Below are 144,179 nucleotides of genomic sequence, written 5' to 3' on the forward strand. Positions count from 1 at the left end.
ATAATTAAATCTCTGACTTCTCAAATTATGGTTCTTAGACCAGTAGCTTTGGTTTCGCTTGGGAGCTTATTGGAAAATGCTGTTAAGTCAGGGCCCACCTAGACTCTCTGAGTCAGAGTTTGCATTTGAACAAACTCCCCATGGCATTCTTTTGCTTATTAAAATTGGAAAACAGTAGTCTAAGCTACCTTGTCAGGAATGGTTAGAAACATTTAAGGCAAAACTATAATGTCAACAACAAACCAACACTTTAACGAAATTAAATCTAATATTTAAAAAAGGTGACACAATAGCTTTGAATAAGTATAAAGGGGTCAAGTGGATTCAGAAATAAGCTACAATGACTTTATTTCGAAATAGGGTGTGATGAATTGGTGCTAGAACAGACACTGTGTGTTCTTTCCACTAATACAAAACCAGGCCTACACAACATTTATTCATTCAACAAACCTTTACAATTTGTCACATGCTTCAGTGAGAAGGACATCTGTTAGAATCTGGGCCATGCTACATCTGATGTGTCCGTGTCTCCTCGCTCAACGTCGGGCCCCCGGCCGGCGGAGGGTACGACAAGAAAAGGGGGAGAGAGAAAGAGACGCAGACAAACCGGTCCTGGCGGTAGAAAACGAGTCCAGAATACGCAGCAGTTGTAAGCACAAATCTTTACTGGGTCTAAGCTTGCATTATCTATAACTTTCCCCGACCGGGTGAATACATCCCGCGGGGGAGCGACCTCTGTGCGGCCGTCAGGCACGGCTCCTTGTGGGTCGTCCTCCCCACCTCATCCGGGTAACATCTTATATACATAATCGGGGTCCAATGGGCTGACGCCACGTATACAGTGGTGATAGGTGGGCACGGTTGGCGGATATGTACGTCATACACGGAAGCAGGATGTGAGCGCCATCTTGGCTCACTTGATGGGCGGGGGGAACTCTGGAGCAGGCTGCAGCGCGTCCACTAGGCCTGACCCGGGTGGCGGCTCTCCACACTGATGCTACCAATCTCTGTAAGCTTCAGCTTCCTTATCTTTAAAATGGCTCCAGTAATCAAGTTGACATCACCGGTTTGTGATGCTATATATAGCAATACTGTCAGCATGAGGCTCAGCACAATGCCTGTGCAGGTGGACGCCAAATGAATTTTATCCTTGCTGCTGTTCTTTGGGTGCTTGAGTCGCTCTCTAGTCTTGGAAGGTGGTAAGGAAAATAACAAACATGCACACAGAAGTAGAATACCAGGCAGAACATAACGAGTATAAAATGAAAATGTGAAAAATAAAAGCTCTTTTGAGGAAGGATAAAGTTTTGAAACAAGGTTATAATGATATAAAGAGAGGAAGGTCTCACAGAGGAGTTGGTATTGAGGTTGGTTGAGTGAGATTGAGATAGCTTGAGGTAGGTGTCCAAGCCCATGAGATTTGCAGCGGCAAAGAGGAGGAGGCATTTCACCGTCTCTTTGAGATGTATCCAGTGGAGGTAACCTTTCTGAGTCAACGTGATAACACCTTTGCTGCTCACTTCTAGGTAATGGAAGCCCTGCATCAGTTACAAGCATCCAGCACAAGGCATCCATCAAGATTAAATCTTTAGCTGAAACTTGTAACTGAAAGTGGGCAGACCCTGAGACTCTGAGGATGGGCCAGGATCTCTACTCCTCCTAACCTTATCCTCCTGTTACTGGCCCATGCCAGTATGAAATGGAGTAGAGAATTCTACCATTTAAAAAATATATTTTTATTAATGAAACTTCACATACAAATATTCCATACATAGTAGACAATCAATGGCTCAGAATATCATCACATACTTGTGTATTATATCACCATGATCATTTTTTTGAACATTTGCATCACTCCAGAAAAAGTAATAAAAAAGAAAAAACTCATACATACTGTACTCCTTACCCCCCCTCTAATTGGCCACTACTATTTCCATCTACCCAATTTTATTTATTATTTGGCATCGCAGGCTCCGGGAATTGAACCCAGGTCTCTGGCATGGCAGGTGAGAATTCTGCCACTTAGCCACCATTTCACTGCCCTACCTGATTTATTTTAACCTTTGTCCCCCCTATTATTTGTTTATTTTTACCCATATCTTTTATTCATCTGTCCATACCCTAGATAAAAGGAGCATCATACATGAGGTTTTCACAATCACACAGTCACACTGTAAAAGCTATATCATTATACAATCATCTTCAAGAGGTATTGGAACAGCTCTATCGTTTCAGGTACTTCCTTATAACCACTCCAATATACTGTAACTAAAAATGGATATATCTATATACTGCATAAGAATGACCTCCAGGATAACCTCTGGACTCTGTTTGAAATCTCTCAGCCACTGACACTTTATTTTTACTCATTTCTCTCTTCCTCTTTTTGGTCAAAGTTTTCTCAATCCCTTGATTCTGGATTCCATCTCATCCAAGGATTTCTGTACCACATTGCCAGGAAGATTTATATCCCCTGGGAGTCATGTCCCACGTAGTGGTGGGGAGGGCAATCAGTTCACTTGCCATGTCGACTTAGAGAGAGAGGCCACATCTATGCAACAAAAGTGGTTCTCTGGGAGTGATTCTCAGGCCTAATTTTAAGTAGGCTTAGCCTACTGTCTGAAATCTCTCAGCCATTGATACTTTGTTTTGTCTCATTTCTCTCTTCCCCCTTTTGGTCAAGAAGCTTTTCTTAATCCCTTGCTGCTGAGTCCCAGCTCATCCCAGGATTTCTGTCCCACATTGTCAGGGATGTTTATACCCCTGAGAGTCATATCTCACATAGAGGAGGAGGACAGTGAGTTTACTTTCTGTGTTGTCTTAGAGAGAGAGGGGCCACATCTGAGCAACAAAAGAGGTTCTTTGGGGGTGACTCTTAGGCCTAATTTTAGGTAAGCTTAGCCTATCCTTTTTAGGAATAAATTTCATAGGTGCAAACCCCACGATCGAGGGCATTTTTCCTTTTCTTTATTTCATTCAGTTTTGATGATGAGTCTCTTCTTTAAATTTTATATTGTTTATGGTTTTGCGTAAATGTGTGTTTCTTGACATAGAAGAGGACTGTGAGAAGGAGAAGGCTTGCTTTGGCAGTCCATGAGTGTCGTCAATGTTAGGATAGGATTGTGCTCAGAGGGTACCTGTGTCTCCCAGTAGGTTACACAGTGCATTCTTGCTTGTCTGAGGACCTGCAGATGGTTGAGTAAAGCAGACTTACTTTTTAAAAGGGTGTTGTGGGTGATTGAGCAATCCCCATCTCTGGAACATTCTCTAGTTGCAGTTCCTATGACCTGCATTGAAATTGCATTTACAAGGGGAATCCCAGCAGTCACTGCTGCCAGTGGTTCCTGAAGCAGTATTAGCAACTTGATCCTAATGTACTCTGAGAATCTGGTTGAACTTGGTTGAGTTACCTTCCTGCCTCTCCCTCCAGAGCAGTTAGCTGGTCTCATTGCCTCTAGATTTCCCAGGGAGCATCAGACCCCAGCTAATATGTCTCTGTGCCACAGCAAAAATTCACCAAGCTTTTAGAGGATGCCCTCCTAAGAAGCTCTCCTAACTCTGCAGCAGAGGTTGGTGAATCCCCAGACACCCTCCACTCTGGTGTGACTATGTGTAGGAAGTTAAATGGTGTGAGCTAAGTGTGGAAATTCACAGTGTGACCACAACTCTCATTCATGAACAATTGCCTCTGAATTCCTCTCTGCTCTCTTTTTATCTTATTTTTATTTAATTCTCAAATTAAGAAAGTGTGAAACCTGTATAGTGATTTGCCTTTTGAAGATCTGCCAAATGATTAGGCACATACCTTTGCAATTACATATCAGTTGCATCATGTAGTTTAGTAGATATTTCCATTTTAGCATCCCAGTAGCACATGTAAGTGCAAATAGACTGAGCAAAGCAGCCTTTTGAGCTGGGCCATTTGAAAGAGACTAAGGCTAAAGTTGACCTGCAGTGTAGTTGGAGTTCAGTGGATTGCAACAAACTTGGGTCTAGGTGGACAGAACACACATTTCACAATGGTGGATGGGAATTGACAAGGAGTGTTTTCGGGCATCAGGGGTGATCTGATTCCAGGAACATGAGAGGCAAGAAATCGGATTCTACCTGAATGATCAAAGGTTAAAGGGGAACCAAAGTCTTAACAGATGTGATGGGTAAGTTCATGTGTCCACTTAGCTTAGCCATTGACCACTAAGTTACCATGAGAACTGAATTGCTTATCATGAACTGGTGTTGTCAGATCCACTAAGTCATTAAGTTGGTTGTGCACAGCAGAACTTCATGATAAGATGGAAGTGCTATATACAAGATTGGGGTCCAGCAGACCCTGAAGGCACACATAAGTTACAGGAGGAATTGGCCCAAATACCAGTGGTCCCTACTTCTGCCACAATATTTTCCCTTTACCAGTCCACAGCTATGGCTTCTTCAGTTGTTTCCTATGATCCATTGATTGAGGAAGATAGAACTTTAGTCTGGTTTACAGATGCTTCTGAACAATACAGAGCTACCAACCAAAAGTGGACAGCCACAGCACTACCCTTCCTGGGACATCCCTGAAAGACAGTGGTGATGAGAATTCCTGGCAATGGGCAGAATTTACAGCAGGGCATCTACTTGTTTGTTTTGCTTTGAAGAAGAAATGGCTGGAGGTACATTTGGATACTGATTCATGGACTGTCTCCAGTGGTTTAGCTGGATGGTCAGGGACTTGAAATGACTCCCTTCTGTTGATACCACTCAGCTTCATTCCTCAGCCATTCTTGTCATTGCCCAATGGGCTCATGAACAAAGTGGCCGTGGTGGTAGGAATGGAGACTATGCATGGACTCAGCAACATGGACTTCCACTTACAAAGGCTGACCTGGCTATACCCAGTGCTGACTGCCCAATCTGCCAGCAGCAGAGACCAACACTCAATCCCTGTGAGGAATAGCACTATTCCTCAAGGTGATCAGTCTGCTACTGGGTGAAAAGTTGATTACATTGGACCACTTTCATCACTGAAGGAGCAGTCCTTTGTTCTACCTGGAATAGACACATACTCTGGATATGGATTTCCCTACCCTGCACACAATGCATTTTCCAAACCTACCATCCCTGGACCTACAGAAGCCTTATTATTAATCATCATGTTTTTTTTTTTCAATAGATAGAACATCTACACAGAAAATCAATAAAAGAGATAATAGAATGGTAATCTATGACAAACACCGGGATTTGTTTTGTAATTATTTGTTGAAGAATGCTTTAGAAATTACCACTTTTTTCTTTCTTTGCTTTGTATATTTGTTATATTATACAATAAAAAAGTTAAAAATTAAAAAAATCAATTAGGAAACAGAGAATTTTAATAATACAATAAATGAACTTGAACTAACATATATATACATATGGCCCTTAATTGATTTTTTTATGTTGAAACACCATAGGATAAAATCCACTTGGTGTATAATTTTTTAAATGTGTTCTTAGATTCAAATTGCAAGTGAGTTTTTATGAAAATGTTTGCATTTCTATTCATAAGAGTTCTGAGACTATGATTTTCTTTTTTTGTAGTATCTTACCTGGTTTTGGAATTAGAGTAAGGCTGGCATCATAAAGTTAGGCAGTGTTCCTTCTTATTCAGTGTTTTTTTTTTATTTATTTTTTTAATTTTTTATTAATTAAAAAAAAATTAACACAACATTTAGAAATCATTCCATTCTACATATGCAATCAGTAATTCTTAATATCATCACATAGATGTATGATCATCATTTCCTAGTACATTTGCATCAATTTAGAAAAAGAAATAGCAAGACAACAGAAAAAGAAATAAAATGATAATATAGAGAAAAGAATAAAAATAAAAATACAGAAAATATATATAAAAAACAAACAAAACAAAACAAACAAAAAAAAACTATAGCTCAGATGCAGCTTCATTCAGTGTTTTAACATAATTACATTACAATTAGGTAGTATTGTGCTGTCCATTTTTGAGTTTTTGTATCCAGTCCTGTTGCACACTCTGTATCCCTTCAGCTCCAATTACCCATTATCTTACCCTATTTCTAACTCCTGATGGTCTCTGTTACTAATGACATATTCCAAGTTTAAATATTCATGTTTTTCTAAAGAGCATTGCTACTATCAAGTAACCCACAAATGAAGTGTGGAAATGGGCACATACTCATAAAATTCATAGCCTTACCATTTTCCCCATCATCCTAAAGCAGCTTGATTGAAGGAATGGTGGAACGACTTTTTTATTTTTTTGGCATGGGCAGGCACTGGGAATCAAACTTAGGTCTCTGGCATAGCAGGTGAGAACTCTGCCTGTTGAGCCACCTTGGCCAGCCCTGGAACAGCTTTTTGAAGACTCAATTACAGTGCCAACTTAGGTAACAATTCCTCGAGGGACTGGAGCAAAATTCTCCAGAAAGCTCTAAATCAGTGCCTACTCTATGATGCTGCTTCTCCCATAGCCAGGATTCAGGAGTCTAGGAATCAAAGGGAGGAAATAAGAGTGGTGGCACTCATTATTACCCCTATTGGTCCACTAGAAATATTTTCATTTTCTGTCCCTGCAATCTTAAACTGCCAGTGTATGTCTTAGTTCCAAAAGAAGGAATGCTTCCTTCAAAAGACAAAGTAATGATGCGATTGAACTGAAAAATCAGACAGCCACCTGGCCATTTGGATCTCCTCATGCCTTTGAGTCAACAGATGTTTTAGTCTCCTTGGCTGCTCAAGTATATACCATGCAACAGGTTGGCTTAAACATTGGGAATTTAGTAGCTCCTAGTTTTGAGGCTAAAAGGTAAAATCCCTGCATCAATAAGGCAATATCTTCTTCCTGAAGACTGGCATTTTGAGGCTGGCTACTGGCAATCCTTGATCCTTGGCTTCTTTCTCACATGACAATGCACATACAGCATATTTTGTCTTTTCTATTCTCTTCTGGGCTCAACTGATTATCGGTTTCTTGCTTCCCATAGCTTTCTCTTCATCTATCTAAATTTCATTCCTCATATAAATGATTCCAGTAATAAGATTAAAACCCATCCTGATTGGGCTAAGCCACATCTTATCTGAAGTAACATCAGCAAAAGATCTTAATTCTGGCCCTAATCTCAGTGTACACTATCTGGCTAGGCTCACAATTTTCTAAATCATAAATTTCTCATTTATTTGTGCTTAAAAGTTTAGTTTTCAACTTTCCTCTTTTCTCGTGCATTTTACTATAAGCTTCAAGGAGAAATCAGGCTGTACCTTCTACACTTAGCTTGGAAACTGCCTCAGTTAAATATCCAAATTCATCACTTTAAGTTCTGTTTTCCATCTGACATCAGCACTCAATTTGGCCAAGTTGTCTGCCATTTTAAAACAAGGATCACTTTTCCTCCAGTATCCAGTTAACACAATCATTATTTTCTTCTAAGGCATCATGACAACTACCTTCAATGACCATATTTCTACCAAAAATTTTGTCCATGATGAGTGTATATTCTTTATGAGAATACATGCTTTCTCCACAGCTCTCACTCATATTTGAACCCTCACATTTCTTACAGTCTCTATTCATTTCCAAAGCCATTTCCACATTTTTGGTATTTGCAATAACAGCAGCACACTCTCCTGACACCAAAATATATTTTATTTCATTGCTTCTCCAGAAAACACCATGCAAAAGGTCAGTTTAAGTAATGGGAATTTATTACTTTACAGTATTGAAGCTAAGAGAAAGTCCAAATCAAGGTATCATGCTTTCTTCCCAGAAGCTGATGTTCTGAGGCTGATCACCAGCAATCTTTGGTCTTTGGATCCTCTGTCACATGGAGAAGCACAGGACAGCCTCTCCTGGCCTCTTTGTTCTCTTCTGGATTCCACTGAATTTTAGCTTCTTACTTCCCATGGCTTTTTGTCTATCTGTCCAACTTTCATTCTATAACGGACTCCAGTAATAGGATTTAGATCAATCTTGATTGGGTTAGGCCCATCCAAAAGGTCCTACTTATAATGGGTTCATACTCATAGGAATAGTTTAAGTATACAAACACGCTTTCGTCGAGTTCATGCAATGCAGCGCCAAACCATCAGAACAGGCAAGGAAGGGTATTACTATATTGACCGGGGTGATTGATTTCTGCTTATCAAACAGAAATAGGACTCCTATCACATAATGGAAGTAAAGAAGAGTTTGCCTGAAAAACAGGAGATCCCTATGACATCTCTTCGTACTACCACGCCCTGTGAGTAAAGTCAATGGAAAACTGAAACAACTCAATCCAGGAAGAACCACTAATGGTCCCAGAACTTCAAGAATGTAAAGTGTGTCAACCCACCAGGCAAAGAACCATGGCCAGCTGAGGTACTTCCTGAGGGTAAAGGGAATATGGAACTGGTAGTGAAAGAAGGTAGTTATAAATATGAGCTATGGCTACATGACCAGTTGCAGAAACAAGGACTATAATGCTTATGAATAGTCTTCCTTGTTTTGTTGAGAATATGTTTTTGTATATACATAAAGCAAATGTATTTGTTTTCTTCATTATCTTATCCTCTAATAGAAGATGTATTAACTTTATGTTATACTTAAGTTATAGGTTGTTAAGTTTAAGAGTGAATATTATCCAAGGATGTGCACCCTCTTCAGGGGAAATATTGCATTTCTAGTTGTATGCAGGACAGTTTAGTATTGTTAGGTGAAAATATGACTGTTTTTGTTTTTATGTAAAGATTAAGTATAGTTTAAGGAGGTATGTGTGGGTGCCATGGTGACAAAGGATGGATTATGAAGATTAAGTTCATTTGTCAAGTTCACTATGTTATGGTGTCCAGTTGTTTGATCAAGGAGGAACTGACTTATTTGTTACTAAGAGAATGTTTTGTATTTAAATCATTAGTAAGTTATTTGCTTCTGAGAATGATATAGTCTACAATCACCTAAGGAATTTGCATTCAATAAGGAGAGGAATCCCATCCACTCAGTTAAAATCCTTAAAGAAGAACTGATGATTTCAACAGTCAGAAGGAAGTCATAATATTTACATTATATATATACATATACATATATAATTATATATATACATATACATATATAATTATATATATACATATATATACATATATATATATATATAACTAATCAACAAATAAGAATCCAAAGCCCCAATCATGGTGCTGAGTTTTTGGAAAGGGCTGAGTTGAAGGCTGTCCTGGAAGACATACACCTAGTGTGGACTTATCCATACTCTGATCCCCGGTCTGTGGTGGGTACAGCTTCTTAAAACTACCCGTATAGTTAAAGGTTGGTTTTGGGCAGTGGTCCTTGATATTAGCTGAGCAGTAGAATCACCTGGGCAGCTTAATAAAATAATGCCAATACTCTTTCACCACACCTAGAGATTTTTATTTTACTGGTCAGGAGTGCAGCATCAGCATGACTTTTGGGTTTTCTTTCTGCTTTCAAAACTCCCATGGTGATTTTGTATTTAGCGTGCCAGAGGTAAGAATGCTGATTAGAGGAACCTGAGCTAAGACTGAAGGTGGAATCTCCCTTCTTCTAGTTGAGCAGAGATACAGAAGTCAGTGCTGACAGGAGGCTGGCAAGGTAGGCTTGGCTCTTTTATATAAAGCCTTTAGGGCCACTTGGAAGGTTTTAGACTATATTTTACATGCAGCATGGGAATCAAGCTGACAAATTCGGGGTAAGGAAATTATATGTTTAGAGCTGCGTTTAACTGTTTTGTACAAAATGGGTTGGAAGGACTAGAGGCTGGAAATCAGGGACCAGTGAGTTCGCTATTGCACAAGGAGGTGGATAATGAAGGCATCCAAAGCAAGATAAGGGCCAGGAGGAAATTCCAGATTCTAAAAATATTTCAGCTCAGAAGTGCAGGTGTGCAGCCTCAACCACACAGTATGCAAGAGGCAGCAGGCTTGCTGCTGGCTAATTAGTGCTTGCTGAAGGACAAAAGCAGCTGGCATTTTCATTTCTAATTCCAGTAATGAGGTTGTATTTTAACATAATAAAAGGATTCACTGGAGCAGGGGAATGGGACTGATAAAACGAAAATGCAGAGGTGACAACAAGACAAAGTCCAGTTTCTCAGAGGCCAAAATGAGGACAAGATTTGCAGGTCTTACCAAAGGATGAGCCAAGGCTTTGCTGCAATTTCTGAACCTCAGGCTTGGTTCTAAATTTATATACTTGAATGACTGAATCCTGTAGGAAGATCAGAATTGTCTTCCTTATCTTTGATCTTCAGAATCCTGACGATTTCTGTTTATTTTTAAGGAGCATAGAGATAGGCACAGAGGCCCAGTTTCAGTGCTGTGACAGAGCAGCCATTCTGGAACAACACTTAGGAATCCTCAGCTGTATCTAGGCATTGTCCTGAGAAGCTGAAGCTTTATAACAAGGTTTGGGTTATCTTTGACATAGCTGAAATGCTGGGACGCTGGTGGTGTCTGGCATAAAAAGATAAAATATGAAGTTATTATTTCAAAATAATAATGATTAGGTCAGCTGACAGTGTTCTCACCAATTTATGGCTCCAGCAACTTCTACTCAAGGTAAATAATCTTGGTTAATACTCTGGGTTTGCCTGGCTCTCCATATTTCTGGTGATGGTTTACCATGTGATTTTGTTTATTTAATGATTACAAAAAAAGAAACTGATTTTTAGCTTTTTCTTATTGTAAGGACGGTAGTAATGACTTCAAAGCTCTACACATGCCAAAGCTGAAATGAAAGTCCTATAGAAATGTTGAATGTCTGTTTTCTTTTAAAAAATATTTACTGGTTATGCTGTTTAATTGGAGATTAGCTCTGCAGAGCTCCTCACACCTCCATTCCAGAAGTAGATCTCAGGAAATCCATTTTAATGAGATTCATATCTAATGTTTATTGAGTACTGGGCCAGTATGAAATTGTTGTATACCCAGGAAAGCCATGCTCTTTAATCCTGATTCAATATTGTTAGGTGAAAATTTTTTTAACTTTTTTTTTGTTGTATAATGTAACACATATAGAAAGCAAAAAAAGGAAAAGGCACTAATTTTCAAAACACTCTTCAGAAAGTACTTGAAGGACAGATCCCAGAGTTTGTCATGGACTACCATGCCATCATCTCAGATTTTTCCCTCTAGCTGCTCCAGAACATTGGAGGCTAGAAGGAATAAATATATATATATCTATTTTTATCATCACAATCGGCTTTTTTTCTTTTTGCAAAAAATAGCATATACACAAAAAAGCAATACATTTCAATACATTTCAAATATAATTAGTTGTACAACAGATTTCAGAGTTTGATATGGGTTGCAACTCCACAATTTTAGGTTTTTACTTCTAGCTGCTTTAAGATAACTGGAGACTAAAAAAGAAATATCAGTATGATGATCGAGCTATCACACTCATTTGTTTAAACCCTGCTTTCTCTCTATAACTCCACCATCATCTTTGATCTTCCTCTAGGTGGGGTATTTCTGATTAATTGTTTTGATGGAGATGTGACCTACCCAATCATGGGGTGGGACCTAATGATTAAGGTGGTTTCCATGGAGATGTGTCTCCAGTTATTCAAGTTGGGTCATTTACTGATGTCCTATAAGGGATAACCATTTGGGAAAAAGGTTCAGAGCCAACACAGGCAGAAATATTTGAAGATGCAGAAAGAAAATGCCCCCAGGGAAGCTGTTCAAAACCAAAAGCCAAAGGACCAAGAGATGCCAGCCACATGCTTTCCCAGCTGACAGATGTGTTCCAGACCCATCAGCCTTTCTTGAGTCAAGGATACCTTAGTTTGGATATTTTATGGCCTTAGAATTACAGACTTGTACCTTAATAAATTCTCTTTATAAAAGTTAACCTGTTTCTGGTATCTTGTATTTCCTGCAGCATCAACAAGCTAAAACAAGTACTATACCTGGAAACTCTCAAAGGTTTTGTGTGAATTATCTCAATCATCATATCTTCCCTGTGAGGAAAGTTTCATTATAATACTAAATTTAAAAAAGAGGAGACTCTGAGAGTATAAGGAACTCACCTAAACGATGCTTTATGGGGAACTTCCAGAATTTTGACAAAACAGGATTTCAGATTTCTGAAGGAGAATGGAAAAGACAAGGTTAGATAAATAAGAAAGGCCTTATATCCTATAGCAGTGCTGTCAAATATGTAATGTGAACCACTGTGTAATTTAAACTTTTAATACATTAAAAGGGAAAATAAACAAGCAAAATTAATGTACTATATTTTCTCTAACACCATATATCCAAAATATTATCATTTCATCATACAATCAACATAAATATAATTCCTAAGATATTTTACTTTCTTTTTTGCACCAAGCCTTTCAATTTTACAGAATACCTCAATTTGAATTAGATAACTTTCAAGTGCTCAGTATAAATTCTAGACTAGAACATTTATATTGTTATACTCAAGGTGGCTGTGCATAGATGAGAGGACTTATGCTTATTTTAGAAAGATCATAATGAAGGCTATATAGGTGGGTGCATGAGGGAGAGAAAGATGAGATTCAGAGTAAGAGCGGTACATTGGAGTTTACCAGGAGAGAGTAAATAATGACCTGAACAGAGTATGATTGAGAGGAAAAGAAAGTCTAGATATGAAAGTACTATATTTCATTCACATATTTAAGAAAAATTCAATAGGACTTGGTGACAAGTTGTATGTTGATGATAAGTAAAATATATCTAGGATAAGTTCTAAGTTTCTTCCTATTAGGATATCTTTTTCTAGGTCTCAGACAGATATTATACAACAAAAAAGATTTAAAGGATAATATTAATGAACTTTGATATAACTGTGTGCTTCTCAAAAGCGATGTCTGGGAAATCTGAATAAGAGTGGTGAATTGTATTGATGTCAAGAACCTGATCATATTGATATACTTCACTTCTGTAAATGTTACCTTTGGGGGAAACCAAGCAAAGAGCACATGAGGTTTCTCTGTATTATTTCTTATAACTGCATGTGAATCTGCAATTATCTCAAAATTTTAATTTAATAATATGATGCTTCGATGGTGATAGATTTTAAAGATAAAATAAATTGGAGAGGTGGGAAAGACCATTATGAGGGTGAAAGTTAAGGGCCTTCCTGAGAAGAGGGCATTTGAATAAAGATGTGAATGAAACAAGGGAATGAGCATGTGGATATTTAGTGGAAAACATTATAAGCAGGATAAGCAAACAGTGCAAAGATCCTGAAGTGAGAGAAAACTAATGTGAATGGAGCGGTATGAAAATGGAGGAGTACAATGGGAGATGAAGTAGAAGATGTAAGCCAAGGACAGGTCATGAAAGACCTAAGGTCAGTGCAAGGAATTTGTCATTTATTCTAAAGGAAATAGGAAGCCATTGTAAAGTCACATTTAATATGATTTGCTCACATTTCACAGCCCGCCTGGTAAGAATGGAACAGGAGATCAATTATGTCCAGTTGGTATGGAAGTTATGTGTGTTGCTTTTGAAACAGACACAGAAGGCATATATGACCTCTCCAGACTGTCTTCTCCATTGACACTGCTATATGTTAGCTACATGTTCTGAAAGACTCATGTCCTCCATAGTAGAAAAGCAGCTTTGAGTCACCATTGGAAATGAGTTTTTATGGAATGCCAGTGAACCACAGAGGGCTGCATGTGAATGACACATTAAATCATGTGTGACTGCCATGAGATTTCAGGGCTCATTTGTATTGTTAAGGCAGCATATCTAACTTCACCTGAACAATATGGAAGGTTTTAGGCAGGAGAGTGAACTTATCTGACTTTTATTTCAGTAGGACCACTCCAGATACTGTTTTGAGTACAGTGAGGTAAGGAATCAGGGAGAACAGATAGGAAGCTTTTGCAAAATTAGATGAGATGACAACTGCTTCTACTACAGAGATGACCATAGGAGGTGTGGGAAGTGGCCTTCTAAATATAATTTGAAGGAAGACTCACCACGATTTTCTGATGGATCAGATATGGAGTGTGAGTGAAAAAGAGAACCAAAGACAATCCTGAGCAGCTAGAAGAATGGATTTCATTAACTAAGTGGAAGAAGCGTACATAAATTGCTGGCTTGGAGTTGCTGGGTAAGCTAATTTCTGTCAACTTTAAAATGCCTCTGGGACACCCAAGTCAAGACAGATGTTTAGGTTGGGAGTCACAGAGTCTGGGAAGGATGGAGGTTACACATTTCTAGCCCTTTTTGCAAACCCTGCTGCAAGACAGGTGGGGATGGTTATGAGAGTGGTTGTGGTTGTTTCCTAAGTACTTTCCACCTGAATGAACACAACTCAAATGAGAGTTTTGGTATAAGAATTCTTTATGTAAGGATCAGAAAGATCTCTAAGCTTATCTCTTATGTCCTTTTGAAGAAAATTCCTAGGAAGGGGAGAGTCTGTGCCCACCATAACTGTCCTGTTCATAGAAATTCAAACTACTTAGGCTTCAGCTGGAGGCTACAATAGCTGTGTCTTTGGTTTAGCCCTTGTTGATGGAGGGAATCTGGTGTGTTCTTTAACTATGCTTTGGTCTCCCTACTAGTTAGAACTGCAGCTAAACAGAACTTACTGTAAACTAAGAAGCCAGAACACATCACTGAGACAAGCACAGTATTTTTTTTTCCCAGAAGCAAATAGTGTTCTCATATGAGAAGAAAATATTTCTTGGGACCATGACTTTGGCTTTGCTCTGTAATAAAAAAATAAACCTTAACTTTTTGTGGCAAATAACATTTTGTTATCCCCTGAGTTAAAAGAGAAACCAGACATCAGTGGATTTTTCTTTGCCACGTAGATGAGGGATGAGTTCAGATCCACTTAAACTATTTTGTGTTTCATATTTTCCTCCTTGATTGAAAACTCTTGATGGCGAGGGGGAAGGAACAGTATTTCAATTTCTCCTGCTGTGTATATATGGTGATAGAATTCAGAAGAGAGGTTTGAGCTGTAAATATATATATATATATATATGTATACACACATTTATCTATCTATAATCTATATATCTATGAGTCTTTGGGCATCTCCTCACAGAAAAATAGTTAGCTTTCCGTTCCGTACTTCCTCTCCTCCTGACCATCTTCTCAATTTCAGTCCATGTCCCCCACCCCTGAGGGAAAGATATTTTTAATACAATTGTGTTGTATTGATGAATTACTCTAAATGTTAACAAGTGCCTGTGGTTAAATGTGGTGTTCTCTTACTTGTCTTTTATCCATGTAGCTGGATAAACAAACTGGCACCCAGCAGAGCAATTGTTCTGCCATCTGCCCGTCTAGCTCTTTCTCTGGTGCTTCCTACTTTTTGTTTCCATTCTTTAAGTAGGATTATAAGGTAGGAGGAGATAGCCATTTAGCTTTATTTCCCTTTAATTTTTCTCCTAAGCACATGTGGATATCTCATCTTTTTAATGTAGGGAAGCAGCTATTGATTTGGTTTGTGTTTGGGCTTTAAACTGAAGTGTTCTGCTTGTACTTATAGATTTTGACTTGTTCTTCAATCCAGTTTATCAGTTTGATGCATTGGAATTTGAGGACAAGCTTAATTAAAATAAAGTTGATATTTGATTTCTTATTTTCTATTGTTTCGGTTCACATTTTCCCGTTAGGGAACTTTGGATTAGTGGTAGGTTTGAGTTATTACTTGCTCCCTTAGGATTGATGGGGTAGTAATTTGACCACTATTAAATCTTACATAAACTTTTAGTAGTTAAAGATTTGGGAGAAAGGAGGGGAGGGGAGTCTATAATAAACTACTAGCTAATGGAAAATTACCTGCTCTCATTGGGCGTCAGATTCCTCATCTGTAAAATGGAAACTGCAATAATTCCATATAAGGTTGTTGTATAGATTAAATATATTATGAAATATAAAGCATTTAGAACAGCTTCTATCATGGTTATGTTTGCTATTATTATTTCCTGCATGTAGGACTAAAATCATGAATATAATGATAAAGATCAGGGAAAACAAATCTGTTTGAATAACCTTTAATGTCTTTTCTAACTCTGAAAATGTTGATACCTTGATACGTTTTTAGGATTAAGATGCATTCATTTTCCCACATTTTACAGATGTCATGCCATGTCCTATGATGAATCAAGTAGGCCACAAAAGGTGATCTGAGGTTGCAGATGTCTCATAACCATAATATGTGAATAGAAATTAGGAAACTAGAGCCACTCTGTGAGACGGAGGGATTCTGTGGCTTCAGATGGAGGTGAGTTTCTGGAGTTCAAGGACTGTAAGGAAAATTCCCTGGTCAGGAAGCGTAAATGCTCAGGTAATGGCAAAAGCAAGGTCATGAGATTATAGGCATTGGGCATGATGCAAAAAGATGCTGGAGAATCGCAGGGAGCTTAAGCATTGTCCCAAACTGGAGGAGTGCAAAAGAAGTGTTGGGCAGAAGAGAAAAGGGAAGAACCATTAGATTATCTATGATTCCAGTGCAAGAGCAAGGCAGGCCAACAAATTGGGTGTGTAAGTGAGTGAGAAGTGACAGCTCAGATTTGAATGTCTAGTGGAAATTCCTGACCCCAAATACATCAGTGCTTGAGATAAGAAATTTTGTGGGCACCTTGCAACAAACTGACAGGTGAGAGCCCAGCAGGAATTTGCCATCGGTGAGTGGCAAATGAAAGTACATCAGTCTCACTCACCCTGAAAATTTTCAGGCAGAAACTAGCAACAGGAGCGTTGGAGATTACCGCTTTAATGACTCAAGCTGGAAGTAGACATTCCCCAAACTTTGATATTATAATGCCTCACTTCCTAATAGAGCAGCATCTTTCAGATGTCCATCCCATAGAACTCATTCTGATTCTGACAAGTTAAAAGGAAAGAGGAGTGGGAAGGTGGAAGAAAGGAATGGGCATCTAGGCATAATATATTTATTTCCGTTCTTCCATGGTAGATTAATTTGCTTTTCTGTTTCTAGTTTCATAAAGTAGCAGCTGGGGTCATTGATTAAAGATCTTTCTTCTTTTTCAATATAGGTGTTTAGTGCCATAACTTCCCCTTGAAACACTACTTTAGCTGCATCCCATAAGATTTGATATGTTTAATTTTATTTTCCTTCAGCTCAAGACACATTTTAATTTCATGTTTAATTTGTTCTTTAGCCTATGGGTTATTTAGAAATGTGTTAATTTAATATTTAATACTCAGATCTTTCAGATAATTTTGTTATTGATTTCTAATTTGATTCCATTGTGGTCAGAGAATATAATTTGTATAATTTGAATGCTTTGAAATTTATTGAGACTTATTTTATAGTCTATTTTGGTAAAGGTTCTGTGGCCATACACCTGAAAAGAATGTTATTGTGCTATGTTTGTCTGTTTCTTCTAAATATTATTGAGAAAGAAGCATTAAAATTTCCTATTATAATTATGAATTTGTTGATTTCTTATTGCATTTCTGAAAGATTTTCACTTTGAAGTTTTGTTATTAGGTACATAAAATTTCTTAAGATTGGCATGCCCTTTTGATGGATTGACCTCTTTATCATTAAAAAAATGAACTTCTTTATTGCTGCAGATACTATTTGCACTGAAATCTAGTTTATCTGATATAAAAATAGCCACTCCATCTTTCTGTTGATTAATTTTAGCTTATCTTTTCACGCTCTTTTACCGTTAACCTATTTGAATCTTTATATTTAAAGTAAATTTCTTTCAGCAGCATATTGCGGGGTCATCCTTTTTATCCAAACTGGAAACCTTTTTTTTAATTGGTATGTTTAGAACATGTGCATTTAATATGATCATTAATGTGGTCAGGTTTAAGAATGTATTATTTTGCCACTCGCTCTTTGTTTGTTCAATCTAGTTTTTGTTCTCTTCTTCTGCTTTTCTTTCAATTGAGTACTTCTATTCCTATGCTTCGTATGTTGACTTTAAGCTGTAGTTTTTTCTTTTAAGTGGTTGTTTCAGGATTTATATGACACAACTTTAACTCATCACAGTCTGCCTTGATGTATATCACACCACTTCAAACAGTAGCATTCCTTACAATAGCATACTTCCGTACTTTTTCCCAATTTTTGTGCAATTGCTGTAATACATTTTACTTCTATAGTAGATTACTTACATTATTATTTTTGTCTTAAAAAAGTCAATTACCCTTTTTTATTCTGTTTTGTTTGACAGTGAACCTTCTGGGATGCATTCATGCTTTTAAAATTGTGGTAATGTATATAAAAGAAAAAAATTCCTATTATAACTACTTTCAAGTATTCAATTCAGTGGTATTAATTACATTCTACAATATTTTGCTATTATAGTCACCACCTATTACCAAAACCTTTCCCTCATCCCAAAGAAAAACTCTGTTCTCATTAAACATTAGCTATCCAATCCTTTTCCCCATGACCCTGATAATGTATAATCTACTTTCTGTCTCTATGTATTTATCAATAACTCTACCTATATAATACAGTTATTTTATATAAGTAAAATTATATATCTGTCCCTTTCTGTCTGGATTATTTCACTCAACATGATGACATCAGGGTTCATCCATGTAGTTACAGGAATCAGAATTTCATTCCTTTTTTATAGTTGAATAATATTCCATTATATCTATATGCCACATTTTGTTTATGCATTCATCAGTTGATGGAGACTTGGGTTGTTTCTACCTTTTGGCTACTGCAAATAACGCTGCTATGAACATTAGCGGACAAACAACTGTTTGAGCCCCTCCTTTCAAATACTTTGGGTAAATATATTGAAGTGGGATTGCCTGGTCATAAGGCAGTTCTATGTTTAAGTTACTGCGGAATTATTTTCCACAGTGACTGTACCATTTTACTTTCCCATCAATAATGTTTGAGAGTTTGTGTTTCTCTTTATCTTTTACAATACTTGTTATTTTCTGTTTTATTAACACTGACTGTTGTAGTTGGTGAGAAGTGGTATTTTACTGTGCTTTGATTTGCATTTCACTAATGACCAACTAATTGGCTGTTTGCATATCTTCTTTGGAGAAATGTCTGTTCAAGTACTTGACTCATTTTTCATTGGGTTGTTTATCTTTTTGTTGTTGAGATGTGGGAGTTATTTCTATATTTTGGATATATGGTTTCCACATATTTCCTCCCATTCTGTAGGTTGTCTTTTGCTTTCTTGATAATGTCCTGTGATGCACGAAGTTTCCAATTTTAACAAAATCCAATTTATGTTTATTTTATTTTTTGCTCATGCTTTTGTAAAGTCTAAGATTCCACTGCAACTACTAGGTCCTGAATATTTTCCTCAATATTTTCATCTAAGAATCTTATAATTTTAGCTCTTATATTTAGGTCATTGATCCATTTTGAACTAATTTTTGTGTGTGGCATGAAATAAGGGTCCATTTTCATTCTTCATTTTATTATTATTTTTTTGCATAGGCAGGCACTGGGAAATGAACCCCCATTTTCATGCAGATATCCAGTTTTCCCAGCAACATTTGTAGGAAAGACTATTCTTTTCCCCCTTGAGTGGATGTAGTATCATTGTCAATACTCAATTGACCATAGATGTGTATATGTATTTCTGAACTCTCAAATATGACCTTCTGGACTATATGTCTGTGTCAGTACCATGATGTTTAGATTACAGTACCTTTATAATAAATTTTGAGATTGGTAAATATGAGCCCTGCAACTGTTTTCTTTATCAAGATGCTTTTGGCTCTTCTAGGCCCCTAGTACTTCCTTATGAATTTGATGATTAGCTTTTCCATTTATGCAAATAATGTTTTTTGGTGTTTTGGTATGGATTGTGTTGTATTTGTAAATTTCTTTGGGTAGGATTGGCATATAAATGATATAAATATCTTTTATTTTAATCCATGAACACAGATTTTATTTCAATTTATTTAGGTCTTCTTTAATTCCTTTCAGCAATGCTTTCTACTTTCCTGTGCATAAGTTTTTTACATCGTGGTTAAATTTATTCCTAGAAATCTGATGCTTTTATTTACTATTGTAAATAAGATTATTTTCCTGATTTCCTTTTTGAATTATTCATTTTTAGGGTATAGAAATACCACTGATTTTTGCATTTTGATCTTGTTCCTTGCCATTTGCTGAATTCATTTATTAGATCTATTAGGTTTCTAGTAGATTTTGTTAGATATTCTGTATATATGATCATGTCATCTGTTGATAGGGACAGTTTTACTTTTTCCTCTCAAATTTAGATTCATTTTATTTTTTTTTACTTGTTTGATTGCTCTGGATAGATCTTACAGTACGATATTGAAAAGCAGTGCTAAAACCAGACATCCTAGTCTTAGTCCTGACCTGAGGAGAAAAGTTTCCAGTTTTTCACCACTGAGTGTGAGTTTTAATATGTACACAGTCTCATATTGTGGAAATTTCCTTCTATTTTCAGTTTTTAAAGTGTTTTTGCCATGAAAGGGGGCTGTACTTTGTCAAATGCCTTTTCCATGTCAATTAAGATGACCATGTGCTTTTTTCCTTCATTCTGTTAATGTAGTTTATTACATTAATTGATTTTCTCATGTTGAACCACCTTTGCATTACTGGTACAAATTCTACAAGGAATTCACATAATTTTGTTTAAGGTTATCATGCATAATTCTTTTAATGTGACCTTTGATTTCGTATGCTAGTATTTTGTTGAAGATACTTGTACCTATATTCATAAGAAAAATTGGTGTGTTGTTTTCTTCTCCTATGATATCTTTTTCTGACTTTGGACTTAGGCTAATTCTATGCTCATAGACTAGTTAGGTAGGACATATTTCTACCTCCTCGATATTTTGGAATATTTTGAGAAGAACTGGTATTAATTTTTCTATGATTATTTTAAAAATCCAGCCATGAAGACATCTGGTCCTGAACTTTTCTTTGCTGGGAGGTTTTTGGTTAGTGATTCACTCTCTTTACTCATTTTTTTTTTCTCTTTTTTCCTTTTTTTTTTTTTACATGGGCAGGCACCAGGAATCAAATCTGGGTCCTTGGGCATGGCAGGCAAGCACTCTTACCTGCTGAGCCACCATGGCCCGCCCACTTTACTCATTTTTGTCCAATGAAATAATCTACTGCTTCTTGCATCAGTTTAGGTAATTGATGTCTAAGTAATTATCCATTTCATGCAGGTTTTCGAAATTTTGGATGTACAATTATTCATAATACCTTCTTACAATCCTATTTATTACTCTGAGGTTGGTATGAATGTTCCCTATTTCTGATTTTAGCTGTTTGCATCTTCTCTCCCTTTGTGTCAGTCCTGCTGAATAGTTGCCGTTTTCAAAGAAATTTCAAAGAAATATTTGGTTTCATTGTTTCTGTTGTTTTTCTATTCTCTATTTCATTTTTTCTCTGCTTTTATTTTTATTACACTCTTCCTCTGTCCACTTTGGGTCTTGAGCATTCTTCTCTGTCTAGTCCCTTCCTTTGCGAATTTAGATTACTGAGTTGAGATTTTTCCTCTCTTTTTAATGCAGTCATTTAAAGCTTTACATTTCCTTCAATGCACTGCCTTTGCTGCATCTCATAAGTTTTCACACATTGTGATTTCATTTTCTTCCATCTCAAGACACTTCCTAATTTATTTTGTGATTTCTTTTTTGATCCATTTGTTATTTAAGAATGCATTGTTTAATATACACATATTGTGAATTTTTGCATTTTCTCTTGGTTATTGACTCTAGATGAATTCCATTGTAGTCCAAGTAATTTTGTGTGATTTCAGTCTGCTTACATTTATTGGATTTGTTTTGTGACCTATACTAGAATGTTATCCATGTAGACTTTAGAAAAATGTGTATTATGCTGTTGTTGGGTGAAGTGTTCTATGTATGACTGTTAGGTCTAGCTAGTTTTTAATATTGTTCAAGTTCTCTTTTTCTTTATTGAATTTCTTTCTACATGGTTTATTCATTATTAAAGTGGTGTATCTAAGGCTCCTACTATTCATATACTATTCATATAGAACAATGTATTTCTTTCTTCAATTTTGTCCATTGTTTGTTTCATTTATTTGGCATATTAGGCACACACATAATTGTTGTATCCTTTTGATCAATTTATCTTTCTATCACTTCATAGTGTCCTTCTTAGTTCTTTGTGATAATTTTTGACATGACGTCTATTCTGTAGTAGTATAGTTACCCCTACTCTCTATCAGTTACTATTTTTATGGAACATTTTTTTCCATCCTCTCATTTTCAATGTACTTGTTTCTTTTGAATTTAAATTAACCTCTTATAAACAGCATATACTTGTGTCATGCTTTTTAATTCATCTTCCAATCTCTGCCTTTTGACTGCAGAGTTTATTTATATTTAAAGTAATTAGCCAATGGAGGACTTCTGCCAGTTTTCTATTTGCTTTTTGTAAGTGTTATATTAGCTCTTTTGTTCATCTATACTTTCATTAATGCCTCCTTTTGTATTTAGCAGATCTTTTCTAGTGATTCATTAGTATTACTTCCTATTTCCTTCTGTGCTTATTTTTTCAGATATTTATAATTTGATTACCATGGGGCTTAAATTGAACATCCTGAATCTGTAACAATCTTGTTAGATTTGATATAAACTTAACTTCAATAGTATGCCCAAATTCTTTTCCTTGACCCACTCTCTCTTTCCACCTTTGTTTTCTTGTCACAAAATACTTCAGTGTGCATTGTCTAATACCACAGATTTATAATTACTTTTTATGCTTTTACATTTTAGATAAGTTAAGAAGTAAAAAGTGGAGTCAAAACAAAAAATACAAAAGTATTGACATTTACATTTACCCATGTAGTAACTCTAGTAGTCATTTTACTAGTGATGTGGTTTTGATATACTGTCTAGTGTCCTTTCCTTTCAACCTGGATTCACTTTAGTATTTTTTGTTGGGCCAGTCTAGTACTGATTAACCCCTTCAGTGTTTTTTTTTTTTTTTAATTTTTAATCTGGGAAGGTCCTAATCTTTCCCTCATTTTTGAAACACAGTTTCAGCCAAATATAGAATTCTTGTTTGGCAGGTTTATTTTCCTCTCAGCTCTTTAAGTACATCATCACGCTGTTTTCTTGTCTCCATAGTTTCTTATGATAAACCAGCATTTGATATTATTAAGGCACGTTTGTGCATAAGGCATTGCTTGTCTCTTTCAGCTTTCAGGATTCTGTCCTTAGCATGTGTAAGTTGGATTATGATATATCTTGGTGTAAATCTGTTTGAGTTTATTTTGTATATTTAGGTTGTTCATTGAACCTGGGAAGTTTTCAGCAAGTATTTCTCCGAGTGTTCTTTCTGACACTTTTTCTCCTTTTGTTAACTACCATAAAGCATATATTGGTATTCTTGATGGTGTCTCAGACCATCAAGAATTTGATGCATTTTAAGCGCTGTACACTTCTCATCATTCTTTACTTGTTTCTTTTCTTACTGAATAATTTCAATCATCCTATATTCATGTTTACTGATTTTTTGTCAGCTCCGTTCTTCTAACTCCTCTAGGGGTATTTTTTTTTTTCATTTCAGTTTTAAGGTTTTCATCTTCAGTATTTCTGTTACTTCTCATGATTTCTACCATGTTATTGACGTTTTCTTTGCGACCATTTATCATTTTCCTGATGTTTTCTTTAACTGTTTTAGCATATTTAAAACAGTTTTTGCAAAATCTTTGTCTGGCATGTCCAAATTCTTTGATAGCTTTTGACACTTCATTTTGTGCCTTTAAATGGGTCAGTGATTCCTGTTTCTTTGGCTTATAGTCTTTCATTGCATATTGGATATTTTAATCTGTTAATTCTCAAATGTAGTCACTGAAGCATCTATCCTTAAGCTTGTATGCATCTAGTGTTATAATAGAGATTTCTTTGAATCAGGAGCTACCAATAACAAAAAGAAAACTAGTTTCCCTGACTTCTCTGCTTGACCTGTGTGAGTGATCTCCTTCACGTCTTAGCCAATCTAACAATGAAACTTTACAACAGCCTGTGATGAAAATGTAGGGCTCTCTCTGGTCTTTTCTGAGCATGCATCTTGTACTGGGCATGTACTTATGGCTTTAGGAATTCTCACATTTGCATGGATCAAAATGCCCCTCTTCCTGCAGGAAATAGTCTTTTCTCCTGATTCTGGGTGCTATATTGTCTGACTTCCAGTTGGTAATCCATTGTTCCAGGTATCAGTAGTTTGATTGTTTTCTTACAACATTTTTAACTGGCCTATGAGCTGCTTCTACATTCAGAAAAATTTCTAACACAGTGAGATATTAGAAATGGGTGTCCTGGTTTTGTCTGTCAGTCTGTTACCAGGCAGATTAGTGCAGACATACATGCATCCCAGTATGCATATAAAGGCTTATTCTGCTTGCTTTGGAACCAGGACCAGGGACCCACACTGGGAACATGACTTAGTTCCACACTGAAGCAGGGAGGGATTAAGGGAAGTGTTAGCTTCAAGGTTTCCCCATATTTTAAGTTGTCCTTTTCTTGAACTGGTATTCACCCTATTAATGCAACTCTTTATTTCCAGAATTCTGGAATTATCTGGAATCACACAGATTTTTTTTGTTGTTGAAAAATTCTGTGAGGGGTTACAATGCTGGAGCATTCTTACTCTACTATCTTGTTTATGTCATCCAATTACTTTTAAAGAGTTTAAAAATAAGAAAGAAGGAAAATAAAAATAAGAGAGATATCTTTTGTATTTATCCACATATTTATAATTTCTGATGCTCTTCATCCATTTATATAGATGTAGATTGCAATCTGACATCCAGTTCCTTCTGTCTGAAGGACTTCCTTTAATATCATTTGTATTGTAAGTCCCTGGTGATTAATTATTTCTACTTTGTCTGAAATGAATATTCTTACCTTTACCCCTTTTGAGTGGCTCTTTCCTCAATTTCACATATTTCTTCACCTTCATGTGCTGATTAGTTCTAAACTGAAGACTTAAAGAGGGCTTGCTTCAAATCTTCAGAGTTCTCTCTGTGTACTCTCTCTTATCTGGTCCTCTCTTCTGAGAACTGTAGTTGGTTTGGCCTCCTCAAACTCCCAATTTCATATCAGGGAGATCATTGGTCATTTCCTGGGTTTACTCATCCTGTGCTGCAGCCTGAAAGCTTTCTATAGGAAGTAAGCTGGATGATCATAGTGTTCGACCCATTTGCTTTTTCTCTTCTGAAACCAATATACTGTGTTGACTGATGTCCAATATCTGAAAACCATTGTTTTATATATTTTTTTCTGATTTAGTCGATTCTGGCATGAGATTAAATCTGGTTCCTTTACTCCATCTTGGTAAAAAATGGAAGCCAATAACTCATTTAACATAGTAAAAAATACATGTAGTATGGTGCATTTAACATGGGTAATTGTATCTAGGATTTATAATAGTGCAAATGTTTGGAAATGATAGTCAGTTAATTCCATGTTATATTAAGATCTTATTTTCATGCATCTAAATTATTTCCTAGGATTCATTTCCTCTGAATTATGCCATGGCCTTCCTCTTACTCTTGGTCTTTCACTTTCTCCTTCTTAGAATAAAGACAACTTGATTAACTACTTTGGATATTGTTTGCTTCATTAGTAAAATGGGATAATGCCAACTTCTCAAGATTATTGCAAATATTAATGAGATAATATTTATAAAATCTTTTGTACTTACAAATAGTAGATGCTTAGGAAATGGGAACCATTAGAAGAAAAATACTTATCTCTCAGATGAAGTATAGATATGAAGGAGAAGGAAATATCTCTCTTGGTCTGGACTTTGTGGATTTGGGATATCTAAACAAACTCTCCTAGACATTAAACAGTATTACCACCCAATGGGTGAGGCCTCAACATAGAAAAATAGCCCCCTTATATTTTACTTTGTGTTCCCAAGTGCGATCAAACTGGGTCTGTATCCCAGAAGAAATGAGCTCTAATATTGAACTAGATGTCTTAGAGTCCCTGTATTGTACCAATTTACAACTTCTATAAAAGTCTTTTAGAATTCAGTCAGCACCCAAGAATCGCTGGATCTAAAATTCTTGTGGAGTGGTATTGAGGAAGCTACCTTCAGAAGAAGCTCAGGTGGACAGAGCTTGAGACCCCATATCTCCTCCTACCCAGAGGTGTGTGGTATATATGTCCTGGCTAGTGTGGCATTGTATTTAATAGCTTTACCTCTGGAACCTCCCTTGGTAAAATCCTAATTTAGCCACTGACTAGCTGAATGTCTTTAGATAAAGTTATGTAAATGTTCTGTTTCTCCACTTGGAGGAAGTAATAGTGCCCATTTCATAATACTGGAAGAAATTAAATGAGTTTAATACATGTAAAGCACTTAGAACTGTGCATACTGCACAAAGCTAATCAAATTTGTATTACCTATTATTAGTTTATTAAAGAAGGTGGCATTTTATCACAAGGAATATTAAATACACCCACTTCTGGGTTCTTAAAAATTAAGTAAGAATGCCAAGAACTCTACTTGCAAGACAAAAAAAAGAGACATAAATCCCACAGATATAATCACCATTAAAAACACATTGTTTCTTGGGAGAATATATACTTCATGTCCCTAGCACACATCTTATTAAAAAAAAAATCATTAGACCACAATTTAATTGGAATGACCTATATGGAAAGATGATATAAGTTATAACAACATAGTCTATGATGCTCAGTTTTGCTGGATAGTCAAGGGATGAAGCCTTTGAACTTCTCCATTTCCACTCCTAATTTTCATTTTCTCTATACTCTAGTCAAGGATCTGTACAAATGCAAGCCTTTCCTAGCACTTTCCAGTCTTAACTTGAAAATACTCTCCCTTCCATTAACCCTATCTATACCAGCCCAAGATTTATTCTGCAAAATTACTCCACCGTTCACTTTTTTTTGCCTTGTTGACCACCCATTGGGAGAAACTTGCTTAGCAGATCTTAGTTTTAGAGGTTTATGTCAATTGAACATAAAAGTCCCGGAGTTTGCATCCCTTATCATTTCAGGGGGCTCATTTTTAATGGCTGAGTTTTTGCAAAGGGTTCACCTTCAAAGGCCATGTACATGGGCTTCCAAAGTTTTCTCAGTGTTCCCATGTCGCTTAGATAAGTTTTCCCTGGAGATGTGTCTTACTCAGATAAATAATGGCAGAGGTTATTAGTATGACTGCAACTCAGTTACATTTTTATTTCATCCCAAAATCTAGTATGAGCTCCCAAACCACATCGTAATTTTAAGGATGAAGAGGTTTTCTTGCTTCCAATATGCAGCCCATCAGTTCTTTTCTTTCCTGTCACTGTTCTTCTGGGTCTACCTGATCTCCTTTTTCTCAAATGATTGCTACTTACCCTATAGGTAAGAGGAGAAATATTGATCTTTAAGCTAAAACACACCTTATAGGCTTAAAAATGTAAATGTGGACTTTAGAGACAGCCAGTATTTTCTTGGGTAGCCCTTCAACAGAGAAGTTACCTAACAACTGTATTCCAAAAAATTAGACAACCTACATAAAATGGACAAATTCCTAGAAATGCACAAGCAACCTACACTGATTCTAGAGGAAATAGAAGATATCAATTACAGAACAATTACAAGCAAAGAGATTAAATATGTCATCAAAAATATCCCAACAAAGAAAATCCCAAGACCAGATGGCTTCACAGGGGAATTCTACCAAGCATTCCAAAAAGAATAAATACCAGTCAAATTCATGCAGAAAAATTTAATAGGAGGCAACACTACCTAACTTATTCTCTGAGGCAATATCACCCTAATACCAAAGCTATTTGGAGGAATGGTTTTACTGAAGATACTACAAAAAAAGAAAATTACAGACTAATTAATTACTCTTATGAATGTAAAGGCAAAATTTTTCAACAAAATACTTGCAAATAGAATCCACAAAATATCAAAACAATTATATACAATGATCAAGTGGGATTTATCCCAGATATGCAAGGCTGGTTCAATAAAAAAAAAAACAATCAGTATATAATACATTGCATTAACAAAATGAAGAAAGTAGGATCACCTCAATTGATGCAGAAAAAGCATTTAACAAAATCCAACACCATTTCTTGATAAAAACCTTTAGAACATACTCAATAGAAGGAAACTTTCTCAACATGATAAAGGGCATATATATAAAACCCACTGCTAACATCATATTTAATGGTAGAAGACTGAAAACTTTCCCACCAAAATCTGGAAGAAGACAAGGATGCCCACTGTCACCACTGTTATGCAACATTGTACTGGAAGTTCTCAACAGAACAGCTAGGCAAAAATAAATAAATAAATAATATTCAAAATGGAAATGAAGAAGTAAAACTTTCATTAGAAAATATCATAATCCCCTATAGAATGTCCTGGAAAATATACATTAAAGCTATTAGAATTAATTAAGAAATTCAACAAAGTGGAAGGGTACAGGAGGAATAAGCAAAAATTGGTAGTGTTTCTATTCACTACCAATGAGCAATCTGAGGAAAAAATCAAGAAAGTAATTCCACTTACAAAAGGTTCTAAAAGGATCGTATACCTTAGAATAAATTTAATCAAGGACATAAAGTACTTATACACAGGAAATTACAAAATATTGCTAAAAGAAATCAAACAAAATCTAAATAAAAAGAAGGGCATTCCATTTCATGGATTAGAAGAAATAAATATTATTATGATGCCAATTATACTCAAAATGATGTACAAATTCAAATCCATTCCAATCAAAATCCCAACGTCCTACTTTACAGAAATGTAGGCAGTTAGCAAACTTATTTGGAAAGTAAAGTGCCTATAAGCCAAAACAACTTGAAAAAGAAGAACAATGTTGAAGGACTTATACTTTCTGATTTCAAAACTTATTACAGAGCAGTGTGACGGTGGCTCAGAGGCAGATCTTGCCTGCTATGCCAGAGACCCGGGTTCAATTCCTAGTACCTGTCCATGCAAAAAATAAAAAAGCAACTTATTACAGAACTACCATGATCAAAAATGCATACTATTCGCACAAGGATAGATATATAGCTAACAGAATAAAATTAAGAGTTCAGAAATGGACCCTTGCATCTTTGGCCAATTGATTTTTGACAAGGCTGCCAAGTCCACTCTATTGGGAAATTATAATCTCTTCCACAAACGGTGCTGGGAGAACTGGATATCCACATCCAAAAGAATGAAAGCAGACCTCTATCTCACAACATACACAAAAATTAGATCCAAGTGGATGAAAGACATAAATATAAGAACCAGAAACTTAAAGCTCCTTGAAAAAAAATATAGGAAAGCATCTTCAGGATCTTGTGTTAGTAAATGGGGTGCCTGGACTTTACACCTAAAGCACAAGTGTTCTAGTTTGCTAGCTGCAGAAATGCAACACACCAGAGACCAATTGGCTTTTAATAAAAGAGGATTTATTTTGTTAGTTCTTCAGAGGAAAGGCAGCTAACCTTCCACTGAGGTTCTTTCTTACATGGAAAGGCACAGGATGGTCTCTGCTGGCCTTCTCTCCAGGCCTTTGGGTTCCAACAACTTTCCCCAGGGTGATTTCTTTCTGCATCTCCAAAGACGTGGGCTGAGCTGCAAGTGCTGAGATGAGATATGCCGAGCTGCTTGGGCTGTGATACATTGTGCTCTCTCATTTAAGCACCAGCCAATTAAGTCAAACATCATTCATTGCAGCAAGCATGCCTCCTAGCCAACTGTAGATGTAATTAGCCACAGATGAGGTTCATGTACCATTGGCTCATGTCCAAAGCAACAGAACTAGGCACATTCACCTGGCCAAGTTGACAAATGAATCTAACTACCACAGCAAGCAAGAGAAGAAAATATAAATAAATGGACCTCATCAAAATGTAAAACTTTTGTGCTTCAATGGACATTATTACAAAATGAAAACCTACACAGTGGGAGAAAATGTTGGGAAACCACACATCCAATAAGGCTAAATATCCAGAATATATAAAGACAGTTCTACAACTCAACAATAAAAATGGCTTAAATGCACATGTTTTTAAACATCTTAAGCATCTTAAAAAAAAACATCTTAAGCATCTTAACCTAATGTGAAAATGCAAATGAAAACCACAATGAGATACCATTTTGTATCACCAGAAGGACTACTGTTAAAAACTAGAAAATTACAAGTGTTGGAGGATGTAGAGAAATAGGAATGCTCATTCATTGCTGGTAGGAATGTAAAATAGTATAGCTGCTGTGGAAGAGTGGCAGTTCCTCAGAAAGCTAAGTATAGAATTACTATATGACCTGACAATGTCTCTACTAGGTATATACTGAAGATTTGAACACAGGGACTCAAACATATTTGCATACTGTCATTCATAGTGACATAATTCACAAATGCCCAAAGATGGAAGCAACCCAAATGTCCATCAACCAATGAATGGATAAACAAATGTGTATATACATACAATGGAATATTATTACATATTCAAAAGGAATGAAAGGGCATGCAAGGGTAGTTCAGTGGTAGGATTCATGCCTGCCATGCCAGAGACCTGGGTTCAATTCCCAGCCCATGAACTTTCCAAAACAAACTAGCAAACAAAGAAAGATAAAACAGGCAAACAAAAATTCACCAAAATGGTGCTGCAATAATGGAATACTCACATGGAAAAAGAATGAAATGTGACCCCCACCACACAGCATACCAAAAAAAAAAAAAAAAAAAAGGAGTGAAGTTCTGTTCATGTGATGAAACATGGATGAACCTGGAAGACATTAAGTTGAGTGAAATAAGCCAGACCCAAAAGGCAAATATTGTATGATGTCACTAATATGAAATAGTTAGAACATGGAGATTCATAGGTTAGAATCTAAAATATAGGTTACCAGGGGCTGGACTTGGTGTAGGGATTGGGCAGTTAATGCCTGATTTGAACAGAATTTCTTTGTGGGTTGATTTTAAAGTTTTGAAAGTGGATTGTGGAGATGGTAGCAGAATATTGAGTATAATTAACAGCACTGAATTGTATATGTAAATGTGGTTTAAAGAGGAAATTTTGGGTCATATATATGTTACTAGAATAAAAATTAAAAGATAAAATGTAAGACTATTCAACCAGTGAACCCTATTGTAAACAATGTACTATAGTTAATACTATATCTAAAATATTATTTCATATATTATAGCAAATGCATCACACTAATGCAGGGTGTTAGTAATAGGTTATATGGGGAAAATACACCCTAATGTAATTTATATACTATAGTTAATAGCACAATTATGACAGCATTTCATCAATTGTAAGAAATGTACTACATTGATGCAAAGTGTTAATAATGGAGGCAGAGGGGTATACAGAAGTGCTGTATTTTTTAAATGATTTTTTTGTAAACCTACAATTTTTCTAATTTAAAAAATTATTAGAAAATACTACAAACAACAAAAGCCTATTCATTTTTTATGGCTAGGGGATAGTGTCTCTTCTGGAATTAGCCATATTTTTCTCATTATCATTTTCAACAGAGAATCTCTGCAAGTCCCATCCTGTATCTTTCAGGATGTTCTAAAAACTGTGTACTGGCAATTGATACTAAGTTGATTGATCTACACATATATGACTTGATATTATGGGCATTCCCTGCTCTTTCTGGATGCTCCCTGGGGTTACTGAACCCCTAAGTCCAGTTTGGGCCCACACAGCTTTGAAACATCAGTGATTTCAGGTACTAGCAGTTTTGCTGTTAGTCAAAAGTTTGGTGCCCCTGAAAGAGATGGTGGTGCTCATTTTCTGTCATATCACTAGGGACCAGATTTGTTCCTGAGTACAAACAAAGCAACCAGAAAATCTAATGAAGAGACTGTTTACCCTTCTCTTATCAGAGATCCACAGATACCTCTCTGCAAAGCTCCCTTGTTTTATAAGGGATCTTTGAACTCATTTAAAGAAAAATAAATTCTTAGAAAATGGTCTGCACACTCCCAGCCATGGAGAAAAGAGTAAAAAAGATCCTTGACATCATGCTCATGCCAGACATCTTCAACATATATATTCTATTAAAGGGGTGTGAAAAGAATGTTGGTCACCTCAAGGTACTGAGGAACTGAGGAAAAGAAGGTATTTGCTTGCGTGTTGTATGCACTTATTCTCTCCCTTGTTTTCCCTGTCTCTCATTCTGTCTTTCCTACTTGAAGATTATTAGTAAATGACAGTTGTAATTTAATATTTTGAATCTGTGGTTATATTTTGAAGGGCTTTGGTAAGGGGCATAGTCCTAAAATGGTACATGTGAAGAGAGTGCATAAAATACTGGGTTTTCCTTAAAAAGTGGCACCACTTTAATGTCTAGTATAGTATGACTTTAGGAAAATGGCATCCCAAACCTCCTATTTCCTGTGTAAAACTGTTAAGAACATTCCTCATATGAATTAGCCCAATATATATGAACTGAAGAATCAAGCTCATGGAACTATGACATCCTCTAGATACAAAACAAGGTCATGGAAAACATCTATTGATTCTTTGAGTACTAACTCTACTCTTGAACCATGAGGTTGATTGAATCAGGCTCCTTCTCAGTTTCATGGAGAAGAGATTCATTCAGACCCAGAAACCCATTTGTTTATGCTAAGCCCAGTAACCACCTTTATCCTCAGTCAGCTTGCTCATTCTTCTTTACCTATAGTAGATTGACACCTTGAGATGTTTTCATATTGCTTATATTGGATCATTCTCTAACTCTTTCCCATTTGCTTACTTGTGGAACTTTCCATTGTATATGCTTAATTTCTAAATTGACTATAAGTTCCTTAAAGGAAGGAACCAACACTTAAAATGCCTTTTAAATTCCTATTATATGGAATGCAGTGCCTTTTGTATGGCGCATACTCCATTACTACTTCTGAAATCTGTAAAAGGAGGATAGAACATTGTGCAAGCATATATGTTGAGGGCTCACTGTGTCATATAATTTGGTGCCATAAAAGTGCAGAAGACACTGACCTCAAGATAAGTCTCACCGTCTTTCTCCTTGTGATGTAACCTGGTTTAAAGGAAGATGTTTAAAAATCACATGTTAACTTCTGAACTTGGTTTTGTAAATAATTATTTCCTTCTGGCATAATGTATTTGAGTAAAAGATAATTATGACAAAGAAATATATTTGATGCCTATACAGTAAGTGAGAATGCTCCCTAATTGATCTATTCTTTGTTTACTTTTCCCACTTTTATCCATATTCAAAGTCACTAACTGCTACTGAGGGCAATATTATAGATAAATTCCATGCTTCAAGAATGCCGGAAGTCTTAGAACCCTTTCTGAACTGACCTGTTTGGTGATTTTTACAGTCCTAACTCAACTACAAATTTATAGCCATTTCCTAAACAAGCCCAGAGTTATGAGACTTATAACTTATGTATTCCTGAGATAAACAAATCTATCACTGATCCAAAAGTTATTAAGATATTTTCCCTCTCTCCCTGCGGTGGTTAATTTCATGTGTCAACTTGCGTTGGTCATTACTACGGCCAAGTTTTTTAATCAAACACTAACCTAGATGTTGTTGTGAAGTTATTTTGTAGATGGGATTAACATCTACAACTTGTCGACGTTCATGAAGGAGATTTGTGTTTGAGACTCATATTATGAGTTGAAAGCCTTTAAGAGCAAAACTTGAGATTTCCTAGAAAATAAATTCTGCCTCCAGGCTATAGTGTCAACTTCTCTTTTTGTTTCCAGTCTGTTGGCCTTCCCTATAGATTGCAGACTTGCCAGCACCCTGTGATTCCTTAAAATATCTCTTCCTTTCTATATAGAATATTGGTTCTGTTTATCTGGAGAACTCTGACTGATATACACCCTCTTCCTTATAAAGACTCCTTCATATCAATCCGATATTTCTTTCTGCTTAATTTTTTCAACACATTGTCATCCAGTGTGACTTCCCCCTGGTGTCTCTATGTGCTAATACCCTAGTCAACCCCTGACTTCTTTCACTAGCATGATCTGGAAGAAATATAAGAATACTAAGGATAGAGTTGCCTTGAAGCTGAGTGCTTGTGAAAAGTAGAGACTATGTTTAATTGTTTTCATAAGTTTCCATGAAAAATCATCTGTAGTGAATTTTCATATGCTCACCCGCTGCCACTATAATGTTTAAATTTTTAGCAAAGGAGAGAGAAGGTTCAAGAATAGAGAGACAGTATCAGATGGTAAGGAACACTGGAGGCCAGGTTCAGTACTACAGCTGGTCAGAGCCTCAGACGGCCAATGCCTTTGCCTTTCTAAGTGAACAGACCAACTAACAATGAAGTACCTCATCTCCAGGTGACAATGCCAGTAAAAATAACCTCTGCCTTCAAGATGGTACCTAGATGCAATTGTTCTTAATAACTCGCTTGTTAGATATTTTAAATAAAATACAGACAGGTAGTTTGAGATTATCTGCAACCTTTAAGCTGAGCAAAATTTCCTTCAAAGAAATTTGCTAATGCTTAAATAGAAAAATAATGTATTATTAGCAAATGGATTAGAAATTGTATGTATTGGCTATGGTTGAAAATACTGAAGATGTATAAACTAAAGAAGATATAAGAGATTAAATGTCACAACTGCCATCAAGTATTTTAAAGGCAGTGGGGAAAAATTTACAAAAAAATAATAATCTATTTTTATAATCCACAGTATTTTGATAGGTATATAAACAGAAGTTTTCAATGCTCAAAAGTTTACAAAACACATTTGTATATATTAACTAATATCAACTCACTCTATAGAAAAGAAAGCTGAAAAGTAATACTTAATCCAGTTACCCAGCCAATAGCTGCTGAACATAAATTAAGCATTCATAGTCTAACACAAAAATGATCACTTCTAACTAAAATTAACAATTATCTTTCCACTGCATCACACTGAGGAGAAAGAAATAATATTTATTTTGTATTACGCCAGAGGACATAGCAGGATAGCAGATTGTGGAGAATGAGGAACAAGGAATTTCCAAAGGAAAGAACAATCTGACATTGCCTTTTAAAGAAATGAGCTCTACTCACCCAGCAGCTCACTCCTTTGTCCCTGGAAATGATAAAAAAAAATCCAGTCACTGATTGTAAAGGATGTAAATTTATTTCCTATTGCTGCTCTAACAAATCACCACAAACTCAAGGGTATAAAACCACAAAAATTTATTATCCTACAGTTCTGGAGACCAGAAGTCTACATGGGTTCCAGTAGGTAAAACAAAGGTGTCAGCAGGGCAATTTACCTCCTGGAGGCTCTTGGAAGAATGTCTTCTCTTGCCCTTTTCAACTTCTAGGGGTCACCCACATTCCCTGGCCCTTGGCCCCTTCTTCCATTATCAAAGCCAGCAACATGCCATCTCCATGACCATTCTTCCACTGTCACATCTCTGACTAGCCAGGGAAGGGCTTCTGCTTTCAAGGACTTCGTGATCACACTGGGCCAACCTGGATAATCCAGGATAATCTCCCCATGTCAAAATCCTAAACCTAATCACATCTGCAAAGTCCCTTTTGCCTTGTAAGTTCATATATCCACAAATTTCAGGGAACAGGACATCTTTGTAGGGGTCACTATTCTACCTATGACAGTATATTATAAGAGATATTTACAAACATCATTTAAAAAGAACTAATTGTCACTAGCAATTAGATTCAATTTATTCATTGAGGATTTTGAAGAATTCTGTGACTTGTACTTCTTGTCCATTCAGGTAATATTTTAATGGAGTAGGAGAGGGGTTCCTCTGCAGCAACTCTACTTTGCTAAGTTTTTCAAAAAGGATAAATTCACTCAAAAGCACATGCTTTACATTTAAGGGCAGCTTCTTCCCTTACCTCCTGAGTTAACGCAGACAAAGAGCCTATCAGATGAGCCTGTAAATTCTGCTCTCAGCTTCCGCTCCTGGGTCATGTCTGTCTTTGCAGAACCAAGGAAAGGATGAATCTGTTCTAGTTTGCAAGTTGCCAGAATGTGATATACCTGAAATGGAACAACTTTTAAAAAGGGGAATTTATTAAGTTGCAAGCTTACAGTTCTAAGGCTGTGAAAATACCCAAATTAAGGCATTCGGGGAATGATTCTTTGGTTCAAGAAGGCCAATGATGTTCAGGGTTTCTCTCTCAGCTGGAAAGGCACTTGATGATTTCTGCTAGCTTTCTCTCCTCATTTTATAAGGTTTCTCTGGGGCCATTTTCCTTCTTCTCTAAAGGTCTCTGGCTCTGTGGGCTCTGTGGGTTCTGGTGGCTCTTTCCAAAATGGCTCCATCTTAAAGGGTTCCAATAAGCAACACCACCTTGAATGGGTGGAGACACATCTCCATGGAAACCATCTAATCAAAAGTTACCACTCATAATTGGGTGGGTAATATCTCCATGGAAACAATAAAAAAGATTCTACCCAGCAATGGTGAATAAGTATTAAAGGACATGGCTTTTCTGGGGTACATAATAACTTCAAACCAGCAGGGCATCCCACTCAGAAAGGCCCTCCAGGCTCAGAAGTTTTTACATGATATGTCTTTCCCTCATCCAAGCTTTTGCCCTTACTTACGATAGGAGATGGGGAATTTGGAAGAGAAAAAGAGGAGAATTGCCTGACATTCCTTCTGCAAGCTGGGTGGAAGATATTTTCATTTCTTCTCCATTTTCCTGTCTTTAATAAATTTGCCTATTTCTTTGTTCTTTTTTTTTTTTTTATTTTTAATGTCTCCTGTGGGTCCTATCCCTGTCTTTGATTCTTTCTGCAATGCCCAGATAAAAGGCTGAAATTAGGGTTTGTCTGTGAATTGCCCTTGGGATAAGAACTTCCATTTATATTTCCATTATCAGGAAATTACATGATATCACCTTTGGCTTACTCTACAAGTGGCAAGTGTTTATATAACTTTGGTTTCAGTTAGTGGATCAATTTGTCTCACATGGCAAAACCTTTACAGCATTCAATCCCGATATAAATGACTGATATATGATATTTACTTAAAATACAACCATCCACAGATTAGATTCTTTGAAAGCTAACTTTATTCTTCAAAGATGGTGGAAACCATTCATTCTTTGAGGTAGTGTAATAATAAGGCAAATGGCATATTAGTTTGTGCAAAGAATCACCCATCTACCTGCTTCTGGCACGAGCAGGAAGTTCTGCGAATGAGCATGGTAAACCAAGAGCTGCATTTACTGTCTGTTCATATTCTACCATACAGTATTTATCTACATTCTTCTGAGTCCTTTGATCAGAATTCTCACTTATCATTATCTCTATGAATCTTATTAGGAAGTAATGTGCAAAAATCAAGGCTGAAAGAATCTGTTTATTATTAAGGCATGGCATATTTAATACATGTTCTAAAACAATTTTCTCAGTTCTGAAATAATGGTTTATTCCTTATTATTAGTTTTAATAATGGTTTTAACTCAAAACAAAGAGAATAGGATTTGCTTTGAACAGATTAATAATTAATGATACTAGTTCACAATACTAGAATTATCTGCAATTCCCAAATCCCTAAAGTTCTGAAAAGCCAAAATAATTTTAAAATTTGTCACCCAAACTCATTGACCAAGTTCATTTCCATCTGCACTAATGGAAAACTGTGTGTAGTCTTAATTTATCTATTTATCTCAATTATAAATATTCATATATTTCATTGCAGAAATACTAATGTGATTATAGAATGCTCTTTTACATGCTGCCAGAGGTATAATATATCATATGATTATATGAACCCTATTGCTTTTTTGGGGGGTGGGGGTACATGGTCCAGAAATTGAACACATGTCTCTCGCATGGAAGGTAAGCATTCTACACTGAACCACCTGTACACCCTACCCTATTGTTTTGTTTATTTATTTATTTATTTAGTTAGTTAGTTAGTTAGTTAGTTAGTTATTTGCCTGAGCAGGCACCAGGAATCAAACCCAGATCTCCGGCATGGCAGGTGAGAACTCTGCCCACTGAGCAACTGTGGCCCGCCCTACCCTATTGTTCTCAAGTTCAAAATTTTTAGATTCCCAAACATATATCTTCTGTAAGAGTTTTGCCTAAGGGATTATGGACTTATATTTGGTAATAATACTTTATATTACAAGATCATGTATCTGCAGGTTCATATTTGACTGCTATCTACATGCCACCAAAAGAAGTACTCAATATGGTGAATAGATCCACAAAAAAATTAAAAGTAGCTATAGAGAAATTTTCAGGCTTTAACACTTCCTAACTAATAAACAGTTGGATATTGTGCTGGTTCAAAAGAATGTATGTCCCCTAGAAAAGCCATGTTTTAATCAAGATCCAATTTTGTAAAGGCAGAATAATCCCTATTCAATACTGTATGTTTGAATATGTAATCAGACCATCTTCCTGGAGATGTGATTTAATCAAGAGTAGTTGTTGAACTGGATTAGGTGATAACATGTCTCCACCCATTTGGGTGGGTCTTGTTAAGTTTCTGATGTCCTATAAAAGAAGAAATATTTTGGAGAATAGAGATTCAGAGAGAGCAGAGAATGCTGCAGCACCATGGAGCAGAGCGTTCACGAGTCAGCGACCTTTGGAGATGAAGAAGGAAAATGCCTCCTGGAGAGCTTCATGAAACTGGAAGCCAGGAGAGAAAGCTAGCAGATGACGCTGTATTCACCATGTGCCCTTCCAGCTGAGAGAGAAACCCTGACTGTGTTTGCCATATGCCTTCTCACTTGAGAGAGAAACCCTGAACTTCACTGGCCTTCTTGAACCAAGGTATCTTTCCTTGGATATCTTTGATTGGACATTTCTATAAACTTGTTTTAATTGGGACATTTTCTCGGCCTTAGAACTGTAAACTAGCAACTTACTAAATTTCTCTTTTTAAAAGCCATTCCGTTTCTGGTGTATTGCATTCTGGCAGCTGGCAAACTAGAACACGTATATACAGTAGGGAAAATTGCCTTTGTTCAGTTTAAGGAAATTCATATATTCATCTAATATGTGTTGATTGTGCTAGGTACTGTTAGAAAAGCGAAACTATTGACTACCCCAAAATTAGAAAAATATTAATCCCTTATCTGAAAACTTTTGCATAAATCATAAAACTGACTCTTCCACATATTTTAAATCAATTCCATTTTTCCTTAACTACCTTTAATCATTAAACATGATAAAACTCATTAAGGTGTTGAATGCTTTTACAAATATTATTACTCTTACTGTTATCGTTATCTTTTATTTTATTCTCTAAAGATTTTAGTATAGTTATGTAAAAGCATCAAAAACATCTTTAGAAGTTTAAATTAGGAATTTATCCTGAACTCAAAACTCTCGTCTGATGTTTATCTGAATTTCTTTGATCTAGCATCATACTGAATTTGTAAAGAGAAGCAGCAGTCTTCTCTTTGCAAATATTTGCTTCTGATAAGATCAAAAGTTCAGTAAAAATAAAGTTTTCTCAAGGGACTTAGAAAAGATTTCTTCCAGGCTAGGTTGGAAAATCATGTGAAATCAAAAGGAGGGGAAACATTTTATCTGAGCCACTCAGAAACCCTAAAGAGAATTATTTCAGTTCAAAACCTCCGTCAAAGTTCTTGGATGTGGAGCCAAAAATTAATCTTGGTCTTATTAACAAGGATATGTGTATTTATCAAGAATACTTATCTGAATTTCTTAATTAAAAATAGCTTCTGGTTATTTCAAAAGCAGTATAATGCTGTGATGGTTAAATACGTGTGTTAATTTGGCCAGATTTTACTGTCCAGTTCTTTGACCAAGCAAGCACTACCCTGATTGCTACTGTGAGAACATTTTATGGACTTAGTCATCAATAGGTTGATTGTGTCTATGGCTAATTACATCTACAATCATCTGAGGAGATGCCTTCAACAATGAGAAAAGGCTCATCCAATCAGATGAAAGCTTTACAAGAAGTACTGATTTCAGCAGTCAAAAGAGAGACTTTCCATCTCTACTTCAGCCAACCAGCTTTTCCCAGGGAATTCACTGAAAACCTTTTTCAGTGAAAGCCCTACAGAATTAGGATTTCTTTATTCCCTCAGTCACGTGAGACAATTCTTACAAAAAGCTTATGAAATTGATAGATGTCTCCTGTTGGTTTTGTTCCCCTGAAGAGCCATGATGAATACAAACACCTATATATATAAAGAGACAAACAAAAGAAAATGATGGTGTCATACTTTTGCTATCCAAAGATAGCATCATCTAACCCTGGAATATACCTCCAGATCTTTTTCATTTTGTACCTACATCATTAGAGTTTTACCAAACCAAGTTCATACTGTAAATGATATTCGTAAGCTATCATTGTGCAACTTGTTATGCCAAAATTGTTATCCTATGTAATATAAAATTTCATCAATTGCTTGAAAAAATCCTCTTAAGCTGGTTTGCCCAAATCAAGATCCAAATTCATGAGTGTGCATTGAAGTTGGTTGTGATGTTCATTAAGTCTCTTAATTTAGCACAGTTTACTTCCCAATCCCTCTCTATTTACATTACACCAACTTATTGGATTTGTCTACCTTTTGGATTTGTCTAGCTATGTCCTTGTAGGCTTCCTTACTTTGATCCTCTAGTTCCTGTTGCTCCTACTAACTTGATAGGAAACTCAAAACTTGATAGAGTCACACAAGATATCATTGCCTAGAGTTCATTCTCGTGAAGTTACTTCATACTTTATCACATCAGGTGGCATGAGTCTGTTTGACAACTGCTAGTCATGGGGAACTGGCAACTAACAGTTTGGCCCCTCCACGTACAGTTAGGTTTTTCTACATGCTCCTTGAAACTAGTCTACATGGGGTTATGTTAGCACAATGCAAACTTCCAGTTCCCCATCAATGATGGGCATAATGCTTTTAGCAGCGCTTAATAATCCCTGGCTAAGTGGTGGTATAATGATGATTTTTCTAGTTCTATCATTTGTTTCATTACTGTCCCTATAAGTTGCATTCTCTTATTGCAAAGAGCTTTCTTCCCCACCTGGAGCTATGTGGTTACTTCACTTATAGTTCTTAAGGAAGGAAGAATTAAGGCACTAATAGTAGGAGTTTAAATTGTTTTTTTCTGGCTTTCTCTTTTCTGAGTTTCATGAATCAATGTATTTTGTTGATTAAATGTGTTCCCATCTACTACAACAGGACTCCTGGGTCCTTCTGATGTGACCTCATCAGTCTATGGATGCTACCTTGTTTTACAGCACATGATCCCAAGTTCATTTTATACCTCCCTGTGCTCCTTGCATATCCATTTCACCAAGGAGAGAGTGATTTGCTCATAAATAACTGAAGGAGCCTAAAGTTTGTCTCCTAATAATTTTGATGAGATGGCAATTTTAGTGTTAAATAAATATAAAATTAAAAGTCATTTTATCAATTCCTGTTGATTAAAGACACTCAGATTTAAAAAGCTAAACTGTTACTAGAATGAAAAGCACATTATTCCAATTAATATGTTCATATTTATACATGAAAATCAAAGTGCAAGGAAATAATCAAATGAAGTTTTAGGTTTTTATTCAGAATTATAAAAATTTGCTTACATAAATTTTAGACATGAAGCTAGACTGATCTAAGCTGAGGTCTGTACTTCCTCTCTCTTGGGACAGAATCTAAACTCCCACAATTAAGAGTTCAGGCCCATCTGTTACTAACAACATTCCTATAATATTTGAAATGATTTATTGGGAGTCAACTGGATGATGGTACAGACAGCTGGACGTGGGACATACAAGAAGAAGGGTATTCTTTGCAAGATGGAATTGGCCATCAGAAATAAATTAGCTAAACAGTTCTTTCTGTCCTACAAGCTCCCCTGCCCTGATAGTAGATCCCTTTTAATATTGGGATATAGTTTTACCAAAAAAAAATCTGCTGTTTATTTGAAATTCAAATATAATTGGGTCTCCTGCATTTTATCTGGCAATCCTACTCTGAAAGCCATTCCTTAATTGGATGTAGGGGACATATTGTTCTCCCTGTCTCACCTAACACCAGTAGTCCACCTGCAGAAGCCTTGATGCCTCTGCTTAGGTGTCCGTTACTCACCTGCTATAGCTGCTCCTGGACCTCAGGCTAAACAGGGATCTTATGATATTGGTTTCCACACTTTATTCAGATCTTATGTCCCTAAATGCTTGACCAAAACACAACCAAACCTTACTCTCATTCACAGATTCAGATATTCTATTTTTTATGGTCCTCACATCTTCTCAGATTTTGACTCTAGCCCTCCACATTCTGAGGCACTTTCTTACTGCCCAAACCCAAAATTTGATAGCTTGGATGACCTTTATACATGAAAGGAATCCTAACCTGGTATTAGTAGGACTTTCCTTTTTGATAGGAATGGTAGTAGATTGCATTGTAACTGTGCCTATTTTGACTTATGACAAGTGGCTATACTGGTAATTATGATTTAAAGGTTCTTTTTGTTTGTTTGTTTAGTAAGCTTTGAATTAGATTACCTCTATCCAAAGTTAAACTACATGGGTGTTGGCATGTGGACCGTTATGACTGGACTATCTTGATCTTGGACACACAGTAGAATCACTCAAAGAGCTTTGTTTTCCTTCTTCTTTTTTTTTTTATAAAAGGCTTTGGCCTCACGCCCAGAGAATATAATTTGATTACTCTGGGATTTAACTAAGGCAATTGTGTATTTTAAAGTTTCTTATTCATTCTAACATGCATCACAATTAAGAACCAACCACGCAAATGACATCAAATTATCACAACTGAAATTTCTCATTGAGGGTGGAAGAGTCTAATTTTGAAGAAGTGGAGAAGTTCCTGGTGCGTTTTTTTAAATAATAACACTAAGCAAAAAGAAGGGGTTTCTAGGCAGGTGAATGAGCAAGCAAAAGACCAGTGAAGGAATATAAAATATGCTTAAGAAATGAAGAGTAGACTGGTTTGGCAGGAAGTACCCCTTAAAAACAGATGTATACATTTCAGCATGAGATCCTTACATTGGCTCACCAAACTTACAGGTTATAGAGTCAATCCTAAAGTGCTAAAGACAATGGAATTAACTTTGAAAATCTGTTGTACATTGGGTACAAAAGTTAAATAAAATGACCATGTTTCTATCAATTAAAATAAAGAATGATGCCAGAGAAGCACTGGATTAGAGTATTGGCAAGCATTCATTCAGAAACCAGTAGCTAATGATATGGATGGATAATTTAGGATGATAAGGAGAGCACGAGTCAGGATGTTCTAATGGTTCAGCTTGACATTATGTTCAATTTGGATAGCAAACCCCATTCCTGGGTAATGCAACTTTGTAATGGACTTGTTCCAATGGATTTGTGCTTGTGTGTACATACCACCACAATATACCTTCTCAAACTCACCTTCTCAAACTCACCAATGTCTCCTATAATAATGGTTTCCCTGTTCATTCAGTCCTCTCTTTCTTCTAGCTGGAGAAGAGTTGAGAACATTTCTTCCTGCACATTTTAAGGAAATCTAGATTATAATGATAGAAATTATGGTAATCACTTTTTTCAGCTATGATGACGAGCCAAAAAGTAAATATTTCTGGGAATTTATTCCCAGAGTGAAATGGCCTAAGTCATTTCCCCTTCTTCTTCCTCTTTTTATCAGCTTATCATCATCATCATCATTATTATCATCCTTCAAAGAGTGACAAATTATAACTGGGAGTTGCTGTCTTCCAGAAAGTCTTAATAAATGAAGAGAACTGGGCCTTCACCCTGTACACATGTGGATCTAGAAGCCTTATAGAGCTGTTCCTCCTTCTTCCAATCATAGGAACATGATTTGGGCTCAGAATGGTCTTCAGGTATGGACCTGTGGAAGAAGGTGGCATAGGTGATAGCTGTGAGCAAATTGCTGAATTCATACAAAGTAAGGTTTTGGAGAAATGGTAGAGATATGGGCCACTTGCCTTTTCTATTTTCCTATGGGTTCACATCCAAAGAATTGATGTTGTCACATCCTTAAACCAGCTATGTCTTAGTCAACCTTGTAGAGTAGACCCTTTATTCACTTAGGAACCAAAGAAAACAACTTTGTTTTAGCAGCATCTTGAGGAATAATTTAATTTTTCTCATCTTAGAAAGATAATTAGCAACTTTTCTACCTAAAACCTTTTTTTCGAAATATATTACTGAATTTTCCATAAGGACAGAAATAGATCTATCTTATGTATGAAATAGCCTCAATGTTCTACTGTGCCAACTTCAAATCAGATGCTTAATAATAGATAATAATAATAGTTAATAATAGACTGGCAAAAAAACTGAATGAAGGAATGAATGTACAGACAAACGAAGGAAGAAAGGAATGAAACCAAAAAGAGAAAGTGACTTTGCAAAACAAAGAAATGTGATTTGTTACCTAGGGTAAAAGTTCATCAAAACAATGTTTTAAATGTGAATTATCCTAAATAGAAAATAAATTGGCTAAGGAACAGTTTGTCATACACAGAAACTTAGGAAGGATCCATTATTTTAAGGGTCCTAGTTACAAAGAGACTTAGAATTAATTTACCACATAGAAGCAAAGACTAATAAAGCACATAGCATAAAAAGAGAAAAATGAGTCAACTTCTCAGATGAATGCATATGTTTCTCAGCAAAAAGCATATAAATACTCTAGTAAAAGATAAGCACCCTCACATAACCTATGGCTATTAGCAAATTTAGTTAATGATAATGGAGATTAATGTATTATTAGGAAATTTTTTTCATTCTCATTTCTTGAATAAACATGTGACTCACATTTTGCCATAAAATCAAAATCATTCATGAAAAGATGAGAGAGAATCATTTGAGTTGATGCTAGACTTTTTTCTGCTGCATTATACATGAGCAATTTGCCAAATTGCCAACTAACTGTCTAGAGGCCCACTTTTTAATACGCGGATGAGATAATGCAGCCATGCAAATGACAGTAGCAGGAGAGGTTCACCTTGCATTAGCCTTGACTCATCACAATAAATTTAAAATGTTACCAGAAATAGTTGTCTGCTTTTTGTAAGTGGCCTAGATGCCTTAATTTAAACATTTGCATGTTCAAATGCCTGACGGAGGGCATTCTGTTTGCCTAAAAAGATCTATCTCTCGAAGAAAAAAACATCCTCCAAGGACAAAGAGGCAGAGCTGGAACCTGGAAGCATCATCAGGTGATTTTGTACTTCTTCCTGCATTGAGAAACCCATTAAGTATAATGCAAAATTGTGAGGCAATCAGTATTAATGAGATTCTTCTTTACATTTGCTTCCAACCACAGTCTCCTTATTATATCTTTACTGCATAAGGATAGCTACCAGCTTTCCCATCTTCTTTACGTATTGAAATATATTTTGTATCTACTTCAATCATTTACTCAATGATGTGGAATCATAAATGAATAAATGAAATAATGGGGAGGAAAGTGAATTAGTTAAAATGACATGTTTTAAACTGAGACATCTCTAAGTGAGAATTTTGGTTTCACTGCTTTATTCTGGCGAGATTTATATCTCGACAAGGGACCTAATCTCTTTGAGCCCCAGTTTCTATATTTGATGTGGAGATAACAATTCTTATATCACAGGGCTGTGGGGAGGAGTGAGATAAAACATGAACGTTCTTGTTGCAGTATTAGGAACCCCTGATTTACAAAGGAGGTGTGAAAGATAATGGGGATGCACAGAAGAATAAGCACACTTCCATCCCTCCAGAAGCTTAGTCTTGTGGAAAAGTTATATATGAACAAAATTAGAGCATCGCCCATATTTCTAATCACATCAGTAGGGAGAATCATCTAGGATTCATAGAGGATTTTTTCATCTCAGCTCTATCAATGCCATTTTCAAATGTTTGTTTTGCTTCCATCTATCTCTATTTGAAACATCCTCTATGGGAAGTTACTTATAATTTACTTAGAAAAGCAGTTCTCTTTTCCTTTTTCCTTATAAGGATAATGCAAGCTTTTTTTAAATGTACTATAGAGAATCCTCTCAAGACACCTACATAAATATTGGCAGGATAGCATGTATAATGAAAAATTCAACTAAAAATCAAAATTTTATGGGATCAATACCAAGTGAATGTCACAGACCAAAAAGTCCTACAGAAGTAAATCTCTGCTTCTGACATTTTATATTTCAAGCTCAATTCTTAAGGATTTAATATTAGCGATGATAATCTATTTTGGTACCACAATGTATAAATGATGTATTAGCCAAGACAGATGAAGTCATGCTACAATAGCAAAAACTCAAAATCCTAATGGTTCACAAGAAAAAGTATTTGTTTCTTGCTCGCAGGCTAACAGGTTCCCCTGTCACCAACCTAGGCTTCATGGTATGCCACAATGAGGGTAGAGAGCACAGAAAATTAGTCACCATTTTGTGGTTGAACCATGTCAACACTAACACATGCTCAAGTAATAATCCCCAAACCTGTGAATTCATATAAATAAGATACGTGACATCATTTGTAAATAGAATCTCTGAAGATCCAATTATGATGAGACCCAACTGCAAAAGGGTGAGCCTTAATCCAGTATGACTGAAATCTTTATGAGCACAGGAAATTTCAACACTGAAGTACAAACCACAGGAGGAGACAGAAAGAGAGAGAGCACCATGTGATGGAGGCAGAGACCAATTACCAACAAGCTACCACCAGAACATGACAGACTTCAGAGAAGACATGTGCTACTAATACCTTGATTCTGGACTTCCAACTACAAAATGTGAAGCAATATATTTATGTCATTTAAGCCAACTAATCTGTGGTATTTGTTATTGCAGCTGTGGCAATGTATCCACTTGGAAATGATATACTTCTGCTCACTTTTCATTAAGTAAAGCAAGTCACTTGGCCACCCCTACCTTCAGGGCATGTGTGCCTGGAAAGAAAGGGGAATTGGTCATGAATGGCACCTATCCATATCTGCCATTTTGTTTGCTCTCCTTTCCAAACACAGCTCATCCCTACAAAGGCACCCAAAGTTCCATTCAGTACATATCTGAGCTCTGCTGGGTGTGTGGTAGTGTCTTCATCAGTATGAATATAGTCAGAGACCTAGGAACTACACAAAGTGCTTGCCATCTCCATATAGCCAAAACACAATGGTGGAATAGGGACTGGTGACCTGCAGCCAACACTCCCCCTTTGGAAAGTGAAGAATGGAGTGCACACTTCTACTGCACTGGGGAAACTCTGAAATCCTACTGGGCAGACCTTGCATGAACCACTGAATCCAGAAGGGGAGTATGTCATGATTTGTCTCTTTGGGAAGAACTCCTAATTTCCCTTTTCAGAGGAGTCTCTTCTCCATGTTTCCTGGTTTCAGCTTGGAGAACCTACCCATCTATTTTCTTCCTCAATTACGTCTGAAGAAAGTGCTAGGGATTACTCTCCATGGGGAATGTAAAGCTTTCTCCCACCATTTCCTGCTTAGAAGTGAGTTCTTCAAGGGTCTTCTTGTTCCCATCAGAAAACACAGTCCTAAATAGTCAGGCCGGCTTGATCCCACATCAATCAGACAGAAACAATCTTTTTATCTTGGCAAGAAGGTGAGTTTATTGAAGATGCATCATCAAGGAACTAGAGGAAAAATTTTTCAAGACCAGTTCAAGTGGTGAAGAGTGGTTTGGGCATTTGTAACCCCAAACAGACAGAAATGGTTAGGGATCAGAAGAAAGCAAAAAAAAAAGAAGAGGAAAACTGTTTGGTCAATATGTCCTGTTATCTTGTGTTACCTTGCAGACTCCTCTTGTTGACTATTTGGACCTTTGATCTTGTCCTTCAAAATGGAGGAAAGTACTGATATTAGTTCATATGATGTTTCATTCTTGCAAGCAGAGCAGGGAAGTGTTTCTGAGAACAGAGAGTACGTTTTCTGAGATTAGACCATCAACAAAGGCTTTTCATGCATAAAATAACTTCAAGACTGCTTGAATGAAGTGATTACATAAAAAAAAACAATATTCTTCTATACTAAGCATCCTAGCTAAAGGATTATATTGAGTATTTTTTCCTATTTATCCAACTATCAATCATACATCTAGAATAATCTCAGCCCCCTGCTCCTTTGCCAGTAAAGTTGTGTAACATTGTAGCCAGTTTCTTATCCTCTTGTTTCTAGTGTGCAGTGTGTGCCAGAAGCCACACCCACATTCTTTTGGGAATGGATTCCAGAACTGGTATACTTTAATTTCTTGACTCTTAGGTTAGCCTCACTGTTTAGTGTTGGGGACCTGGGGCCCATTAAAATTGCAGTGGGAGAATAGCATTTGTTACTCTTTATCCACTGCTTTGAATTTGATCCAATTTAAAAAATTACTGGGTGCCATACTCTATAACTCTGATCCTGTTCTTGAAGCATTTTAAATGGTTGAAAGGTACCGGGCATTTGGAAGACTTTATCAATTTTATCTTTTACTGTTTGAGGTTAGGAAAGTTATTGCCTACTTTGCTAGGCCCTCAGTTTTTGCTATATACTCCTTTTTATTTTTGCCTGAAAAATGGTCAATTATTTTCTAAGCGCAACTGTATTTTATAATACCTTGTCAAACGAAGGGAATGGCCATTAATGCTATTAGTGTTATGTTTTTCAATTTATGCAACAGTAAGTTCATTAGATACATAGTCTTCTTCCTAAGGTATTGGCAAATATTTTGCCGCTGCATAGTAGAGAGAACCCTTTACCATGAGGGTTCATAGTACGTGAATCTTTCACATCCATATCCTTACTGTCTAAACTGATCAGGTGAATGTCACACACTTATTCTCTTTGTAATAGTCATATCCTTCTTCCGTTTGCCACTTTCTTCATTTGTTGGGAGAGATTAGATAATGCTCCTATGACAGCATCCAAATCTCAGTGGGTTTAAGCAGCAAATGTTTATCTCTTGATTATGTCTCATGTCTAACAGAGGTCAGTGGTACTAGTGGGAAAAGGGGAAGTCTCCTGACTGACAGAGGTTATTTCAGCTCACAGTGCCATCATATGCATTAAATGAGGGCGAAGAGCTTGTGATGGAGGTATAGGGATAGCAGAATCATGTCCTGGCACAAAAATACTTCTACCCCAAAGCTTCACATCTGTGCTTGGCTAAAGCAAGTCGCATGAACACCTTTAACTTCAAGGTGGTCTGTGAATAGCAGGGGAATCTTGGAAAGCAGTGATAATATATTCCACAATTAGTGAAGAAGGAGGACACCTGATAAGTAGTCTGAGAAATAAAATATTCACTTTATGTATATATGATACATATATAAAATTATCCTACCCTACTTTACTTTTTTGTCAACTTTTTAATTGGAGAAGTTGTAGCTTTACAGAAAAATCATGTAAAAAGTAAGCATTTCCATATACCCCCTATTGCTACTCCACTTTGCTTTTCAATGAATTGGTCTATAGATTTAATTCTGAAGCACAGACCCAACTATTCACATTACTGAGCTGAGCCCCACCTAACATAATTAGTTCCAGCATGGGTCCTCTTACTCTTGGAACAAGGAAGAGAAAGAAACATTCAGTTCCTGAAACTGCATTTCTGTGATAGATGAAAGGAATGGAACCATCTTAGATATCCTTTTAGATTTGCTGTGCTTTGACATGTAGTTATCCTAAGCACATCCAAACTACATAAATATATATGCATGCATATTTATTTTGTTTGTATTTATTTATTTATTATGTGGAAATGGTGGGGGTAATGAGTTGGAAAGGGACACTGGTTTGCATTAACTATTTTCTCTTAGTTAAGAATGTTTGCCCCAGTTACTACAATTTTGTCTGATCCCAGAAAGGAATTCAACACCACTGGGCAGGGGGAAGGGACACACAATGCACATTTAAAGTGGATCTCTCTCTCTTCTGACACATCCTTCAATCTCATGATGCCCATCAGAAACACATTTTACTCCTGAAAATCTGAAGCCACATTCTCTTATATTGATTCTTGTATGACAGAGTTTGTACTCCTCTAGATGGCAACTCCCAAGCAAGTACCTTTATTTGAGGTTATTAGTTTTTTAAAAATACTTCAGAATAACTTTAAACTTTGGTCAGAGACCATTTCATAATACTAGATTCTGAATCTCTTTTTCTTAAAGGTGACATATTTAGGATATTGACAATTTTATGACTATAGTCCTTTATCAATAAGTCAGAAAAGCCTGAGTTTTTGTAAAGCCAGATCATATAACCCACAAACTAGTCTTTCCTGAATTTTAAGCTCTTTTGATGATGAAACCATTACATCATTAGAACCATCATTTGATGAATCTGGCAGCTGTTTCTCTTCACTCCTTCTGGATACCAGCATCTTACAGGAATGGTAGGAGTTGTCAGGGAGATCAAAGGCCCGGTAGTTTAGGGAAGGAGTAACCAGGTCTAAAGAGAAGTCAGGTTTGAGGACCTGCAGGGCTGGGGTTAGCCCATGGAGATCGACAAGTGTGCAACAGCAAGTGTGCAAACAGGATCAAAGGGCAGATGTTTGTGTGTTAAGTCCACATGGAATGGTATTTAACACATGGGCTGTGGAAGCGACTTATTGAGTCAGGCATCCCAACAGCTCACAAACTTCTCCTGTGGGCACTGGGGTCTCAGCCCATCCTAAGCAATGGGAGGCATCACCCAGAAAGACAGACAGGATTTCCTCTCACCAAATTTCCATTCTAGTAGGGGATAGGGAGTTGGGGGAGTTGAACTAACAACGAAATAAGCAAAAATAGCAGTAAGTGCTAGGATGGGCTAATCAAAAGCATTGTTTGATAGGAGCCAAGTAGACTACTTTGGGGTGGTGGTGTGGAAAGACTGGTGACCCCCTCCTGCAAACCTTTCCCCCTTCTACCCGTGGCAAGCATGGACCATATCTCAGTGAGATATGCGGCCTCATGGCTAAGCTCTAGGCAGTGAACATAACACAAAGTGGTGGGTGTCCATTCCGGGCTAACCTGCAAAACCCTCCCATGCATCATCTGCCACGTTCTTTCCCCTCTGGGAACTGAATGTGTATGAGGCAAAACCTTAGAAAGAGGCAGAGCCACAAGATGATAGGAGGCCTGTGCCTCTGAGTCAGCTATGCAGAAGGCCTGGACACCAAACATGAGATTGTTACTTGAATCAGAAATAAACTTTTACTGTCGTACACCCAGGCCTGGACACATAATTACTCAGGGCCAGATGCAAAATGATAGTGTGGGATACCTTGTTTGAAAAGCATGATAAAAGCTTTTTCCTTTTTTCCACAGCCTTGTTCTTAACCTGTCATGATGTTCTTTATTTGTAATTTAATGTCACACTTCCTTGGTGAACGTGATACTCGTGGGGTGTGTGCAGAGCCTCATAGGTGTATGGAGCCTGGGGCAGAGGCCCTGACCCTCACACTTTCCACTCCTGATCTCCAGCCTCTGTCAGTGGCAAAGGGTAATATCTGTTGGGCAGGGGAGGGAAGACTGTCAAGAACCGATTCTGGGGAAGTGAGGAAAAAGTGAGGTGGAGTACGTGTGAGCCAAGGTTCCAAGACCTCATCAGATTTCACTCAGAAGGAATGGAATTGTTCACTGTCCCATCAGTCTTCACTTACAAAACACAAATTAAAGTTCAATCACCCTGATATTCTTGAAAGCAGTGGGGACAACTCCCTCAATAGGCTGGTTCGATCTTGGTGTTTGCCCCTATGAAACTTATTCCTGTAAAGGAGAAGCTAAGCCTGTTTAAGAGTCACCCCCAGAGCACCTCTTTTGTTATTCAAATGTGGCCTCTCTCTCTAAGCCAATTTACCAAGTAAACTCACTGCCTACCCTCTCCCCCGCCCCCACCACCACCTGGGATATGACTCCCAGGAGTATAAATCTCCTTGGCAATGTGGGACAGGACTCCTGGGTATGAACCAGGACCTGGTATCATGGGATTGAGAGAACCTTCTTGACCAAACTGGGGAAAAGAGAAATGAGACAAAATAAGGTTTCAGTGGTTGAGAAATTTCAAACAGAGTTGAGAAGTTTTCCAGGTTATTCTTATGTACTATATAGATCTCTCTTTTTAGTTTATGGTGTATTGGAGTGGCTAGGGGGAAGTACTTGAAATTGTTGAGCTGTGTTCCAATAGCCTTGATTTTTGAAGATTATTTTATAACTATACAGCTTTTACAATGTGGTCATGTGAAAACCTTGTGTCTGATACTCCCTTTATCCAAGGTATAGACAGATGGGTAAAAAAATAAGGACAATAAATAAATATATAATAAGGAGGGGTAGGAGGTAAAAAAGTAAAAATAAAAACTGGGTGGATTGAAATATCAGTGGTCAATGAGAGAGGTAAGGGGTATGGGATGTATAAGTTTTTTCTTTTTTTTTAATTTCTTTTTCTGGAGTGATGCAAATGTTCTAAAAATGGTCATGGTGATGAGTACAAAATGATGTGATGGCATTGTAAACCACTGATTATATACTTCAGATGGACCGTATGTGTGTGAAGATATTTCAATAAAAATGTTATTAAAAAGAAGTTCATTCATTTCCTGGTGCCTGCCCATGCAAAAGAAAGAAAGAAAAAACAAAGTTCAATTATTACAAATTTCAAGATGGTTATCATAGAGTATTAAATCCCACACGTGTGGCCTTCTTTTGACTGTGCACTTCTGGCAGCATGTCCATGAAGCTGGCCCGGCTACGCCTGCTTGGTCAAGGTTTACCAGTCACAGTCACCAGCACTGCCCTAACTCTCTTATTGAACTAACATGAAGGCACTATTTTCGAAGGTCGAATGAGTTGTGCATCAGCATTTTCATGCAGTCCAACCTAAAATACAGATAATTAAAGAAACAGACTAAGCTTTATATTGATTCATTAAGAGTATACAAGGCTCCATGCTTTATAAGTTTCTTTTGGCCCATTATCTGACTCAGGAAATAGAAGTGATTTGCCTAGAATAATGGCTGACAATTAAATTTGGGCCTTTTCCCTCCCAATGCAGTATTTTTCCAGACTCCTGCTTACTCATAATCAAGGGTCTTACATCCCACAAGAACTGAAGGAACAGGACTAGAGCAGTAGGAATGTAGGAACAAGGAGTAAGGGAGGCCCTTTTGGCTAAGGAAACCATCACCGAAACCCAGGTGCCCACCTCTCTCCTCGTGCTAAGCTGTTTTTGTATTCCTGGAGCAAAAGCATGCAGGACTGACCCATGAGCACAGGTGATGAATCATGGATGAGCAAATGAGGCAGGGTAGGCTGAGGGTAGATGTTGATTCCCATTTTCTTTTCTACCAGGTTAACTTCTAGTGGCCTGATTTCTAGTGTAACCTCTAACTGGTGCCCTGTGGATCCCAAAGAGCCCACTAAGTGGGTCAGAAAGGCTTGAATGTGACCTACTCTTTGTGGCAGGGGGCAGCATGTAAGGTGGAGCTCCATCCACCTGCATGGGATGGAAACAGCACTAAGGAGATTCCTGAAGTGGGTGGCTTGCAAGGGTAACTGGTTCACGAAAATGCCCACTTCCTGTCCACCTACATCCCCTTTCCAGAGTGGCCTCTAAATCCCTCAATGTTCAGAAAAAGTTAAACCAGTCTCCTTGGAACACTCATGTAGTTATTCAAGAAAAATTATAACAGTTCAACAGATATAGTAACTAAAATGTCCTTCTTGAATAAAAGGTTGTTATTTGAGAAATTAAAATCCATAGGATTTAAACAAAATTCCTCTTATTAATGATCAACTCAATTAAGGCAAAATATCTAACTTATGACTTTGTGAATTGTAGTACACACAGAAACATTTTTATGATGTACATGTTTGCAGGTGATATTTATAGTTTGCCTGGTATTAGTGTAAAAACACTTGGAATGTTTCCCAGCTATTTATGATAAATAGACATCATAGGCTATTGATCATCTTAACCATGACACCTAGACTTTGATTTGGGTTAATCATTAAATGAATGTTCCATAAAAAAATTTCAAAGTTGACCATGTGAAAACTGGCATGAGTAAAAGTTGAGCAGCCTTGCAAAAATATGCATGAATAATTGACCAAAACAAATAAAAGCAAACCACAAACAAATATCGCTAAATTGAAACAGTGAAACAGCTCAATGGATGATAAAAATAAAATAATGAAAAAAGACATTGTAAGAATATTTATGAAACACACAGTTTCATGATAATAGCCACTCTTATTTAGGTTAGAGCTTTACATTTTACATTTTTTAGGAAGAGCTCCCACTGATGTAGAAATGAGTTCTGATCCAGTTTCAGGACCTTGCTACTCGAAATGTGGATCAGCAGCTTCAGCATCCCTTGGAAGGAAGTTAGAAATTCAGGCAGAGTCTGAGACCTGAGTCGGAATCTGCATGGTACTGAGATTTCCAGGTGTTTTATACATATATTAGAGTTTGAGAAATGTTAACATGAGAAGATCATAAAATTTCTTTGTATCCTATTAAAGAAAGTCTGTATCATTGAAAGTCTTTACAGTCCTCAAAAATGTGTAGGCATGAAAAAATTTAAGCAATAATATTTTTCTGGTCAGTTTTGCAATCTGAGAATTCCTAAGAGGACAGGCATAAACAATTTGTCGACTGTCTGTCTTACTTTCCAAGAGAACTTATGCCAATGAATGATCTATTTACCTCATAGAAACATGATCAGAAGAAGATGAATGCATTTTAAAATTTGAAATCTGTAAGATTTTGAAGTGACATGTGTTCTAAAGTCCTCAGGATGTTTCCAGACTGTCTTATTTTGCCAGGACTGCTATAATAAACCCCACAGGCTAGTTGGTTTAATTAACAGGAATTTATTTCCTCACAGTTTTGAAGGCCAGGAGTCCAGAATCATGGTGTTGGATGGATCACACTTTCTTTCAGGTTTGTAGCATTCCAGTGGCTTAGCAACAGTCCAGATCTCAGGCTCTGCCTCCATCACATGACTGTCTTTCTCCTGTTCACCTGTGTCATGTTGAACCTGTGTCCAAATTACATGTTTATAAGGACTTCAGACATATTGGATTAAGGCCCATCCTGACTGTTTGGCCTTATCTTAGTAGAATCTTTGGAGATCCTATTTACAAATGAGTTTACACTCACAGTACTACAGATTAGGGCTTGTGGAGGACATGATTTTGTGGGGGACATGACTCAATCCATAATACAGACTCTCACTTGAAGTAGCACATTCAGTGGCACAGCCCATGAGGAGAAATAATTCTTTCCCCCCACGTCATGATTAAAGAGAACATACCTTAGAGAGGGGTGGGTGATCCCTTCCCCCTACCTGTGAGAGAGACTCAGGGGTGGAGAGTCCTGGAGTATGGAAAAGGGCAGTAATAACATTGCCTACTTAGTGACATGTTGCACTAAACAGAAATAGCTAATCATGTACCAGCATGTCTTTTAAAACATCCACTGAACGTGTTTTTCCTCTGCTTCTAAACCCTCCAGGAAGAAAATGCTAAACCTCTGCCATGGACTGTAAGAAATTACCTGGCCCCTGGCTGCCTCTTTGCACTGCTAATGCCCTCTCCCCCTCACTCATTGGGCTCCAGACACACCAGACACCTTTGAGTTCCTTCAATATGCCAAGTATGTGCCAGCCCTGGGTCCTTCTATCTCTTTCTGGAATTCTCTCCCTCCCAGATATAGTCACAGAGAAAGTGTCCCATCACTTTCCTGAGCAGTCCTTATCTTGGCTCTGGCACGAATATCCAATCTACAACAGCTCCCATCTCCATCCCATGTTCACCTGTTGCTATCTAAAAGAGTTATGGTTACTTGATAATCTGACTTCCATTATCAGAAGATATGCTCTACAAAAGCAGAGACTGGGCCTGTCTCCTGCTGTTACCTGTGGCCAGTGTATTGAGTAGGGATGCAGTCATATGAAGAGATGCAGTCAACAGCTGTGAATGGTGAAATCAGTGCCCAAATGAGAGTGGTCAGCAACGCTCCGAGAACAGTCACGCTGCTCTTTCTCCCCAAAGACCTGTCACAGACACCTTACAACTCCTTTCTATAGCCTTATTCCAAACTTGTGACCTATGGCTTGTAAATGAGCCCAACTTCTAATGATCAGTTACAAAAGTAGGACTAAAATAGCGAAAAAAGTGTCCATAAACTATATTCCTAATTTCTAAGTGGAATTTCCTGTTTTATTCCTTTCTAAAAGTGCTTATAAATTACATGTATTATTTTCTATAGCTACTATAACAAATTGCCACAAACTTGGTAGGTTGAGACAGCAAAACAGTTCTCTCAATTTTGGAGCCCAAAAGTAAAGAATTGGTATCACTGGGCCAATACCAAGGTGTTGGCAGGGTGGCACACCCTCTAGAATCTCTAGAGGAGAATGTTCCTTGTCTCTTTCTGCTGCTGGTAGCTATCAGCATTCCTTGGTTTGCAGTCATGTCCTCTAATCTTCAAGGCAAATATCTTCAACTATCTCTCTCTGCTCCATCTTCACATCAACTTTTCCATTATGTCTTATAATCTCCCTCTGCGTCCCTTTTGTAAAGGATACATGCGATTGTATTTAAGGTACACCCAGGTAATTAAAAACAACCCCATCATCCTAGGATCTTTGACTTAATCACATCTGTAAAGAGCCTTTCTTCTGCCATACAAAGTAACATTTACAGGATCTAGGAGTTAGGACATGGATATCACAGAGGGACTATTTTTCAGCCTGTCACAGTACAAATTATATAACTTCTGCTGAAAGACAATTGATAAAAGCATTCTACATCATTTCAAAGAGGAAAAAAATAGGAATCAAAGAATCAATTTTTATTATTCATGTATAAAGTTAGATAGAGTTTTTCTAGCAGCCAGTGTGGGCTACTTGGAACCACAGTGGGTTTGGTAACATCCAATATGGAAAGAATAATTATAGTTGCCTCTGATTTAATAGGGTATTGGCTCTAAATAAAATGCCGACTGCAATTAAATTGTATTATTGTAAAATAAAAATTAGTAATTTCTGAAGAAGAAAATGTTTGGTGTTTTGGTTTTATAATATATATGCTTGCACATAATAGAAAAATAGATCTGTGTATTTTTCACAAGATGAAGGCTTTCTTTTATCTTTGATATGTAGCCGGTACACAAGAAGTATATTGTATTATGCAAGCATATTTTTTAAATAGTAATGTATCTCTAGTCACTATATTTTTTTCTATTTTACTTTAAGAAGAATACAATTTGAATTTACTCAGGGATTATGGATGTTTGAGGGAAACTTATTCTTCATTTGGTACTTTTATGTTGGTGGAGAACAGTATCTTCTCATTATTAACAGATTTAGTTCTCTAGCAAAATCATATAAAAGGAAATTGAGAATGTCATGAATAGACTGAAAACTCACACATAGATTCAGAAAAATCGTTAACTGCCTTAGATTTTAAATGACTTTGAATCTTCTGAAAAGTTTTTTTTTTTCCTTCACATGCAGTTATTTGAAAATGCCATGTGTTATTTTGGTTAAAGAGGAATTATGTTGAGAGTTGCAAAGAGAAAAGAAAATTGTGTGAAAGTGTATTTGGTCAAGATTATTCTAATTCTCTTTTACCCTTGAAGTCTTACACTTCTATTATTTTCTCCAACTCAAGACATCTAAATACCTCACATTCCACATTTCCTTCAATTCTAGGACACATGATTTTAGTTTTATATTTCAATATTTCTGAAGTTGAGAAACTTATCTGTGACAGTGAAGGAATTAAATTGTGACAACCTGGGACAAACCCATCTCTGTTCAAGCTAAACAACCACTAAGGTAAAGGGTTTTTTTGGATTTTCACCACATTTGGGTTTTCTTTATTGTTAGTTCCATAGGCAGTTGATTTGTGGTGTTATTTTGTAACTCTCGTTGTTTAACTGACTTCCTTGAGAAGACAGTTTAATTCCCCATTGAAACCAGAGATAGACTGCCACAAACAAGCACTACAAAAACAGGCAGTAAATGTTGCCAAATCTATTTAGAAGAATTTGGTGTCTTCAAGTATCATCCAAGAGGAAAAAAAAATCTCTGCCAAATCATTGTTATTATGTTAATGATCAGTGATACAACCTCAGTCCTGGAAGACATTTATGTCAGCCTCAATTTACTGACCAAGGTTATGGATGATAGAATTGCCTCCTACACTTCCTCCTTGGTAGGCCAAGTTGGAGTGTGTGCAATCACAAATACATTCTGTGTACCTGGATTGATGTCTCTGGTAGGTAGAAAAATCAGTAAAGAAACCTAAGGAGAAACCCACCTGATTTTCTGTGGTATTTCTCATAATGTAAGGAATTTGTTCATGTGGTTTGTCTGGGATCCTGGGGAAGCATGGATGAGATCAGTACTGTAAGTTGGCCTCATCCTTTCACTTGTAGTACTTTTGGTAATAACCTCAACTGAAACCGAATGAGGCACATTGAACAGATATGGTCACAGCCTTGGTCAGCCAGATTAATCAAATGACCCATGAAGCGGTGTGGTAGTTTGAAGTTGTTGTGCACCTCAGAAAAGGCCAGGTTATTTGAGCCCATTCCCATGGGTGCAGATCTGTTGTGGGTGGGACCTTTTGGTTAGGTCATTTCAACTGAGACGTGACCCACCCTCATTCAAGATAGGCCTTAGTCTTTTTACTGGAGTTCTTTATGATAGGATAAAGGACAGCAAAAGCCCAGAGACATCAAGAGAAAAAGGCCCAGAGAGGCTAAGAGAGGACCCATATTAGTTCAGAGAGAAAAGCAACTGAACCCAGGAGAGAAGGACCAGCAGACATCAGCCATGTGCCTTTTCATGTGACGGAGGGGTCTCAGATGTCAGCAACCTTTCTTCAGAGAATGTATCCTGTTGATACCTTAATTTGGACATTTTCATTGCCTTAGAATTGTAACGTGTAAGCTAATAAATCCCCATTGTTAAAGGCCAGTCCATTTCTGTTATATTTTGACAGCTTTAGCAAACCAAAACAAGTGGAATATTCCTGGAAAATTTTGTCGAGTCATGATGGTGTGGAATGAAAGGTGGATTTCGTTAGACAATTGCTCATAGAGGTTTCTCATATTTCTTCAAAGACTCTTGTGAGCAAGGCACTGACTGCCCTTTGTTCCAAACTAACATTTTAAGAATATTTCTATAGTGGACAGCTTTGGAAGATTTAGCATCTCTCTACAGAGCAAAGGGAAGACAACCTTACTTCCCATTACAAATAATTTGGGTTTCTAAGCTCAGGATTCCTCACCTATAAGGCAATCTATTGTGTATGCAGGTGTCATCTGGCTCTTCCAACCTGTGGAATCGTGGCTCAAGTAATAGATACAAAAGTGCAAATTCTCTGGCCACTGTTATTGCCATGAGTAATAAACTGCCCTTCCTCTCTGCTCTAGGAGTCTTGTGTCTTCCACCAGCATCCATGGAACTATGAAAGGTGATCATGTTAGCTTGTGAGCAGGATGAAATGTCAAGCCCTTCACTGTTTCTGACATATAAGAGAAGATAGTTAACTTCTAAAAGTTTGTTAATCAGTTAAAGAAAAAAGTGAAACTGCGGTTAGCTTGACAAAAATACATTAAAAATGTCCCTGTTATGCTACAAAATTATACCATCAATCTTAAATGTGATAAAGTGCTCCAGATCTCAAGTACTTGAAATGTAAAGAAAAAACTGTGCACATGATTACCTTTTTAGCTGATGATGGCCAAAAGAAAGTCAAAAGAACATTTAGTCCATGAATATAAACAAGGTTTAGAATGAAACATTGATTATAGAAATGAAGAAAGTGGGAGATAATTGCATGGATAAATGTGTGTTGTTAGATTTTTATAAAAGTATGTTTGATGTAGAATATATATCTTAAAAACTGTTCATTGCTTTGGCAGTACATATAATAACAGCTGAAATTTTGGACTTGAAAGAGTATGATAATTATTGGTCTCAAAGATAATTTATTGCATCTATTAAAATAATACTCTTGTAAATTTAGACTTCAAATTCGCAGAAAGAAAGAAAAAGAGAAAGATTGAGAGAGATAGAAATAAAGAGGATTGGTTTAGATCAGAATGGAGTTTGGAAATTTGAGAAGTTTCTCATTTTTTATTGTTTGCATATTTCCACTTTTATACTTTATAATATCACACTAAGAATTTCTTTACCATTTATTCCATAATTTTTGGAACAAGAATCACCCTTTATTTCCATTTTTGTTCTTACTTAGTACATATTTGAGGTGATAAAGGAGTAGCACACCTTCTCAAGACATTTAAGCTAGTTTTCCTAAATCTAAGGGAACACCAAACCAAAGAGTAACTTGGCTTTATTTCTTGATTGCCAAGGGTAAATAGTCCTTTTGCCAATTGCAAAGAAGCAGAATTTTCCATATCCTTAATAATTCTCCCAGGACACCTTGACCAAGTCATTTTGTGGCAGTAACATAATTCTCTGTACATGATCCTTACATTAAGATACCCCAGGTTAAATTGGAAATAGTTGAACTACAATACATCTCATTAATATTAATATTGATGAAAATTTCTGACTATCCTTATTATGTATAGCACTCAAGCTCATTATTGGTGCTTCTTTAATGTTGCATGGAACTATACTCCTATAAACCCTTATCACATTGTATTTTTACTATTTTTGTTCTTGTTGGATTTCTTTCAGAGGCAAGGTAGCACTATGTTCATGTCTGTATTTTTTTAATTCCTTATGCAGTGCTGATAAATATTTACTTAATCAATTATTGAAAACCAAGCAAGGAAAAAATACTTTATACATATATCAATTGCTCTTCTGTTTATGTTTCATTTTCCAAAGTAAGATTTGACTTAGAATTGCTTTTGAGATACAGGTATTAAGACTGAAGCTACTGAGTTTAAGACTTTGTAACAAGCACAGATTAAGCAAAATCTTAGCAAGATTTTATTGACTACTTCTTTTATTATATTTAGCTCTGTAGATTATGGCTGTGCATTTCTCTAAAACAGCTTTGTTCTCTTTATGCCTATGGAGTAAATGTTGTTTGAGCATGTTTGTTTATCTTTATCTGCATAAACAGGGAAGGATGGTCACAGAATGGACCAGGAACCACCCAAAGAGGTACCAAAAATTGGGAAGCAGACTGAACAGAAATTGTTTATCTGTACCAGTGATCACATGTCTTATCTTGGTGGAAAGAGAGACAGTGGCATATGAGACATGGACTAAGTTAAATGTCCCCCAAAATAGCTATTTTTGCAGATGCAATGCATCATCTCTTGGCAGAGGAAGCCCGTGAATTATTAATACACTCTGAACTATTGTGGGTCAAAAATGGACAATTTCATAAGGATAAACCCAATAATTAGGAATTATTATAAAGCATAACAAAACAAATAGTAAGTTAATATGAGACTTCCAATGGCTGATATGATTGCCAGGGATCCATAGAGGTGACTTTACGTGAAGAGTTAAAAGTGGTAAAAGGGTAGAAAGAGGGATGGTACTGTGCCTTTGTATGGTCAGACTCTCTATTATATCACTGAGTCTTTGCTAAAATATAGCTAATATTTTTATAAAGACCCTGAATTATTGAGAAAGATAGTGAATTACCTGTGGGTGTCTGAAAACAATTCTCTTGGTAAATGTGATATGATAACAGTAAACATATAACTTTTAGCAGGAGATTTCTTGGCCCCAGGGGAGCCTGCTTACATGTTAGGAGAGAGATGAAACATATCCAAATATGGTTTCATTTATCAATTAATCTTTATAGGCATACACTTGTTACCTCCAAATGAAGATCATCACAAACATTGAGTGGATGCCTGCTATGGTTGACACATCACTGAAGAACTTGCAGAGGATATAGCAAGTCACAGGACACTATCACTGCCTTTCAGGACTTCAGAGTATCCTTGGAAAGAGGATATATGTTACAGAAAAAGGGGAGATCAATATACTTTTAAATAATTTTTAAACCGAAATAAGAGAATAATTTATTATTATTACTGCTAAATATCTTATACTATCAACTTAAATAAGGATGAGTCTGGTGTTCTGTTCTCCAAAGACACATTCCAATGCTCTCAACCAGTGGAAAGAACTGGGTCTTGTCATCCAAGGCGGCCTTATCTGCTCAATTTCTGAGCCAATTGAAAATTAAGGCAAAAGACATCAGGAGGAGATCCAAAATAACATCTTTTCCAAGAAAATCCTGGGAAGAATTTGTCTTAAATCAGTGCACCTGCAGACTTTTCAAACTGCACCCCAAAATAAGACCTACATGTCCCCAGTCGTCCTCATGGATGGGTGCACAGGTAGGGATTTTCTCTCAGCTGGTGTGGTGGTTGGAGCTATTATGTGCCCCAGAAAGGGTCACGTTCTTTTAATCCAATTCCTGTTGGTGCAGACCTGTTGTAGGTGGGACATTTTCACTAGGTTATTCAAATTGAGATATGATCCAGCCCTTTTAAGATGGGTCTTAATCCTTTTACTAGCGTCCTTTATGATAAGATAAAAGACAGAAAAAGACCAAAAAGCTCAGAGAGCTCCAGAGTAGTTGAGAGACAAGGGTATAACCACAGAAGCAGAGAGAAGCCACTGAAGCCAGGAGTTGTCAGCAACAAAACCTGGGAGAGAAGGGAGAGACCAGCAGACGCCGGCCATGTGCCTTTCCGTGTGATGGAGGCATCCCAGATACTGTCAGCCTTTCTTCAGAGAAGGTAGCATCCTGTTGAAGCCTTAATTTGGACATTTTCACAGTCTTAGAACTGTATATTTGTAAGCTAATAAATGCCAATTGTAAAAGGCAAGCCTTTTCTGGTATATTGCATTCCGGCAGCTTTAGCAAGCTGAAATAGCTGGCAGTCCCACTCTTAAGAGAAAAAAGACAAGGCAAGACTCACATTGAACATTTCCAGCTCTTTCTTCTGGAATTGAGGGTCACACTAACCCCTCCTTCACCCTCAGTGCAGAGTGAATATATGAAAGGGGAAGCCAGAGGGGCTCTGTCACTAGGTATCATCCATCCTACCCGAATATCAGGGAGAACAAAAGAATGAAACCAGAGGTACAATGTCCATAGCCTTCAACAACAACTCTGATTTTTATAGCCTGCAAATATGGTAAAGCAGAGAAAAAGAAATCAATTCAGGATCAAAATTCAGGAGCAATAATGGAATGCTGGTTTGGTTAAGATTGTTCAACCAGCCCTCACAAGACACCAAAACAACAATCAAAGATTCAAGATTTCAAGATGAAATTCCACTCTCTCACTTTTCATTTAATGAAATGCAATTTCTAATTACCTCCCTGGCTGTGGATTCTCAACAAAGTAGCAGAACTTCATATCAAAATGCTAATTTCCCGTATAAGTCATGGAGGTGGTAGTGGAAGAATCATGAGCTTCATAATTGCTATTTACATGATAATTAAGGGCTTAATATTATGAAAGTTAATTATAAAATTATATTAATTAATTTTAATATCCCAACAGTCTTTCTGTACTTGATGTCTAAGAACAGCATGGTCCCTAGAGAGACCTGCAAGGAAAACAGAGAATCAGATTGACATTTTAAGGCTCAGATCAGCAATTTCTTTGGCCTATACTTTGATTCTAGAAATGCAGGAAAGAAGGGCTATGCCTATAAATCCCCTGGATTCTTGGGCTCCCGGAGAAGGGGGATGGGAAATGGGGAAAACAACAGCTGCTCCCAGATGAAGACCTGAAAATACAAGGAATTGTTTCTGAGGCTCAAAAGGCAAGCCCTATTAACTACTACCTCATAAACTTTATCAGGCTTAGGTTATATGAGTAGTAATTTTTGAGTGATATTTTTGAACTCAAAGAGCTTTCCTAAATGTAAGACTTGATAATGCTTTAAGTGTCCAAATTACTGTGATAATGAGCTGTCTTTTGGCCTGTTTCTAACATAATTTGGAGATCTATGGCATGGAGAATTGGTTTACTGCAGACATAATACTCCTTCTGTTGTCACAGGCTACAAACCTGAGGTTTGCCCTGACACTTACAAGTATTTTCATTGTGCAATCGTTAGTAATCTGTCTTCCTCTCTTAAATTCATTTCTTCCAAATGCAGCAGAAATCATCAATCTTTTAATCCTACAACTGAAAAGGTATACCTGCTAGCAAGAACAATGAAGTTTTGAGAAATCATTGTGAAAGAAAAGGATCTGTTTGTATGAAGCTAATGATTTAGGCCTTACTGTACTCTCTCATGGTGATAAATTATAACTCTGTGTTATAAGAACGCTATAAATCCTGTGAGTCTTTCTAGTCAATCATGAAACCCGTAGATGGTCTTGGGGACTCCTAATACACTAATCCAAATTCCCATAGTGGGAAAATAGGCCATGCTCCCAAGTTTACTGAGGCTCTCTCTTCTCTGATTACAAGGACTAGGATTTCAATCAATCATTGGATTATCACATCTACCATTGCTTCTCTCAGATGTGTTTATGTGATGTATGACAGTAAAACCATGAAATGTTTTATATGATCTTCTAAAAGCTTGTTATAATTTTGCTTTTTAAGTTTAAAAAACAATCCGCCTGAAATCATTTTTTTTGGTATGATTTGAGGTAAAGATCAAGTTCCTTTTCCCCACACGTAATTAAAAATACTGCTTTTTCCTCCACTTCTGGGGAGGAATGTACAGAGTCACCATTTCATATTAACCAACTGTGTCGTGGTTAATACGAAATGAATCTGGTGTGTGTGAATCTGTTCTAGACTGCTGGGTTGCTCTAAATATCTGTTCTTATGCTAATGGCACACTGTTAAAATCATGTAATGCTGTAAGTTTATCTGGCAGATTGCCCACTAATGATTTTCTTCTTCTTCAACATTTTCTTGATTATTCTTGGCCTTTGATATTTCCATATACATTTTAGAATCAACTTTTTCCTATTTAAAAGTTTAAATTTAATTTAATTTCTATAAAAAATTTAAACTTTTTCTTATTTAACTTTGAAATATTGATAAGAATAACATTGAATTTATAGATCAATTTGGAGAGAATTGATGTATTTAAATAGCAAGTTTCCCAAACAATGGAGATCTCTAATTTTATTTAGGTCTTCAGTTTCTTTCAGTGATTTCTGTGTAAATGTCTTATATATCTAGTTAGAATTAGTCTTAAGTTCTTGGTGTTTCTACAACATTTAAAATGGCAGGATTTCCAAATTTTATTTTTTCTGTTTGTTCCTGGAATTTAGAAATGCAATTGATATTTATTTATTTATTGTTGGTGGGGTTTTTTGGGGTGCATGGTCCAGGAATTGCAATTGATTTTTTATATTGGCTTTGTATGTGGAAATCTTCCACAGTCAAGTATTGGTTCTATTCATTTATCTGTAGATTTGTTTGGATTTTCTACTTATCTGATTATGACATCTGCAAAAAATGAGATGTTTTTTTCTTCCATTTCAATCCTGGTACTTTTATTTCTTTTTCTTGCCTTGTTTTAATGGACCCTCAAAACAGCATGAGTAGATGTAATGCTAATGACACCTATATGTCTTTCAGAAATTGAGGTGAAAACTTTCCATATTTTATCATTAAGAATAATGTATATTATAGGCTTTTTTGTTGATATACTTTACCAAATTGACTTCTATTTCTTTCTATTCCTATTTTCCAAGAATGACTATAAAATATTATCAAATACTTTTTCTGTTGTATTGAGCATTTCATATGATATTTCTTCCCTTATTCTCTTAATGTGAATTATGTTGAAAAACTTTTGAATTTTAAATCAAGCTTAAATCCCCAGAACAAATCCCATTTGATCAAGATAATTATTGTTTGTGCATTTCTAAATCAAGTTTACTGAAGTTTTGACTAGAAATTTTTATTATAAGATGTTCTACAACTTTCCTTTCTTTTCCTTTACAGACTATCATATCAAGATTAAGATGGCACCGTAAAAATCGTAGGATGAGTTTCCGGCTTTTCTAAGTTTTGGAAGAGCATATAAGAATTTTCTTCCTTCTTAAATGTTTGGAAAAATCATAAGATGGAATGAACTGAGATAAAACATTCCCAGACACCAGGAGAAACCCACTGGATTTTACAAGAACAATGCATTGAATATTTTTGTATTAGACCATGAAATTACAGGGTCTATTTGTTACTGCAGCATAATCTATTCTATTCTGACTGAGGCATCATTTAAAAAAAAAAATTCCTACTAGTACTGAGATTACATTGCAACATCTTATTACATTGTCTGGAACATAGAAAAAAATGCACTTTTGCCTAAATCTTTTCAACACCTTTGTCTCAGCTGCTGGTGACCCCTGTGATATACTTATTCCAACAATGACCACCTGGGCACACTTTTCTCAAAAAAAGAAGCCTATTTTTCTATATACCAACTTCACATCTGGCATAAGCAGCGATCTTTTTGTAGTTGAGTTTGAATTCAATGATTTCAGTGTTGACCAAGAAAATGTTCTCACCACTAGGTGGCAGTAACACGCAGGCTATTTAGGGGGGCTGCTGCACTGACAGGTCCACATGTTAGAGAAGCACCCTCACAGCAGGAATCGTTCCAGAAGCTAGTAGTGCTCTCCCCTTGCAAGCAGGGCAAGGGGAAAACTCCCCAATTCCAAGAGAGAGGAAAAAGGAAGGAAGGAGGGGAGTTTATGTGCCCAAATGGTGCCACACCAGTACAGCAAGGAGTGTCAGAGCCAGAGAGCTCAGAGATGCCAAGGCAGCTGGGTCCTTAAAAGTGTAGGGCTTATCTAATCAACTGGGAAGAGATGCCTGGTGAAGCTGGATGATTTTTCATGGGGTTTGCAAAGCAGGTTAATTCTAAATGGCCAAAAGTTGTTTATTGGACTGTTTTGAAAAAACTTGGATGTGTACGAATTTGAATCTGGCACCTGTGGGTTTTTCTAACAGATCCAGGGTGTTGTGAAGAAGTAAACAGCAGACAGGGCCACTACACTCTGGCTCATTTGTACAACACCTCCTCACATTCCTTACCGCACAACTGAGATGAGACAATCGTTTTTCATGAGGCTCCACCACAAGTAAAGATATCTTGGGATAAATATACAATATATAAACTAACTTACGGTGACCACAGAGTTCAGGCCAGCTACAGGATTTCTTCATGGGTGTACCCTCCCTACATTTCCTGTCTGCATCCCCTTAGCTACGGGCAGCTCACCACTATCCGAGCAAACACTCTAGGTCTCTCTTGGTGGCAGAGTCCCAAAATGGCCCCTAACCCAAAAGATAAGACATCTCAGGCATTTTTCCTTACCTCCACAAGGTCCCCATTTCCTATCTCAGGATTAGAATCTTGGTAGAATTAATGATGATACGGACATCTAGACCCTTCAAGAGAAAACTGCTATGCACAAAAGGTGTACCATTCAATCCCTAAGGTCCAAACTTGAGAATCATGAAACTGCTTGAAATTTGTTCAGTTTCCCCAAACTGGAAATTACTTTCAACCCTGTTATTGTATAAGATTGTACTACATATAATCTATAAGATGCTAAATTTTCTTTCATGAAAACCTGGCTTTAGAAGCCATTATACTACACTCAACTTCTAAATTTATTCTACCTACATTTTTGGGGGGATGTAGCGTGCTAGTAATTTGGGAACTTCTTCACATCCAGACCAGTCTACTTGGACTACTATACCTAATTTTCAATGCCATGGCCACTAATCACATTTGGCTGGTTAAATTTAAATTTAAATAAAATAAAATTTAAAATTCAATTCCTGGGTTGCATTAGTCGCATTTCATATTTCAAATGTTCAACAGCTACATGGACCTAAGGCCTGCCAGAACGGACAGCCTACATTAGAGAATATTTTGTCATTGCAGCAAGTTCTATTAGACAGAGCTGCTACAGAGGTATCCAGTTAAATTTGCTTCTTCTTTTTAGCTTCTAATTTGAAATAATTTCAAATGTATAGGACAGTTGCAATAATAACATGAACCCTATTTTGCTACTTTTGCTGTATCATTCTATCTATATTTATATTTCTTTGTATTTATCTATTGTATTTACTGCACATTTGAGAGCAGGCTTCTCCCAACATGCGCCTTGAATATGTAATGCTTCCATGTGTATCTAGGAATAAGGATATTCACTTATGTAATCACCTTAACTACATTGATCAAGTTCAAGCAATTTACATTGATCTAAAACTTTTATTCTACATTCCAATTTTCTCTTATGTCCCAATAAGGTCCTTTTTTGCCTTTCTCCTATATTCTTACATCACATCCAGTATTGTATATTGCATTTAACTGTCATTTTCTCTTTCTTTTTTTTTCTTTCCAGTTGTGGAAAGAAATAAATAATATTTCTCTATATTTTATTCTAATAAATAAATAAAGACTATTTATAGACAACATAAATCTTCCCATTCCAACCTAAGCATACTCTTCGGCGGAGTTGATCACATGCACACAGTTGCAGCGCTCTCACCCCCATCCATAGCTATAACTGTCCCTGCATCCCACATAGAAACCCTATGCTCATTTTGCATGAAGCCCTCATTGCCCCTGTCCCCTGCCCATGGTGAGCGCTACTCTGCATTCTTTCTCTGTAAGTTTGCATATTTTTTTATATTTTCTCTGTGGTTACCAGGGGTCTTAAACTCAACGTCTTAAATCTATCTCTTTTGCTTCAACTTAACTTCAGTGGCATACCTAAATTATGTTGCTTTACCCCACACTTTCCCCTGCCTTTATGTAGTTATCATAAATTACATATTTGTACAGCTTGAGTTCAAACCCTTTGATTTATCATAGCATTTTTATGCATTTGCCTTATAGATTCTGTAGAAAGTACAAAATGGAATTATAAACCAAAAAACCATAGTACTGATATTTACATATACCCACGTCATGATCTCTTCTGGAGATCTTTATTTCTTCACCTGGCTTCAGTCAATTGTGTAGTGTCCTTTCCTTTATACCTGCAGAACTTCCTTTAGCATTTTTTGGTAGGGCTGTTCTAGTGGTGACAAAGTCTCTAAGCTTTTGTTTATCTGGGAATGTCTTACTCCCTCCTTCATTTTTTGTTCTCTTTTTTTTTTTAGGTGCATGGTCTGGGAACCGAACCCAGGTCTCCCACAAAGAAGTCAAGCATTCTACCACTGAACCACCCATGCACCGCACCTCCCTTCATTTTTGAAAGATAGTTTTGACAGATAGAGAATTCTTGGTTGGTAATTTTTTAATTTCAGCCCTTTAAATGTATCTTCTACTGCCTTCTTGCTTTTGTAGTTTCCAATGAGATAGCAGCATTTAATCTTGTTTAGGCTCCCTTGCAAGTGCCATGTTGCTTGTCTCTTACAACTTTCAGAATTCTCTCTTTCTTTTTGGCATTTGACAGCTTGATTATAACATGGTATGGTGTGGGTTTGAGTTTACGCTGTTTGGAGTTGAGTATATTGGATTCATATATTCATGTCTTTCATCAAATTTGGGGAGTTTTCAGTCATTATTTCTTTGAATATTCTTTCTTCTCCTGTTGGGATTCCCACAATGTGTATGTTGGTAAACCTGATGGTGTTTCACAGGCTTCTTAGGTTCTATCTTTATTCTTTCTTATTTCTGCTCCTCAAACTGGATGATTTCAATTGTTTTATCTTCACGTTCACTGATTATTTCTTCTGCCAGCTCCAAGTGTGTTTTGAGCCAGCCCCTCTAGGGAATTTTAAATTTCTGTTACTGTGGTCTTCAATTCTGTTTTGTTCCTATTCATAATTTTTATCTCCCAATTAATATTTTATTTGTATTCAGGTCTCATTTTCCCGATCTCATTTTGTTCTTGGCCTATTTTCCTTTATCTCTTTGAGTATACTTAGAATCATTTAAAGAAATTCTTTGTCTGAAATATCCCAAGTCTGAGTCTCCTCATGGTAGTTTTCAATGTTTTAATCTTCTGCTTTGCCTGAACCATCACTTTCTGTTTCTTTTTATGTCTTTCGTTTTTATGTTCTGTTGAAACCTGGACCCTTTGATATTTTAATGTGTTATCATTACAATTTAGACTCTGAGGCATTTTTATTGCTATGACAGACTTTTCTTGAATGCCAGGAGCTAACAAAAAAAGAAAAAGAAGGAGAAAAAAGGGAACATCTTTTTTCATCTTTGCAGATTGAACTGCGATTGAGTGTGGTCCTTCAGGACTTATATATGTGAGTTTAGAAAATAGCTCCAGGTCAAAGTGTAGGAACCTCTCTGGTCCTTTCTCTGTGTGTGTCTTGTTTTGAGCACGGGCATTTGAGTTTCCCCTCTTCCCTGGCAAACATTTTCCTTGTGGTCCTGGGCATTACTTTGTATGTTTTATAGCCAGAAATCCCTTGTCCCAGGCAGCTACTTGACTGCTTTCCCAAAGTATTCTGTAGGAGAGCTCTGTGAGCCACCTTCTACATACACGGCAAATTCTGGCACAGCAAGTCCCTCAGCCACTACCAGGCAGTTTGAGTCAAACATACATACTAACAGTATGTACACAAGGGTTACTCTGTTCTCTCAAATGAACCAGCACTTGGAGCAAAGGCCCGCTGCCTTTTAAGCCAGTAAGAGGTGAGGGAGGGGCCAGCCAGGGCACCATGAGATCCTTTATCTTTTAATTAGCCTTTTTCTTGATTTGATGCCTAGCCTGTTTCTGCAGTTCTTTACCTGTCTTCTAGAGCTTTGAGAAAGATGTTTCTGATAGCTTTTGCTGGTTGTTCAAAGATTCTGTAGGGGGATAGAGTCCTGAAGATTTTCATTCTGCCATCTTGATCCTACTTTTATTTCTTGGCATTTTGTTTCTCTTCTTGGACTGTAGTTCTTTTACATGAATTGTGAATTATAGAATTACTTATTTAAGATATGCATTAAAGTGACCACATAGAACAAATCTACTTTTGCTTCATCGTTTCCAACATTTCTCATTGTTTCAGTCTCTCAACACCTGAACAGCGAGTGTAACCAGTGGATCTGTTAAACGTCTCGTATGTACAGATCCCTGTACTTTGAGGTGGAAGCCAAAAGTAAAACTTAGAAAATATATAATATAAAGTAATAACTTTAATTGAAGCATTGCCCCTGCTGAACACACACTCAAATTAAATAACGTGCAAAATTCAAGATCCTCAAAGTTGTGTGTAGACTTATTATTATTATTATTATTATTATTTGCATGGGCAAGTACCAGGAATTGAACCTGGGTCTCCAGCATGGCAGGCAAAAACTCTGCCTGCTGAGCCAGCATTGCCTGCCCTAAAAGAATATTAATAACATTTTATTGTAAAATTTGCATGTTTTTCTTCCTGATGTCTAACATGTCTTCATAGTACCCTTATGCAATCGTATAGAACTGGGTACTATATTTAGCATACAATTTAATTGAATAATTATACATAAGCCCCTAAACAAGTATAATTAGAATGAAATTATCAAGATTAATTTCAATAATTAGTTGCCTCTATTTCTGTTACATCAAGGAATCTTTTGTTCAAGTGACTTCACAAAATATTCATGAACCCTGTGAGGATGGTGATGCTGGTTACTGGCATAAAGTATAGGTCCAGAAGTAGGAAATGGCCCCATATGACCAAAACGCTGAGGTATAGTATCAGTGCATGTTTCATCTTAAAGAGAAAAAAACAATGTAAAAATTGGTGGAGCTGTAGAATCAAATTCAAGAAAGTGTTGATTCAACAGCAATCAATGGGGACAATGTTGAACTGATCCCCAACCCCCTTCTAGTTCACCACTAAAATGTTGAATTCTTCAATGACTACTTTAGTCATTGTTCAAATTTGGTTAGGCCAGAAGTTCCCAAGCTTTAATGTGCTTATAAACCAATGGCAGAGCTTGTTAAAATGCAGATTCCTGGGTTCTGTCTTCCAAGATTCTGAGTCACTGAGTCTGGGTTGGACTTAAACATCTGCATTTTCAAAAAGTCCCCAGTTGTCAGATGCAGATGTTTCAAGTTTCACCATTTAAAAAGCATTGCCCAAAGCCATTTCTTTATAGGATCTCTCACCTAAACTGTTAATCATTTTTGAATGGATAAGAGCATGCATTAGAAAATCAGGCAAACCTGGGTTAGAATCTTAGGTCTGTACTTAGTCTTATTTATCTTGGACAGATTACCTACTGTTTTTAATATGAAAGTCTTTTTTCCCCCACCAATAATTGCTGCTGCTGTTCTCACCTCACCTCAGTGTCCATCAGCAACCTAGAAACATGTGCTCAGTTTCTACTGAAAACCTTATGTATACCAAGAGGATTTCTTCTAGGCAGCTGCGTAGCATCCTGTTGAATTTATAGCTCAGCAACACAAGAGTTACACAGTCATTTTCCTCCTTTCTATAGCTTTAAAATTGTTATTTTTTTCTGTTATCTTTCTTATTCTTTCTCTACTACCTTTCTTCTTTATTTCCCTTCCTTCATTCTTTCCTTTGTACATTTTTCTCTCCGTCCCTTATTTCCTTCATTCATTTTCTCTTCCTCTTTCCCTCCTTCTCTCCCTCCTTCCTTCCCTCCTTCATAGTTTCTTTCTTTTCTTATAGTTTTAAACTCTGATTTTTGTTCTTAAGACTATAACTTATACCATATTCCCGACATTATCATAAAAACTATGTGAACTCTGTTTCAATTAAAAAATGTTATTACTAGGATTTTCATAGATCCATTTCTACTTTTGGATTCACTGAACTAGGTCATTTTATTGACAGGATTAAAAAATTTTTTAAGATTATTGAGAGCTGAGGTTCCCTGTTTTCTACTACTAACAGTACTGTCCCAGTAGATTCATAGGATGAAAACAATCTTAAGATTCTCCACAGCGGCTCGCAACTATTGTGTCTGCATCACCAAGAATCCTTCCTGATGTATTTTTAAGTACTATATAAAAAGTGTTAGCTTTTATTCGAGTTGCATACTATGAAACTGGACTGTTTTAAATTTATTGAAAAATGTTTTCGTTTTATTTTTGTTCAATCCAATAATTAAATCATTTCTTCTTATTCATATATGGTTGATGTGTCAGAATATTGAGTAATTCAGCTAATTAAAAGGTAAAACCTTACCCCAGGTAATTGATTGACTGGAGAACACATAAGAAAAATATGATATAAATAACAATTAATTATTGTTACTCTTTGGATCCTTTTCATTTGATTTATGTACATAATTTCAGTTCTAATCTGTGAAAGCTACATGGCATAATGGAGTTTTGTGGGTGTGGATGTGTCCACGTGTGCATGAAAGTATATATGTCAATGTACATCAATATACTACAAAATAATATCAGTTCCTTGAATATGATTTCAAGTAGGAGGCTTTTTTATAGTAAACAACCCATATTCTTTTGCTCTATTTTCCATAAAAGCAAGAAAAAAATATTGAGAAATAACAGTTGGACGTGGAGTATAAATGGTTCATGAGGCCATCTTTTATGTTAAATAACTGGCTTGATAAGAAAAAAAAACAAAACCCAGAACTCTGAATTTCTGATCTAAAGACACTGATGGACCAATTTAAAATCAACAAGAGAAATTTTCTATTTTTCCACTAATTGTGTTGACACTTGTTTATTCATTCTTTCATTTTTTTATGGAACACATTTTAATATGTTTTATGTGCCACTCAAAGATGACTAAAACAAAAGCCCTACTTGCTAGATTCCTATAGTTCCGTCCAAGAGATAGATCTAGTAAGCACGTGCCTTTAAAATAGAATAACCTGACACCCAGGCTGTAACGTAGACTTCAGGCATCCAAATGCCTGACTTCATATACCACACACTTTGGCACTGCTGGACCTGTGCTCAGGCTGAGGATGATACCTGCAATGACCTCCCAAGCCTTGTGGGATGGAGGGATTTAAATTCATCTTTGATGGCCCCTTCAAATGTCACCTTTTCTATGAGGCATTCCCTCTTCCTTTTTCCTATATCAAGCCTCCATGTTATACCACTCTCAACCTTCCTGCCAGACAAAATCAATTGTACTCTTATCTGAGGTCCCCAAACTCCTAGAACAAGTGTCTGTATTGTAGCCATTCCATTGCATTTACAGTGACTTACATTCATTTATTTTATTAGGCCATGATCCCTTGGAAGACAAAGGCCAGTCAATTTGTGTGTTCTGGCTGAGTATCTAGTCTGCAGTACTTGCTCAAAATTATGTGCTGAGTTGTACTCTCCAACAGGAGAGCCCATGACCTTATCTCTATAGTTATCTCATCACCATCTTCCTCTTTCTTCCCAAAGTGCTGCAGCATGGTTTGTATTAAGGAATAACTTCAGGCCTGTAGATGGGTGTGAAATTAACCAATTCCTATTCTTATGGAAAATACATAGGGCTTCTGGTTCAGACAGGCATGCTCATTTGCTTGCCACCTCCTTGAACTATTACTCCTCCATGTTTCACTTTTTACTTCTCAAAAGGGCCCTAAGGATATTATCTTGAGGGCTGGGCAGGTGTTTGGTTGTTAAGACAAATGGTGTATTTCAGCCATGTATCAGTCAGGGTTCTCCGGAGAAACATAGCCAATAGGATGTATGCATAGGGAGATATTTATTTTAAGGAATTGGCTCATATGACTGTGGGAGCTGCCAAGTCCTAATTCCATTGGACAGGCTAGAAGAGCCTGGAAATCCTGGGAGGAATTATGCTGACATCATTAGTCCATCTCTCTGTACAGGAGGCCAGAAGGAGTGGATGGTGTAGTCTGAAGGCAAAATTGCTTCTGATTCTTAAAACCCTGGGTTTTCAACTGACTGGATGAGGCCCACCCTCATAGTGGAGGGTCATCTCCTTTATTTAAAGTCCCTGGTTGTAGATGTCAATCCCTCAATGAAATACCTCCAGCAGCAATAACAGGGCCAGGGAAAAACAACTGGACACTGTAATCTAGCCAAGCTGACACATAAAGTTAACCATCACATGCCACAGGGACATAGTAATGCACCTTGGCCAGGATGTTGTTTCTTTGTGATATGCGTAAAACAGCAAATTTGGTCATGGGTCAGTGGTTCATCAGTTCAATGCATAAGGTTTCACATATTCTCAAATTCTGCCCTAACCAGAAACATGTGCCAAAAATGATCCAGGACTAAACTGAACTAAATATTAAATCTAAGGAGGACGGCATCCATTGGAACAAAGTATTCCCAAAATGTAACATAAATATGCCCCAATGCCTTACCTTAGCCCCTTACCTCAGAAGTTCCTCTTTCAGGATATTTGTAGTATAATTCCAGAAGCATTATGTTTTTTTCTTACCATTTAAGCTTCTCTTTCCCCTTTGTAAAATCTCATCTTTTGTATACCATGGAAAAATGGTTAGAAATAATTAATTTTTAACTTATGAATTCTGGGAATGGCTCTCTGTTAAAAGGAAAATCACTTCAAAATGTAGGCAGTAAAATGAATCTGAAATCTGTTGGTCATGCAATTGTCTCCAAGGAAACCCAAGCATAAATCATTGCCATGGCAACCACATGGGCCTTCACTGCCTGAAAATATTAGCACAGATAATCAGCTGGGGTTTGTCTTTGGGGAATGTTGTAAATATGTGGGCCAAGCTTCACAGCCTATGCCAGAAGTCAGATGCTCTTGTGGAGTTGGAAGAGTGTCAAAGGTGATTACAGGATGCAGGACTCCTGGGTCCTGCTCTGTCATCATAGATGGGAGAGCTCATAGGCTGTCCTCTTAGGAAACCATTTATGCCTGAGGACAGATGGGGACACAATCTGCAAAAAATGCAGCAGAAGCATAGCAGGTAATCAGGCACTCCAGAACAAAGACTCCTCACTCAGGAAGCAAAGTTGGGGAAGAGACTGACCGTCCTGTGCTTGTATGGCCTGGCCAGAGTACTTCTGATGGGTGGTGGGGTATGGGAGGGGTCCATCTGTGAGGCAGTCACACTCTCAGAGGTGGCCAGTAGAATAGAAAGACAAACAATGTCCTGTTTTTCATCTAGATTTTCTGGAGCCCATTTTTAGAGTAATAAAAACAAACATCACCATCAGAGCAATCCCAACAATTGTATTAATTGTGGCAACCACTTAATGAACCCCTGACTTATCAGGGGTAGGAGGTGGGCAGAGGCTAGGCATTCTTATGTTAGCTCACTATCCTGAGGAGCTAGGAAATGACATCCTAAACCAACCCTGATCTTCATTTTAGTGATTGCCGGTGTTCACGGGACATTTAGCTGGTGAGAATAATGACAATGATTCCAGAAAATATTTTGTAGATTATTGGGAGCCATGAGGCATGCAGAGTAATTGTTGATTGGTGACCCCCTTCTGGGGAAGGGAAAGAAATGGCCAAAAAGGTAAATGTCCATGTATTGATTATACTGTAGCAGACAGGCACATGAAAGTTCTCTGTAGATTTGGCACAGTTTATGCTCAGGTTTCATATTCAATGCTAGGAAGCCTGTTTTCTGATAGTCTGTTTTTATTAATGTGAGTTTAAATGTTCATGATATTGAAAGAGTATATTTTAACCCTTTAAAACCTTTATGTTTATAACCCTTTAGTGACTTATTTATTAAGTAGAGACTCCATGATTTCTTCCACTTTTCTTAAGCTCTCATGAAACATTTTTGGATATGCAGTGTGATGCTCTTTGAGAATTAAAATGTCTGCATATCTTCGGTGACACTTTCCAGACTGAAATAAACTGTCTGCCTCCACTGCCTTCCTGCCTGCCCACTACCATTTTCCGGTATATTTAGTGTTTATCACTTCCATTTATCTAGGTATGAATTCTTTTGTATGAATTGTGCACATAACTGTTTTCCTAACTGAATTGGGAGCTAGTTGTGTGAAAGGCCTGGGTGCTATTATCTTTGTGTGCTCCTCTCATTCATTCATTCATTCAAAAAAAGAAAAGACAAACAATGTTCATTAAGCACCTAAGTGGTAGGCATTGAGGACATACTGACGGACGGTGACAAGGCCCCTGGGAGAGAGGGAAAAGTCAATGAACAAACTGTACCCAGATGTGGCCGCTAGTCCTGTACCATGGATGAGACTTCGTGGTCTAAGGGAGAGAACAGAAGAAGCAGGAGGGATCTACTACAGACAGACGTATATATACAGAGAAAGCCACCCTTAAGGATGGTTGCAGTTGAGCCCAGAAAAGAGCCAAAAAGAAAACGTCCATACTAAGTAAAAAGTGTGTGCAAAAGCTGGGAAAGCCAAAAAGGCAGGGCTTGTGCTAGAAACCAGGAATAGCTAAGTAGGTGAAGGTGTGAACAGTCTAGAGAGATAATGAGGAGCTGTTTGACTCTAAGCAAAATGGAGTGTGGTGAGGGGAGTTAAGCATGAAAGTATCAATTAAGTTTTTAAAAGGGTCACTCTAACTTTTTGAAGAGATTGTAGGGAAACGGGAATAGCCTGCTCAGAAAAGATAGTTGTGGCTTGGCCCCAGCTGAGCCAGTCTGGGAGATGTCCCTTCCTCACTACAGCTGTGATAAGGTCCAGAGATCAGTCAATGATGGTTAAAACTCAGGAGGGAATGAACCCATCACACAAATGTCCCAGGTAATGGGCTTGAGGCTGTGTCTGAAATAGGGAAAAATATTACAGAGCAGAGTCATCCAGCTAGTTTTCTATGTAAACTCATGAATGGTGGGGGGGGGGGGGTCTTAGGCATGCCCAAATACTGATTCCCTCAGCACTTGAGGAGGCTGGGTAAGATCTGGGGTCCATGCTAGGCTCAGGCAAACTCCTCCATTCTCCCCAGTTGTGCTGGTGTACAAAGGTTAGCACTTTCTTCATGTGCTATGATATAAACATAGTCGGGAAGCACAGCAGAGAGTGGTGTTCCCCAAAGAAGGTTCCTTAGGAGTATGTTGCTGTGAGATGATCTCAGGGGAGTAGAGGCCCCCATGAGCAAACAAAATTAGAGAATATTTGGCAAAATGCTGAATACTGCATCTTATTTTCACCTTTTGGAGGATTACATTGACAGCATTTTAGAGACTTACGGGACTCTTAGCAAAGGGTCCTTTTCTAACTTTAATTCAGGGTTTCTTAGACATGTTTGACCATGGAGCTAATTTTTTAACATTATACATATTGATGTTTCATAGTACACACATTAGGAAATTTTATTACATATTTTCCTAGAAGAATTGACATGCCTAGTAGGTTTCTGAAGGGGCCAAATGAAGAAATTAAACAGAAAACCAGAGTGCACAAAGATTGAAAAAATGAAACATCCTTAATGATTGCTTATGCAAAGTGCTTGTTAACAGATTCGTCAAAGTTATGCACTTGCAAAACAGACTCACTCTTCTTGCTTGTGAGGGGGTATGTGGAGAATCACGGTCTCTGATAATAATTGCATCTTGTGACCCTCTGATTGTAAAAACCTTGTGACTAACACCTCCTTTATCCAGTGTATGGATAGATGAGTAATAAAGGCATGCATGAAGAAAAATAGGCTGGGAATATGGAAGAAAATTCCTCTATATAAACTATGGACAAGTTAAAAGTACTACTTTTAATAATCTTTCACTAATTGTAACATATATAACTATTGTTAAGAAGATAGAATTACAAAAAAAGTGCTGCCATCAATTGTAACAAATTTTCCTCACCAAAGCAAGTGTTGCTGGTGGGAGGTGTATGGGAATCCTGTATTTTGTGCACGACTATTCTGTAAACTCACTGTGGTAGTTAGATTCGTTTGTCAACTTGGCCAGGTGAACATGCCTAGTTCTGTTGCTATGGACATGAGCTGATGGTGCCTGAACCTCATCTGTTGCTCATTACATCTGTAGTTGGCTAAGAGGCTTCCTGCTGCAATGAATGCTGTTTGATTTAATTGGCTGGTGCTTAAATGAGAGAGCTCAACGTACGTAGCACAGCCCAAGCAGCTCAGTATACCTCATCTCAGCACTCGCAGATCAGCCCAGGCCTTTGGAGACGCAGGAAGAAAACACCCTGGGGAAAGTTGTTGGAACCCAGAGACCTGGAGAGGAGGCCAGCAGAGATCACCCTGAGCCTTCTCACGTAAGAAAGAACCTCAGATGAAAGTTAGCTGCCTTTCCTCTGAAGAACTAATGAAATAAATCCCCTTTTGTTAATAGTCAACCCGTCTCTGGTGTGTTGCATTCCAGCAGCTAGCAAACTAGAACACCCGTAACTTCTCTGATAAATTTTTAAACTAAAAAAAAGAAGGTTTTTTTTTTAAATTAAAAAACTGATGTTCTCTTCGTAAACTGTGAAGTTTACGAAGAGAACATGACAGCTCGGGAAAGAGAACCAGCTTGCTCATAGCGAGGAGTCTAGAACTAGTAGAAGATGGGCCTTAAATCTGCCTCAAATACCACAGTCCTTCCACTATAGCAGGCTGCTTCCATATGCTGTCAAAATACATAAGGATTTCTTAGCAAATTGTTAGTAATATCATTGTATAGGGTCTTTAAAGAACATGGAAAAGAAACTCCATCAGTAAAACAGCATCCTCCTCAGCCCAGATTGTGGGTGGTATCTTCCTAAAGGACTCTTTTCCTCATTTGGAACAGTGGTTACCAAGTGAAGCCAAAGCATTTAAATTATTTGATTTAAGCAACTAGAAGTAATCACTGCTCGCCTCAAAGGGAGCTAGAATAGAGATTTTCATTAGCAGGATCTTTGTTTTTAGAAAAACCTGCTCAAGTTTGAGGCTATTTTGTCTCCACTATTAAAATGCCAAAATCAGAATGCACCATTCATTCTCACACACACAAGCAACCTATATCTTACATGGATCCACAAGTATGACATGCACACAGCCACATCTGGCGATTGAAGAGTTTGGTTATAAAAGCAGCTAGTAACCAGATATGATTTGCCGTCTGTGGTTGTGACTGGATAACTCCAAATGAAATTTCACTGTATAATTGGCCCATAGTAAAATCAGTCCATAATCTACTGTGACCTTGAAATTCATAGAGAGCTCAAGATTGGAAAAGAACTTATTGAGCATCTAAACAGAGATGTGAAACCAAGATGTTTTGATGTTGGTATTCTAAATGGAAATGCATAAATAGAACTTAACAAATGCAATAAAATGCATGTCCCTTTTAACTTAAAAGAGCATAAGTATAAGATCTATTTGTCAGAACAGGCATTATGACTATAGAGGATATTTCTTTCATACAAAAATTACATGATCTCAGTTTCAAATGGCCCACATTCTACCTGCTTTGTTGACTGCTGAACTTTTCTTCTCTCAACACATCCATGGTTCATTGTTCTCCTGTTTAACTTGTTAACTGAGAACTTGACATTTCCCATCTCTTCAAATCTTTCATCAATTTTAGTGATCATTAAATGCTGAAACTTCTTTGCCAGTTGTTGCTAACCTGAGAGTTTCTTACCTGCTTTTGAATAATATTGGCTCTCATCCAATTCTTATACCCTGAAACCCTTCTGATCACTCACTCACTCACTCTGGAAATTGCCTTCATTCTATCAGAAATTATAGAGTTTTGGTTCTTCAAACCATCCTTTAGTCTCACTTCTTCCTCTGGCTTTCACTGGTTACCAGAATCTTCCTATGTTTATGAGTACCTTCTCTGGAAAACATTCCTTATCTCTGAGAAATGTGTATGTACAGGAATAGATGTTGCTATTCTAGAAACATTCAGATGGGAAAATCCACCTAAGTGGTAGACAAAGCTGTAGGTGCATGGGAATGAAGAAAAACCTTGGGGAAAGTTAGCACAGGTGAGAAAGGTCCACCATTCTGAGCTTGCTAAAGCTCATTAGGGTATACAGTCCTCAGTGTGAATGTGCTGGTGGGAAGTAGTATGGCTCAGCTGTGAAAATATGAAACCCAATCTGTGGGTCACATGAATTCCCACTCTTTGGGACTATAGTAAATATTCTTGGTTGCTGTGCATGTTACACACCATGACAACTACCGTGGAAGAGGCAGAGAGGTACGTTCAGTGGGAGCATGGCCTGTTTCTCTCTCAACTGGCCCTTCTTAGTAAGGCAGCAAAGAAAACAATGGAGTCTGAGTTTTTCACAAAGAGAAGAAATCTAGAGTTCTAATTATTCATTTAACTCTCCATACTTCAACATTACCTAGATAAGATTAATTCTGCTGAATCACCATTAAATTGTTAACTACAACAGCTCAACTAAGATGAGATCTGTGTACAATACACAAAACTAACACTGTCTACATTGTAAAACCCAAGTGAATCTCTTTTTCCTGCAAGGATTTTGCATTAGCTTAAGTGAAAAACATAAATATTAGCCCAAAATAGAATTTTTCAGAACGTTATCAGAAAAGATAATGGGGAGTATTATAATGAAAAAGTTGCATCAAATTGAGATTGGGTAATAAACCATAAAACATTCAGAAATGCTACCCCTTTAGGTAGCAAAGATTTTATATAATAATGCTCTCATTTAAGTTTATTTACTGGATACTGTTTTAGTTTTCTAGGCTGCTCAAAGCAAACACCATATGTGGGTTACGTTAAACAATGGGAATTTATTGACTTAGAGTTTTGAGGCTAAAAGTTCAAATCAATGCACCATCAAAGCAATGCTTTCTTCCCAAGACTGTGGTTATTCTGGGACTAGCTGCTGGTGACCCTTGGTCCTTAGCTTTTCACATGTTGTTTCTCCCAGTGCCTCCCTTTTCTTCTGGGTTCCCCTGTCAGCCTCTGGCTGTTCTATCCATGGCCTCCTCTCTCTGTGCCTGCATTTCATTCTCTTATAAAAGGAGTCCAGGAATAGGATTAAGACCTATCCTGATTAAGGTAGATTATGCTTTAACTAAAGTACTCCTCATCAAAAGGTCCTACTTACAATGGGTTCACATAGGAATCGATTACATTTAAGTATATTTTATTCTGGGATCTTTTCAGCTTTAAACCACCACAGATACTCAGGTGGAATATCCACCTTATTAATGAAAGGAATGTGTAGAAATCACTTCCTTAATTATCTCCCATCCTATTCTCCAGTCTTCATCTCTCTCTAAACTGTGTCCAGTTTATTGCTGTGGGTACGATTACATTCCTTTCACATCTCTTACACTATTATTTCCATGGTAACTAATGTGCTTTAATGAGAGCAAAGCACAGAGGACTAAAGTGAAGTCATAAAAGTAAATGGGATAAAGCATTATTAGGCTAAATAAATACAAAACTAAAAATATGATTATGTGAAGTGTTATCAATTTTATTAACACATATTTGCAAAGGCAAGCCTATTTCAAGTTTCAACTGCCCATGAATAATACCAATAGCAAATTACCCTCTTATAATAAGATGCTGCACATATTTTTTTATACAGGACCCAACTTTCCAAATTAACAACTGATTTTTATTGATTTTTTTGAGTGAAATAACAACAAAATGAGGATCATTTACCCATTCAGTCCCCATTATTTTCCACAGACTTAAAATGAAGCCAAACCTGGTGAGGAACATAATTCTAGCATTGTTATATAATCAGATTGATCTATCTGAAAGTGGTAGGCCTTGGGGGCAATTTTTAAATGAGAGCATATCTTATTTTCCCAGCTGTTATGACAAATACCACACATTGGGTTTTCTTAACAGCAGGAATTTATTGGCTCATGGTTTCAGAGTCTAGAAGACGTGTTTTCTTCTACACAAGGTAGCATTCTGTCTAGGCAAAAATCCTTGGGTTCCCTAACTTTCCCATAACATGATGATGTTCTCTCCTCTTTCTTCTGGGTTCCTCTGACTTCCACTTTTCTGTTCCTTCCCATGACTTTTTCTTCCATGCCCAGTTTCCATTGGTTATAAGGACTTCTGCCATATTGAATTAAGGCCCACCCTCATCTAGTTTGGCCACACCTTAACAAATTAAAACATTTTCAAAGGGCTTATTTACAAATAGTTTCACACCCACAGGGCCAGGGATTAGGAACATGTCAATCATGCCTTTGGTGGGGGGCATGATTTTATCCCCAACAGAGCCTAAAAGTGGAAGTAAAATTAATTTCATCCATAGTAAATAGCAGTGAGGTATAAAGAAAGTAAAACAATAGGTTCCATTAAGAGGAATGAAATAAATAAAAATGAATAGGAAGAGAGGAAGAGTATGAAGGAAAGAGTGACCTAGCAATAAGTTTTGGAGTGCTTTTCATGTGTTGGCTTTGAATTGCTCAGATGTCAAGCTCACTGAGGACATATGAAATAGCTTACTAGATTCCCCAAGGAAGTAGAAAAAAGGCAATGACAGCTTTCAGGTGCCAAAGTGTTTCATAGATACATTGTTGTGATATAATGATCAGGCAAATATATGCATTTTTCTTAATGTTGAACATTGCGTTGAAAGGATTGCTAGTGACAAGACTTACCTGTGTGTTTCTATTTCCACTTCTTAATTCCAGAATTGATGGCAAAATCTCAGATTTGGAATGGTGAAAAGGAAACCAAGCAATCTCCTACCTTACTCTCAATCCTCCAGTCATCACCAATAGAGTTTCTAACTAATAGCAATAACTAATAATTAATGTTTATTAACAGCAATAACTAATAATTATTGTGTATTAATCATTTAAAATATGCCAGGTACAATACTAAGGTTTCATAACCATTATCCCATTCGATCTTCACACTGGCCGCATGGAAGAGGTATTATACTTACTGTTTTTCAAATGAAGGCACCTAAAGACCTCCCTGTCTCCCTGGGCTCTAACCTCTGGGCTCAGCTCCTCCCTAGCCCACATCTTAGCTTTGCAGTTTCCAATGACCTCAACTCAGGAATAACAAGGCAAAGTAGAATATGCCACTGAACAGAAAACCTGACACTTTGTGGCCCTGAAAATGCTATTTAATGCCTCTGAGCCCCAATATTTTCATCTATAAATGGCAGAAGTTTATAATCTACCAAATTGAATAAATTAACCGTAATAAGTATTAATGAATTATTTTTGTGAAAGCAAATATTTCTGTCCTTCTGGTGGAGGGTCACAATCTCCACTCCACCTCAGCACCTATCACAAGGTCACTGAACCCTGTCCACATCCAAATAACATACTCTGGGCCGAGGGTCCAAGATGGTGTGGAATTTAGTTCATCATTCAGAGCAGTTAGTAAATAGCCAGAAGCAGAACAGAACAACTGCAGGGGCCACATCAGTAACCGGACACACAGCATACACCAGTCTGGACAAGCTAGACCAGCTGCGAGCCCACCCAGAACTGCTTCTCAGGCTTCAACTGCCCCAGTAAGGATGGAATTAAGCTTGACTGAGAGACAAAGAGGCTGGTCAGGTGAAAGGAATTAATTCCCCGGAAGCTGTGCCTTCCCTAGGTGTCAGGTGGGGCCTAACTCAGGTGGAATACCTCCCTCAAGGAATAGACCCCAGAGTCTGGAAAACTGAAGCGATTAAAACCAGATTACAGCCTCTCCTCTGTCTCAACCATGCCCCCAGCAGGGAGAGTCTGCTGAAGTTAAAGGTACTGCATCACTTTATGCTGGTGGGACCCACAGGCAGACAAGTGCCACATATTGGGCAGAATAGGAAAAACACAGAGTCTAAAGGCTTCATGGGAAAGTCTTTCAACCTGCTGGGTCTCACCCTCAGGGAAAACTGATGCAGGTGACTCTTTCTTCCTGAGGGGAGGCCAGTCTGGTCTGGAAAAATCTGACTGGGGTCTATAATACCTAAGTAGACCTTCCTAAGGATAAAAAAATAAGGCACCATACGAGCAGGGCAAGAAAGAAGAAAACAAGAATTGAAAAATTTAATCCAGGGTGGGCCATGGTGGCTCAGCAGGCAAGAATGCTTGCCTGCCATGCCAGAGGACCTGGGTTCGATTCCCGGTGCCTGCCCATATAAAAAAAAAAAAGAAAGAAAAATTTAATCCATTAACATTTAGTGTTATTACTGTAAGGGCAGTACTTTCTTCTACTGTTTTGTCTTTTGGATTTTATATGACATATCTAATTTGTGACCAAGAGACCGGCTCTGCAAGAAATACTAAAGGGAGCACCAGAGACAGATATGAAAAGACAGCAGAGAGAGGTGTGGAGAAGGGTGTAGAAATGAAGACTATTAGTAAAGGTAAAAAGAAGAAAAATTAGATATGGCATATAAAATCCAAAAGACCAAATAGTAGAAAAAAGTACTGCCATTAACAGTAATAACACTAAATGTTAGTGGATTAAACTCCTCAATCAAAGACTGGCAGAATAGTTTGAGCATCCATTGTTAATCTTGACAGAATCAATCATTTTGTTTGGGTTTACAAAATGGTTATTTTCATATTTTAAAAAATTCTTTCAGCTTTATAAAGAAATGCTTTCCTTTATTTTCTCTCTTTTTTGAATATCACTCTAACTTCATGCATTTTTATTCATTTGGTGTGTTTTAGTTACTATGGTTATATAAATAATTATCTCAAAATAAAGTGGCTTACAACAGTCATTTATTGTGCTCATGGATTCTGTGAGTCAGGAATTGTAACAGGTCACAGAAAGTTGGATTGTCTCTGTTGTCCTCAGATGAAAGATATGAAGGCTGGGAGTTGCAATGATCCAAAAGCTTCTTCACTCACAGGTTTGATTTGATCCTGGTTGCTGGCTGATTGGGTACCTCAGCTCCTTTCCATGTGATCCTCTCCACTTGGTCTTTCAGCCTGTGCTGGTTTTCATTTCCTCAAAGGCATTCTGAGAGAAAGAAAGCCAGGCAGAAACTTTGCATGACCAAGCCATGGATGTCACATAACATCACTTTTGGCATATGCTTTAGGTTGGAGTAGCCACAAGCCCCAAATAGATGAAAGAAAATGAAATATGGATCCTTCAATTAAGTAGGTAAACTTTCATTCATTTTATAAGAACATAGAGCACATGGAAACTCTTTCTCCTACACTCCCACCACCACCTCACACTTGCACATACACACATACACACACACACACACACACACACACACACAGCTCTCATGGAAACTATTATCTTCCAGACATAAGATGTTACTATCAGTAACATTTATTATTTTCTTTGATACTCAAATTGCCCCTAATTGGCCAGTGTGAAAACTCACACTGGCTCTAATACCCTTTTGACATTACCCAATGAGTTTTGAAAGCTTCTTTACTTTCTTGCTCAACATATATCTCAGATTCACTTTGTTCTTTTCTGCCTCAACTGGATTCATCATTTTCCCACTTTTAAGTGGGAAATCCAGATGTTGGGGGTGCTCACTGCTACTTGGCTGTCATTGTTTCTAAGCCTTCCGGTGGGCAGAGCTAGGAAGTAATTTTTTTTCACAGATGTATCAAACCTTAACCATTCCTTAATTTTGGACATTCTGGTTTTTTTTTTTTTTGCTTTAAATAATATTTCAATGAACATCATTGCATTTCTGAACCCACCTCTGATTATTTATTCTAAAAGTGGGATTATTGTGGTTTATTTATTTTTAATTAATTTATTTTGTATTAGTACAGTTTTAGGTTTACAGAAAAACAATGCATAACCACAGTTTCCATACATCCCAAGCACACATCAAGTATTTGCTATTGTTGAGTATGCAATAGTGTGATACTTTTGTTACAAGTGATGAGACAATATTAATTATACTGTGAACAATAGACCCAATTTACATTAGGGTTCACTGTGTTGTAGAGTACTATTTTTTTATTTCAAGTTATATCTATGTAATGTAAAATTTCCTCTTTTAACCACACTCAGTATATAATTCCATGGTGCTAATTACATTTCCAATATCATGCTACCAACATTTATTACCATTACTTTTCCAATACCTCAAACAAAAACTCTATACCATCTAAGCACTAACTCAGCATCCTCTACCCCACCCTCGCCCCTGGTAGCCTGTATTCTAGTTCTCAACATTATGAATATGTTTATTTTAATCATTTATATCATGCAATATTTGTCCTTTGTGTCTGTTACTGCGATGTTTTTAAAGATAGTCCATGTTGTCCCCTGAATCAGAATTTCATTCCCTTAGGGTTGAAGAATATTCTATTGTATGAAAATACCAAAATGTGTTTATTTATTCATTGTTGATAGACTAGAGCTCCTTCCATCTTTTAACAGTTGTGAATAATGCCACTAAGAACATTGTTGTGAAATATCTATTCAAGTCCCGGCTTTCAATATATTTGTGCACATACCTAGAAATGGGAGATTACTTTCCACAGTGACTATACTCGCTTATGCTCCCAACAATAAAAGGGTGTTCCTATTTCTCCCAATCTCTACTAAACATGTTATATTCCGTTTTGTATATATTCCATGATAGTAACCATTCTAGTGTGTGTGAAATGGTTTTGATTTGCGTTTCCCTGGTGGCTAATGATGTTGAGCTAATGATGATGTCATTACTCATTGGCCTTTTGTATACCTTCTTGGGAGAAATGTCTATTCAGGTCTTTGACCCATTTTTTAATTGGGCTATTTTTGTTTTTCAGTTGTAGGATTATTTATATATTCTGGACATTAAACCCTTATTGGATATGTGGTTTCCAAATATTTTCTCCCTTTGGGTAGGTTGTTTTCTTATTTTCATGATGAAGTCCTTTGATGCACAAAAGTTGTTTGTTTGTTTTTTATCATGTTCCATTTATCTAATTTTTTCTTTTGTTGCTCATGCTTTTGGTATAAAGCCTAAGAAACCATAGCCAATGCAATTTCCTGAAGCTGCTCCCCTATGTTTTCGTCTAGGAGTTTTTAGTTGAGTGGAAGTACAGAGTGTCAATGTACTGCATCCACCCAACTCAGGTTCTTAGGATGCCTCCTGTTTATGTGACCACCCTCATTCCTACAGGGTTGCTCCCTCACAGGAGGCCTGAGCAGCTTCATCTCAGGATGCATTTATTTGTTGGGTAGCTCCCATCCTTTTTGTTCTTTTCAAGTACTTTTTATTTACTAAATATTCACAAGCCAGTATTGCAACACTAGATCTCTCTCTTGAATATCACACTGGAATGCCAGGTAGAGTGAATCACAAAGTTTTCAAGTTCCATGTGTCCAGAATGAAACAGATTGCATGTGGTTCAGCTAAATATCCCTTCTCCTTTGTTCTCTAAATTGGGCCATGACACCACTATTTATCCAATGCATAGGCGGAAACCTGAATTTTATCTCTGATTCTTTCTTCTCACTCATCCCATATCCCAACTTCTATCAATTCCACCAACCAATGATCTACTGAAAGCATTCTACTCCACTGCTACATGTCCTACCCCAAATACTGCAAAAACCTCCAAATTGGACCACCTCAGATATATTCTTGGTGTCATAGACTGTGTCTGCCCTCAAATGGCATCACCTCCCTGCTTAAAACCAATGTTTCCTAAAATGAAGCATTTTAGGTTTTACTACGGCTTATATTACACTTCAGGCTGTGACTGTTTCTCATATCTTCAGCCTCATTTCCTACTTTTCTCTCATTGTACTACAGCCTGAGCCTTCCATAACTATTTTTAGCTCCCAAATGCACCAAGCTCTATTTCATCAACATGATTTTGTACATGCTGCTCCATCTGCCTTGACCTATTGCCCCACTCTCCTCTTTCCTGGCATCCTCTAGTGTCAACTTAGATGTCCCCTGGGAAGCATTCCCTGAGCTGGACAATCTGAGTAGTTGTACGCCTATGTCCTCCTGGAAATCTGTCACTGAGTTTCTATTTGAGGACTTGGAACCTCAGAGAGAACAGGGCCAGTGCCATATTTTCCAAAAGTCCCTACCTGCAGGAAACATTTCTTTCAAGGAAGAACAGTTCTCAGAAATCACGGAATGCCTAGCATTTCTTACAAGTTAAATATTAATTCCTCTCTCCCATATTAATGATTCTTCACAGTCTGACAATGACATAGTATGCAATCCTACTCTCCACTATGCAGCTTCCCTCTGTTGGGAAGAACTTTCCTCTGCTGAATATTCCAGAGTTTTCCATGCCTGTGTCTTTGCTAATATGGACTGGGCTCTTGGGACTTCCACCCATCTCTTTTTATCCTTCTCGACCTTTACAACCTATTTCAAATGCACTTCTTACACTATGTTTTCCCTCATCCTGTCTGTAGGATTTTGACTGAATACCCTCAGTGCATGTTGCTCACCTCCTCTGGGATGCCCACTGTCCTCTGCCTCTGCTCTTTCCTGCCTCAAAGTATCAAAGACAACAGTGGGCAGGAGCATTGTCTGACAAGTTCCTGTGTTTCACAAGGAGATGGTCAAATGTTCCAGTAGTGAAGACTAAGGATTATCCTCTTGAAATAACCAGAAAAGCCATTTTCTGAGTATCAAAGCAGAAAGGTATATGGATAAAAACAAAGAATTTCTCACAGCCTCCTTAAAACCAGTCTAATTTCTGTGGTGCTGTGGGGAGGATATGTTCTTCTGTACCTACCCATGTGGAGAACCCTCTATTCTCACTTCTGAAAGTGATTCTACCATTATGCAATTAAGCTAACTTCAATAAAATGCCAAGAAAATCACTGTACAACTTGAGGTTTCTCCACCGAAAGAAACCTGTCCTAATAGTCAAATAAGTAAGAAACAAAAACTCCTGTGATATTTATCTTTAATTGTAAGGAGATCAGTTGGGATTAGCAAAAAGTAAAAATCCAGATCAATTAAATGCCATAATAGTGACCACCAGTTCATACTACAAGATCGCCAGGCTCTGTCAGAAGGCGTGAATGCTATTCCATCTTCCCTGGTCTGCTAACCAAGGAAAGAAACAATTACCTCCATTTTACAGGTAAAGAAACTGAGGATCAAAGAGGCCAAGAAACTTTTCCAAAATTACAAACCTCCTAAGTAGAAGAGCCTGGATTCCAACCCAGAGCTGTTTCATTCTTTATCATCCTGCTGCGCTTTAAGCCTAGACCTGTAATTAGAATAGAGTTAAAAGGAAGGGGGATCTCCTAGGCGGAGTTACTCTAATGAGTAGGTGAGAATGATTTGTAATTAGCATATCAACAATCTCTAAGCAAATTAGTGCTTCCCTATACAAAGGGGGCTTAAATGCCGCATTCTTTAGGTAGGCTGTGTGCTTCCTATAAAGAGATGAACTTCTGTACCTCACCATCTGAGTCATCACAGAAGCACTACTGTGGAAGTGAAAATTAATTAGATTGGACTACATATATTTCATGAAACCAGAAGAATAAAAAAAGTTAATCACCACTTTTTTCCCTATACTATTAATTTAATTGATGTGGGGCTGGTTTCTCAATGCATGGTAGAGTTTCGTTTAAGCCAGACTTCTTGGCTCCCCTGAACTCCACGGAGGTGGGAATCCCTTTTTCGCATCTCTTTACATAGGAAGCCATTATTGCATCTAGGACATGAGAGGCGGTTATTGGGTAAGCTGTGGTACTGCCTGCATCAGAATCCAGAAAGGTCATTTGACCCGTTGTGGTAAGTTTTCCTATCTGAAATGCCAGGATAGTAAGAGCCCCTACACAAAATTGATAGGAAGATGAGATAAGACTTGCATGTAGTATAGTTTCAATAAACACTACCTATCATTATTATTGATAGTCATCTTATAAGTGTTGTTCAATAAATGCTTTTAATTCGAAGATTAAGAGTAAGAAGGGAAGGAAGGCAGGAAGGGAGAGAAGAGAAGGAGAGAGAAAGGTGGAAGAATAAGGCTTATAGAAATCAGTTCTTTCTGGGAAGACTTTAATTTCGTTCTGAAAACTCTTTTCTTTAGAACCCAAATAACTTCCACTGCTGGATTTACTAAAGAATCCTTCCTTTTCCAGCTTTTATCAAAGCAGATCAAATTGCCTAGGGCAGTCCCAAGGGTAGCTCTCTGCAATGACGTCTGCCCAGTGGCCCAGCAGCCTCTTGAGAAATCTCGAAAGCAACTCCTACTGACCCCTAATATGTCCATAGGTCCATAGCACCGCCAGCACCATCAGCTGGATAATTAGCAGGCCTCATGCTGGCATAAAAGATGTGTAATCTGAGTAACAATAACATTAGGAAAAAAAACAACATCCTGGGGATGATGCCAGTGATCAGGACACTGTAATTGCTATAATTAAAAGCAAATCAAGCACTGCAGCAAAAAGTAGGTCAGTCATTTGCTTGGTGCAATCTTGATGAGAGTGGAAAACAAAAAAATAAATAAATAAAACAATTGATGGTAAAAAAGTTTCTATAACACTTGAGTAAGAAATTTGTTGGGATTCTGCATGGTTGTATCTCCATATAATGCTCTTTGTGGATAAATTCATCAGGGCAGTGGTAATATTCCTGAAGAGTGGATTCAATCCAGTCTTTACTCTATGCCGTCTTTGCTTAAGTAACAGTATATTAAGCCAAAGACAAGCTCAACATTTTCCCTGTCTGCTGACAATTTCCATAAAATCCAGAGTAGGGAGAAAGGGTTGTCTTTTTTCCATAATTGTTTCATCTTTAGCCCAAGTGAAATAATGTTTCTTTTTTTATTAGAGAAGTCATAGGTTTACAGAACAATCACACATAAAATACAAGATTCCTGTATATTATCCCATAATCAACACAATGAATTGGTGTGGTACATATGTTACAATGTATGAAAGTGCATATTTATAATTGCACTATTAAGTATAGGCCACAGTTAACATACAGTCTAGTGTTCATGTTGCACACTTCCATGGAGTTTTAATTTTTTATTTTTATTCTAATAACATATATACAATAATGGTGAAAATATCACCATTATTATTCAACTATGTAATTTAGTGTTAATTATGCTCACAATGTTGTGCTACCATCACCACCATTCATTATCAAAACTTTTCGTCATCCCAAATAGAAATTTTATGCATTTTAAGCCATAATTCCCTATTCCTTGGGCTTACCCTGTCCCCTCATAACCTATTTTCTACATTCTGACTTTATGATTTTGCTTATCTATTTATATCTTATCAGTGAGATCATATCATATTTATCCTTTTGCATCTGGCTTATTTCACTCAACATGATATCTTTAAGATTCACCCACATTGTCACATGTATCAAAACTTCATTCCTTTTTATAGCTCAGTAAAATTCCATTGTATGAATATACCATGTTTTGTTTGTCCATTCATCAATATTGGATACTTGGGTTGCTTCCATCTTTTGGCAATTTTGATAATGCTGCTATGAACATCAGTGTGATACTTTCAGAGTCACAGCTGTTATTCATTTAGGTTTATACCTAGAAGTAGGATTTCCAAGTCATATGATAATTCTGTGCTTAATTTTCTGAGGAACCACCAAACTGTCTTCTGCAGTGACTGTACCATGTTACATTCCCACCATCAATGAATGAGTGTTATTTCTCCACATCCTCTCCTACACTTTGTAATATTCCTTTTTAATAGCAGCCACTCAGTTAGGTGTGTGGTATCACATTGTAGTTTTAATTTGCTTTTCCTTAGTGGCTAATGATAAAGAGCATATTTTCCTGTACTTTATAGATGTTTGTACATCTTCTTTGGAGAAATGTCTATTCAAGTCTTTTGCCCATTTGTAAATTGGGTTGTTTGTCTTCTTATCATTGAGTTAAAGGAATTATTTTGATGTGATCCCATTAGCCTATTTTTTTTTTTGATGTTTGTGCTTTGAGTTTAAAGCCTAAAAAAAACTGTTGCCTAAACAAGTTCCTAAAGTTATTTCCCTACATAAACTTTTAAGAGTTTTAAAGTTCTGACCCTTTTTTTTAGATCTTTTTTCTTTTTCAGTTGATTTTTGTATATGGTATTAGGTATGGGTCCCCCTCCTTTTTTTGCACATGGAAATCCAATTAATTCTCCCTCACCCGTATTATTGACAGACCCTTTCAACTTGAAAAATTATAATGGCTATAGCCCAAACACCCCTAATGAGAGGGATAGAAAGATCAGAGGTGATGGTGGAGTTATACAGAGAAGATAGGATTCAACAAAAGAACATGATTGCTGAATCATTAAGTTGATATTTCTTTTAGTCTCCAGTATCTTAGAGCAGCTGGAAGTAAAAACCTAAAATTGTGGAACTGCAACCCATGTCAATCTCTGAAATATGTTCTACAACTAATTGCAATGCTGTACCTTGAAATGTATTGTTTGTATATATGCTATTTTTCACGAAAAAGAGAAAAAAGGTAGATAATGATTATAAAAAAATAGTGATATAAAATATTATTTAAAAAATCCTTCTACCCTCTTATATTCTGGAGCAGCTAGAAGGAAAAAATCTGAGAGGATGGCATGGTAGCCCATGACAAACTTTGGGATCTGTCCTGTAACTACTTGCTGAAAAGTGTTTTGAAAACGATTGCTTTTTTCTTTCTTTGCTTTGCATATATGCTATACTATACAATAAAAAAGTTTTTAAAAAATCAGTTGGCCATAAATATTATTTTCCATCTCTTAGCTTTCTTTTAGCAATGCTTTTTGGTTTTCTGTGTTATTGTGTTTATAGCCTTGGTTAGATTTATTTCTAGATATTTGATTATTTTAGTTGCTTTTGTAAATGGAATTTATTTTCTTGATATCTTCTTCCAATTGTTCATTACTAGTGTATAGCAACATTACTGATTAGGGGGCATTGATCTTTTACCCTGTCACTTTTCAAAATGAATTTATTATCTCTAGGAGCTATGTTGTGAATTTTTCAGGGTTTTCTATATGTAAGATCAGGTCATCTGCATATAGGGAAATTTTCATTTCTTCTTTCCCACTGTGGTTGAATTTTATCTCTTTATCTTGTCTAATTGTTCTGGATAGAATCACCAGGTCAGTATAGTATTGAGGAAGAGTGGTGACAGTGGATATCCTTGTCTTTATCCTGATTTCAAATGGAAAATAGATACATTGAGTATGATGTTAGTGATGGGTTTTCATATATACTCTTTATCATGTCGAGAAAGTTTTCTACTATACTTAGTTTTCTTAGGAAGGCTTTTTTTATCAAGATGAGAGCTGGATTTTGTCACATGCCTTTTCTTCATCAATGGAGATGATCATGAGTGATTTTTTCAGTCATTCTTTTAGTGTGGTCAGAGAAAATATATTGTACAATTTCAGTATTTTTGAAATTATTAAGAACTGTCTTGTTCTTATCTAAGATATCTAAGATATGGTCTATCTCATGTGCACTTGAAAAGAGTGTCTAGTATATTGCTGTTGAATTAAATGTTCTATGTATGTCTGTTTGCTCTAGTTGATTCACAGTATAATTCAAGTCTTGTATTTCCTTATTGATCTTCTGTTTAGGTGGTCTATCCATCAGTGAAAGTGGTGTATTATATTCTCTTACTATTAATATAAAACCATTAATTTCTCCCCTCAAATTTATCAGTATTTGCTTCTCATATTTTGGAGGTCTGTTACTATGTGCGTGTATACATTTATATCTATTATGTCTTATTGTTTGATTGACCACTTCATCAATATATAATCACCATTGTTGTCATTCATAACTGTTTTTGACTGTATGTGTATTTTACCTGATATTACTCTAGCCAGCCCAGATCTCTATAGTTTACTACTTGCATCATATCTGTTCCCATTCTTTCACTCTCAACTTACTTATATCTTCGAATTTAAGGTGATTCTCTTATAGACAGCATATAATTGGGTCATGGTATTTTATTCATCCTGCCATCTGACTGGATAATTTATTTCATTTACATTTAACATTGCTAGATAATACAAGATTTTATTCTGCCAATATTTATTTAGTACTTGTAAATCTTACACTGGCTTTGTCCCTTAAATCTTCTTTAATGCCTCTTTCATAAATATTTGACTTTTTCTATTATACCATATTGAATCCCTTCTCATTTCTGTCTGGATATATTTCTCAAGTATTTCCCTTGTTGTTGGCATGGGGTTTAAATTTAAGATCCTAAATATATAATAATATTTGATTTCATACATACTTGATATTAATAGCATGTAAATACACTGTCCCTTTACTCATCTGTCCTATCACCATTTTTTGGTATTTGTTAAAAATTGCATCTTGTTCATTTTATTTCCAAAACCATGGATTTATCATATTTCTTATCCATTTGCATTTTAGCACCTGGAAGAAGTGATTAGTGGAGTTATATACCAAAAAATGCACCATAAAAGTAATGACATTTATAATTACAATTGCCTTTACTGGAATTCTTTATTTCTTTATGCTTCTTTGAGCCACTGTATATTTTCCTTTTCTTTCATTCTGAAGAAATCTCTTTTGCATTGCTTGTAAAACAAGTCTAGTGGTAATGAACTCCCTGAGCTTTTGTTTATCTGGGAATACCTGAACTTCTCTTCTCATTTTTGAAAAGAAAGTCTTATCAGATATAAAATTCTTGGTTGGCAATTGTTTTCTTTCAGCACTTTAATTATTTCAACCCACTACCTTCTTGCTTCTATGGTTTCTAATGAGAAATAAGATCTTAATCTGATTGGAACTTATTTTACATAAAATGATGCTTTTCTCTTGCAACTTTCAGAACTTTCTATTGTCCTTTGCATTTGACAGTTTGGTTAGTATGTGACAGTACATATTTTTCTTCAGATTTATGCTGTTTGGTGTTCTCTGGGCTTCCTGAGTATTTATATTCAGTTCTTTTGCTAAGTTTGGGACATTTTCTAGCATTATTTCTTTGGATATTCCTTCAGTCTCTTTGTTTCATCTCCTCTTGGGATTCTCATAATGTGTGTATTGGTATACTTAATAGTGCCCTAGAGATTTCTTAAGTTATTTAAATCTTTATTTTTTATTCTTTTTTTATTTCTGCTCCTCAGCCTAATTCATTTCAATTTTCTTGTCATCAGGTTCACTGATTCTTTCTTCTGCTAGTTCCAAACTGCTGTTAAAACCTCCTGAGAATTTTCATTTCAGTTATTTTGGTCTTCAGTCATCCTGTTTGGTTCTTCTTTAAAATTTCTATCTCTTTACTGAGATGCTTACATTGTCCACTCATTGTTTTCCTGATATCCTATAGTTCTTTCTCATTATTCCCCTTCAACTACTTGAGCATACCGAACATCATTTTTTAAAGCTATGTCTGCTATGTCCATATCTGGTCTTCATCACTGTTATTTCTGGATTTTTATCCTCTTCCTTTGATTAGATCCTTGTTTCTAGTTTCTTCTTCTTCTTTTTTTTCTTTTTTGTCTTGCAATCTTTTGTTGCACGATATACATTTTAATATTTTAACATGTGAACTCTTGGATTTTTTCCCCCAGAAATGTCTGTTTCTTGAGTTTGTAACAAGCTGCTGATAGAGATTTTCTTGAGTATCAGCTTTCCTAAAAGGAAGATCCATCTGAGTGAAATGCAAAACACAGGATTCTCCCTGTCTTTTCTAGGCCTGTTTCTTATCCTGGGCTTGTGCTTGCTTGTGGCCTTAGAAGATCCCTCTTTATAGGAATTTTAATGTCCCCTCTTCCTCCAAGGAGACAAAATTTCTCCCTCTCCTCAGTGTTCCACTGCTGGACTTAAAGCACATAAGCCTTTGACCCAGGCCATAAGCCTCAATTATTACATTTTTTTCCTTGCCTCAAGTTGCTTTTACCTGTAGGGAAAATTTCAGGAGGAGAGGGCATGCCAGAGAGGAATCTCCTAAATCAGTCTTTTCCAGCTAGAACAAGGCCATGGACACACAGCCAGCTACCATGTGCCCTAGACAGACGATGAAGGAGGGGCCGATAAGGTCACCAGGAGCTTCCTCTCTCACTGACCAAAGTTATGCTTCTTTGACCTGCCCAGCAAATGCTGCTCTTCAACTGTCCTCCACAGCTCTGAGGAAGCATTGGTTAAGTTGAAACAATGACCACCCTTTCAGCCAGGCTCCAAGTGATCAAAAGTAGCTAATCAAATCTATGATCAGCAGTCTATTGCCATAGACCATTCCCACCCCAGATCTTGGAGAAGTGGATTTTTTATGTCCCTTTTTGACACCAGAAAAATATGCCACATTACTATGAGAGTGGGAGATGAGTGTCAGTTTCAGTTATGGGAAGAAAGCAATTTACTGGCAGTTGCCATAATTTACTAGCCTCTTCCTTCCCCTTTGCTCTTCCCTGGATGCTATTCAGTGTACTACTGGGCTCTGGAGTTTCAAAACATTGATCAAAGAATTCCTGACTTTCAATAGTTGTTCTGGCGAAGGTACCAATTTTTGGAGCTTTCTACTCTGCCATCTTCCTATGCTCCTTTTTGAAATAATGTTTCTCAGAGTCATAGACATTGCCTTTTATTTTTTCTTTCTTCTGCAGAAGTTGGTAGCTGCCCAATGAAATCCTCAATTTGCACATACATGGTTTATTTTACAACAAATGTCTTATGGAGTCTGTTGATGATGCTGCCAATGGGGCCTGGAGAAATGTGTTCATAGTCCAGAGCCCTCTGGGTCACTTCTTTCATCTGGGTACCTTTGTGAAAGGGTCAGATGCAGGCTTTGTGAATAGAGAGATGGGATTTGAACCCAGTTTCACCTCTCATTACCCAGTTCAACCTGGGAAAGTTCTTTATTTACTGAAGCCTTGATTTCCTTTTCATAACGTGTATAATAATAGATTAGATGAGCTAAGATGTATAAAGAAACTTGGTGTGTTGTTGGCATCCAATAAATGGAAGCTATTGCTCATGTTTCTAGGAATCTTCCTTGTAATCTAGTTCTAATATTTTTTCCCTATCTGTGCATGTCCAGCTGAACATAGATTTCTGACTTAGGAAATACCACTGTGCTTGTGACCAAAAAAAAATAGCTTCTTCCCTTCCATTCATCTGTGCTATTGCCACAGGTTACCCAGAAATAGAAAATTATACCATACCTGTTGTATGTCAGCTAATAAGGCACATGCCACTTAAATATACCCACACACCTTTCAGACACAACCACCACACTCTAACATTCTTTGCTTTTGGTCCCTTCAGCCTGCCTGTTTTGTGAAAATGTTTTTGTTTCACAGTTAGTCCCTCCTAGAGGAAGGAGAGGTTATTTTTTTTACGAGTGCCTAATTCAGGTTTGTTTGCTTTGATTTTCTGCCTCTTCCCAGTAATTTATGATTAAAGGAAACTCTTTTCCTTTGGTAACTGCCTGAGAGTGGGGAGGGGGTGGGGGAAGACAGGAGAAACAGAGATTCTCAAAAGTTTCCTGGAACTCATTTGGTGAGGAGAGAGAAGAAAGCAAACAACCAAAAGCATTTATAAATATCCCACAAGGAGATAATTTTACAAAGATAATTACTAGATGGAAATGTTTAGTACTTCACTGAGCCCTTGTCTGTGAAGTTCTGATTGCATACTTCATGCTTTCAAATGTGCTAAATTTAGAGACCCCTTAGAGAAGCGACTAGATTTTCACAGGCAGACTCTCCAATGACGTCTGTGGGCGAGTCCGTGGCTGGAATGAAGGACCAGGCTCAAACCCGCAACAAGCACCATGTTTGGGACATATTCTTGACTTTTCTCCTTAAAATACTAATGACTCTATCAGAAACACTTTTCTTCAATAAGCGATACTGTAGTGTTTTCACGTTTAACTCTAAGCCTTACCTAATAACACTGAACGAAAGTTTGAGGAAAGACTTTCCAGACTCTATGTACCTTAAGGCAAATTCTCTCCTCTTCCTTCTCCTCCTTCTCCTTCTTCTTCTTTCACTCTGGGGGCCAACTCCTCAAATGTGCTTCCTCACCTTTTATTTGAGGATTTTCTTAGCCTGCATTGCCCAGAAGACCCTAATAAGTTGATTTATGTACAGAGGGTACTAAAGAAGTGCTCTCAGAAGGGACTTGTTAGGATGTGGGGGAATCAGAACAGGAAAGAGGACAAAACTTGGCAAGTTTACAACTTCAGATAGTCTTAGCCCCAGTCTTATCCCATTGGGAGCTCTGGAGTGTGAGTTACACTCAGACTCTGTCTCCAAATGAAGCAAGAAAGTTGGACTGTCAAATTCCCTATAGTGAAGCTAAGGCTGTTTCTGGAAGGAGGTGAATGCCCAACACCCTCAGCTCTCTGAACCTGAGAGTAAAGGGGCCATAATAGCTCTCTGGTCTCTTTTTGAGGAGTTTCAGAAGCTAATTCCAGAAGCAAAAGAATAAAGAGGTCAGGAGAAGAGTGCACTGAAACTAAGGCTGCTAGAATTAGCAAGCACAGGAAAGATATTGCATGGGACATACTTAAAATAAAATATTACTTGCCATTGATCTGAGATTCAAATTTAGCTATGCCCCATGCTTTATCTGGCAACTCTAACAGAAAGAGAAGGGATCCTAGACCCTTGGGCTGTGTGCTGACAGCATGCTCAGATCAGAAAGGATCTTGTCAGGTCTTTAGGCCATGCTTTCAACGAATATGGAACCTCCTGTACAGTCTTGACAAAATGTGATCTTTCTTTGGTTCCAAAATTTGTAGTAAAAAGGAGTTGACCACTTCTTAAGATGTCTTCTTCCTTTATGAACAATTTATGGTTAGAAAATGTCCTTGCCACTTTCTTCCTATTTTCTATATTTCTGTCTTCTATATTCAATTAGGAAGGCAAATCAAATCCATTCCCTATTATATAGCTTTTTTGGGTATTTAAGGTTGCTATGTTTGGTTCTTCTTCAAGCTAGAAATCCTGAACTCCTCCCAACATATTTACATTACTTTGCTTCTAGAAGGTTCCAGACACTGTCCTACATGCAAGCATTTCAAAGACGATCCATGAGAATGCACATCTTTTTTATCAAGGTCAGTGATGTATTATATTCCTGTCCTGAAGTAGTAAGTAGATGCTAAATATTTTCTGTAGGTCAGAAGTGGAACTCCTCTTCTCTAATGTTCCTATCAGTAGTCATTGTTCTTACATAATAGAATTTTTACTTAATTACATGGGAATGAATAAATAAAAATAAATAAATCATTATACTTTTTACTAAGTGGACATTTTTTATAAAAGTATCACCGCAGCTCCCTTCCTATCTCTGTCCCAGATAACTTTCTCAGTTGGAGGCCTTTGCTCCCAAATATGACCTACTTCTCCCCAGATCTTTCAAAGTTACACCTGGATATTCCATTTTTAAATGAACTTGTCCCATTGCAAATGTCAGTCCTTCCAAACCTACAATGCAGGGACATTGTATCAGAATTAAATAGACAAGATGTTGTTATCCCAATTGGGGTTGAATAATTTCGCCCACAAAAGACATCCTGATAGTTTTGCTACAAGTTACTGGACACAGTTTGTGTGCACCGAGGTGACTACGGAGCACCCAGGTTGAAAAAGGGAAAATATCATTAACCAGACAACTTTCTTCTTGAACATTTTTATTTTAAAATAATTATAGATTCATAGTAAGTGGCAAAATAGTGCAGACAGGGTCTGTGTGGCCTTCCTGCAGTTATGCCCATGTATGTCCATTTTACTAACCATAATAAAATATCAAAAATGGGCGCAAAAGCACCTCCTTATGTTGGGTGGGGGAGGTTGCCTCATTACTGCTCTCCATGTGGCCTGCATTGTTAGCTGGGAGGTGGTGGGGAGTGGGTCTCCCAGTCAGCACCTGGGAGTCTGTAAGTTCTCACTAAATATTTGGTGTCAGGGTTGGGATGGTGTTGCAGGTTTTTTCCGTGGTATTTGGCTGGAGTTGATGTCTAAAAGTTACCATCTACAAATGCTATGTCTTGCTAGGCTGTCCCTTTCCTGGCCCTTTGACTAGAAAAGGCAGAAGGCAGTCTTCCTTGGAGGCTTTTCTTTTTTTTTTTTTTTGACTACGTCCTTTGTCATTTCAGGATTACCAGCTTTCCAGCACTGGCACACAATTGGGAACAGATGAGGCAAAAAGAAAACCCAGGGAACCTGTCACTGCATCATTCCTTGTTTCTGAGGTCCCCAACTTGACCTCTCATAATCTTTCAGAGTTTTCTTATGTTTGTTGCATATATAATGTCCAGGGATGGGATTTTTAGCTGTAGTTCATGGGAAGCGTGGGGGGAAGTGTGTCTACTCCATCCTGTCCCAGAAACAGAACTGCCAAGACCGTTTATTTGTGTATTTAAATGTTTAATTTCTCCAAGAATGTAAATCTTTTCTTTTCTTTCATTTTTTTTACATGCACTACATCAAATTGAGTATACTGTCAAATAAAGCTGTAAAAACCAAACACTTCCGAATTAACAAGATATTAGCTATTATAACAAATAATAACCTTGCCATTTTTAAATAAAGCAAGCAAAACAACTAGACCATCCCTGGTGAAACAGAGTCCACGGCATACATCTTGAAATGCCACTCCCTGCTCCAGCTCCCTTGACATTTGTATTTAATCTGGTTATATTTAGTATCAAGGATATTCTTCACAATGGAACCTGGAACATAAGCATAGGGAGACCTAATGGAATAGGAAGGTTCTACCAGGTTCATTTATGTTGTCATGGTGACAGCAAAGGAAGGTTGAAAGTATTGATGAATGCCTTAGATCTTTTATAAAATCTGTCCATGGAGCCAGCATCTCATTTCCTTTCTTCCTTCCACTACTCGGAGTCATTCCACAGATTCCCCCAATAGCTAACTCCAGGACAACTGTCCTAAATAAACTTCTTTTTTAGGAATGGTTTCTACCAAGTAGTAAGCAAGGCAATTCATATAAGTTCCTTTGAAATAAATAAATAAATCTCTCTTATCTATAGAACAATTAAAAAAGGAAACTATTCTTCAATGTAATGATTGATTCAAATGAGGATCAATGAATGCAGAGAGCATCAGAGGAATGCTGTTGGGAAGTACGGTGCCAAAGAACCCCTTCAGAGATGACTTGCTGATTGAAAGAAAGACAGAGTATCTTTATGATGGAGAACCTGCCGGTCCCCATCTGGGACAACCAAATGTGATGTGCCTGAAATAAGTGTGAAGTTTCACAGCATTGCTTTTTTTTTTAAGCTTGTCTTCATTGTACAGTGTAATAAATATACAAAGCAAAGAAATAAAAAAGCAATAGTTTTCAAAGCACTCTTCAATGAGTAGTTACAGGACGGATCCCAGAGTCTATCATGGGCTACCCTACGATCCTCTCAGATTTTTCCTTCTAGCTGCTCCAGAAAATAGAAGGCTAGAAGGGTTTAAATATTTTTTTATCATCACAGTCAACTTTTTCCCTTCTTTTTTCTGTTAAAAATAACATATATACAAAAAAGCTATAAATATCAAAGCACAGCACCATAATTAGTTGTAGAACATATTTCAGAGTTTGACATGGGTTACAATTTCACAATTTTAGGTTTTTACTTCTAGCTGCTCTAAAATACTGGAGACTAAAAGAGATATCAATTTAATGATTCATCATTCGTATTCATTTGTTAAATCCTATCTTCTCTGTATAACTCCACCATCACCTTTGATCTTTTAAACACCCTCTTTAGGGGTGTTTGGGCTATGAGAATTTTAAATTTTTCATATTGGAAGGGTCTGTCATATTCTGGAGAGACTGGACTAGTTTTCAGGACTTATCTGGACCAGGGACCCATCTGGAGGTTGTAGGTTTCTGGAAAGTTATTATAGTGCATGGAACCCTTGTGGAATCTTATATATTGCCCTGGTGTTCTTTAGAATTGGCTGGAAAGGTCCTGGTTGGGATTTGGCAAGTTATGATAGGTAGCAAAGTCTAACTAAAGCTTGCATAAAAGCAACTCTCAGAGTAGCCTCTTGGCTCTATTTGAACTTTCTTAGTCGCTGATACTTTATTAATTACACTTCTTTTACCCTTTTGGTCAGGATGGAATTGTTGGTCCCACAGTGCCAGGTCTGGATTCACCCTGTGAGTCCTCTCCCATGTCGCCAGGGAGACTTTCACCCCTGGATGTCATGTCCCATGTAGGGGAGAGGGCAATGATTTCACTTGCACAGTTGGGCTTAGAGAGACTGGGGCCACATCTGAGCAACAAAAGAGGTCCTCCAGAAGTAGCTCTTAGGTATGCCTATTAGTAGTCTGAGCTTCTCCACTACCTACATAAGCTTCACAAGAGTAAACCTCCTGATCAAGGGCATGGCCTATTGATTTGGGTGTCCTTAAAGCTTGACACAGTTCTCTGGGGGTTCTCTGATGGTAAGGTTTAATAGTTCCATACTCTTTCTCCCCTCCCTCAGGGGACTTTGCCAATACTTTTTGATTATCTGCTTAATATACTCTAGGATATATCCAGGCATTATAATAATCTATACAGGATTAAAGAACCTCTTTCTTATTCTGTGTTCCCTGTGTTTCAGTTGTTCAAATGAACTATACACATAGGTTGAATTAGATTATGCAGTGCAGAAAATTTCCATTCCAGACCAAATAAACCTTTCTTCCATTGGTCTAAAAGAGTATGTGTGGTTCTAAAATATAGGCACTGTCTTCCTTACCTCTATGTTTGAATTACTTTAACCCCAACCTGTTCAGCTTCATTCTTATCTCTAAATAACAGGTTTTATATATAAAACAGCCTCTCAAAATCCAGAAATCATAATCACCACTCCAGACTTAATGTGTCTGCTCTAAAAGCTTGCAATCTAGGCCCTTGTTTTTTTATAAGCATTTTCTAAAAGTGACCAGACCATCGTTGCTCTTTTGTTTCTGGCTTATTTTGTCTCACCAAATGTCCCACATGTTCATTCACATTGTTGCATGCCTCACAGTTTTGTTCTTTTTTGTAGCAGCACAACCTTCATTCATAAGTGTACACCATCACTCACCAATGTACTTCTCCGTCAGTGCATCCTTCAGCCACGTGCATTCATCAGGCATCATGGAGAGGGCTCAAAGTCCAGAGTCCATCAACAGTCTCAATTTTAGATAATTTCATTTTTCCCAAGAGAAAAAAAACCAATAAACACATCCTCGCCAAATAGAAAATCTAAGCCTCTTCTTCACTCTTGTCCCTCCCCCCATTATTTACCTCTGCTGTTGCTGTGGTAGTGCTGATGGTTTCCTTTTGAACATAGTTCATAGCATGCAATAGCAGTTTTTCCCTTGTACCCTGGACTTAAACACTCTTTATTCAAGAATAATATCTTTGAAATAATTCTTCACAGCATTACTTTTGATATGTTCTAGTTGAAAATGTGTAATCTGAATCTAAAAAATCATCTAGACTGAACTTTCAGTTCTCAGAAAATAATAGGAATAGAGGTACATTAAATATTTAATAAGGAAAAAGCCTAGAAATCCAGAATGTTGGACATTGTACAAGACAACTAACTCAGATTTTCAAAAAAAGTCAAGGATTTGAAAACAAAATACAGATTATTATAGATTAAAAGCAGTTAGAGCCACATAAAAATCAGAGATAATGAGTAAATTTTGAATGGATTATTTTTCGTGGGAAAGTAAATGACATTTTGGGGACGATTGGGTAAAATTCAATATGGTTTAGATATTAAATGTAATTAGAGAATTATCATTAATTTTCTTAGGTAATATAGTTAGGTAGGAGGATGGCCTTGTTCTTGTGAGATGGATACTGAAAAATGTAAGGTTGAAAAGCCATCATGTATTATATTTAAATGGCCTAAATATAAAATATGACAAAAATATTAAGCATTGTTGAATCTGCTTGGAACAGAGTTACAGCAAACTATGGCCCATGAACCAATTCTGACTCTCTGTCTATTTTTATTTGAGAGTTAACAATAGCATTTATATTTTTCACTGGGTTGAAAAAAATCAAGGGCATAATAATATTTTGGCATGTTAAAATTATATGAAATTCAAATTTCAATGTTCCTAAACAAATTTGTATTGGGACAAATCCATACTAATTAGTTGTATATTTTCTATAGCTATTTTTAAAAATATTTTTACTGAGAAATCATATGCATACAGTCTATACATGGTGTATAATCAGTGGCTCACAATATCATCACATAGTTGGGTATTCATCACCATGATCATCTTTAGAACATTTGCATCACTACAGAAAAAGAAATAAAAACAAAAAAGAAAAAACTCATACATCCCTCTATACCCCTTTACCCCTCCCTCTCATTGACCACTGGTATTTCAAACTACCCATCTTTTTTCCTTTATCCCCCCTTCCATAATTTATCTTTTTTTTCCTTATTTTTTTTACTCATTTGTCCATACCCTGGATAAAAGGAGTATCAGATACAAGGTTTTCACAATCATACAATCATTGTAAAAACTATATAGTTATGCAATATTTTTCAAGCATCAAGGCTACTGGAACACAGTTCAACAGTTTCAGGTACTTCCCTACAGCCACTGCAATACTGAAAACGGATATCTATATAATGTATAAAAATAACATCTAGGACAACCTCTCGACTCTGTTTGAATTCTCTCAGCCAGTGAAATTTTATTTTGTCTCATTTCTCTCTTCCTCCTTTTGGTCAAGAGGCTCTCTCAATCCCATGATGCCAGGTCCTGGTTCATCCCAGGAGTCCCATCTCATGTGCCAGGGAGATTTATACCCCTAGGAATCATATTCCACATAGGGGAGTGGGCAGGAAATTCACTTGTCAAGTTGGTTTAGAGAGGGATAGGCCTCATTTGAGCAACAAAAGAGGTTCTCTGGGAGTGACTTTTAGGTTTAATTTTAAGTAGGCTTATCTTTTCCTTTTCAGGAATAAATTTCATAAGTTTGGATCCCAAAATCAAGAGCTCAGCCTATTGAATTGGTTGTCCCCACTGTTTGTGAGAATATCAGGAATTCCCTAAACGGGGAAATTAAATATTTACTCCTTTTTTCCCAGCCCCCACCCCCAAGGAAACTTTGTAAATACCATTTTATTTTCTGCCGGAATTACTCTGGAATATATCAGGGCATCACACTTACCTGTACAAACTAACAATATTTCATGCTTTATTCAAGATTCCATGCAAATAAACTGACCATACAAGTTAAATTAGAATAATGCACTACCCAAAATATAAATTTTGCACCAAATAAGCATCTCTCCCTTGGTCTCACACAGAAGTTGAAGTTTTAAAATATGGAACATATCATCCTTTACTCTGTATTTTGATTTACCTTTGTCATATCCAGATCAGCATCATTTCTATCTCTAGTCAAATCTGATTACTTTTTCAACTTTTTTAGCAGTTGCTGAATGGGATAATGCTGACTTTCATAGCTTCAGGGCTCTAACTCTGATTCTCAGAGTTTCAGGAAACAATCAAGTTGTACACAGGTAACTCAGTATCTCAGAATTTAGAAATAACAGCTAAAACTCCAGAATACTCACACGAGCTTACAAACTAGCATCCTTTACAACAGGTCCTAATCTGATACCCCATGATCTCGACTTTGGGTTCTCTAAGTTTGTGTATTATAATTAGTCCATATGAGTGACACATGATAATATTTGCCTTTTTGTTTCTAACATTTCATTCAACTTACTGCCCTCAAGTTTCATTCACCTAGTTGCCTGTCTCACAATCTATAGCTATTTTTGCCACTATAATGGTAAAGCTAAATTTGGGACAGAGGCTGTATGGCCTGCAAACCCTAAAATATTGAATATCCAGTTCTTTTCAGAAAAGTTTACCAATCCCTGATTGGAGAAATATGTGGATGTTTATTCTATAATTTTTCAACTCTATTTTAAAATTCATTCATAATTAAAAAAAAATCAGACACAGTCAACATGTGAAGTTACTGGAGAAGATACTTTTTACCTATACATAATAAGTAAAGAAACTGAGGATCAAAAAATTTGATAAGTGACTTTCTGGAGCTCCACTGTGGTTAGTGATGGAGATGAGTGTAGCTATATGGGCTTCTGAGTACACTTTGCTCCTCATGTTGAAGAACTGTTGAAACAATTTTTTAACTGCATATTTGTCTCAATTGGAATTTTTAAAAATATATTCTGTCCATATTGATTCATGTTCAAAGAATTTGTTTCTAAATTATTTGGCAATTTTTCCGTAAGTTGTTCCATCTGTCAGAATCACACATTTACACCTTGCCACAAAGTTACAGTGAAATCAAATCTTAAAAATAAATCATGATATGTTCACATCTTGCCACTGGGATTGCATGGTAATTGATACAAACACTGAAGAGCAATTTAGGACCACCCAATCAGCTCACATAACCCCAAACACATCAATTTTATTTCCTGAGTATTATTTCTATAGGTACAAAAATATAAAGGTGTAAAAATGTTCATTGAAGCATCGCTTGTAGTAGTGAAAGAATGGAGAACATCCATTTTCAACCAGCAAAAATAAATAAGTAAATTGTGGCATATTCATACAGTTAAAATGAATTAATTAGATGTAAATTTACTGTTCTAGTTTGCTAGCTGCCAGAATGCAATATACCAAAAATGGAATGGCTTTTAAAAAGGAGGATTTAATAAGTTGCTAGTTTACAGTTCTAAGGTCGAGACAATGTCCCAATTAAAGCAAGTCTTTAGAAATGTCCAATCAAAGGCATCCAAAGAAAGATACCTTGGTTCAAGAAGGCCGATGAAGTTCAGGGTTTCTCTTTCAAGTGAGAAGGCATGTGGTGAACACAGTCACAGTTTCTCTCTCAGCTGGAAAGGGCATATGGTGAGCACGGTGTCATTTGCTAGCTTTCTCTCCTGGCTTCCTGTTTCATGAAGCTCCCCAAGAAGTGTTTTCCTTCCTCATCTCCAAAGGCCACTGGCTTCATGGTGCTGCAGCATTCTCTGCTTTCTCCAAATCTCCCATTCTACAAAATGTTCCCTCTTTTATAGGACTTCAGAAACTAATCAAGACCCACCCAAATGGGTGGAGACATGACGTCCCCTAATCCAGTTTAACAATCACTCTTGATTAAATCACATCTCCAGGGAGATGATCTGATTACAGATTCAAGCATACAGTATTGAATAGGGATTATTCTGCCTTTATGAAATGGGATTTATAGTAAAACATGGCTTTTCTAGGGGACATGCATCCTTTCAAACCAGCACATATACCAACATAGATAAATCTCAAAAACATAAAGTTGAGTTAAAAAGGCAAGTATTAGAACACAGTTTATAGAATGAAACCACTTTGTGTGAAATATAAAATCACTAAACACTGCTGTATATTATTTATCTGTGTATGTGCATGTAGTTGAACGTCATTATTTATGGCGATTATGTTCTATAAAGTCACCTCAAACATTGTGTTTCTGTTTAGAGATGCCTAATTTATGTATACTGTTGATTCATTAACCTTGTTCACAGTCCACAGCACTATAACTCCTGCCTGAATGAAGCTTTTGTAACCCATATTTTCTCAGGAAGGCACACCACAGCCTTCCTGTGCCAGGAGCACGAGTCAGCAAGCCCTTCAGCACTATGCTTGGGGGCCATTTCAACAGTGAAATCATCAACAAAAAGTGCAAAAATGTGAAAAATATGTCACTAAATATACCACAAAAAAAGGACACTTGTTCACGGAATGAGAGTTGAAACAAGAAGGCAGATCAAAGCCTTGTTTGAACTCCGCTGGGAATGTGCACATTAGCAGAGTCAAATTTTTACCACACTGCTGCATATGTTTGTAAGCAAATGGCAGTGGAAGCACTGTGAATACTGACTTGGAGGTTGCAAATAAATTTGGGGAGTAGGTAAATTCACAATGTAAATTTAAAAAGTGAACAATGATAATTTTCTGTAACACATAGAAAATTCTCATTATATATAGTGAATATATGTACTTGTATATACATACACACAAACTGTACAAATAACTGTTTTATATTTAACACTTAAGAACACAAACATGCATATAGTAGTTACCTCTGGAGAGAAATGGAAGAAATTAGGCTTGGAGAGAAAGTAATAGGGGAATGCAAATGTATCTGTAATGCCTTTTTTTTTTTTCAGTCTGATATATGTCAAAATGTTAACAATTGTTCATTGTGGCTGGTGAATACTTAAGATCTTATACTATCCTATTTATTTTTGTATTTGAAAAGAAAGGAAGGCCTTGATATTGAATAATGTTCAACATCCAGTCCTGATTTTAAAAACTAGCAAAATAGAGATGAATAGTTTTGTATCTTTCTGTGTTAGATTTTGTCTGTCTCTCCAGATCTAGGCATCACCCTTCTCTGCCCTGTGTTTTGATGTGGATGTTCTTGGCTTCTCATTGGATTTAGCCAATAGGAATGGAGGTTCCAGCAGAAGATGCACAGGATGGGAAGATATTAAAGTCGGGATATTTATTTTTCCCAGCATCTCCTTAAAGATCATTGTGGGTTGTCTGCCTCCTTACTGAAGCTGCTCAGGTGATTCTCTCCCTGGAAATCTCTTTCTCCCCACTTACTATTGCTGTGCTGTCGTCTTGCCAATTCAGGTCAAGGAGTGCCAAGGGCTCCCACTTTTACTACCCAAAATGCTCCATCATCTCTTGATATTTTGCCAAATCCTGGTCACATCTTTCTAATCAGTCCCTTCATTAAATTTACCTCCAATTATCCAATTCTGAGACAGAAATACAGCACAGATATACAGTTTCAAAACTAGTATATAACACTTTTTCAGAATGTTCTAGCCAATGCAATTTTATTAGAGAAAATGTGACCTAAAAATATTGGAAAATATGTGGAAAAGTTATCATTATTTACAGATGATATAATTACATACTTAAAGTTTAAAGAGAAATTGGCCAAAAAGAGTAAAGAAACCAGGCACTTTACCAAGTGGTTTCATTACAAAATAATATAAAACCTAATAATTATATACAAATGGCAACCATTAAAAATTAATGGAGAAAAGATTTGAACAAGGATTTTACCATGGATCACAGATAAGCTCACTCATAATTTAAAAAACAGTCAAATTACAATGAGAGAGATTCCAGGTCAAATCAAATGGAATCAGTTCATTATACCCTCCAATTACAACTAAAATCTCTGGACAAAATACAAAAAAACCTGAAAGACCCTGAAAAGTAAGTGGATTGTGGAAAGGAGTCAAAACTCAAGAGATGACCTGTCCATGGATTAGCTGCTGATATAGTTTTACTCTTATGGTTTTGAATTGAGAGCATGTGCCAGTTGTGGACCCCTGTATCAGCTAAGGAGCCTAACAATCATAATGAAATGCCGTCTTTTTGTTGACAAACAATCATGAAAAATTGCCCTTGTGGTATGAAGATTGTGGGGGTAGTCCCTTCTTCTTTTAATTCATTTTTTTCCCTTTGTTGTTTGCCCCATGGATAGAACCCAATCATGGAGCTGGAGCTGCAGCTACAGCAGGTCTGGGCATGAAAAATTAGCAGATTTATAACAGGAATGTGCAGCTGGCTCAATATTCAAAATTTAGCTCATCATATCGACTGACTAAAGAAGAAAAAGGCATATGATCATCTCAATAGACGAAATAAAAAGGCATTCAACAAAATTCAACATCAATTCATAATAAAATTATTACTCACACTAGGGGTAGAATGATATTTGTTTAATCCATTAAATTTTATTTATGAAAAATCTATAGCTAATAACAACATACTTAGTGAAAGTTTGCATACTTTCACTCTAAGATCAAGATTGAAGCAAAGATGCCTACTTGCTCCACTTAGAGAAGGTTATAACCAGTTGGAGAAGGCAAGAAAAAGGAAATGTATGGATTGGATAGTAAGAAATAAAAGTGTGATTTTTCACAGATGACATATATGTCTACATAAAAATCCACAAAGAACCTATTAAAAGGCTACTAGAACTAATGAATCAGTTTAGCAAGTTCACAGGACAAAAAGTCAGACACGAAAAACAATTATAGGGCAGTGCGATGGTGGCTCAGTGGCAGAATTCTCACCTGCCATGCCAGAGAGCCTGGTTCAATTCCCGATGCCTGTGCATGTCAAAAAAAATTTATATTTCTACATATTAACAGCAGACATTGAAAAATTTTAAAGGGGATTAAGTAATTTCTCCCATAAAAAACATGCTCTAGTCTTAATCTGTGTTCCTGTTGGTGTGAATCCATTTGTACATAGGGCCTTGAAAGATGCTGCTATTAGTTAAGGTGTGCACTCATTTTTGAATAGTATCTTTGAAGATTCTATGAAATGGATCTTCAAAGATGAAAGAGAATGAAAAGAAGTCATAGTCTGGAAGACAATATTTGCAAACACATATGACAAAAGGACTTACATCCAAAATATGTAAGGAACTCAAAACTCAATAAGAAAACAAATAATCTGATAATAAGCAGGCAACATTTTTTAATAGAAACTTCACCTAGAATATATATGGATGATGTATAAGTACATGAAAATATGTTCATCATTAGTCACTAGGGAAATGCAAATTAAAACACAATGTACTACTACTGCATACTTAATAAAATGGACAGAATAATATTTTAAAAATATGACAGTACCAAATGCTGGCAAAGATGTAGAGCAAGTAGAACTCATAGATTACTAACAGGAAGGCAAAATGGTATAGACACTTCAGTAAACTGTTTGTCAGTTTCTTATAAAGGTAAACATACACTTACTGTATGACCCAGCAATCTCTCCTCAGTATTGAAAAGATAAATAAAAAATTGTGTTTGAAAAAAAATTGCAACTGTTTTGTGGCTTATTCATAGTTACCAAAAACTGAAAACAACCCAAATGTCCTGGTGATTAGTAAGCCAACTATGGGATATTTATATAGTGAAATGCTCTTCAGCAATAAAAAGGAAAGAAGTACCGATATGTGTAAAAACATGCATGCATCTTAAATGGATCATGATAAGTGAAAGAACCTAACTCAAACAGCTACATACTGCTGGATTCCATATGAATCCATATAAAGCATTCTGAAATAGGCAATATAAGCAATTATACTTACAGAAAACAGGTCAGTGATTGCCAGTGGCTGGGGATGGGGGAAGGTATTAACTACATAGGGGCAACATGAGGGATTTTATGTGTGGGTAGTGGAACTGATCTTCTGGATTGCAATGGTAGTAATGGTTCCATATATGAGAAAAAATTGATTATATGAAAATAAAGAGTCAACGCATTTTAAAATAAATATGCAAAACATTTTCATGAATTAGGTTATAAAAATAGCTTAAAATTCAGCTTTAACAAGATATTAAAGAAATAGACACTTTAATAGCTTGGTAGCTTGTGGGTAGAAGAGGAATTTGTGTAATATTTTTGGAGAATAATTTTGCAAAGGCTATTAAAAAGTTTATTAATGCACTCAGATGCAATAATTCTTCTAAGAATTCATTTCAATACATCTAAAAAAATGTACAATAATGTCTATTTAGCATATATATATATGAATGTTTTGTAGCCATTAACACATGAAAAGAATCTATTATTAACTATAATTACAGCTGAAAAGTAGGGATTAGGAACCCTAGATATTTATTTTTTATTTTATACTCTTCCTTAATGTTTGATTTCTTTTAAAATTTTACCATATGTTTATATTTCTTCCATAATTAAAAACCTAAACAATTGAGGTTGAAGCAAATTAATATGCAGTGAAATAGGCAGGATGAGCTGTCAGCATTTAGCAAATTGAAGGATTCCAAATTCTAAGTTAAGACACACTTTTGGGGAACTGTAGTCCAGTAAATTGCATTGTACCATCTGTTTCTAGTCCCCCATCAAATGAAATGTGATGTCTAAAATAGTGTCTCTGTTTAATAAGTGTAATTTCATCACCTAAGGCTGTGTTCTTTTTGTCATTGTGTCGGGTAACATAGACCCTTCCCCCGTGTTCAGAAGCTGGCATACTCCACAATGGGTATTATAATGTCATACTTTATAATCAACCCACTGTTTATAACTTTTTGTAGGGAAAAAACAAAACAAAACAAAACCTGCTGTGTATTCTCAGCTCTGCATCTGTTTGGCTACAGTGCCTCCTGAAGTATGCTCAGACAAGACCACAGATATTGCTTCCATCTTCTCTAGTCTGCAACACTAAAGCATGACCCCACTTCAGGAACTTAGGAGCCCAGTTTATTGCAATAGACACAAAACTGGACTCTGAATTTCCAATACTGCATCCCTCAAACCTGTCAGCCATTCAGTACCTAAAAAGAGTTTTCTATAGCATAAATACAGCCATGGTACTTCTGCTTGAACTCTTTCAGTATGTCCCTGTTGCCAAGTAGATGAAGTCTTAGCTCCTTAGGGTCACTTGGTCTCTGTCTTCTTCAGCCTCTTCCTGAATTATCACATGACCCATCATTCATGTTTCAGCTGTGTAGAGTTTCCCAACCACAACCTCCCTTTTATCTTTCATTACCTTCTACCTACCGCCTTTAACCACCCCACAAACACATCCCCCAATCCTACTTTTCTCCAGCTGGTACCTTTCTTGATTTAACTGCCTAAACTTAGAACTCTTCTGTTATTTATCACCCTGTGCTTTTACCCATCATACTAACCAGGGTATGTTACTGTCATCTATTTATTTGTCTGAACTTCCACCTAGCACGTAAGCTCCATGGACAGGAAACCTATCTGATTCATTTGTATATCTGCTGTATATAGTACTGTGCCTGAAATATGGTCAATATTTTGTTGCCACATTTTTGTTAATTGAATAAAGGAAACAACCTCTGATAGTTGTTTGTTCAGTTCTTTGGTTTCTAACAGTCCTTAAGATGATGGTTATTTGAGTCATCATATTTCAGTAGATAGAAAACCAGGCAATAATTGATTAGTTAGCCTTTTCACTCATGTTTCACTATTTAGACAAATAAGGTAATGAAACCAAGATAGATTTTTGACCCAATTTTTCTTTTGTCGAAAAACAATTGCAGGGCGGTGCAATGGTGGCTCAGTGGCAAGAATTCTTGCCTACCGAGCTTGAGACCTGGGTTCGATTCTTCGAGCCTGCCCATGCCAAAAAAAAAGACAATTGCATGGGTATGTCTCCAGTTAATATACAAATCATCTGTTTTGTAGTAGTTATTGTAAGAACTATCTTTTGCTTTATTCGCCTTCCAGCTATGATTCTCTGCTTTTGTTCTTTTTGTCCTGTAAGGTGACTTTTAGTAAAAGGAATTAGGAGATGTCTAAGATGAAAATATGAAATGGTTGGTATTAGTGATATCTCAACCAACTATTGAAGTGTGTTAGACAAGCAGGATCACAAGTCCCCTACTGAATCAGGTGAGTGGGGTAAGAGACAAAGGTGATCCAGGATCTCTATGTGCAGATGGAAATGACAAGAACACTTGTTTTGTTTTGTTTTGTTTTTTAAAAAAGAATAACAGAGAATAAACTACCAAAAGATGAGAGGACTGTGGAAATGGCCAGATTGAGATAGCCCCACCTTCACCCCCACCTCTATGCCCACTGGCCAGCCCAGAGATAAAGATCTCCCCAATGCCAGGAATAGACACTTTCCACCCACTCTCTGATTTGGGGTATCACTTTCTTCCCTCGTCAGAAGAGTACACTAAAGCTCAGGGAAGTTAGGAACTTGCATAAGGAACCCAGTGAACCAATGCAACACCCAGCCTCACACTCAGATCTGCATGCCATTCTGTCTGTCCCAGCAGATGATTTAAAGCATAAGTGTGTTTTTTTGATGCAAGGAGGGGTGCTGGCCCATTGCAGATACAAAGACTGTGAGTTGACTCAATCTTTTCTCCTTTCTCTTAGACCAGGGTTCAGCCTTTCTTCAGAAAGCAATCATCTTCTCCTGCTAGAGAGAGAGGTAAGTACATTGATGCAAACTCTCCTGCCCCACTCACTGGCCCTAACACCCATATCAGGACCTTGTCATCTGCAAATAGTGAAAGTTGTACTTCTTCCTTTCCAAATTGGATGCCTTTTATTTCTTGTTCTTGTCCAATTGCTCTGACTAGACATTCCAGTAAAATGTTTTTGCTGGTTTGAAAAACATGTTCTCAAATTTAATCTATTCCTGTGGGTATAAACCCATTGTAAATAGAACCCTACTGATGAAGATACTTAAGTTAAGGGGTGGCTCACCTCATTCAGGATGTGTCTTTAAAGTGAAGGAATTCAGAGGGAGAGAAAGTCATGTGAGAATCTGAAATCAATGAGACCTGGAAAAGAATGGCGAGAACAACAGACACTTCCATGTGCCTTGCCATGCAATGGAGGAGCCCAGGGTCATCAGCAGCTGGTCTTTGGGAAGAAGGCAACACCTTGATGATTCCTTGATTTTGGCATTTTCTGCCTCAAACTGTAAGCTAATAAATTCTATTGTTCAAGCCAAACAATCAATGATGTTTGCTTTAAGCAGCCTAGGAAACAAAGACAGATTTTGGTATTGGATGTGGTATGTTGCTTTTGCAAAAACCAAAACTGTGGAAGGATTTGAAATTGGTAAATGAGTAGAAGCTGGAATAATTGTGAGCTATTTGATGGAAAAGGCTTGGATTGCTTTGAATAGACTGTTCATAGAAATATGGATGTTAAAATACTGATAAGAACTTAAACAGAAATGATGAATGTGTCACTGGAAACAGGAAGAAAGGTGACCTTTGTTTTAAAGTGGCAGAGAACTTGGCAAAATTGAGTTCTGATGTCAGATGGAAGGCAAAATTTGAAAACAATGAGCTTAGACAATTACCTGAAGCAATTTTGAAGCCAAATGTTTAAAGTTCATACTGGTTTCTCCTTGTGGCTTTTAGTAAAATGTGAGAAGAAAGGGATGAAAACTGAACTCATGGGCATAAAGAAACCAGAAATTGATGGCTATAAAAACTCTAAGCTTCCAGAAAATAATCCCCCAGAAAAAAGCGCTCTATGTGATGATTTCACTGAACATGGATACAGTCATTTCAATCAAGTCAGGATTTGTGGTGCAACTTTCCCAGAAGGATCTGTGAAATGTCCTATTCTCTGATGGTTTGGATCTCTGTGTACTACATGCAAAACCAACAAGTGTTTTGCAAGAGCTGTAAGAACGGAACCACTGCCAGCTTGGCCTCAAAGGGATAGAAAAGGGACAGATTGAAGGAAAAATCAGTTCAAGGGCAGAACCATGGAAGCTGATGTCTGGACTGAAGATATGCTTTTGGGCCAAGAGAGTGGACTCAACCATCTGGGTGAAAAGTGAGTATGTCCCAGAGCTTGGAGAGAGTAGGTCTTCCATGACATTGTTCCTGAAGAGTACCACTACCCCAGTGTTCTGAGAGGTCGGAGCCTATTCCCATGGGATTGTGGAATATCTTGACATCACTCCAGTTTTCCTAGAGGTTAAAGCCTTCACATTAGTGTTTGGGGAGAGAAAATTCACTGTGAAAGTGCTTGGAAGGGGTGTGACTCGCCACTATGTCAGACCTGGAGGTCAAACATCATTACACAGTTGACTTTCAAACCTTTAAATCCAATGGAATAGGCCCTGCAGGGCTTTGGAATTGTTTAAGACTTGTGACCCCTGTTTTCTTTCCACCATTTCCCTTCTGGAGTGGGAATATTTGTCTTATACTTGCCCCTCCTTTCTAGACTGGATCAGATACCATATTCTCTAGGTTTCACAGATTCAAGGACAGGGAAAATGTGCTCCAGGAAAGACTATATCTATAATGGATGTTGATGAGTTTTTGTATTTAGTATTATTACTGAAATGATGTAAGGCTTTGAAGATTTTGTGATAGAATGGATATATTTTTCATATAAAATGAACCTGTCTTTTCAGGGTCCAGGAGTGGAATGTGATGGTTTACAGCTGTATGTATACCAGAAAAAAACACGTTCTTAAATATAATCCATTTCTGTGTGTGTAAATCCATTGTAAATAAGACCATTAGAAGGGGCTACTTCAATTAAGGTGTGACCCACCTCTTTCAAGATGGCTTAATCCTATTACTGGAGTCCTTTATAATCATAATGAACACACAGAGAGAGAGAAACCCACAGAAGCATGAAATCAATAGGACCTGGAAGATAAGGTAGAGACCAGCAGATGCTGACAAGTGCCCTGCCTTGTTACAGAAAGCCCAGGATTGCTGACAGCTGGTCTTTGGGAAGAAAGCATCACTTTAAAGATTCTTAGGTTTGGACATTTTCTCAGCCTCAAACTGTAAGGTAATAAGTTCCCATTGTTCAAGCTGAACCAATTCATGATTTTTGCTTTAAGCAGCCTAGGAAACTAAAACAATGTTGAATATTAGTGGTGACATTGGCATCCTTGATTGTTCCAGATTTTAGAAGGAAAGCTTTCAGTCTCTCAACGCTGAGAATGATGCTAGTGTGGGGTTTGCATGTATTCCTTTTATCATGTTGAGGATGTTTCCTTCTATTTCTAAATTTCTAAGTGTTTTTATCAACAAGATTGCTGATTTCATCAAATGCTGTTAGTGTTATCAATTTAGATGATCATGGTTTTTTCCCCCTTCATTCTATTAATGTGGCATACTTCATTAATTGAGTTTTTAGTTTCACCACCCTTCAATGCCTGGGATAAATCCCACATGATCATGATGTATAATTCTTTTAATGCGCATTGGACTCGATTTTTTAGTATCTTGTTGAGGATTTTTGCATACATTCACAAGATTACTTGGTGGGAATTTTCTTTTCTGTAGTATCTTCATCTGGCTTTGGTGTTAGGATAAAATTTTAGTCTCCTAGAATGAGTTAGGTAGTGGTCCCTCCTCTTCAATTCCTTTGAGAGCACTTGAGTAGGATTGGTATTACTTTTTCTTCGAGTGTTTGGTAGAATTCAGCAGTGAAAGCATCTGATCCTGGAATTTTCTTTTTTGATGGCTTAGTTGATCTCATCACTTGCAATTGTTCTACTGAAGTATTCTATTTCTTCTAGTGTACGTTGATTGTGTGTTTGTAGGAATGTGTCTGTTTCATCTCGGTTATCCAATATTGGCTTACAGTTTTTCAGAGTACTCTCCTAAGATCCTTTTATTTCTTTGAGCTCTGTAGTAATGGCCCCTCTCTCATTCCTGACCTTATTTGCAGCCTCTCTCTTTTCCTTTATTAATCTAGCTAAAGTTTTGTCAATTTTATTGATCTAAAAAATCAACTTTGTTTTGTTAATTATCTGTATTGTTCTCCTATTATCTATTTCATTTATTTCTGCTCTAATCTTTGTTATTTCTTTCCTTCTACTTGCTTTGGATTTAGTTTGCTGTTGTTTTTCTAGTTCCTCCAGTTCTGCGATTTGGTCTCTGATTTTAGCTCTCTCTTCCTTTTTTAATGTAAGTATTTATCACTAAATTTCCCTCTCAGCTCTGACTTTCCTGCATCCTATAAGTTTTGCTGTATTGTGTTCTCTTTTCATTTGTCTCAAGATATTCACTGATTATCCTGGTGAATTTATCTTTGCCCCATTGATTGTATAAGAGTATGTTATATTATTCCTTTGTATTTGTGGATTTTCCAATTCTCTGCCTCTTATTGATTTCCAGCTTCATTCCATTGTGGTCAGAGAATATGCTGTGCATGATTTCAATCTTTTAAAATTTATTGAGACTTGTTTTATAACCCACATGACCCAATATGTAGCCTATGATCCATATGCACTTGAGAAGAATGTTTATCTTGCTGTTTGGGGGATACAGTTTTTTGTATGTCTATTCAGCCATGTTTATTCATCAAATTGTTCAAGTTCTGTTTTCTTATTGAACTTCTGTCTACCTGTTCTAACTGTTGATGAAAGTGATGTATTGAAGTCTCCAACTACTATTATAGTTCTTCCCTCAGTTTTGTCCATGTTTGCCTCATTTTGCAGCACTGTGGTTAGGTGCATAAATATTTAGGGTTGTTATTTATTCTTGGTTGTTTGACTCTTTCATTAATATATAGTGTCCCTCTGTCTTACACTTACCTAAGAGATAAATTGAGAAATATAAATTTCTGCTCTTGTATCCAAAAATCCAGAGTTGTTTGGTACAGGATAAGGAAAACAATATTTACTTAGACAGTACCTAAAAAATAATGGTTTGGCGATTATAGCTGTCAGGAAACTGAGTTAAGAGGGAGATAACATACCTCTTGTCATCTAGTACCTTGAGAAACTGTAGGTGACTGTTAAATCTATATAGAATAATTTTAATCCACATTGGTCAGACAATGTGATGAGATATACTACATTGGAGACAGAAGCCAGGAAGAAGATGGGCTTCCTGGAGCCTGCTAGAGCAAACAACCAGAACTGACAAAGTTTACAGTAGATTCCTGGAACTGGTGACCACAAGCAATCTTTGGTCAGCCCACAACAAAGTTTGAACTATATTTAAAACTCAGACTATTCACATAACAGGCCTAAATCCTGTCTTTCCTTCACAAGCCATCAGAATACCTAATCATACCAGTTTTCTTTTCCCATGAGGCTTCCACTGGCCTGAAGAGAGATCTGCTTCTCCACGTGCTGCCCCCCTGTTAGACTCAGGCCCATCACTGACCTCCTCTGCCTGGAACAGAGACTGACAGTCAATAATCAGTTATCTACAGGCTGTCACTGATGCTTTTATGCAGATAAAGAAATTTTTCTTTGCACACATGTCCATCAAAAGCAGCAAAACAAAAGAATTTAAAGTGTAAGCAAAAAATATTTCTATGTGTTCAACACAAAGGCCTGACAGATCCACTTTTACATCTTTTTATTACTTACCTGGATTCTACAAACTACTTAATTGTTTTACTTCTAATATTTTTGCTTAAGAAATGACTGAAGAACTTGGGAATGATAAACCCAGAGGAAGAAGACTTGAGTACTGCATGAGAGCTGCTTCGGTTAGATTGTCATAGGGCAGAAGTATTGGACTTGATCTACAGATTTCTTTGGAACTGGGGGGAAGTGTAGAGAAGAAATTAATAGTATCAGAATTTCCGAGTGTGGAATGGGAGTCTGGAGAATGTAGAAAGCCCCAGACTCTGGCAGTTCTGCCATACCAAACAATTGAATGTGAAGTTGCACCTAATTAGAGCTCTTTATCTTGGGTCAGTGCGGTCCAAGCTACTTCATGGATAGACTTCAGGGCCCTATGAGCTCCGCAGAATTTTCTGCAGATATGGAAATAGGATTCTCAAAAGCAGAAAGGTAAGAAACCTGGACTCTTAGAATTTATTGATAATTTCAAACTTTTCCAACCTCTATCAAATCCTGACACTTGACTGCTGCTTTCCATAGCAGCTCATAAAAATGCAAACATCAGCTGGTCTGCAATTGCAAAAAATGACACAGAGCCTGGCTCAGTAATTAGAAGGTTGGTATTGTATCTGTGTTGGTATGAGAAATATCCCCATGTTGATTTTCATATCAGTCATTATGAAGTCTGATGTGCCAGACCAGTGTTTCCAGGTTCCTGCCATTCCTGTGGCTTTATTTAGTCTCAAGGCACTGAAGCAGCAAGCCTGACAACTATATCTGACAACTACATGACTCAATACACCGATTAATTTCCATTGGAAGGAAGTATGCTTCAATTATGATATTATTATGCAAATAACATTTTTGCCCTATCTATGCTTTTAAAACTCAGAGAGCAAAGATGCTATTAGTGATCATGAAATGAGGAGGGAACATTAGCTTCCAAAACAGGCTGGTCTCTGCACTGTAAATAACCAGAAAAAACTGGGCTGAATAAAATATTTTAAATCTGCTTGAAGACATTGGAAAGAGTATAAGACAGTGAAAGAGAATGAGACTAAGATCCTAGGAAAGAATTCTTCCTCGAGAAGCAGGCCGAGAATTTCGGGCTTCAATCAAACATCAAAGATGTTCAGACTAAGGAAAAAGAAAAACAACTATGTGCCAGTTGCAAGATATTATCTAAAATATAAAAATCGAGGAAGATTGAAGGTGAAAGAAAATGCACTTGATGTCCACATTTAAAACAGTTAAAAAGATTGAAAAGTACATGCCGTCGGAACACAAACCAAAAGTTAGTGATTACAGCTATTTAACATCTGACAAAGACTTTATGGCAAAAATATATATATATTATATAATAAGGTGAATTGCATAAGAATAAAAAATTCATCAGGAGGACAAGTCAATTCTAAACTTAAGTCACCTAATAGAATAGCTTCAAGATATACAAACCAAAACTTAACAGAATTAAAAGGAAAATTATTAAATCCACAAAAGTTGGAGACTTTTAACATATCACACTATAAATGGTAAGGCAATCACACCAAAAAAGAAAAAAGAAAAAAAACCCACTCACTAAACAGTAAGGATATAAGAAATTTGAACAATATTAGTAAATAGGATTTAATTGACTTATCCATATCACTGTGCACAGATAGAAAGCATAGGATAATTATGCTTTCCTTACAGTCATGGGATTATCAAGAATTAACTGTTCACTGTACCATATAGCAGGCCTTTACTAATTTCATAGAATTGAGATCTACAGAATAAGTTTCCCGACCACTGTGCAATTGAGATAAAAATAAATTACATGGATAACTGGGAAATCCACATCTGTTTGAAAGTTAAGAATTATCCTTCTAAATAAATATATGTGCCAAAGAAGAAACTCCAAAGAAATCTAAAAAAAAAAAAATTTTTGTAATGTACTTTTGTGAGAGTGTTATATATCAAAACATGTAAGATACAGAGGAAAATTTATAGAAAAGAAGAGAGGCTGAAAATTAATGAGCCCATCACAAGGTTAAAAAATAACAGAAAATTTAAACAAAAAAAAGCAAAAGGAAGGAAATAATGAAGATAAGTACAGAAATCAACGAACTAGAAAATAAATATATACCAGAAAAGTTAAAAAAATCTAAAACTTAGTTAGAGAAAGACTAAAAACTAAATGAGACCCAGATAAGACTGATCAAGAAAAATATATAAAAGCAAGAATAAAAAGGAGTCATCACAAAGATTATGATGATAAAAATATGAGGGTATCACAAGAACACTACAGATATGATACGAACATCATAGGAGAAAATTATAAATAGCTTTAATGCCAATATATGTGAAAAATTAGATGAAACGGACAAACAATAGAAATCTCCAAGTAACAACAAACAGTAGAAAATGTGGAACACTATAATTATTAGAGAAATTGAAACTGTAATTATAAATCTTCTCACAAAGAAAACTCCAGCTCCAGCTGGTTTTACCATTTAATTCTGACACAAGTTTAAGGAATTAAAAGAACCAATGTTGCTTAATTCTTCCTTGAACTAGAGAAAAGTAGCTGCTTTATAGAAAACCAGCATAACTTGGATTCCAAAATCTGACAAGTTGAAAAAAAGAAGGAAAATTATCAGAAAGGAAAATTAGAGACCCAAATCTCTCCTGAAATTAGTAGCAAAAATTCTAAACAAAATAATAGTAGACCAAATCTGGCACTATACAAAAAAGGATAATTCATCATAACCAAGTTTATTTATTCCAGGAAAGTAAGACTGATTTAAAGCAAAAATTGATCACTCTAATTTGTCATATTAGCAGTAAAAAAGAAAAATTATATGGCTATTTCAATAGATGTTGCAAAACAGATGGTAAAATCTAAGACCAATTATGGAAATCTCTCAGACAACTCGGAATAGGAGAAAATTTCCTTAATCTAGCAAAGAACATTGCTCAATTTAATTTCATTAACGATTGAGAATAAAAGAAGAAATCCCTACTCTCCCTGCCATTCAACAACATATTGGAGCTTCTGCGAATTCAGTAAGTCAAGGGAAAGAAATGAAAATTAAAATGGTTAGAAAAGAAGAAATATTTTTTTTCCCTTTTCCAGATTATAAAACTGTGCATGTAGACAATCCAAAGGAATCTACAAATAAAGTTTCATATTAATGAGTGAATTCTTTGCTTATATAGGGCCAATAGAAAAAAATTAACTGAAATTTTATAAGCCACCAAAATATCAATATAAAATAAAATTTTGTATCATATTTAATTGTTTATAATAAAACAAAAATTTAAAAACCTAGGAACAAATCTAATATAGGATGTGCAAGATGTCTAACCAGAGGGTATAAAATATCGTTAAAATAAATTGGATAAGATCTAAATAATAGAGACATGCCAAGCCAATGGATTGGAAAACTCAAGTATTGTGAAGATAAATTCTCCCTAAATTTCTCTATGAAGTCAGTTCTGACCAAATCAAAAACCAACGAGATTTGTTTTTGGCAGATGTGAGGGGAGATTTGACAGAATGTACATAAAAATATAAAGGATAAAAATTAACCAAGACTGGGTGGGCCACAGTGGCTCAGCAGGCAGAGTTCTCGCCTGCCATGCTGGAGACCTGGGTTCAATTCCTAGTATCTGCCCATGCAAAAAAAAAAAAAAAAAAAAAAAAAAAAATTAAAAAAGACATTCTTTAAAACTAACAAGTTGAAAGATTTTGCTCCACAAATATGAAGACTCATAATTAATTCACAGTGATGAAGTCAGTATTGTCTGCATAAGGATCATAAAGAAATGAAGAAAAGAGTGATTCCAGAAACAGACCCACAAATATATGAATACTTACTCTATGATTAATTGGGTACAAAATTAGTGAAGATGTTTTCAATAAATGTACTAGGTTATTTAGACATCCATCCAAAAGAAAAATGTGAACCTAACTTACAACATTAACAGAAATAAGTTCCAGATGAATTGCATATCTAAAATTAAAAAAAAAATGCTTATAGTAGATTTTGTGAATAATATCTTTATGACATTTGGGTAGTAACTGTCTTCTTAGATCACAATAAACAGCAATATTCCCATGCGGGGTCGGCAGCCAAGGTTCTTCGCGCTCCGCCCGCCTGGGGAGGCCGGGGTTTGCTAAGTCCCGGTCTCGAGGGGTCTCCGCGCTAGCGAACCGGGAAGGCGATTATCAGTCGCCTCCGGGGGGCTCGAGCTGGTTTCGGAGCGCGCGCAGTCGACGAGAGAAAATGACGACCACGGGACCAGGAGGAGATAGCAAGTCTGCGCACCAGGACGTTTATTTGTGGAAGTACAAGGGTTTATATAGCGGTAAGGAGAGGGTGGAAATAACTGGGAGAAGGGATGGTGTTTAATAGTGATGTTAGCTTCTGATTGGGGTGCGGGGTTTATACTATGGTTATATTAGCGTGATAATGAGTTAAGCAGGTATGTTAATGAGTTATGCCATATTATAATGTGTGGTTAGCTTTTGTCCTATCAGGTATGAGAAGCAGGATGGTATGAGGTGATATATGCAGTTACTATGCTATCCTATGAAGAGGTAGCTAGCGTGTGGGGTGATATATTTGTCATAGATTGCTGGGCAGATAGCTAAAAGCTGGGGCCGTTTCTAAAAGAGGAAGTTAACTGACGCCTAGTTTGGTCGAGAAGAATCTGAAGCCTAAGGCCTAGGAGCATAAGTATGGCTATGTATACAACATTCCCACATGCTGCAAGTAGGAACATTCATAGCAGTGTTATCACAATAGCCCCAAACCATAAGCAGCCCATAACCTGAGATTGAATCAATAAATGGTGGATCATGCCTATAAGGGAATTCTCAGACAGCAATGAGAATGAATAAAATGTAGTGACACACAACAATAGGGATGAATATCACATGCATAATATTATTGAATGAAAGAAGAAAGACACAAAAGCATACTCTATGATTCTCTTCTATAAAGTTCAAAACCAGGGAAAACTAAACTTTAATGTTAGAATTCTGGATAGCGGTCACCTGTGGAGAGGTTTCTGGTTTGCTGCCAGTGACCTGTTTCTTCATCTTAAGGGCTTGCTTTGTGATAATTCATTTATTTTTTGTCCACTTGATCATGAATGTGCTATGCTTCATCATTAAAAATAAAATCCCAAGGGGAAAGGGGACCAGCATTTGATTGAACACTACTATATGCTCATACTTTGTTAGGCACATTCCACATACTTCCTCTGATCCTTTCAGGATTATTTGCCCATATTTTGCAAATGAGAAAATTGAATTTCAGAGAGGTTAAGAATATTACATAGTACCTATAAGAAGTAAAGATAGAGCTAAATGTGATTTGTTTTCCAGTGTACATTGCCATGTCTCAACAGTCATTCGAACCTACCCCTTATTCCATCTATCTGAACTTTGCTATTTTTGAAGAGGACAATTTAAATAGTTAAAGTATATATCATATCTTGTATATCATATTTATATATGCCGAGGCATACATACAAATATATGTATGTGCTTGTGTCTTTGTACCCATATAAATATGAAAAACAATGTCAATAATACAAATCTTTAAACAGCTAGAAAAGGTGTTAATACTTTCAAAAAGTATTTATGAAGTTTCTACTACATGCCAACTACATTGTAGGCACTTTGGGGTTGTGTGGTTAATTTAATTATCCAGATAATAAACAGGAGAGTAGTGCTGAATTCATTTTAGAGGAAAGGAGACTGAGATTTCAAGATTAACTTCTGCATGAACAGATTGCTGGTGAATGGAACACCAAGGGTTTGAAGTAAAATTTCTGGTTCCTATTTCAGACTTATTTCCATAAGGAACTTAAAAAAAAATTATCTATGCAGAAGTAGACCTGGAGAAGGCAAACAACTTTTAGGAGGTCAATCAACTAACACATTCATCCAAAAACCCTTCTGAACTCTCACATGAACAAAGCTTTGCTCTGGATAATTACAGGGTTCAGATCAAAAACCACAACAAAAACAAAAGCACAGATGCCCTGGAATATCCGTGTTTCTCCATGACCCAGCACTCCAGGGCTACTCTTATTTGATGGTGTTAATTCTTGGAAACCTTAGATGTTTATAGATTTATACTCAGGAATTATTGCTCATAGCAGAGATATTATTTTAATTCTGGACCTGGTTAAATCATCTGACCATGGAGGATTATATGAGATTTGGAGAAATAAATAAAATTATTTTCTGTCCAAAGTCTCAGAATGCTCATCAAATCATCAAACTTCTTGGACCAAATTCCCTGTTATTTAAGAGAATATGACACCAGTTTATCAGTTACTCTCTGGGAATTTCTATAGCAGTTTAAATGCATGGATTCTTGTCCTTTCTCAGGTCCAGAACAAGTTTCACACATTTATTATAGGCTTCATTTTCAAGAAAAGGTTAAAAACAACCTAAGATAAACTATAAAAATCATTTAACAGTGTAAGTTTTTTTCCCAATTAATCTTTTAAAAATTTAAGATATAATTAATAAATATAATATAGGTGATGTTTTTATGTGAAATAAAATGATAATATTTCTCTATGTACAGAAAACTGTTTCCCTCTGATTTTACTTTGGATTTCCTCAGTAGAATTGCCTTTTTTTCTTTCTGTCATTTCAACATTAGTAACGAATAGCAGACACACATTTAATTCTTCAAGTACACTAGTGATTACAGCTCCATGTTAGGTCAAATTAATTCTGGTTTTGCATTGTACTCTTGTAAGTGACATGAGCTAAACTGACTCACAGAATGCATAGTTGTTTGAGTGGGAGGAATGGATATTGCATTGATGTCTGGACAATACAATGGCTTTGACTCTATTAACACCATTCATGAAACAATGAATATGGTGGATCCCACTTAAAGTATGAGATCTATTTGGCAGCCATGAGGCTATAGCCTTAAAGGTCCTGTGGTTTTCTAACTCAAAAATTCGACTAATTGGTATCTCAGGTGTCAGCCATGAGCCCAATTTAAAAGTAAAATAAATTTAGGCTTTATTAAACCTGATGAGATCCTAAGACACTTGGGAAGGAGCTGTCCTTCAGGGAAGAGAGCAAGTGACTACTTTGTAGATTTCCAGAAAAGGACCTTATAGGACTTCACTACTTGACCTGTGAGAACTTAGTAACATTTTTACATACGGGGTAGGGAGTGGGGGATGTACCTGCTCATCCAGTTTAAGTTGAGAAACACTAACTGTAATGGTTAGGTTCTGGTTGTCAACTTAACCAGGTGACAATGCCCAGTTTCTGTTCAGGCAAGCACTGGCCTAATGTTGCTGCAAGGATATTTCATGGCTGGTTAATAAACCAGAAACCTGGTTTATTAAAACATCAGTCAGTTAATTTGCAGTGGTGGCTGATTCCATCTAAAATCAACTGAGGGAGTGTCTCCCGCAACAAAACAATCTAATCAATTGAGTTTGATCCAATGAATTGATGACACATAAGGGAGAAAAGAGGATTTTCACTGTTTTCTTCAGCCAGCAAGCTTTTGTGGAGTTCATCAAGACCCTTCATCACAGTTGGCAAATTCACAGCCTTCCCTATGATTTTGTGCTCTTCCATTCACATGGTTGCATGAGATACTTTTATAAATCTCATATTTACAGATATCTCCTGTTGGTTCTATTTCTTTAGAGAACACTAATACACCAACTTTCCAGAAAACATCTCCACAGACACCTCTCTGGCTAAAATCAGTTCATAGCCTTCTTTTCTTCTTTGCTGCAAGTCAGTGTAACTTCTTTTTCTCTTCTTTGTACCTGCCTCGACCACACTTATTGAAAGACTGTAGCTAAATAGAGATGTAACCCTTCTATTCCTGCTTTCCTTTCCTTCTAAAAACAAGCACATTTTTAAAACCATGTAACACTATTCCTTAAAGTGCATCAAAGATGGGAAAATAAAAAAACAAGATAAGCTTCAAAAAGTTAAAAAAGACAACGAAACTTACAGATTCCTTAAAGCCTTCATCTCCAAATGACAGCTCTAACTCCTTTCTCAGATGGTAACTGGGTTCCTTTTTCCCCTTCTCCCTCTTCCATATTTACCTCACTTGTCTACCCATCCTCCTTACTGTCACTTTCCAATACTGGACTGTAGGGTTAGATCAAGGGTAATTCTATTCATGTCAATATATCTCAAGTATTTATAAGCCTCAAATTCAGAAAAGCTCCATTACCCTCCAATCTCAAAACTTTCAAAAATGTAAACATTTTATTGACAATTCTAATGAAAGCCCAAGTCCAGTCCCTTAAATTGGAGAAAAGCATAATGACTGTGTTCTTAAACTATTTTGCAGGAAGCTGATCATGTCATTTCTTAGATTGTTAAAGGCTTTTCTGAACTTGCAATATAAATGTCTCCATGATCACTTATATCTAATGTGTTTGGGAATATTAGAGGAGGTGGGGAAGAAGAATTTTTTTAAATTGTTAAACTATATTTATTTCTTCATTTGAGTGAGCCCTAATCCAATATAACCAGCATCATATTGAAAGGAAGAGCTGAATACAGACAGACAGACTCCAGGGAGAATGCCCAGTGACTACAGAGGTAGAGATTAAAGCCCAGGTATTGCCGGTAAACCACCAGAAGCTAGAACAAGCAAAGAAGAATTCCCTTGCATTTGTTTTTGGACATCTCATTCCAGAACTGTGAAAGAGCTCGTGGTACTTTGTTATAGTAGCCCTGGAAAACTAAGACAGACACATCCATGTAGGTTTTGCCTCTCCCTAAGTCCTCATCCTTATATTTTATGGGATTCTAGATAGGATAGTCATAATAAGAGCTAAATGAATTGACAGTTGGGGAAAGCTGGTGCAATATAATGATGAACTTTGATCCATATATTCTTGTAAAGGTTCTTTGAATTTGAATTGAAGACTTGAACTCTAAGTGTCTGGTATCACCTGTGAATACATTATCCTGGCCAACAAAAGGAGAGTATGACCGTGTAGGGTTAGAGTCAATGTCTTAGTATTTTTATCTATATAAATTAACACTATGATGACTTATTTATCCTTGGATAATAAGCTACTGATGTCATGTTACTGACATCAGATGAGTTCGGTTGGGAGGGACAGGGCCCAGCTGCTGTCACCAAATGTGTGGACCAGGAACAGCTGAGGAAGGTAGAATCAGAAATCCTTTCTGAGTCAATTTTTAAGAAGCTTTTCCAGTGTTCAGCAATACTTGAGGCATGTGTTGGAAGGGAATAGGGAATGTCCATCAAATACTTTCGCCACTGACCCATTGCTAGGTGATCTTTGTGACAAAAGGTGCAGCATTGTCAGACTGAAAAGTTAAAATACTCAAACATGGCACAGCTTTGTTTCATGGGACACAAATGGTGTGGCCAGAATAGGTTGAATGGATGAGAACAACAACATTGTAATGGTAAGTTTCATGTGTCAACTTGGCAAGGTTTTGGTGTCAGGTTGTTTGGTGAAACATTAACCTAGATGTGCTGTGAAGCTATGTTGTAGGTGTGATTACATTCATAATTCATAATTCTTAGAAACAGGTAAGAGAGGAAATTCTGCTTTAAGACTGCAACATCAACTCCTGAGTTCCCCACCTGTCAGCCTGCCCTACATCCAATTGCTCCCTTTTTGATGAAGGATGCATCTTTCCTTCATGCAGAAATGTCCTTCTCCTTCTGTGAATTAATAGGAGCTAATATTACTGAATAATTTTATTCCTGTTACTGAGATAGCCTGCAGCAACAAGTTCACAAAGATTTAGTTAAAAAGTAGTTCATTAAAATATCTCAAGTCACTTCAAAAGGAATTTCTATACTAAAAGAACAAAACACTTTAAACTTGAATTTAGACAGCAAGGTATCACAGAAACTTCCTGACAAAGGGCTTTGGGTGCTGGGTGCCATTTTTTCCTGCATATCAAACACTACCCTAGCCTTCTCTGGGGGTCTACTAAAATGTGTCCCAATGATAATTCTAAAATTTTCGTTAGATACTACACTGGTTTGAAAGTTCTATGTACTCCAGAAAAGCCATGTTTTAATCTTGATTGAATCTTTCAGGACCAGGATTAAAACATGGCTTTTCTGGAGTACATAAAACTTTCAAACCAGCATAGCAGCCATTTCTTTTAAACCTAATTCAACACTATAGGCTGGAAACTTTATTAGATTATTTCTGTGGAGATATGATGCACCCCATTGTGGGTGTGACCTTGGATTAGAGGGAGATGTGGCCCACCCATTACAGGTGGGTCTTGATTAGTTTACTGGAATCCTTTAAAAGAGGAAGCATTTTGGAGAAAGTCAGTAACAAGAGCCTACAGAAATGACAGAAGCCTCAGAGTGGACAGAAACTTCACAGCAGAGCTGAAACAGATGTAGACACATGGACAATAGAGACCCATGTTTGGAGATGCAGCAGATGTTGCCATGAGATGTTAAGCAAGCCAGAACCTAGAGAAAGCCAAGGAAAGCCAAGAGATGAAAACCAGCCCTGGAAAAATAAAGCGAAGAACCCCCACAGGAACAGAGAGTGAATTCAATGGAGACCAGGAACAAGGGACCAACAGATGCCAGCCATGTGACTTACCCAGCTGACAGGGGTGTTCCTGACCCATCAGCCTTTCTTGAGTGAAGGTAACCTCTTATTGGTGTCTTAATTTGGATGCATTCACTTACTTAGAACTGCTTAGTAAGCTACCAATTTACCCCTTTATAAAAGCTGCTTCATTTCTGGTATACTGCATTCCAGCAACTTTCAAACTAGAACAGATACTAACTTCCTATTGATATATTTAACCATGTTTTTAAAAAGCCCAGTCTTAAAGGACAACTGTTGTACTAGCAGGTCTATAATTAAAACAACATGATATAAAGAGTGTTTATTACAGGTTCTTAAGGCCTGTTGAGGAAAGCTTCATTATTTTCCTAAAATTGAGGGGCTGGAAAATATTTTCATCTTCTCTCCAGGACTGCTTTATGTTTCTCCACAGTGAATGCAAACATCAATTACATTCTCCATGGGTGTGGGTTGGGCGAAGGGGTAAAGGATACCAGTGTAGTTTCAAATGCTATTTTTGATATTTCAAAAATGATGGTGGAAGTTGTATACCTGCTAACTAAAATATCAAGTGCCTTCCAATTTTAGTTTGCTTTGAATATTTGGGCTAGCCCATGTTGATCTCTATACTAATTCAATCATTCATCTATTCACTCAACAAGCATTTCTTAGACATTTTGACATGAGCCAGAAACTGAGCTGTGGCCTGAAGGTTCAAAGTTAAACAAACATTCTCTTACCTTGGAGGAAAATTCTTGGTCTGTTTAAAGAAGCAAATGACCAATGAGCAGTTTGTATTATCACTAGAGTGTCTAGGATTTGACTATAGGGACGAAGACCACTAACCATGAGACTATCACAGCATTAAACTAGGACACACCCAGGTTCCATGTGCCTTTGGGCCAATTGAATAAATGGCAGCCAACAAAGGGATAGTGCTTGGACCTGAGGAGATGGCCACTCACATCACTTTATTATTCTAAACACCTTGATCATGACCATGGTTCTTAATATTTTGAACACTTAGTGATTATAAATCATTAATTTAAATCTGAGTCAATGTTCAAATGACACAATAGAGATAATATAGATTATATTGTGTATTTCTAAATACATGCAGGTAGTTAGGTGGATAAAAATCTTTCAAAACATGGGTGGTAATAAGCTTTCAAATGATTCTTGCTTGGTTATGCTGATGTTGTATCATTGTTCTTTGTGTTATTTTCCATGAATGCAAACACATTGTATGTTGGAGGCTGAGTCTGGGGGATATTGCGAATAACAGAAGACCCCCATCAGCTTGAGTACAGCTGAACAGCTCCAGATTGACCCAAGCTGGGCTTAGTTTTAAGGTTTGCTGCTCCTCCCCTGTTGGCCCAGCCCATATTCACATCTTGAAGTTCTCAGGTCTATCCTTGTGTTTATGTTCATTGATTGATTAAGCAGACATTTTCTGAGTGTGCCATAGCCCTGAGGACACAACATAAAAGATGCAAGAGGACTTGAACCACGAATGGATCATTCACGTGTGCAGTTAAATGCAGAGCAGTGAGGCCTTGGGATACATCTGGACCAGGAGTGGGAGGAACAGGAGGGAACACCCAAATGTTGAAGAACTGAACTAAATGTTGAAAAATTAGCTGGATATAGCAAGGTTACAAAGGAAAAGAAAGAGTTTTGTACAAAGGTTCAGATATGGCACAGATGCTTTCAAGAAATTGCTAGAAAAGACAGCAGGGCAAAAGGGAAAGAGCACAGTCTTGGGGTCTGGGGTCTGGGGTTTGGGGTCTGGCAGACCTGGCTTTAATTTTACTCCCACCACACTAGGGCAAGTGAGAGACTTTGGGCAAGTCACATAGCTTTTCTTAACTTCAGTTTCCCAATTTGAAATGCCCAGAGAATAGTAGCTTTGTGGGTACTTGTGGGGGCTAAGTTATCTGATGGAATATGTTGAATTGATAGCCGATAGCTGTCATTATTTCTTTAGTTCAGCTGGGACAAAGCATAGTGAAAAACAAGGCTGAAGGGAGAGAATAAAGATGACCCCTTTAGGGTTTTCTTTATGCTGCAATGAGAGCATACTGAAGGATTTCAGGCATAGAAAACATGTGAAGCCATTTCATTCTAGAGAAATCAATCTGACAACAATGCGGAGAATAATTTTAGGGAGATAGGACTAGAGTTGGGGATCTTGGTTATAAGTCTGTCACTGTTGAGCAAGAAGGGACAGACAACTGAAAAGAAAAAGCAGAATGGGACACAGAGGAAGCTGTAGAGTAGTTTGATGGAAGGAGACATGATCAAGATGTGGTTAAATACTTGATGTAGGATATTACGGTAAGGCAAAGGGGACACAGAAAAAGAGGTCAGCATTTCAATACAGAAGTGGTTAACAGTGCCAAGGGTATAAAGAGGTCATAAGATAAAACCTACAAGGCATGATTAGATTTGGATGCAAGATACCAATTCGTGAACCTGGGCAAAGCACTTTCATTTTCCTGTCAAGTCCTCTATTTCCAGCTAATTCTAAGAATGGAGAGTCGATAATCAAATAAGTCCAAATCATCTACAAATATAACCTAGATACAGATATGTTTCACACTCAGATTTTACTGAACGAATTGTCAAAAATGTAAACTTTTAATTGTCCATGATATTTAATTGCCCATGATTAATGATCATGGAAATGAAAATTTTCATATTTATCAATTAAATCAGCAAGCATTTAATAAAATGTTGTATTACTTGTTTTTTTAGTACCTTACCTTCAATTTATGGTAAAGATAAGAATTTTTTTTTTCTTTTGGGCAGACCACGGTGGCTCAGCAGGCAGAGTATTCGCCTGCCATGCCAGAGGACCTGGGTTTGATTCCTGGTGCCTACCCATGTAAAAAAAAAGAGAATTTTTTAAATGGCATCATTATTTTTTCTCAATAATCTCTCATCTTCTATCTAGAACAATGTGACAAAAATAATTTTTTGTAGAGGTTAAAAAATCATTGGAAAATATTTTCAGCTTAGGAGTTTGTTGTGCTTAATATTCTTGGGTCAAGAAAGAAAAAGGAGAATTAAAAGATGCTTGCTGTCAGCATGTATGAAAAATGGAATTAAATCAGTACTATAGAAACAAATTTCACAGCTTCTTCACCGTCAGCTATGTGGAGATAATCAATTAATAGTTAACAACTTCTTATGTCTAAAGCAATGAAATTAATATATTTTGGGCAGAATGTCTTATTTAAATAAAAATTTAAATGATTTTAAATTCCTTTCTTTGGACTTGACATGATATTTACAACACATTTATTCAATAAGCATATTCAGAAGTAATTTATTCCTCATAGTTTTATGCTGAAATGTTATTAAAACATGCATGATAATAGTTTATGTGTTTACTATTGAATGTAATTTTTAACAATTTCTGATGACTAAAATGGTTCTTACTACAGAAGTGAAGTATGAATTATTACCTTAAAAATAATAAATGGCAAACAGTAATGTCATGTATAGGAATAAGTTAGCATATTTTAAAAGTTTAATAGAAACTAGTATCATATGCTAATAGTGTGCTGTTTACTAATTATATATTATTAACAGTAAGTATTTACTGATCTGAAGATTCAAAACAGTGCTATATTTATTTTATGTATTTGATGTGTTGACTTATTTATAAAAAATTTCTGAACTCTAAAACGAATATCTTGAAAGGGAACTACTGTAACAGCTGGTCTGCTTAGTCCCTTCAATCCTTCCTATAGTCTCTTGATTTAGGTCCTTGGTGTATGCTACTGCTACTTCCTAGAACATTGCTTCTACCTTACCTCTCACATTCCATCCAACCCCAGTCCCATTAAATATATACATACTAACTTTCCAGGAATCGTTTGTGTGCCTCTTCATAATTACAACCCTCCCCATCCCACTATGGTTACCATTATTCTGATAAATACTTCCATGCTTTCATTTATAATATTATCAACTATGTATGATCCCTATTTACATAGCAGAATTCTGCCTGTTTTTTTAACTTTAGGTGAATCACAAGTATGTGTTATTTTGCACCTTCTTTCCTCCCTGGGCATGGTTTTGAAATTCATTATTATTGAAATTACTTCCATTTTATTCCTTTTATTTGAAGTATAATATTCTATTACATTAATATAGCATAATTTACGTATTAGTTTTAATTCATGAAAGGTGTTTGATACTTTTGCCTTGTTTCTGGTTTGCAGTCATTTTAAACACTCTACTGTGAAAGTTCTTGTACATGTATGCTGGTGTACCTAATCACAAGTTTCTCTTTGATTGACCATAAAGCTTCACATCTTCAATTTTGATAAATGCTGCTAAGCTACCTTCCAAAGTGGTAGTATAATTTTGAGTTCCCAGAAACATTGGAGGAAAGTTCCAGTTGTTCCACTTTCTCACTCACCCTTGGTATTGTCAGATTTTTCAACTTTGTCAATGGATTTGTATATATAATGATATCTTACTGTGGTTTTCATTTGTGTTTCTTTTCTTACTGAAAAGGTCAGAGCCCCTTTTCTTTTGTTTATATATCATTTGGGTTTCCTCACTTGTGGGGTATCTCTTTGAGTTTTTTTGCTTATTTTTGTGTAACTGCTCTTCCCATTATTGGATGCTTGGAAGTTGTTTTGGATATTAGTCTTTGTGCTGTTTTGAAAGGATATATGCCCTCTAAAAAAGTCATGTTTTAATCAAAATCCCATTTCATAAAGGTAGAATAATCTCTATTCAATACTGTATGTTTGAAACTGTTATCATATCATCTCCCTAGATGATGTGATTTTAATCAAGAGTGGTTGTTAAACTGGATTAGGTGACGACATGTCTCCACCTATTTGGGTGGGTCTTGATTGGTTTATTGGAGTCCTATAAAAGTGGAAACATTTTGGAGAATGGAAGATTTTGGAGAGAGCAGAGAATGCTGCAGGACCATGAAACAGAGAGTCCATGAGCCAGAGACCTTTGGAGATGAAGAAGGAAAACGTCTCCGGGGGAGCTTCATGAAACCAGAAGCCAGGAGAGAAGACGCTAGCAGATGACACCGTGCTCACCATGTGTTCTTCCAGATGAGAGAGGAACCCTGACCGTGTTCATCATGTGCCTTTCCAGATGAGAGAGAAACTGTGACTGTACTTTCCATGTGCCCTTTCACTTGAGAGAGAAACCCTGAACTTCATCAGCCTTCTTGAACCAAGGTATCTTTCCTTGGATGGATGTCTTAGATTGGACGTTTCTACAGATTTGCTTTAACTGGGACATTTTCTTGTCCTTAGAACTGTAAACTAGCAACTCATTAAATTCTCCCTTTTAAAAACCATTCCGTTTCTGGTATATTGCATTCTGGCAGCTAGCAAACTAGAACAGTCTTGTTTGGCAAATACCTTCTCCCAATCAGTGCCTTGCCTTTTCAAACTCCACTAATGGTGAATTTTTTTCCTGAACAAATTATTCATTTTAATATAGGTAAATTTGTCAATGTTTTATTTTATCCTTAAGGCTTTGTGGGTTTCCATATAAAGATGTTTCCATATAATGAAGGGGAAAATAGGTTCTCCTATATTGTCTTCTAAAAGCTTTATAGCTTTATGTTTCACATTTACATGAACATTTCTGAATTGATTTTCTTATACAGTGAAAAAAATGTTTCATATTTTTTTTTACAAATTCATGCTAAGTGATCCAACACCACCAATTTGTTGGTGCCAATCTCTGTCATATATCACATGCCAATATGTGCATCGTTCTGTTTCTAAGCCTTTCCCTTGGTCTTTGCCTATTCCCAGACTTAAAATAACTTGCCATATATATGATAAACATATGATAGCTTTAAAATTACCACTGATGATAGATAGAGCAAGATTTCTCTCAGTGTTTGTTTTCTTCAGGACAATCTTGGCTTTGTGGAATCTTGCATTTTGATATGAATTTTAAAACTCTATTTATCCATTTCTACAAGTATTTGATGAGATTTTGTCTGAGATTTGCATTGACTTCTTTGCCATATTAATTCTTCCCATAACAAGAATGGTATATATCTCCTTTTATTTAGATCTTCAATGTATCAAAACAAAGTTCTTTTTTCTTCCTCTGTGGCATTCTTTTTTATCTTTTGTTAGATTTACTACCAAATACTTGATATTTCTTTGAATGATTCCATTTATTTGTGTATATATTTATTGACTTTCAAAGTTTTAATGATTTATGTATTCTTTCTTTCCTTTCCTTCCCTTCCTTCTTTTCTCTTTCTCACTTTCTCTCTTCTTCTTTCCTTCCTTCTTTCTTTCTTTTATTTTTGCAAACACTCCCTTTAGCTCTCTCCTCCTCCCCCCATACCTCTATATAGAGGTACCTATAGCAGTACTTGCCAGTACCTCTATCTCTGTGAATTTGTTCATTCTTGTTATCTCTTGTAAGTGATATACAATTTTTTACCTTTTATGTCTTGCATATTTCACTGAGCATAATGTGTTCAAGGTTCTTCCATGCAACAATATGTCTCACTTTTTCGTATGACTAAATAATGTTCCATTGTGTGTAAGGGCCTCATTTTGCTTATGTATTTATTTGCTGATGGACAGTTTGGATTGATTCCAGATTTTTACTATTGTGAATACTACTGCTATAAATATTGGTGAACAACTATCTGTTTGCAACACTGTTTTCACTCTCTTTGTGTATATACCTAGATGTGGGTTTGCCTAGTTATGGTAATTCTATATTTAGCTTTTTAAGGAACCAGTGTATTACTTTTCACAGTAGCTACACCATTTTATATTCCCACCAACAATGCACTAGAGTTCCTATACTTTATATTTTTACTGCTATGTTAAACAGTAAAACTTTTAATTTTGTTATTTGTGTATTTCTGATATATGAGGTTACAATTGATTTTTGTATTATTTAGTGTTTAGTAACTTTGTTAAATTCTCATGAATATTAATACAATATCTGTAGATCATAACTCTTTCCATGTTTTGTGTTTGTTTTCAATACAACTGTGAGCAAACAATGAAGAAAACCATTTTCATAGATTATGATCAAAGTGCATAATCCCTGGTGTTGTAGTCAGACATCCATCCTTACATGCATTCACTCCACATTTACTAAGGGCTTGCTAATGATCGCTATGCCAGGAACACACTTAGGAGTAGCTCAGCATGAGTGTTGGATGAATCTTGTTAAAAGTCCAAAGGCCAGCATGAGAGTCACAAGACTTTTACAGTATCAAGATGAGAAAAGGACTCTGTTAGGAATTTAAACTCGCTTATATTCCATACCCTTTCAGAATCATGAACCTCCTGCTCTCTTTCCCCCATCTTTCCTATTTTTCTCTTGCAAACCAATTTGATTGTCTCATTCTTAGTGAAAGTAACTCTTTCCCTCAAAGTTAGTTTCTTGGTCCTCCAAGCACAATCACTAACATTATTCATATCCCTTAAGAATACACATTCGAAATATCACGGTTTATCTGTTTGCCCCTCTCTTTCATCCTCTAGAGTCTTGGTATTTTCAGAGTAGGCCTGTGATCCCTTTATCATTACAGTGCCTGACACAAAATAAGTTCACATAAATCTCAATAAATCTTTAAACATGTTGAATGCAAGGTGATAAGCATGGTTTCATTTAGACTGTATCTCACTGACATTAAATTTTAGAGTTTTTTTTTTTTATTTTAGAATTGATATATGTTTAAAGTCCTATGAACAGGGGTTAAGTAGTAATTTGATAGATTTAGACTTTTTATAGTCTTATTTCTGAGTATTGAGTTTTTGCATCCCACATAGTCAGTAGGATTTGAGTGTGTGATTAAGAGTTTAAAATTTTGAACTAATGATGTTTACTATAGAAATAAGGAATGACTTATACCTTTTGGCAAGCCTGGCCACAATCAGGCATTTCACCATTTAAGAGCAGAAAAGAATAATGAATCCACAAAAATACCTTCGGTTTGGAATATAAATCAGCATCCAGCAGCTTCCATTCTGCCTCCTTTACTCTCACAAATTCACTCACTTTTAATTTTTTAATTCAATCACCATAAATCAATTGAAGGCTAGCTGTAATCTATGGGAGCCAATTTTCTGATTGCACTAAATCTCTGAATTCAAGTTTTAGATTCCTAGAAATGTCACTTCTGCCCTAGGTTGTATCTCAGTGTTCAATAGCAGGCTTAACAGGTAGGAATACCGACTTTCTTATAAGTTATGTCTCACATTTGTAATAAGATATGTGCAACTTTTACATAGAAATATATTATTTCCATTTTAGACTTATTTTGGATTGGTAAAACTCTCAGTTTCCAGTTAGCTTACATGAACCATATGACTATTAGAGACCTACAGGAGGACTGGTTTCTTTCTCATAGAAGTGGAAACATTTTTCTAAAATATAATTTGAGGCACAATAATACATTAAATATATAATGATCACAGAAAGACCCATAAATATATTATTATACACCTGGTATCTGACATATATATATGAAAATAAAATTATCATGGAAGATCAAAGCTCTTAAAACTTCACGTTTTGAGAAAAGGAAATGCTCTATTTTCCCATTGACTTTTTTCAGCTGCCACATCACTCTTTTTGGTCTAATTTTTACTACAGCAGGATATAGATTAAGGAGAGGTGAAAAAGAGAAAAGAACAAGACTATGATTTCACAACAAAATCTTAGTGAAGTGTCTTTACTTTTCTGAAATAATTTCCTTATGTATAAAATGTGTAATGAGGTTGAACCATATGCTCCTAAAATGTCTTCAGCTCTAATATTCTGAAAAGCTATGAGGAAACTGTTTTGGTTTGCTAAAGCTGCCAGAATGCAGTATACCTGAAATATGTTGGCTTTTAAATGGCAATTTATTAGCTTACAAATTTACAGTTCTAAAGTTGTGAAAATGTCCATATTATGGCATCAGCAGGGTGATACGTTCTCTGGAGAAAGAATGCTGGCATCTGGGACACCTCTGTCTCATGGAAAGGCACATGGCTGGCATGTGCTGGTACTCTCCTAAGTTTCATTGCCTTCAGTTTCTGGCTTCAGTGACTTCCTCTCTCAGCTCCTCTGGGGGCTTTTTCTCTCCAAACTTCTCTGGGTGTTTCTGTTTGAACTCTCTATGTCTTTTAACCTCTCATAAAGGACTTCAGTAAAAAGATTAAGACCCATGTTAAATGGGCTGAGTCATATCTCAATTGAAATAACCTAATGCAAAAGTCTCACCGATAATAGGTATGTCCCAAAGGAATGAATTAAAATTACGTGACTTTTTCTGGGCTACAAAACACTCCAAATTACCACAAAACCATATGAGTCTTTGGAAGAAAGAGAGAGAGAAAGGACAAAGGAAAAGAAGGAGGAAAAAAAAAGAAGAAAATGCAGCTAAATTTTCTAAATGATATTGAAACCAAAACATAAGGATCCAAAATTACCTTAACTGAAGTTATGCCATCTGGCCTTCCAAGTGGCATAAGTATGTGAAGTTGCAAGGTAAGTTATTCTCCACCACAAGATTTGACTTAAAATGATGATGTAGGGTTGTTTATATAGAAATATTGGATTTGACTAAAAAGCCCTAAATCATACAATTACCTTTTCTTGGGCAGTGTGAACTAAGTTCTCTTACAAAGTGATTAAAAATAACACTGAATAAGTTCATGCTTGCCAGAAAGAAGACACCAGTGTTAAAAGTCCACCTGACATTTGTTGGGCTTTGTGGTTTGCAAAAAGGTCTATTTCTAATTTTAGAGCCATGCAAAGAATTTTCTATCTAGAATTATATAAATAACATGATCTTTATCTAAGAGTTAATATTTTGTATAATCATTTCCCAAGATGATTAATAAATTCACAATTTCCCTGAACAGAAACACATTAGAAGAAGGACAAGAATAGGTTTCAATATTGCCCCAAACTAGCAGGTGCAGACAGAGTACCTACCCATGTCAGCCATGCCAAATAGAAATGCTCTGATAAGGTGAATGATGCTGCCAAAAAAAAAAAAAAAAGAAAGTCAGTAGTGTCTAGTGACTGGTTGTTAATACCCAAATACTAAATGTGATTGCTTTGAAGAACTACTTCAAAAACCTTTCACAAGGTGGTGCAATGGTGGCTCAGTGGCAGAATTCTCACCTGCCATGCTGGAGACCTGGGTTTGATTCCTACAGCCTGCACATGCTAAAAAAAAAAACCTTCCACAAACATTCTAACCATAAATGTAAAGGACCTTTTGCTGGGCTGAGATGTACTCCCTTGTGTCAGCACCCGAGTGCAGTGAGGAGCACTCAGTTCTCATGGGCTCATTTCCAACTGCCCATATCCAGTTAGAAAATTTAAGGCTGCGCATATTGGAGTAGAAGAAACTCGTGTCTCAACATAAAACTGACAGAATTCATTTACTCTAAACTTAATTTTCTGAAATGGTTCCTTTGGTGATGGAATTTTCAATAACTCAGCTGGGATTATAGCTGGGATGAAGCCTTAGAGAATTACTTTTAAATATATCCATTCTTTCAGTTTTTATTGAAATGTCAGATATAAAATACGATTTCTGAGTTTTAAATTGACTATTCAATGGAAAAAATTAAATCGGTAGTTTCAAAAGCTTATTTTCATATGTGTAGAAGCACATAATTATTTTGGTATGAAATATGATCCAAATGCTCCTGCCTACATTCTCATTTGGCAGATTAATAGATTGGGTTTCAGCGTGCCTTACTGATTCGCAGTCCAGGAATAGCACACAGCTTTCTGATGATGATCAGAGCAGAACTCTCTCTGGAAACCAAAAAGGAAGCCAGTGGGACAACAAATTGGCTAGAGAAACACTATTTTCCACTTTAGCATCGAAGCTATAATCCCAGCTCAGATTTTTCATCCATACCCTAAGTGGTTAATCAGACTTTCCCAAAGGAGGTTTTTCAGAGCACAGTTTCAATAGTATTTATGATTGTCAAAACCATTTGGGGAACAATGGAATAAACAAAGATGTCATTGATGCATTTACCTAGATTCTCCCATAGTCTCATTTACTACACAGAAACAGTGCACATAATTTTCACATTCATTTCCAGAACATTCATCTCTGGAACTTGGTGCCCAAAGTGTTTCCCAAACTTTCCACATAAGCTTATATTTAAATTCCATCCAACTGCTGATATTTCACAGATCTATCATTCTAGACTTTCTGATAACCTAGGGAACTGGTGGCCAGCCCTGAGCTAATCAGTTCCCACAGCTTAGTTTTCACTCACATGGACCTCATGAGGTCTTCTCAGGGCTTAATCTCATGATTGAGGAGGGTGGAACTCAGACAACCAAGATGTGGATGCTCTGGAATCCACCTCTCAGACCAAGTGAATTAAAGCTCAGAAACATCTTAAACTCTGCTGTTTCCCTGCCTCTGACAGAGCCCAACTAATCAGAAAGGTCCCTGGGTTAGTATCAACCCTGATCTGAAACCAAGCCCTGGTTTGTAAAGACTTTGGAGCATTGCTACTCTTCCATTTAGTATTAATGTATGTTTACTGTAAAATATGTCCTATATGTAGTCTCCATCTTTGCAGTCTTAAGGAATGATCTGGAATTCTGTTTTATTTTCCTCCGCTAGATTATCATCTATTGACTGTCCCCAGGAGAGCTAATTACACAGCCTGGTAGGTACAGTGATGTGGGAACACCTGTTTCTAATTTGAATGTTAAGAACTCCCAATAGAATACATACATAGGCATATTATAAACAAGTTTAAGACAGTATGGGAAATCATGCACATAGCAACATACATCAAGAGAAATCCCTAGCACAAGGACTGTCAGGTTGTAGAAATAAATGTCTAATAGTCTACAGACTTTTTCTACTCAATTATTAGGGAATCCAGTTTCATGGTTTCACCCGAACTTCATTCTTTATTGTCTACCAAAAAGTAGTTCTCTAATCCTAACTACATTTTAGAAACTCTGGAGATTCTGATGTAAATGGTGGGAAATAGAAGGACAGGCCAAGAATTAGTATTTTTTTTAAGATCCACCTGCACCAGAATTATTTTAACATGTGGCTAGGGGTGGGTAAGACCCACTGCCCAAGAGCAGTGTCTCTTTTTGGAAACCAACTTCACCCAGTTGGCTTCCCACTGGTGGAATCATTGGCTTAGTAATCTTCTATAAATGTCTTCCTGCTTTCGAAACAAAACCCACATATACCTCATATAACTAGAGGAAAATTTTTTGTTCAAATACATTTCACCTGTTTAGGAAATGTTAGCTTAAGCATATCAGACTGACATGTGATGTAAACAAACTGGTTCTCCATCACCATTCTAGCAAAGGCAGTCAGTTGCCTTTAAAGACTGTGGATGGTTTCTATAGTTCTGATGCATGAGAACCCTGGATTCAGTCAGAGACAGTGTTTCAACATTTACCCCTACTAGCTAAGTAATCTTGAAAGGCACAAAATTTCAAAAAGCTTTGATTTCAAAGAGAGATAAGTGGTCTGTTTAGCCATACAGAGTGTGATGTTAGGTTTTGGGGTCAACTTGGCCAAGTGATGATGCCCAGTTGTCTAGTTAGGCAGGTACTGGCCTGTTTGTTGCTGTAAGGTTATTTTTTGGTTGGTTGATGAACTAGAAGGCTGGTGCATTAAACCATCAGTAGGTTGATTGAACCTGTGGCTGATTACATTTGCAGTCAACTAAAGCGTGATTCCCATGACAAGATAATTCAATCAGTTGAAGGCTTTTAAGGGAGGAGAGAGACTCTTTCATTGTGCTTTAGTTTGCTAGCTATTGGAATGTGATATACTAGAAACAGAATGGCTTTTAAAAAGGGGAATTCATTAAGTTGCAAGTTTACAGATCTAGGTCTGTGAAGATGTCCAAATTGAAACAAGTCTATAAAAATGTCAAAATTAAGGCACCAACAAGAGGTTACCTTCACTCAAGAAAGGCCGATGAAGTTCAGGGTTTCTCTCTCAACAGAAAGGCAAACGGTGAGGTGAACATGGTGACATCTACTAGCTTTCTCTCCAGGCTTCTTGTTTCATGACACCCCCCCCCCCCCCCAGGGGTGTATTCATTCATCTCCAAAGGTTTCTAGTTGCATGGGCTTTTGTGGCTCTTCAGTTTTTTCCAAAATGGTTCCCCTCTAAAGGGCTCCAGTAAGCAACCCCATCTTGAATGGGTGGAGACACACCTCCATGGAAACCATCTAATCAGAAGTTACCACCCACAATTAGGTGGAGTTCCATGAGAACGATCAAAAAGCTTCCACTCAGCAGTATTGAATGAGGATTGAAGGACATGATTTTCTGCAGTACATCACTATTTCAAACTGACACACCGCTTCTTCAGCCAGCGAGCCTCTCCTGTGAAGCTTGTCCAGACCCTTCATCAGAGCCACCAGCTTCACAGCCTGCCCTATGGATTTTGGACTCTTTGGTTTCCACAGCTGCATGAGACACTTTTATAAATCTCATTTACAGATCTCCCCTTTGGTTCTGTTTCTAGAGAGAACCCTATATGGCTTGGTCACAGGAGTGGTTCTTCAGAAACAGAATCTTAAAAATGAGTTTTTACAATTAGTTTTCTACTTTGATTAGACTCAGAGGCACTGATGACTATGTTTCCAAAAATCAGGATGACACTGACAGTCCATGGGATGAGTTGGCAAAAGAGATGCTCAAAATACCACCATTAAATTCTGCTAATTGTATTCTTATATGAGGCAAAGCTGTGGGTAACAATGTTTTTGACACCTTTATGGAATTTTGTGGAATCAAGAAGTATAATGATTTTGGCTGGTTGTTGTCAGACATACTGAATACAGTAATGAAGGAAATAGATGAGCTGAAGGCATCAAATTTGTACCTTAAGCACTGTATGAATGATGTTAACGTTTCCATGTGTGCCCTAAAAGAAAATCTTATTTCCTGTGGTTTCAGACTCGATATCTCTGAAAACCAGACACAAAGCCTCACTGCATGAGTAGCAGATTTACAACATAACCTAAAATCTTAACATTGCAGGTGCATGCTGTTAAAGTAAGGGCTTTGATTGGAAAAGAATGGGATCTTGAAATGTGGGATGGCGATATCTGGCTTGGTAGTGATGATGATGGGGAGATGGGATCCCTGAAATCTGCTGAGGCTTTGCTAGATAGACCTGTGTTCTAGTTTACTAGCTGCCAGAATGTGATATGCTAGAAACAGAAGTCTAACTTGAATTACA

The 144,179-nt window shown here is 36.8% G+C and overlaps 2 long non-coding RNA genes across 4 annotated transcripts; one reads left to right on the forward strand and one right to left on the reverse strand.

Moving 5' to 3' along the window:
- Positions 1 to 52,570: 52,570 nt before the first annotated feature.
- LOC143651608 (uncharacterized) lies at positions 52,571 to 75,617 on the reverse strand. Of its 3 annotated transcripts, none has more exons than XR_013160065.1 (3): positions 75,108 to 75,360; positions 54,727 to 54,881; positions 52,571 to 52,719 (listed from the first exon to the last, which is right to left on the reverse strand). It is a non-coding gene; the product is annotated as an uncharacterized LOC143651608 (long non-coding RNA). The 3 variants fall into 3 exon arrangements; XR_013160066.1 differs by lacking the exon at positions 52,571 to 52,719 and adding an exon at positions 61,672 to 61,797 and having other exon boundaries at positions 54,699 to 54,881; positions 75,108 to 75,358; XR_013160067.1 differs by lacking the exon at positions 52,571 to 52,719 and having other exon boundaries at positions 54,699 to 54,881; positions 75,095 to 75,617.
- Positions 75,382 to 114,485, forward strand: LOC143651609 (uncharacterized). The gene is made up of 3 exons (XR_013160068.1): positions 75,382 to 75,670; positions 76,486 to 76,623; positions 114,420 to 114,485. It is a non-coding gene; the product is annotated as an uncharacterized LOC143651609 (long non-coding RNA).
- The last annotated feature ends 29,694 nt before the right edge of the window (positions 114,486 to 144,179 follow it).

The sequence above is a fragment of the Tamandua tetradactyla genome, chromosome 12 (assembly GCF_023851605.1).
Source record: "Tamandua tetradactyla isolate mTamTet1 chromosome 12, mTamTet1.pri, whole genome shotgun sequence".
NCBI classification, from domain to species: domain Eukaryota; kingdom Metazoa; phylum Chordata; class Mammalia; order Pilosa; family Myrmecophagidae; genus Tamandua; species Tamandua tetradactyla.